This window comes from Patiria miniata, unplaced genomic scaffold, assembly GCF_015706575.1.
Source record: "Patiria miniata isolate m_02_andy unplaced genomic scaffold, ASM1570657v1 HiC_scaffold_29, whole genome shotgun sequence".
In the NCBI taxonomy this organism is placed as follows: Eukaryota; Metazoa; Echinodermata; class Asteroidea; order Valvatida; family Asterinidae; genus Patiria; species Patiria miniata.
Genome location: NW_024037068.1, coordinates 23183602 through 23327780, shown reverse-complemented (window position 1 = coordinate 23327780; position 144179 = coordinate 23183602). Strand labels below are relative to the sequence as shown.

At 40.3% G+C, this 144179-nt stretch overlaps 4 protein-coding genes across 5 annotated transcripts; 2 read left to right on the top strand and 2 right to left on the bottom strand.

The window, feature by feature from the left end:
* Positions 1–23211: 23211 nt before the first annotated feature.
* On the top strand, positions 23212–50756 carry LOC119735277 (potassium voltage-gated channel unc-103-like). The gene is made up of 9 exons (XM_038208977.1): positions 23212–23226; positions 23423–23884; positions 24742–24981; positions 37158–37308; positions 38343–38551; positions 42526–42778; positions 43750–43943; positions 44694–44991; positions 46123–50756. The coding sequence occupies exons 1-9, from the start codon at positions 23212–23214 to the stop codon at positions 47136–47138; spliced, it is 2838 nt and encodes a 945-aa protein (XP_038064905.1). The 3' UTR covers positions 47139–50756.
* Positions 50757–54674: 3918 nt separating this feature from the next.
* On the bottom strand, positions 54675–63147 carry LOC119736004 (cilia- and flagella-associated protein HOATZ-like). The gene is given in 7 exon segments (XM_038209989.1): positions 54675–55210; positions 57655–57707; positions 59255–59314; positions 60009–60079; positions 60434–60472; positions 62938–63087; positions 63090–63147. Coding segments are annotated over 7 exon segments (510 nt in total). The 5' UTR covers positions 63133–63147; the 3' UTR covers positions 54675–55116.
* A 5679-nt stretch (positions 63148–68826) lies between these two features.
* LOC119735623 (DNA-directed RNA polymerases I, II, and III subunit RPABC3-like) lies at positions 68827–124085 on the bottom strand. The gene is made up of 4 exons (XM_038209406.1): positions 123915–124085; positions 98159–98242; positions 94496–94676; positions 68827–70556 (listed from the first exon to the last, which is right to left on the bottom strand). Exons 1-4 carry the CDS (start codon positions 123985–123987, stop codon positions 70439–70441), a joined length of 456 nt encoding a protein of 151 aa, XP_038065334.1. The 5' UTR covers positions 123988–124085; the 3' UTR covers positions 68827–70438.
* A 14593-nt stretch (positions 124086–138678) lies between these two features.
* Positions 138679–141345, top strand: LOC119736072 (N-alpha-acetyltransferase 80-like). 2 transcript variants are annotated; one of them, XM_038210081.1, is made up of 2 exons: positions 138679–138952; positions 139839–141345. In XM_038210081.1, exon 2 carries the CDS (start codon positions 139953–139955, stop codon positions 140553–140555), a length of 603 nt encoding a protein of 200 aa, XP_038066009.1. In that variant the 5' UTR covers positions 138679–138952; positions 139839–139952; the 3' UTR covers positions 140556–141345. The 2 variants fall into 2 exon arrangements, with proteins under 2 accessions (XP_038066009.1, XP_038066011.1); XM_038210083.1 differs by lacking the exon at positions 138679–138952 and adding an exon at positions 139350–139526.
* The last annotated feature ends 2834 nt before the right edge of the window (positions 141346–144179 follow it).

The following is a 144179-nucleotide window of genomic DNA, read 5'->3' as shown; positions in this document are numbered from 1 at the left end:
ATAGGTTCTACAGAGGGGCTCCGCCGATTGTTTTGACAAGCTTCGGTGTGAAAATCCTCGGCCGCGTGCTCATTCTGTCGCGTTCGTCTGGCGCGGCGGCGGAATGTATCCCATAACATTGCGGGCGAGAGCTGTTACATATCAAACGACGATTGGAAGTGTTGAATGCAATTATGTTGTCGGGATAAGTTTCGCTGTGCGGTGAAACGCTGTCACACCCGTTGAACCAATAGCAATTATGTAGCCGCGATTATCTCGTTCATGTGTCGGGCTTTTGGGACAATACGCCGAGGTGTTGGAATATATGCCACCGCGCACGCCATGTTAAAAGGGATCACACGTATAATCCCCCAGTGGCAGCGCGTTGATTGGCAATGATGCACAACTGTGGGGGGGGGGGATATTATCTTTAGAGTTAGAGTTACATTTAAAACCAGATACTTGGAGGCAGACTAGGGGTAGGCACACGTACAACCTCGTCCCCAGGGTGTCGAGCAGTACGCGCCCACCACTACCTGCTCTCACACCCTGGAATTGGATCATTTGCATGTGCAAGATTTTTGCACACGTATGCAAATGAGGAACAGTCTGGTGCCTGGATATGCGTTACACATTAGCGTTTGTTTTTGTATGCGGTGTCTGGGGTAAAAACAGAGTCAATTCGTAGCAGCGCGAGCACGGCGTGAGTTACGAAAACACGATTTTTGAAATCAAACTGTTACGATCTTATCAAGACAACATGCAGTATCATATTTCATATTAATATGAGCAAATTGGAAAGGAAATTAGTATTTTCGAGAAGGCGTGGACGAATGATCGCGAAAACACGTACTGCACGTTGTGAATATATAGCACCAAGTACACGATAAAAATCCATTACTAGCCAATTGCGGTATCCAATCAGGATACAGGAAGAAAGTTTCCTATCCAGGGTTTACTATTGGAAACGCGGTTGGAAATAAAGTAAGCACTGGGGACGAGGTTGGCACACGTAGGACTGTTTCTACATACTTGCACATGCTTCGAATATTCCCCGAGTATATTCAAGTCAAACTTTTTTCCCTTTTTTTTGTTGGGGGAGGAGGGGAATACTGTTTTACAAATCAAAACCCATGTCACTGCTGAATTCACGGATGGCACAATTACCCTCAAGAGCTCATTGATTTATTTAATAGTTATCGCGTAAAGTGATGTTGCTGCAAGCACCGGGCCTTTACTTGTCATGTCTACTATCAACTTCGTAAAACATCACAAGAAAGCTTGCGATCAGTCCGCGAATAGAAGGTGACACATGACAGAAACGCGACATCATATTGACGGACAGCGAACCGCAATTAAGTCAAACTTATCGCGTGGTCTCTTGCGGAACACGTGCGAGTTTCCTTATGTCCCAACTAGAAACCACTATTAAAGGTGGTGGACGCTATTTGCAAACTTTCAAAAAATGAAACTCAAAATATATTGAAATATCCGACTTGATTGTAAGTAAATAACGCAATAGGCTTAATGTATCTTGTGAAATCATTGCGCCTAGTATGCTGTCATTTTTCGAGAAAAGAGGAACTGCCATCATTTACTGTATATCTACTGAACTCTGGGACCAGCTTTAATAAGTTTTTCATAAGATGGAATTTAATGAGCTTTTCATAAGATGGAACACCTAATATTGATTTGATAAGCTTGCTTTCGTGTTATAATTTGTTCACTTTGTATAATATGACCAGTAGCCCTATCACCTTTTTTGGGGGTTAACTTTTGATGCATATCCGTTTTGGTTTTAGTTGTACTGCGTACTGCCGGAACGTTACGGGGACGAGGTTGTTTGATCCACTGCTAGTTACTTCGGCTTCCATGACTGAATGATAATTGTGCACTTTGTCCGAGACCTTGACTCAACCTTATGTGTTTCTATTTCTCATGCACATAGTGACATTATTCATTCCAACAGCCCATCATGCACGTCTCTGCATCCGTCATATCTTTTATCCATGTCTCCTGTAATGTGACTGGAACACATGCTGTTACTAATAAAACGGAAAATTCAAGGCCAGAATTCAAAACGTTGCTCTTCATCGCAACCCCGCCCCAATAGCACCACAGGCAAATGCGAAACACTCTGAAGTTTACAGTATTTTCATAACTGATAGTTGATTTCATTTCACCTGGAGGTAAATTAAACCCATGTAGTTGGATTCTGCTCTTCCCTCTGATGCAAAACGATTGGTTGAAACTTATTGGTTGCAGTAGCCACAAAGTTATCAGGCCAAACGTACGAACCAATGGTTTTGGTTGGGTGGCTAGGACGTCTGTAAGTTTAAGCAGAAGCTCGTGGGTTCGAATCCTGAATATACTTTCAATCACAATCTCAGAAAAACACTGAGCATACACAGAAGACAATATGTCAGCGAAGAGCAGATCTCATATTTTCAACTTTTGTGGAAATGCCGTAAGTTTGATCGAAATGATCCACGCAAGACCTCAGTATAATAGAAGTCATTTAAGAAGGCAGTACTTTTTTCCAAGAAAAGGCACGGATAGAATTTTACTGATCAGTTTTCACTGAATAACACAATACACAATGCTTGCAGTACAGCTGACATGCATAAGTTACACACTTTAGTTTGTTATTGAGTGCCTTAGAGAGAATTTAAGTTTAATCCAAACTTCGATCCAGGGAATCAGATACATCATCGACAGGCAGATGTTTTTTTAGAGGGAGCATACATTTGTGGAAATTTAAGTAAAACAATCTTAGAGTATCCCAGGGCTAAGAAAATCACAAAGCCAAATCCTTGCTCGAATTGTGATGTCGGTTTCTAAAGTTGAAAAGGAGCTGCCTGCCTAACTGCTGTAAAAAAAATCACTTGTGACACTGTTTGCAGTGGTAGTGCTGGATTCCCATTCACGCAGGGGCAATGACCGGGAAACGATGGCCGTTGGAAAAACATCGCCGAGATACAGGCCAGAGATAGGATAATTCTCTCTCCCTGTCGGGCCCGTAGCGAAGACGGGACATTATTGCACTGGACCTCACGGGTCAAGTACGGCTGTATCTAGCCTCGCGTACTATACACAAGCCTGCATATTATTAATTTGTGTAGTGTACGCTTCGGGCTGTCATGAAAAGAGAGAAGAAAAAAACAAGCAGTTCAGGGAGAACAAGTGTCTGTCAAAGCTTGTCGAGTTGGTTTGATTTTTTTATAAGCACGTCTTAGCCTTTAATGGCTGTAAGAAAGAAAAAAATGGCCTGCGACAATATACAAATTGGTATTAAATAATGAGTTTAATTAAAATTGTGCTTCGGATTCGGAGGTAGACGCTCGAGGTGACAACTCACAAGTGTGCATACGAGGCATAATCGTTTTACCAAAGTGAGTTAATTAAAGGAACTAGAATCACATGTGACATTTTTTTGAAAATGTTTGAGTGGCGGATGATCACCCTTTGTGTGGGTTTCATTTAGGTCCTTGTGGTTAGGCTTAGAAGATATTTTCGACTGGCTCGTTCTGAAATTAGGTCTCACTCTTTTTCATTCTACGTTTCGAGACGTAAGGTCACCAGCCATCGTACGTTTACAGCTGTAAAAAAAACCCAGATCTGTGGAGTATCGAGGACTGACTTTGAATATACATGGTGTCCATGGAATAAATAGTTGTGCAAGCAGATAACTACTTATCTTGACGGAGCATATTAATTATACTCTTGTGTATAGTCAGTGAAAACGGCATGGACATCTTTTCAGGCAGACCAGAGATCTAACATATTGTAAAAGGCTATGGGTTTTTCACCCATCGGGATTTACACAGTTATAGTGATATCAGTGCATCAGATTGTCATGGGCCTTTTCACTCTGATGTAGAATAAGTTAACTGTGTAAATCCCATCCCATTGGAATGGGTAAAAAAAAAACATAGCCTTTCATAATCTGTCAGATCTCTGATTTGCATGAACGGATTTCCATGGCATTTTTACTAAATATACGCAAGAGTATAATCAATATACTCCATCAAGATGAAATACTCATGTTAAGTAGTTTTTGAGAAATTAAAGGATATCTGCTTGCACAACTTTTTTGGGGACACCCTGTAGAAAGATCCATTCACATTCTCGCTTTCCCTGCGAAGGCTCAGGGTATTATAGCCAGGGGTTTTTCACTTTGATGGACACTATCCCAGTATTTCGAAGGACACAGATCAATACAGATCTGTCCCCGTGCTCATACTTACCGATCGTCTCCGCTGATAACCAGGTGGACCGGAATGGTAACAGTTTCTGGCTTGCCTGATTCCCAACAAATTACATTTCTGCGCGCGCGCGTCCGGAGAGAACATCTGTTTGGTATATGATTTCGAGTCCTGCGAAGGTCGAGCGTAACAAAATCGATTCGTGGGCGGCGACGGCCGGCCGGCCACGGACGGACGGTGTAACATCCGCTAGATTAAAATATCGGATGATTAGAATGGGATCCCTGCCGCGTTAATGAACTTCTGGGGTGAAATTTCATGCTGACATTTTTTTTTTTACCTTTCGTTTTATAATTTTTTTTTCTAACCCAGACCCTGGAGATGTTTTTTTTAATCACCACAACGTAGATTCTAATAAAGTGGTTTCTTGGGTGGTATTTTAAGGTGGTATGACTGAACATGCGCACGTACGGTCAAGTGATTGGCTGTTGAAATTATCAGATGATGCTTGTGCTTGAGGAATCGGATGCATGATTTTTCGATTGATTAATGAAAATGGAACCACACATGTCGTGAAGGATACGCAGAAGTTGACACGAAAATTAAAAAAAATAAAAAACGAAAATATAACACTAATAATTTGGGAGGCTAATCATCCTTACTCGCAGCTGGTATGCTGAATTGCGAAGGACGCGGCTACAACGTGGTCAGGCCGCTGGCACGTGAAGGCGCCTATGGCTGCCGGCCACATCGACCCATATGTGACCACGGAACACAGCCTGAGATCGAAAGTGTTTGATTTTTCCGGATGGAGGAAAACCGGAGGGCCCGGAGAAAAACCCTCGTGGCACAGGAGAGAACCAACGCACAACTCTATTCACATGCGATCCGCAGCCAAGATTCGAACCGTGGTCACCTTGGTGAGAGGCGAGCGCTTTACGCACAAGCCACCCAAGCCACCCATGCAGTGGCGTCGCCAAGGGGGGGCCAGGGGGGGCACGTGCCCCCCCTGGAAAACCTAGTGCCCCCCCCCCCCGAGTGTGCCCCCCCCCCCCCATCAAATGCTGGTGCCCCCTATCCTATGCAAAATTCTGCGCGTTGTTAAAATCATTACCTCAAAAATAGCAATTTCTGGAGATATCTTCAGATCGAATTTAGCATCAAATGTGGCACCATTTTGCATCTAGCCCATCCTCCGTATGCGAAAATTTTCCAAAGGGGAGGGGGTACCCCCTCCCCTTAGACCCCTCCCCCAGGACGGCGATCCGTATCCACCTAAGTGCCCCCCCCCCATCCAATGCTGGTGCCCCCCCTGTGCCCCCCCCCCCCCCCAGACTGAAAAGTCTGGTGACGCCACTGCACCCATGCCACCCATATGTTACATATTGCACTAATTTGTTAGTGCAAATTTCTTCAAGACATGAAGGTCTTTATTGAAAAAAAATACTCTTTCGTCTAGAAAGTCTGTATAAATATACGCGGGATTTGGGACGCCCCAAGCGCTTGCTTTCAAGAAACCCACTTTTGTAACTTCCTGTCGACTTCTGCGTACAAACAATTTCAAATCCAAACACACGAAATTAAGAGGATCCTTGCAATAATCCTCCACTGAAGTCCAGTGAAAACCCATGCACTGACAAAAACATCAACTTAATTCGTGCATGTCAAAAAGGAAGACAGCGCCGAAGAAAGTGAAAGAACTGAGTTCTTGTCGCCTTAAGAAAAACGAATATCATTAAACTTTTAGTAAAGTCTACAAAGAGATTTTCGTCGGGTGCCCGGCAGAAGGTCATATGAGCGTTCTGACGTAAAAATCATTTTCAAGAAAATTGCATTGAAAGGTTCTATTGTTCCCTCGCGCGCATTATGCATCCAATGTTCTCCCACATGTAATATAAATCATATGGATTTGAAATTTGTCACACGTATGAATCATAAGTTTTTGAACAACTTGTATTAATTTCTGATGAAAATGTTTAAATTTCATTAAAATGGAGGTAGTTTTCTGCATATGCCCTTTTGCTGGGAACATTTTGGTCATTACGCTCTATTGCATAAGGGCATATGCACATATGCCCTTCTGCCGGGCACACGACGTTTTGTCTTTTTTTGCCAAGATGCCCTGCAGGCAAAGTCGGCAGTATTTATGCATTCTCAATTGCTTTATTTCCTAATAATCTCGATTTTAACCAACGGCAGAGCTGGCCGTAGCAAACAATGGTTTTTTTAATGAAAACAAAAATATTTGGAGTGGAATCGTGAACATATTGTGTTTTAAATACATCTTATCAGTCATCTTTGTCGTAAACATTCTTCAAAATTGGATTTGATGGGAAATCAACGCGTTTGCGGAGCAAAAAGCCCGAGCAGCGCTTGTCATTTCATTAAATTCCTGCCGCATTGTTTTGGTATTGTTTGACATGACAAAGGCACTGACGCATTAAGCCTACCCTTTGACAGCCTTTGAGGCTCCACAAAAGTAGTATTGTGAGCTAAAGGACAATGAATGGGCAAGCGATTCGTTTTGGAGGAAATTGTCACCGCAGGAGCGCCGTTGGCGCTGAAAGAAACACGGGGAAACAGATGCCGAGATTTTTCGAGGCTTCTTTATGCTTTTTGTTCTGCTCAGGAAAATAACATTAAATATTATCTTGGGACGGTGTAGGATAATGCGGGGAAAACACTTTAATGACATATGCAATGTAGGGAGCAGTCATTGGATCACAATATACCACAGAGGGTAGGAGTGTTCAATTGAACATGCGATTTTGAAGGTTGCAGCGACTCTATTGAAACCCTTTTTTTATGGTACAGTCATACAATACTTGGGAATCAATTAGGCATTTGAAATTGAAAACAGGAAGAGAAGTTATTGATGTTTTCAAAAAATCGTATTCAAATCGTCTGCCCTTTCTTCTCCCTCTTCTTCTTTTTTCCTTCACATTTTACGGTTATTTTAATGAAATTTACGTCCATGAAAAAGAGGACAATTTGCGGCCAACTCTCAGTTTTCATATTTCCCATTGAGCACAAATATTACAAACGTAATATTTACAACGTGTCTTTCAGCTCGAAACTCAATTTTCAGAACGTTCACGGTCGGATGACGAAAACAATTAAAGTTGAGGTGTATCATATATCGAGATATAAGAATAACTTGACCCCAAACAATCAAATGATACGGGATGTAATAACATGTCATAGCGAACGACGCTTTTCAGTTCCTTTTTTATTTTCTTCATGCAGAATGAGGTCTAATCCGCTGAAATGTATGTGCATGTGCTAACAACATGTATACTGGGTTAATGTGATCGATTGCTGCCGTCAAAATATGACGAATTGAGTCGAACCACTCCCCCCCCCCCCCCCGCTTGATAACCACCCCGAGAGATGTATAAATTATCGAAGCGAACTCGACATTGTATGAACTTATAGTGTATGTAAAGTCATAACCTAGACGTACGCGCCCAATCGAGTCGTCAATCATTTTTTCCCGTTTTTTGTTGGTAGAAAGAACGCATTCCAGAACGACAACGTTAAAGTTGCATGCCCTGTGCTCTTCAAAAAAAATGATACTTTCTTCTCCTAACGAATTTTCAATTATTTCGTTTTTAACAAAAGAAACAAGTTCCTGAAAATAGCTTTCATTTTGCGCACAAAATTAATGAGCCACCCTGCGAGAACCGAATTGCTGTCTGGCAGCCAATAATTCGATTTTTTTAAGAACTAATTCAATATCTAAAATTCATTGTTTTTTCTCCTTTGAAGTCTCATTCAAAAGTGAATAACTGTTTTGTTGCTAAGAAAATAGCAACGGAACAACTGGTCTATTTTTCGAGGTGAAACTCGACAAGCGCAGGGGAACGCATCGTTAAAGGGCGGCCTCACGCAGAGTGGTTTTATCGTCCTAACATTATTCCGATTGGCAAATAGAATGAATTCTTCATAATTAATATACCAACCTGAACAATTGAGTACCACTGCTGCAAACTTGCTTACTGAAATATACAAATCATGCATGATATCCAGACCGCTGGAAATAAAATGTTTTGACGCTCTTCGGGACACGTTTCTACAGCATTTTCCCAAGGATTACATGGTTCGAATACTGCCAAATGGTATATCGATGTGTCTTGTTTAATATCAGGAATATTTTACTAATATACCCTGTATTGATCTGCCAGTTGAAAATGCTACACGGGTATGCACGTTTCTGTCGAGCTGTTCGAGCACAGTAGTGCTGTGAAGAGAATCGCATACCGTTACAGGAAATCAACCAAACTCCATCAAGTTCGTTGCGCCTCATGATCTTCTGTTACTTGCGCCTCACTGTCTCTCGTGATGAAACACGCCACCAGATTTGTCGCACCGCAAGATGTTCAGTTAGGCGGGGATCGAGCTTTATGGTGAATTCAGTCCGCTTGAACGCTCGCTCTAATGGCCTGAGTAATAGGGGTGCGTTCACCCACGATATAGTCCCGAGCCTGCGGCGCACAATGCCCGGAAGGCTCTTCCTGCCCCCCCCCCCCGTCCCATGCACCGTTACACCCCTGGTTAATTCGAGGAAAGTATTGCACTCGAGGCTATTAAAGCACGATGCTTGTAAGATGAATTTGATCAGGCGAAAAGTACACATCATGTCTAGTGCCGCAAAATCTCTACGGATAGCAAAAAATAATTAATGTTGTCATTGTAAAATGAGATGTAACGGTGAATTACAGCATAGCTCCATGATTACAGGGACAGATCTAGCTTGCAGGAAACGGGGATGGGAGGGGGTTGATAATTATGAAGGAGGGGGAGTTAAGTAAAGGCGTGAATGTATAAGGCACGACTTGCTTGGGGCGGGGTCAGGGGCTTGCCCCGGGAAAATGTTGAAATTTACGATGCTTTCTTCTGTAATCTATAAGGCAATTTCAAAATAAATTTGGGAAATTTAGCATTCCCCTCACTAGTCAATGGCTAAACGGGATCCGCCAGTGGGTTTATACAACATCGTACAGAGAAATATTGAGAAAAATCGCACATTGCCTGAAATGTTTCATTTTAATTCGCTCGACCAAAAGGCGCTTCAACTTCGTTTAGGTGCCTCTGCGCTTTCTGTATGTACACTTGACCACTGTTGGTTTTTGGCAATTGCATGCCTGCAAAAGAACAGGAGAAAACGTATCACCCCTGCACTGAATTCTTATAATGCCGGTAAACCAACAAGAAAAATCCGAATTCCCATAAAGTCAACATTATCAATTTTCAAGCATTGTTATTTTGGAAAGACCTTCGTTTCATTTGGGTAAATATTTGGATTTCAAGTGAGTTAGAATCAATGAATTCAAGTGCAACCGGCCCATGTTGAAAATGAACATCATGAAAATAACTTTGGTAAACGCAATAGCAGTCCGCTTCTTACATTATCAAGTTTCGGGATTGCCAGGTAAAATCTGGACAGAACACGCCGATTCTTACAGTATATCTGACGTTTTTTCGTAAATGTCATTACAGACAGTTTTAGCTCTCACTCTCTAAATTCCAAAGAGTGAAATTAGGGACTAGACGTTTTAGAGTGAAAATCACTCTCAGTTTCGATTAAAATAGTCTGAAAAATGAACCTCTTCAGTCGAAGCTCGAGTGAATACTAGATCATTACGATTGAATAAATTTCACTCCAAAACGTCTAGTCCCTAGTTTCCGACTGTGGGAGTGAATTGTCACTCGAATGGAGTGAATTTTACTCTTTGGAATTAAGAGAGCAAGTGGACAGTTTACGACAGAGCTTCACAAACAGAGCTTCACGGTTGTGTCCACAACCCGTGTTAATGTTAAAATAGCTCTTTCGAGCAAACTGAACAATTTCTGTACGTTTTGTGCATATAACTTTGTATTTGGTACCTAATTAATTAAGGCCAGCTTTGTCTCCCATTTTTTTTTAGGTGGAGGCAATTATAAGAAGATCATGTTATGAATATTGATGGCGCTGAAAGATCGACCCCATACCTGCAATTATAACCCTGTCTTTTTTTCGCTGGACCTTTTTATTTTTCCTCTCTCTTTTCGCGATTCCAATTACGTTGGTGAATCCAGTCGAAGATTACTGGGCTTTAGACGAAACCTCCCCATATATATGTCGTGACAAAACGCACGAAGATTTCTTCCTCTTTTTCCAGACTGCTTTTTGGAATCGAAAAGTACGCGTTGAGTAGTTATTAACCCCAGGTTACTAGGTCAAGCTGGTCAAGATCAGTTAAATACGGTTAACAAATCCTATCAGGACCGGGGTCTTTTGGGTCTTCTCAGGACGGGGGGGGGGCACCCATACCCCCCCCCCCCATGGGGGCACCCATGCCCCCGTACTAATTTGCATGTGCGTCGGCTGATTTTCCTAAAATGTTGATTGAAATGTATTCTATAACGTGACGTCATCTAGTTGCACTGCAGCGACCACAAACGCGATTTACTGTATTTTTGCCCGTTTTTGGGCCGGTAACAAAAGACACCAGCATTTTTGGCACAATTTCTGCATTTTCATTCAATTGCTTACAACTTAGTGCAGGCATTCTTGGGGTCAATAATCATTCCATCAAATCACATATACATGTATATACCACTATGGCGCTATATTCACTTTTGGGGTTAAAGTTGTCATTTTTCAAAACTTTGATTTTTTTTTCCAAGAATATTAGCACAAAGTGAAGTAGGCCTACTTAAGGTAAGATTATAAAATATACTCTACACATTTTTTGTTCGTGCAAGAACTATCAAAATATGAACACAACGAAAGAAATCGTGCTCAGAAAATGTGGAAACTGAGCGGCATTTCTCGCCAATGGCGGCCATATTGGATAACCAGCATGCATTGTAATTGGTCATGACTGTGACCATTAATTTTAGTTTTAAGTGGATATTGAAAGCTTCGGACAAATAAGACATGGTTTTGAATTACATAAAAGCTTTTTCCGTGTTTTTATGACTAGTGTTTTAAATTGTTTCCCATAACGACCTTGGACATCCTAATACAAAAACCAATGTGTTAGTGCCATATTGAGCCCTGATAAAAGGTTAGAAAAACATCACTAAATGCCATGCCGCTCGGCTGAGGCGTTTCGGAGTTATATTACGAGAAATTTCAAGAGGGCATAATTTTCCGAAGCAGCATTTCGGTCCAGAACAAAATCGATTTTCACCTCTGCTAGTTCCCGGACAGTATATTTTCGTCCCCTTTTTTCTGCCAACAGTTTGCCCGATTCTCCCCAAGACACACCACTTCTGTAGACTGCGACACGCCTCCGGCAAGTCTATTATTTTCCGACAAGTTACTTCCAAATCGCTATCACTCAGCCGAGAAGGGGAGGAAACTAAATAATAAAACGGCCCCTTGTTGGCAAATGTTCACGAGGATGTTGCATGCTGCGGCGCGCGCGATCGAAGAAGGCTCGGGGCCTTGATGGAGAAATGTTCAGGGGGCGGCCGGCTGTTGCCGGAAGCAGTATCATTGGGCCGCTGATTGGGACCATACCGTAAAGATCACGTTCACTTTTGCGGAAATCTATCTGTTTCGAGGCAAAATGTTGTGAACGTTTAAAGGTACATTCGCGGATAAACATTTCGTCCGTACACTTCAAAAGCTGTGTTTAGCAATTACACACTTTCTGAACATTTATTTGCCATCAGACATGTTTAAATACTAAACATGCCTTAATCCATTTCAGTGCTGTTTTATGTAAGCTCTGTAAAATCCTGCATGTTGTGAAAAAAAGCTGATGTGGTTTAGGATTGGATTCATTTGCCCTTGAGCATTAAATTGATGTCTTGCCATGACACCTGACAGCCAGGCAAATGATTCCAATCCCAACTGCAGCCCTATTCACAACATGAAGGATTTTACACAGCTTACTTAACACAGTACTAACACTGAATAAGGCAAGGAACTTGGTCACATGATCCAAAAAATTTGTTGTGATCAATTGACAATTTAAATGAAACTCATAGGGGTTGAGGCCAAGGCTTAGGAGTATCTGCACAACCAAATATTTTCAAAAATTGACCTCATGGTTTTGTGGTTATTTGAAAAATAGTCAGACGGACACTTTTGGGGGGGGGGACATACTGTATTTCATATGAAATGACGTTTGTTTATCGGTCCTTGTTTGTTTGCCGGATAATTTGTTTATGTTCGTGTGTACTTTATTTTCTTTCCAATCAGTTTCAATCAAAGGCCTTTAAACCAATAGATAGAGAGTTTTAAAGGGGCCATACGATTGATTTTTCTCAGGAACACATTTCGTGCAATTTTCTACACCTTTTAAATGTATGAAAACTATTTCACATCCCTTTTGGTTAATTGTGTTAAAAAGTGCACTTCTTTAAAATATTTAAATGTGTTCAATGCTTTTCCGGACAACTTGCTGTGATGCCATTTCAGGAAGACAATGTTCAGTTTGGGATTGTTTGTTCAAATTGTTAACCCAAAATTCGCTAATTGAAAACATTTTGTGAGAAAGGTATGCTCATTTGCTTGCTGCTATGCACTGACACAAGAACGAATCACCAAAGAAAAGAAACCTTAACGACAACAAAATATCCAAAATTCTAGCATTTCTTGTGCTTAAATAGCTGTGACATTGAGGTTTCTGCCTGGAATGACAGGACAGTTTTGCTCATGAATATGGAAATTCTTATTAGCATTAAAACAAACAAGCCACCAAAATACCCTTGAGAATGGCAAAACGAAAATTGAAAATCAGGTTCAATAGAACATTTTTTTAAGGATTGCACTAAAAAATGTTACATTGAATGGGGCCATTAATCAAATAGTGACGTAGTGATGAAATTCGTGTAGGTTTCGGAGACTTTTTATGCATAAAAAATAATATGCATACAAACTTGCCTTTTGCTTATTTTGGGCGATGGAATACAAACACATTTCCTCTTGTGAGAAACACTACGATTCAGCCGCGGAAACTAAAATTATTCAAGTCTGGCATAGGCCTATCTAAAAATGAACACATGAACAAATGAACTTAAACGCATTTCAGTATAAAGAAAACTATAAGGAAACCATAAGGGACGCCGAGACAACTCGATATCACTGATTTATAATTCCGGCGACTTTGTTGCTCCCTCCGCGATCTTATTTCAACAAACCACTCGTTGCAAGCGAGGTGCGGCTGCCCAAATAGACCTCAGCCACCGGGTCCGGGGCCGTCTAAAGACCCATCAGCCACAGAGCAAAAAACGCGGTACCATAAACAACCACAAGAGCAAAGCATATGTACAGAAGACTCCACGGGCTACGCTGTGGAAATATCACACCGTACCCACGTGTATTGATCGAGATGGGCAAACTGGACAAAAATGAGGTTTTGGGAAAGAAGAAGCAAGCATGAGTGCTGGCTAAATAAAGTGAATGGTGGTGCGGGAAAAGGTCATAGTGGATTTCCTTTCGATAGACTTACAGACTTGTTACTTGATACAGCTTTACTGCCACACTTACTTCCTAATAGAAGTGGAGAGTCGCTATAACGAACATCACGGGATCACAGAAATTGTTCGTAATAGCAATACTTACCAGTTTGTGGTTTTAACCCATTAGTGACGCACTCTTTTGACTATTGTTGTTGTGTTGTGGCATTTACAAACCACGCGCTGAGTCGCCAAGCTTGTCCACTCATATTTTCAATTCAGTAAGTAGAACTGCATCCTGTACGCACTTTGAACACGTGCAACTATTGAATCATGTAGTTACACAGTTTTTGAGCTTACACGGTTGGCTTTTTCTTCCAAATATTCCTTGGGGAAGTCATAGCCAATTGTCGCTCTTCTGTTGACATTGTTCAACAACAATGTTCGGGACGTTTTGTACGAGAAAATCGGGAGCCAAGGATGATGTTCGGTAAAGCTGAATATTCGGTTTAGCGGTGTTCAGTATAGCGGCGTTCCGCCAGCTGTGTAGCTGTGTAATGTTTTAATCTTTGTAATGGAAACGACATTGGGAGTGTCTTATTTAGAGAAACAAGCCTATTGTGGCACATCTGAAGCTAGAATAATATCCAAATAGGGACTAAACTGTTACGACACCTTTTGTAAATGTTGATAATATACCACCTTATATGAGTTTTTGTAGGAAAGGGAGGTAATAAAGGCAAATTGTTGAAATCCTAACCCATTATACCTTTAAATTTATATTTTTAAATATACAATTCTAACAGGATATTCTCACAGTGTGTCGCATTCCCGATAATCAGAAATGGGGAAAAGTTAAATCGACACGTTACTGTGGTTGGTAAGAGGTCTTTATCTTCGTTTCAAGTTTGAGTTTGTAAGTTCGAATCCGTGTGCGGTGGGAATTGTGTCAATAAGAAGTAGTAATTGAAGTGTTTTGTTTCATCGAGATAAGTGCAAGTCGAGGCTTATTTAAAATGTGCTGTAAACGGGATAACGGGGCGGATCCAAGATTGGATGGGGGTGCTTCCAAGAGGTGGGTTTAGCAGGCATTTGCTGTGTTTTTCTGCATGTGTTTCCTAATTTTTCCGGTTCAAGGGCCGGGAGGGCCCCCCCCCCCATCCGCCACTGGACAATGGTGTTTGAATCCAGCTTCGTGTGAACTCGAAAACCAATTCTCGAATATGTTATGGCTACAGTGTTTGGTGTTTCGGCATGTCTACATTGGATAGCTTTAAGGATACGGTGGTTGTTACATGTATCTTGGGGCACGTGATACGCTTTTACTCTATGCATGCTAGCTGCCGCACTCGGAAATTAGAAACAAAAGTACGCACGTAGAGCAGTCATCGTGGGACATGAATCTGGTGCCCTTCCCGTTCAACATTCAGCCAGGAAAAAAAGAGAGAAATATATCAATACGTTGCCAGCGGAATTGCTGAGATCCGGCAGCCCCCAAAGATAAAAGCAAGCCGACAGAGATTTCCCAACTCGAGCACCAAATCCCATAAAGGCGCGGGGAAAAGTGCTCGGGAATATTAAAACGGAATTGCACGCATTATCAGGCGGGCCGCGCCGCGCGCCAAAAATCTAATAAAACCCGAAACCAGATACAGAAACACATGGTATGGCTGAAGATGTTACGGAAATGCCTAGGCGCCGAAGGGTTTCCCGCCAAAAAAAGGAAAGGATATCTAAGTGCGTTTAACCAACGGGAAAGGGTGAGTGGTATGATAAGCACATTATTGTGACGTGGACCGCTGGAATATTATATGCAATAAAGGCATGTAATGGTACTTAGTTATGGGTATAACCGGATAGGAGGGATATATTAGCGCCGGATAAGGGGATATATTAGCGCCGGATAGGGGATATAGTAGCGCCGGATTGGTAACAAGATTGCGAAGAGAGTAAACAGTTGGTCTGGGATTTGCATTTAGAGGGAATGCAAATTGGGGACTGCTCTTTTCGATTTGGTGGAAAATATGATGCAAGGCGGAGGGTTTGTGTGTCTGTGTATAGGGTTTTGACGAGGAAATCGTCGGAAGAACCGCAGAGCTTCAGATAAGGTTGCGCAAACTAGCACAACGTGGACACAAAATGGAAGCCCGTTCCGTTACCTTCGCGCCAATGCTTGGGGAAACTACCAAAAAGGGCAAATCTTTGGTACACCCCAGCACACACCATCCATTCAGTGGCCTTAAATTTGGACAGAGGTTGTCGAAGTGGCCGCTACCCCGGGTATCCTTGTACAACCTCTCTTTCCTATAGGGTGTGTACTATTAACCTCGTGTACAGAATCGCAGAGCAGGTTCTGGTAGCGTACTGCTCAAGCGCCACGGGGACGAGGTTGATGCATTCTGAAAGAAACGTTTAAAAAGAAGCTACGATGTCTTACCAAACTCGTATATCGACGAATATTCAAAGCAGCGCATGTTGTTTACTGGGTTAAGCCGACATTCGCATTTCCGTTCTTGCCTTTGAATTTCATATCTCTCAGACAAAGCACCCGGGCCGTTTGGATGCACAAAGGGAAGCAAAGTGGAAAGTCCGGTTGAATTAAAAACGTGCAGTACACAAGAGGCCAGCAAATGCGACTTGCGAGTTATATTTTGAATTGTACCCTCTTATGACACAATCCTGAAATCAGCATTCTGGACATGATTCTCATTCAGCCGATTGTAGCTATGTGATGACATACACTGGACCGACGGATAATGCAGCAGCCGCGCGCGCGTGTGCGTCGTGTCCACGCTTGCACCCTATCACGGATTCGCCCAATTACAAACCAACTACTAACAGAAATTTCCAAAAATGTGTCACTCGACACATCCTTGGAAGTGACCTTCTGGTATTGTTTTTTTTCAAAATAACATCATGCCAGAGGGAATAATTTCGCAGGGAGTTTAGTGTAATATCTTTAAACCAAGTCAGCTTAAACATTTTGGTCGGTTACTTTTGGGATAGCTTAAAAATGGTCCACTCTGTCTTTAAGTTGACAGATATCCAACCAATACACATCAGTCAATCCTGTCCAATAAATAAACCGTGTCCTGGTGTTAGTTCTAAAATTATTTTCGAACTCGAATGCATCGGGGTGATCAATTACAATTACGCGCCAACCCTTTAAGTCCCGCTGCCTAGTTCATTCTGTGGCCGACGTAAATACCTATGAGAAAGATTGATTACACCTGCTCTTCATACTGCAGTATAATTGCATGTTATGCCGCATGAATAATTGAAATTAAGTCAATATTTTAAACTGCTTGGCTAACCAGACACTTGGCGGCTCCCTTTTTCCCTCTTCTGTCTCGGACCCTTGTCACGTAATGTGGTTCACAGATTGCCAAAGCTATGGAAATCCTGCAGGGAATTCCATTGGCCCAATTAGCGGAATATAAATAAGATTTAAAGGTGACTCGGTGTAGTATAGTGCAGATTTGTCATTCATTTCTCCGTGTCTCTGTACTTTTGACTATTTATTTATTTATTTAAGTATGCCTATCGGGGAATTAGACAATTTTGCCCTTCGATGTGATGTCAGACGTAACGAATGTATTCAGATTTTAACAACTTACTAAAAAAAAATCTTTTTGAATGCAAGATACCTTCTGATTTCGGAGAGAAAATTGAAAGTTTTCTCCCAATTGGCAAAGGGAATGAGAGGCGTTGAGTTTAACATCAGATGGCCAATATCGAATAAAAGAACTGTAAAGGGTTCATTATAAGCTAAAACTCGTGACCCAAAGGTCAAGTTGTGTGTTAAATAAATATCTATTAAAATCATCAACTCTTAAATATATATCAAACATCTATTAAAATCATTAACTATTTATTCAAATATCTATTGAAATCATTATTACAAAAAGAAAGTTAAATACATAAACAAGATGTTAGAAAATGAGGAAAAGTGGCAAGACATAAAATGCAAATAGCCTAATAACAATCAAATCAATTAAAACACGCACATAGGCAACATATATATTAATGTGCCCAAAATACTACTAAGGACTGTAAAAAGTGTATGGATTATGTCACTTTTCGTTATTTTGATGTCGCCTGTGCGCTTCCAGTCGGATAGGAATGTTATTATTTGGCAGTGGGTATGGCGCAAGGCAGCCAGGTCGCCAGTTTCCTTCGAAATCGGCTTTCTTTTGGCTTCATACCGTTGAGGGGGTACGTCCGCACGTGGTCTGTAGCTCAGCATAGGAGCCATGGATCTCCATACAAGTCTAGTTCCCATAGACCATTATCATGTTGCAGCCATCCTGATATTTTTTTCCATTCAAATCAACGTAACCAAAGCGAGGCTGGAAGGAAAAATAGTCCGTTTCCTTTTTTTGCACACAAAACATTATCATTCAGTTCTGTTACTGGATGCAGGGAACATGACTGAAATGGTGGCAGCATGATAAAGGTCTATTGGCTGTAAACATTGAAGTCACATTGAAGCTGCGAGATCTGCGATCTATCGTACCGGCTCAGAGGCTGACCGCCACGCCTCATTACGCCCACCGACTGACACAACGATTACTGATGGCACTCCGTCACTCGCGCGGGAGATGCGGTAAAAGCATTTATCGCCTATCGCCGGTGCTCAATGCAAGCAACTCATCGGGCCCTCCAAAATGTCCAATCTCCTCGGTGTTTTAATCGTTGCTTTCGCTCGAGTGCCGTGCACGCCGCCATGACGGATGATGATGGGTTTTCTATTGACGAGTCTAGCGATTCATTGTAACGAGAAGAGCAATCTTGAACGGTTCGTTGAACGTATACTCCAGTGGGTGGCGAGTGGAAATAAACAATGCTTTCTTTTTTAAAAGGCATTTTCGCACAATCGGTGGTTCGGGAATCCTTGAAATTGAACACTTCAAGGATCAAAGTAACAAATTGAGGCACAGCTGCTAGGAAAAGGTTGTTAACTTTTACAAGTAATTTGTAAACAGTGTAGTACTGTGATCACGACGTAACCAAGTGTCTATTAGAATGCGAGTTTGACAGAATTGTTTGGGTGAATGAGATCTCTACATTTTATCGCCCTTGTATCATCATCAGACAAACATAACTATTATTTTAAAGAGATACTTTATCTGGTCGCATTAGGTTGCAAATCTTTCTCTTTAAGTTGTAAATTTGAAAACACAATCACAGTGTTATTTGGAATGTTCTAAATAGCTATGCGTGGACACCTCTCTGGTGTTGGCACACGAAACATCGATTGTGCGTACATGCCAAATGCATTAAGGCACATACATTTTCGATCAAAAGAGGCATGGCTTAAAGGGGCACTACGGCCTGAAATCACCGAGGTGTGTGTTTTAGATTGTCTACTCAATCCTATTTTCAAAGTTCTGGTTTAGAGTAAACTAACGTAATATCGCACTGTCCCCGAGAAAAGACAACCAAAAAAAAGGTTGTTTACATCGGACGCGGCGGACATTTTGTGGCAAACGCATACGTATTTCCAGCTGTGTCCATTCGAGGTACGGTACATGTTGTTTCTCGCACGTCCGCCAAATGCGATGAACTGGTGGAACATGCGTGGCAGGATTCACGACTAGCATGCACCCAACGGCTCGATTTTTGAGTCTGAATTTTCGCCCCCGAAATTCGTTCTCGCAAGAATAACTAAAAAAAACGCCCAATTTTTAAAGGATTGTTTTGTGGACTTTTGTATCCTACTTTTAAATGCTCTTTCCAATTAACATCATTTTGTTTGATGTTTGTTTTAAAATGCGATTTGTAGCCCAATTGGGCACATTCCAGGACGTGATGTCTCTTAAAGTACTTTTTGTTTAAACCATAAATCGTCAATTATTTGGTTAATGCCAACGTCGACATGGATTCAGCCAAGATTCACTCGTTCTGCTCTTAAAATGATCGACTCTTAAACACAAAAGGTGCGCATGGTGCCGGGGGTCTCTAACTTTTGTGTCTGCGTGGAAGGAGCCGCATTTTATTTCCCAAGTCCCCTTGCTATCATGCATTAAACAAAGCCGATGGAAAATGTCCATGCACTTTTACCGATCTCAACCTGCTTGAGTTCACTACACGCCAGGCACATAATCGCTATCCCACATCTTAAATCTCGCATCTTACCGCGGGAAATCAGGGACCTCAGTGTTTTCGCTGCAGTGGCCAAATAACACTCGAGCCCAATAGGGTAATGTAACGAACCTGCAAAATGTAACCTAAAACGCCAAGTTACCCGCTCGCGCGCGCGTGCGCGAGTCCCGTAAGTGTGTAATCACCGCTCCGTGTGTGAGGCAGCATGCAATTTACACCGGGTGTCGTGGCGCGTCTTTGCAGCCCGGTGCACGGGTGACGCCACAGGGGCCAGCGTGTCTATCTTTTTGGGGGTCGACTACCGGAAAGTCGGTGGATTTGTAGAACGGGGGGCTACGAACTGAACCGGGGAGCAGGAAGAATGGAAGAGGGTCCTGCGGGGTTCAAGCCCGGGCGCGCTGCAGACTTGAGTGGGCTTGAGAATGTTATTTTCGTCTCATGTTCCATTTTGTCTGTCTCTCATTCGAACTGCCATAGTGGCTCATATGATTTGAAAGACAGCTCTTTCATAACACCTATATAATGTATCTGTGTTTTGATTTCCACAGTGAATTGCAACCGTGAATTTGCTTTTTTTTCAGCCAAAGACTGTTACCGAACCGAGGGAATACCACAATATAGCACATTTGGGGAGAACGTATTGGTGATTTTTTTTTTTTAAATGTCATCCAATTTGCTTGAAATATGACAATATCGGTTTGAAAATGCTTTCATTTGATACACTCCCCATTGAATTGACAGCAATATATGTGACTGTATTTATACGGACTATACGACGCAGAGCACGTGCACTGACAATATCGATATTCACGATAGGAACTGTGATATCCACGTGTTTCTCAGTGGATATCGGGCAGTATTTCGACCCATACTGCACATCAATATATAAATATATTAGACTTGAGGACAAGTCATTAGATAGTCGTGTTTTTCCCCTCTCCCCCCCAAAAAAAAATGTTACTAGCACGGCGCTGTGTTATATATGTATCGTGTTTATCATTTGCTGGCTTCGACATGTCTAACGACTTGACTAGTGTGATTTCGGACGGGTATGTGCCCAGCGAATTACATGTATTACGTTTCCATGTATGGCTTAATAATAGCTCAACTGTACCACTGACCACCCCCCCCCCCTCATCATTAACGACAATTACCACATACAGTATACAATTTACTTGTGTATCACATCTACCATCGAACACTTCTGTACAGCTCTCCACTAGCCACAGAGTTTATGGTATCAGTTTCAATCAGTTTGCAATACTTTTCCCTTTTGGCGCTCCATACACAGAATTAATACCGATCGTGTCCTAATTCTCACCGATGAGGATAAGTCAGTATAAAGCCATCGTCTCTTGCCCTTGCGGCCCATTTAATCTGCAACTGCCCCAGTCTGTATCCCTAATTTGAAAAGCGAAAATTAAAAGTATGATCGTTGGGGCGGCCTATATCAAATTCGGCCGGGTTGCGAAATTGTTTGACCTTTTTTTTTTCTTTCGTACACTCATCCTTTGTACAACCCTCTGCCCCACTTTGTATGCCTTGCTTTAGGCTGGGAATGGACTTATGGACAAGAAGTTGTGACGAATGCGATAAGCGAGGGTATCTCGGGGAATATAGTTAACCTACTTTTCAATATATGAGCGTTTAATATGAACGAGCAGTACTGCCTAGAATGATACACTTGATTACACTTGTATGCGTGTCCCCGATTTATTTCAAGTTGTTCTTTTCTTTATGTGCTGAAATGTAACATTCTAAGATCATATAGATATGCACAAATAAACCTATCTAGAATTAATACTCATCCCGAACCCCTTGACCCAGTAGCATCGTAGCAGCAAACCTTATTGATAAAGGATTCATCATTAGTGTGCTGCCACCAAGTGTCCGAAAGGGCCTCATTCCAACGCTCGAAGTGGACGACCGTTCTTGGCTGTTTACATGACCAGGAGCCAAATCTCACGGCATGCACTGCTTACCACAGATATTATGCCAGTCGCCGAAAATATTTGGTTTAGAAAACAGGAATACCAGGAACAAAAAGTGTTCTTTACAAGGCGATAAACTCTACTTAGCAGTATTTTGTTTGGAGGATTTGGCTCATGTTTAAAAATGATTGACATGATAGGCCTCAGTTATATACATTTGTAAGAACGGCAGACTGTACTGTTAACAATGTTAACGATGTCACGCTTTGTTTACGTGTGTGCTTTTCTATGGGAGCTTGGTAGATGTCGTCCCCACTTGACTCCCGTAGGAAAGGGCACATGTAAACAAAGCGTGACGCAATTATGCCGTAGGTCCATTAACACTTCGTGATATCTAAATTGAACCACTTGTCCAAAATTAGTCGAGTTTACAGGTATCTAAAAGGTATAATTCTTTGTTAATTTACCAACAATAAATGTACAACATGTTAACTCAGGCAATTGATACAAAAGAAAACACTGTCTTGTAACTACGTCTTGCACTGCAGGCCACGTTGACGCCTTTCGAGTTTTGCAAGGCCATAAACAAGCAGCGGAGATTAACTAAAACCGCGGTTGAGATATGATTTGCAAATTCAGCCGACAATATACAATCCTCAAGCGCTTTTCATTTCATAGCGATGACAAATTGGGGGATTTGGACGCCTGGACTGGTGGAGATTGGGGCCCGCGGCGCGATTTATCCAAGACCCTCGACTTAACTTGACTGACTGTCAAGCTCCAAGGCAAGAAACTAATTTTAAAGATCACTTGACAGTCTGAGAGAAAACTACTTATCCATCATCTGCAAACGAAAAGACAAAACAAGTTCATGTAAACTGCATTTTGTTTTTGTTTTTATACCGGGATGTTAACAGGAAACTTGGAGTTCGGGCAAATGAAGTCAGAGTAGTAAATCTGCAAAATTTGGATGTATCTATTTATTTATTTATTTATTTATTTATTTATTTATTTATTTATTTATTTATTTATTTATTTATTTATTTATTTATTTATTTATTTATTGGGGGTATGAGGAAACGCTGCACATCTACTGTGTAAAGTGTACATTGTGTAACAACTCAATTCTGTAAAGTTTATTGGTTGAATGCCTGGTTTAAGCATACGATCTCTGTAGGATTATAGGATCCAAGAATATCATCTTTTACCTTTCTGATCCAGACACGAATATAAGTAAACTACAGTTGCATGTGGATGTTATTTCAGACCCCTTCTGGATTTCTTTGGTGTTTTCTTTGGAAGGCAGGGCATAATTCTTCAACATTTTGTTCGTACTCTTTTTTTTAAATGTACTAGCGTATTTGGGTCTGCCTCTTTGCGTGTTCCGCTGACAATTCAAAATAGTATTTCAGACCTCTTATCCTGAATTTTTCTCATTTTTATTCTCCATCACCTTCGTTAGGTTTGGCGAAACTAAGGGGGAAGGGACACCCACCTTCCTCGAAGCCTGAACCCCCACCCCACCTCCCCCTCCCCCCTTGAGCCCCGATCAGAATTTAGAGAAGGGAAAATAAAGCTTTGTATTGTTTGGAATTATGAAGAATTCCAAGGTCAGTGTTCTCTCCAGAAAAGCAGCCTCCTCCCTCTTTCCTCCCTGCATACAGGAACAACGTTACCCTAGACCTATAATGTCTAGGATTCGTCAGGCTTCAGAGCTACAGTACCTATTTAATGAACCCTTCTTTAAATTACCAAAGAGGAAATAATAAAAAGTATCAATTAATTGTTCTCATTAATCAATTGCAGGTGATTCGGCTCACCTCGGACGAGATCAACCACAAGAAGCTCCGGAGCCGCAAGCTTCACAACTACACCATCCTTCACTACTCGCCCTTCAAGGCCGTCTGGGATTGGTTCGTCCTGCTGCTGGTCGTCTACACGGCCATCTTCACGCCCTACGCCGCCGCCTTCCTCCTGAACGACGACGAGCGGCGGGCCAAGCTCAACAAGGAGGCCGAGACGCGGGCCGGGGAAGGCCTGTCCTCCAGCTACACCGAGCCCCTGGTCATCTTGGACCTGATCGTGGACATCATGTTCATCGTGGATATCTTCATCAACTTCCGGACCACTTTCATCGACGACGTGAAGGGCGAGGTGGTGTCGGACCCGGCCAAGATTGCCAAGCACTACCTCAAGGGATGGTTCGTCATCGACGTGCTGGCGGCTATCCCCTTCGATCTGATCCTCTTCGGCTTGGCTAACGATGAGGTGAGTTACCAGTTGCCCTTTTAGATTATTTCATGATAAAAGTACAACTTGGAACCGTTGCATTCATTGATCAACTTGTACGTGACCTATCTCTCTCAAGTATAATTTTGTCATGAGTGAATGTGTGACGGTGCTCGAGCATCGTTATGGACTCCGTGTATGGACAGTACATGGTGTTTCATCATCTCCCAGGGTTGGCCAGGACACATTGCACAAACCCGTAACAGCTTCACGTGAGCGTTTAGGCGACGTCACCATTGCATGTAAGAGCTTATCGCAGCTGTACTCTCTCGCAATTTTCTCTTTAAAGCCCTTTTTGATACACTGAGGCCATGGCACGAATCTTTCTCCCATCGGTAATGACATGATACCTGGTAAGACCAAGTTAGAGGTCAAAAAAATAAACCTTGAGTAAAATGAGTGCTCGGGCCATCGGCTGTTCTTGAAAACGAACCACAATGAAAGGCTTGATACACTATAGTCCATCGCCTTTGAATAAGGAAATCAGAAACTGGAAATGGTGAAACCAGTATCCATAGAAGTAAAGTCTCTCACGAGCCAATGTGGCCCATCAGGCCGACTTTATATCCGATATCCTTGGCACAAAACGACTGAAAATATTTCCATTCACCCTAGATGGGATGCCAGTCCATCGCAGGTTACTCATTTACAATCCTGGGTTGAGAGAGTCAGGTGGATATGTGAAGTGGCATGCTCAAGGATACAACATATGACCAGCAGCAGGATTCGAACCCCTAACCCTCTGATCAGTAACGAACCCTATCCACTAGGGCAAACTCCCCCACAAACCATTCAAACCACTAACCGTAACATCACTGAATCACCCCACTATGCAGAAAACCACGACGACCATGGGTCTGCTCAAGTCAGCCCGCCTGCTGCGTCTGCTCCGCGTGGCCCGGCGCCTGGACCAGTACTCGCAGTACGCGCCGGCCGTCATCTGCTTGCTCATGTCTGCCTTCACCCTCGTGGCTCACTGGATGGCCTGCTGCTGGTACTCCATCGGAGAAGGGGAGCGGGACCTGGAGTACGGCTGGCTCAACCAGCTCTCACGAGACGTCAATGAGACATATAGGGTGAGTCCCAAACCAGATTTCAAGGAGCTGCTTAAGCATAGCAATTTGTTAAGCACAGAAAATGTCGGCTAACAGAAAACAGGTTACCAGCAAACATGTTGTACTTCGTATAAAGTTGTATGCTAATGACTGGTTACCAGCCAATATTTTGCTTAGCCCATACATTTGCTGAGCATTTAATGGCTCAATGAAGCTGGGTCTATATCTTTAATCAGCTTCTCAAATTAGAGGACACACAGCCAAACGCACGCAAGTGTGTAAACACCTTCAATCGTGGACCTCCTGTTGTCCCTCTTTTGTGTGTACCTTAACTTTGTAGGAAGACCTCCCATAAGTTTTGTACACGATCGTCAATTGTGGACCTTCGCGGGAATTGTGGACCCTATTTTCCTCCATTGTTCAACATCCCCCATTGAATGCAAAAACAAACTCTTTATACGGCAGATAGGTGATGGGATTGTGCCTTTGCTCCCTCAAGCATGGCATTTGGCACACAGTCAGAGTATGTCATGAGAAAGATATCCGCCTTCGCAGATTTGTCCTTTGAAAAAAAATATACCTATATTTTTTACAAATCTGTAAATGCCCTATAGCCAAATATATTTCATAAACGTACTCTGACTGTGTGCCAAATTCCATACTTGTATCATCAAAGGCACAATTCCCCCAAATATTTCCCCTATCGGCCCCACTACTTTGTGGGAAACCCTGCGTACGAAACCTCAATGGACGAAGTACAGCGTGTCCCAATAACATTGTGCATGAAGAAATCGCTGATTTGCTCAAAAGATGGTCATACTAGCTAATCAAATTTTATTTTATTTTAAAGCCTATGGTCTCGTTTGTAATTGGTGAAAATATCAAGAAAATCCATTAATGCAAACCAGAGATATCGTTGATTTTGTCAGGCTATATTATTTTCCTCCTGCACAATTAGAATCCTGTAGTTAAGCATGTTAACAAAGAACATCAAAAGGGTCTGTACAACGTTGACGCTCGAGTAATTTGCAATTAGAGCAGTTACCTCGTGTTTTTGAATAATCTTCTTCGATGAACAATCAAATAAACACCCTCTAGCTATGCTGTTTCTTCTTTCATTTATTTACAAATGAAATATTTTTTACATAAAGGCCATGCAATATTTCAAGCACTGCGTAACACATACCAATAACCCAATGATAGGTATATACAAGCAAATACTAAGTGTGGAAATTACACTGTACAGGTCGAAAAATACATATAGCCTTACTTGATTTTTCCACCAATTGTAAACAAGACCATAGGCTTGAAAATGCTATAAAATTTGATTAGCTAGTCTGACCAACTTTTGAGAAAATCAGCAATTTCTTCATGCAAAATGTTTATTGGGACACGCTGTAGAATTAAGCTGCCTTGACGCGGCACTCACCCCACATGTTATCTTCACTCCATGCCTTAAACATACAGGGTGATTCAAAAAAGAAGTGACCTGGATTATTGATTGTTTTTCTCTGAAAAAGCAATCACATTTGTACAACAATGAAGCATGTAGTCAACAAGAATGTTTTGCCACTCATGTGAAAAAAGAATCAATGAAATTGATTCATGCTTTGTTATGTTATGCATGTTATGCATGATTTAATAAAAGAACCATTTTTACAGCTGTCCATAATGCCCTAAAGCCGCTCAGCTGAGTGAGAACCAGAAATTACACACAAGTATTCAAACACTAATGAGATTTTAATAAATTACTGTTTTTACAGTCAGATTTTTGGGGGGTTTTAACATGAGGAACAAATCAAGTCTTTTTCTGAAATGATGATTGCGATTTTTGCAAGTTTTCGTTCATTCATGGATGTAGGAAAACCTCCATGGTACATTTATTTAACGGGTATATAATATATTCACCAATGCGTATCGGTTAATGATCAGTGGTGGGCAGCTGTTTTTTTGTGGTATTTCTCTGAAAATAGAAGAAAGTTGTGAATAGAGTATGCAAATTACGTGACATTTTCACAGTTAATAGTCAATAACGTGTACTTTATTCCTGTGTTATTTTTATTAAATGATTTCAAATAATATTTTTCTAACTCGGTCTCTTTCTTTTTAACTCAATCTACATACATTTTTTTTTATTTTAAAATAAAGAATACAGTGTGCTTCAGGACTGTTGCAATGAATTCCATTTTTAGTGTCCCATCCATTTTTAGTAAAAAAAACAAACCATAACCACTGCCCATTGTGTTTGGGGTTAAATAAGTGCATGACGTCACGTAACCGTCCCATGACCTTGATATTTTGTCAAGCAGCCGAACAGAACCAATTATAAACACACCTGTAATAAGTCATTACCCGCAAGTGTATAGGCCTCCTTCTGTAAGACACATGTTTTAAATGTTTTAAATGTCTCGCACGTATACGTACGCCTACACAACCAAAAGCTATGTTTAGGAAGGCAAACTGTGCCGCAGGAATGCGATCTCTCTTTTGCTTTGTGTACCCATCAAATCATTATCAATTCATCATTCGTGCATGCCAGCAGCGTAACACATGTCTGGAATAATAGCCAAATATTCTCCGCCATTTCCTGCAATCAAGAACTCAAATCTGTACCACCCCTAGGCACTGAGCCAGACGGTCAGACACAAATCAAAGCGCACATCTGGCACACAAGGGAGGTTTCGTCAGAAGATCGTTATTTTATTGATTTCTCTTCCCTCTTCTAATCGGAGGAAATAGAGGACAATTATACGACCTGAGCACTCCCGGGTAATGTTGTTCTTACTCATCCGAACCCATTACTATATTTCCGGCCTTTTTCGCATAAGCAAATGAAGTTGAAGGCTAGCTCATTAAGTGGTCTTGCAGCGGCATCAGCTTTTGAGGTTGACGAGGTTTTGCCCACGTTATTTTGATTGTGTGACTCAAAGCTTCGAAATGAACCGCAGTCTCCAAATGTACTTGCACTTATATTGGCTATCTGCATATTACAGTCTCCACCGGCTTCTTGCGCAAATCATTCGGTTATATTGATATTTGCGTCGATTGATTTATTTACAACAAATGTCGTGCAACTGACGACCGATACCCTCTGCGTGTTGTAGAATCAGTATACAACCGCTTGGTTTTTCGATACTTTATCTTTTGAGCAGTGATTGTATAAAATATTTCCAAGTTTGAGTGGTCAATCAGAAAGGGAATTGGATTCCCCAATTTTGCCAATTCGGCAGTTCTTCAAAGTTATACATTCTGTAGATTGGTAAATTTCTGATACACTATAGTCCATCGCCTTTAAATAAGGAAATCAGAAACTGGAAATGGTGAAACCATTAACCTTAAAAAGTAAAGGTTTTCTTAAAAGAAGCCAATAGTTAAGTTACTGGATGTTTTCACTGTGTATACGTATTCTGAAATTGTCTGAACAGCATTATGCATTGGTAAAAGTGGATACCTAAATCATCCCATGTATGTTTAAACAGGAAAAAAAATCAGCCCGGAAGCAACTTGGAAACTGAAGAAACAGCCTCTTTGGTTGACATGAAAGTGAAAGCCAAGCCGTTACCCGCAAAACCGATCGTGGGCGAATCGGGTCGATCGCCCGACACGAGAAATCCATTAGTGGGACTGCACACCCGTGGCAGGGACCTGACACTATACCTGCATAGATCTGACATTCCAGACCCCTTCTCGATAGATTTTATCACAACAGAAAGTGACCAAGGGGAAAAGGGGAAGGGGGAGGTGGAGAGAAGAATGAAGAGCAAAAAAGATGGCACGTCCGTCTAGCGTCTCCAGGGGGAATTATAGGGGAGCGCAGCTGGTGTGGGATGGGGAACGGGACGGCGTGAAGACGGATAGGATAGGACGGGTCCCATCGCTCGCTGTCACTCTCTGAGACAACCCCGATTTTTCAAGAAGAATCGAGAAGACAATTGGGATGGCACTCACAGATGATAAGCAAATCTAGGAATTATCGCAATAAATGGTCATAACTTTATCGTCCCAAAACGGCAATCCATCGGAGAGGGTTTTCCTGTAACTTGTTTAAACGTCTGCTTACGGACTGTCGAAGGGAGTACCTCGGTTGAAATTTAATCGCGAAATTTGGGTTTCCACAAAATTATCGTGAACGATAAGCAGCTTTCCTAGTGTCATTTTCTCAACATAATCACACGTATACGAATTTACTGAATCACAAGAAACAGCTGTGATATGAATACCTGATCGATATGAACATGTGATTGGACAAAATATAAATGAACGTATCGTACACTTGTTTGGTAGTAATTGTATTTTGACCGTCTTTTTTTTCAAACAGCAGTGATACAGCTTTTTAGGGATATCTTCCAGTAAAGGTTATGGTATCTTGAGTTCAATCTTCCAAATAAAAAAAAACTGTTGCTGTGAGAAAGGTGTAAGATACAGCTCAATAGGATAATTCAAGGCTAATTAAAACTTACCTAATTGTATCAGTTGTTTTTACATAAAAGTAATGAATTTCCAGTGTAAAGTTAAATGTTCAAACTATGAAAACAAGACCTCCTTTTCGGTATTGGATATAATTTCGGGATTGATAAGACTGCCATCGCAACACTCGTTAGGTACATACATGTTTACGTTACATACGTAGTGTGGACATTCCTTTGTTTTCGTGAATAGTAATTAAGAAAAACCTGTAAAAAAAAACTCATTTTACTCACACTGTAAAAACTCTTTCAACTTAAATGTTTTTCTATGATTCCCTTTAGTGTTTCTATTCATTTTGCCATCAATTAACCTAACCCAAAACACTGTGTCGACGAGGCCAAGTCCACACAACGTCGCTGCTATACCTGGTAAAGTGGACCTCTTTTGTTCGGAAGTCCACACACTGAATGTAATGCTTGTACAATTTTACCAACAATGGAAACCGACTCAAGAAAAACATACAACGAAAACAAAATGTGAGACAACCTTTCCGCATATCAGTCGCCGAGTGCTACTTTTTTCCAGAATTATATATTCCATATTCACAAGTCAGATGGCATATTTAATTGGATCCATAGTGTCATGCACTCAAGCATATTGTGCAATATCACTAGCCTACTGAGCAATCCACAACTATAAAGTGGATTTTCAATTTTTAAAACAACATGACGCCTGGGGGAGTTTGCTCAGCCGGCTGCCTCCGGCCCGCCCCGTCTGTCAGCAGCGATTATCGGTCTGGGTCTTCTATGAAGACAGCCCTTCCCTCGAATCACCTGTTGGAATTCTGTTGCCCTAGTCGTTTATACCTAGTGAGTCAACAATGGGCTGCCAATGCGGATTTCTGTTCGTCATAAACGGCAACATGTTGGCTCAGTGGCCTGTGTATACGCAAACTTGCAGGTGTTTGTCAGGAGATGAAAAAAAGTGTCTATGCGCGGAGGAAATCTACCATCGCACTAAGTTGCCGGTAAGTGCGAATATCGGAAATGCTATCCTCACAGTTGAGATAACTGCTTGCCTTGTAGCGAAGAGCGTTGGTTTGTTTAGCTGTGAAAGCACTGGCAATCCGTCTTCAGTCTTTGAGACTAACATTTTGTTATTCCCAGTTCAGGGTTTTAACATTGAGCAAGTCACTGAGCAAAAAGCAAACAATAGCAAGCAAGGAAGTGAATTGATGGAAAGATGCATGGAAGCAATTGAAAACAAGAAGGTCAAGGTGGCAGGCAAGCAAGCACGCAGACAAGCAAGCTTGCAGGCAGGCAGGCAGGCAAGCAAGCAAGCGAGCAGGCAGGCAGGCAGGCAGGCAGGCAAGCAAGCAGGCAAGCAAGCAAGTAGGCAAGCAAGCAAGCAAGCAAGCAGGCAGACAAGCAAGCAGGCAAGCAAGCAGGCAAGCAGGGGAGCAGCCTGGCAAGCAAGCAAAAAGGCAGGCAAGCAAGCAAGCAAGCAGACAAGCGAGCAAGCACACAAGCAACCAAGTGGGCACAGGCGAGCTAGCAAGCAAACAAGCAAATAAGCCTAGCAAGTTAGCAAGCAGGCAAACAGCCAAGCAGCCAAGCAAGCAAGTAAACAAGCAAGCAAAAAACATGCAAGCAGGCAAGCAAACATACAAGCAAGCAAGCAAGCAAGCAAGCAAGCAACTATTCCTGCAATCGGCTGAAGCCTGCCAGCCACCTGAGTTGATCCGAAGAGATCCAACGGAGCATTGCCCGTAGTACCCTAGGACGGATATCGTGTGTAATTAATTAGGCAATGTTGACTCAAGTCACGGTCAAGTGGGAACCCATTTCACGTCTGGTTAGCTCGCCTGGCGGGGCTGAGTGCCTTTCCATGCCAGTGCCGGCTTCTATCATTCCTTCACTCTTCCCAATCTTACTCCCAGCCCCGTCGGGTCCTCGAGTTTTCTGCTAAATTGAACGTGCGCTAGTGCCCAGTAACAAGATTACACATAAACCAATTACGGGTCCAGCCGAGTGAATATGATGACATAGAATGTGGGTATATTTTACGGCATGCGTGTCGGCAAAGTGCCGGCTGGAATTGAGTGAGAGAGAAAAGATCTCTAGCGGGGCTGATCAGTTCATGTTCCCCTGGCAATGTGCACTAGTTTACCGGTCACAGCCTCCGACCCTAAACTTACATTGGTCCGCTGGGAGTTCCCAACTTTATCGCCGACATCTTCATTGTGTGTGCCTCTTGCATGGCAAGTTGAGGGCGTTTGTTACTTCCACCTGCATGATATTCAGCACAGTGTTCATGTTCCCCTGGCAATGAACACTAGTTTCACGGTCAGAGCCTCCCATTCTAAACCTACATTGGTACGCTGGGGGTAACCAATTTATCACCTTCGCTCGTACCCCCCCCCCCCCCCCGCCTTGCAAACAGGGCGCTGCATGGGAAGGGCTGATCTCTTCGAGCTCTCATTGGATAGATTGTGCGTGACCTGTCACGTAGCACGCAGCACACAATGCATGCGAAGGTCATCATAAGTTACCCAGAATGCCATGCGTACTTCCTTCTCAAAGATTATGTGAAGGTCATCAGCCCTTCCAAGCGCCCTGTTTGCAGGGCGGGGCACGAGCAAATTTATCACCGTGGAAGGCTGGTTGAGGGCGCTGTGTTGCCCACGTGCTTGATATTCAGAGCAGCGGTGCGAGAACTAGCGAGATCTTACCAATCCAAGCTATTGTTCGCGAGTTACTCCAACTGCATTAGTGCGTTTGTATAACCAGTCCAGCAAATATTAGGTCGCAGCAAATTCAACATACAACTCCGTATAACATCAGTCGATGTTCATATAAACTCACGGTTTGATCAGGCGAAGAAGCCTTTCCCGTAAGTGGAATATACTATGGCCTGTCCGAGAAACAGCGCGAGACACGTACAAGCCACGTATTAAACCCGCAAGGTTTACCACAACTAGGATAAACTTGGTAACACGATACATGACTTATTAGCGAAACCTTTCAAGATTTACTACAGCTAAGAGAAACTTGATTACCGGTACATGTATATATCGTCTAATCGTTCGTGGTATAATTAGGTTTCCAATGCTAATGTGACGGTATTTCACTGCAATTCATTCCAATAAAGCATTTAATTTTTGAACAATAACGGAAATATCTTGACGTGCTATAGAACAATTTCTGTGCGGCATCATTACGTCCATACTTAAGACTAAATATCTTGATCCACTTATACATGATCATCTTCTGGTGACAGTTAGGGAGAAACGAAAATGAGATTGTTCGTGCGAAGTCTTCACTTGATAAAAAAAAACCCAGTGAAGTAGCATCTTGCGTTAGAGGTGAAACAAATAAAAGAATTGTCTGGTTCAATGCGGCTATTTTTATCCGTTCATGTTTAATAACTAATGACCCTGTCACATAATCTTGTCTATCGGCCTGTACGATGTGTCTGTGTCTCTGTCCTCTCCACATACCGTGTAAGAATTCCCGATGAATATTTTATCCATATCCTGTAATACCGAGTGCCTCTCGCTCTGACAGTTTCATTACGGATTCTCTTAAAACTGGTGTCATCCAAATCAGCTTGGAGGGGCTCAATTCCGATCCGAGGTTTTTTGAGCGTGAAACTAATGAAACATTGAAACCCGTATTCAGTTTCATGTCCTGCAGTATTGTGGCCTTTTTGTCACGCAACCATAATACGCCGTACTACCAAGCTGGCTCGAGAGTACAGGGTGATTAAAAAAAGATAAAGGAAACCAAAATGGCGGGACCAAGTTTTTAATGAAGTTCTGCATGTAGCACTTTAAAAATCTAGGATATGAAAGCCCACTTAATAAGCTTTCTTTTAGTATATGACTCATTCAAATCGATCATATACTTTTGACGTTACGGAATTGTAAACACAAACACCGTTTTAAAATTCCGTCCACGAAAAAAAAAAAGGTAAGTGTTCTTTCAGCAAAACGAAAACAATTCACACACATCCCTATGTGAATTGTTTTCGTTTTGCTGAAAGAACACTTACCTTTGTTTGTGATCCCTGGACAGAACCTTAAATGGTGTTTGTGTTTAAAATTCCGTCACTTGAAAAGTAAATTAGTGATTTGAATGATTCTTTATATAATAAAAGAAAGCTTATTTATTGGGCGTTCATGTCCTACATTTTGAAAGTGTTACATGCAGAACTTCATTTAAAAAAATGGTCCTGCCATTTGGGTTTCCTTTTTTTATTTTTTACTCACCCCGTACATTGCTAGCTTCACCCATTAACTTCGCAACATTTCAGTTTTGTTTAATTCCTCCACAGCATTTCTTATTCCATCGTTCCCAGGGTCTTTCTTGGTAACTGATCCGGCTAATGTATTTATAATTGTCGATGGCGGATGTGGACGACTGTTTCGTTGCCCTTTTGTGGAGGTTGATACAACGGGTTGAAATTTGAGAGGTTTTGTGCGGAGACAACAATGTGCTCGAAATAGATGGCGATAGTATCGGGCCATAAGTGAGCCATATCATGGTGCGTTGGATGTAATTATACACTAGTATTTGATAAGTCTTTCAAACGTGTCATTTCAATTTGATGAGTGTATGCCGTTCAAGTTCATTCAGCAATATTGCAGGATCTAGTCATCAACTACTATATCACCCTACCCTGTAATAGAATTAAAAAAGCGATGCTCCATATAATGTTTCATGGAAATCATTTTTTAAAAAGATGCACATTTATGTTAACTTCGTAAGATTGAAAAAAAAAGATGTTTTATTTCTCATAATACCTTGTTAAGCCAAATGAATCAATATTAGCTATTGCCGTTCACCGAGGTATAAACACTGTAACGACGCAAAATTCCATCTTATGAAAAGTTTAACCCTAAAAGGTTATTTTGACCATCTCTCAGCCGGCTGGGGGGGGGCGGGGGCGGCCCCCTAAGATCTCGGCCATCGAGTGACGAAAATTTTTGAAACTCGGTACATGCGTAGAACAACTCATCATGAACATACCAAAGAAATGTCATGACTATGTGTCAAAGGGTTTTGGAATTATTGCTAATTAATTATTTATATGTATGAACGGGAATGCAGCTCTGTGTACACGACTTATATGGGAAAGTTGAGTTTTCACGGCAACCCGTGGTTCGATTTTTATGTTTTTGTTATCAAACGATGCGCAAGGCTCGAGGCTAAAAAGTCATAACTGCTCGGGTCGCGAAAAGAAAAGTTCAAGGCTATCACGGAAATAGTTGAGGGGGGGGGAGTGGATTCCGCCCCGGCCCTTTTAGGGTTAAGCCAAGTGGTTATTCAAAGTCATGTATTGTATCCTCTGTCAATAGAGGGCACTTTAGGTCAATAACACTTTCTGGGCTGGCACTTTGGTAGACAGTGAGCGGCCCAGGCCTGTGGGCAGCTGTTATTGTATAAGCCTAACACGAAACACGCACAACCTTACCGTATAAGCTCACCTCACAAATGTGTTAATTCTATAATATGAAAGCCTTTACATCGTAGCTGGGGGAAAACGTAAACGATATATAAGAAAGGGAGGCACGAGTTGAACTCTTTAAAGGCATATAGGATCATTTACATTAATCCCCAAAGTAACCTACCGAATTATTATCAAAAGCTTACGTGGATTAAAGATCGTTCCGGTAATAAACACCCTCTGAAATATTCCGTCTGGCTTGCTGAAATCAAGAAATGTAGGTGATTTCCAATGATCAGTCAATTGACTGATTTATGAAATAAAGAGTGCTATCGACGAAATCGTGTTTCGTGATCAAAATGTTGTGCACGGGATTTTCAATGTTTTCTCGAAAGGTATAATAGTCACTGAGCTGAAACTTCGACCGGTTGGGTTTCTAACCTTCTTCTTTGGATTTTGAGTGGTGTTACAATTGGAAACCGTAAAACAGCAAATGATCCTATACCTTTAACTACGGACCAACATACCAAAACGTGGCTTTCATGTCAAGATTTCCCGGTGGCTTTCACGCCCCAACCCTCCAAGCAGTGTCTCACTTTCCTTCCGTGAATGATGTCACTCCTCCAGACTCGAGAGACCTATCAACATCCATGTTTCAATGTTCTCTTCCAAACATGATGCTGAACATGCCCCGCATTCACACATGTAGCTAAAACTCATATTGCAATTTCGATGATGAGGTTTCAGAACAGCCTCTCGCATGTTCGCATGTGCTGTGCGTATGATCTAATCCGACGTGTGCCCGAAAGACGATCTTAACCGGGAGTCTGAAACGGAATAGACGGACTGACTGCCTGCTGAAACTTGGAGGTTAGAGCTAATGTTAGGGAAAACTCAGCCGTATGTCATTATATTCCGCCTTCAAATAAGCTAGACTCAGTATATTAAGCCAAATTTTAGTCGCACGTTGGCTGGAAAGCTTTAATTATAAAGGAATATATAGAACCCTCCAATTTCAAAAGAGTGAAACTTTAAGGACCAGGTGATTTCAGAGAGAAAAGAACTCTTATTGCAGATCGATTTTTGGGGTTTTTTTTAATGACTAATTTCAGTTTAAACCCGATTTAAAACTTGAACTATCTCTACTTTCTTTGGGATGAAGTGAATTTGTGCTCGGATGCAATTACTCACTCTTTTGGAATGAGAGAGACGGTCTGGTTATCAAACAGGAACTTCAACCAAACTGTGTAACATCCCCGATGGGTATACCTATCAGATGGATCATGCAGCTAAAATAGTTCAGCTGCACAATACTCTCCGACTACATTTTTTTTCCAAGAGGAAACGTCTTGATGACATGAAAATAAGAAGAAGGCTGTTCATGGTTTCAACAGCAGGTGTCCTAGAGTACCTGTCATCTGTCTTCCTAATCATGTAGCCTAATTCACAAATTGGGGCTTAGCAATGTATAAATTAAAATTACTAATTTGATTCAAAGCAATATCATTTGTTTCTGATTCTCGGTTTTGGTACATCCATTGGGTTTTGCAGTGCAATAGGTTGATTTATTACATTTCTTTTTCCAGGGTATGCCCAAACAGTTTAAAACTAGTTTCCATTGGGGCCCTGCATACATTACAAATCATTAAATAAAGTTAAAGAAGGTAAAGTTACAAGGAAAAAGTGCATTGATGAAACAGACTACGAACACACAAGAGTGAATTTCTACACGCCCGAGGACAATGCCTTGTGTTTTCATTTGTCCCTGTCATATAACACTCTCCCATAGACTAAGCAAATAACCGTACGATCCAGGACCGCTTTCAACAAAATACCCAACGCTCGAGGACTGAAGGGATCTTTTGTTCTCCATTTGTGCGTCTGTCGTACTAACAGATATAAACACAAAATAAAGTTTAATAGACGTTATTTTTTTTAACATTCAAGTATATATAAAAGGCCTGCATTGCTTATTATGGGATGAGCGAAAACCATTTTGGGTTAACATCATGTAACCTGCGTTAACAAAACAACACACAAGTACAAACGAAGGCAGAAATAACAGATTTTGAGATATTTATATTATGGGATACAACAGAAAGGGTGTTATTCAACAGTACACAGCACAGATGGTGCAAGGGATTTGAAATGATGGGGACATGATATCATATGTCCGATGTAAGAATTTTGGTGCGAGAATTCTCTGTCTGTGGATGTATAAGGAATGGGTTCCGGCAACCTCAATCCAAAGTGGGAGGAGCCGTCCATACATCATGAATAAACATTGAGCTCATAAATAATCATGTATGAATAAACTTTTTGTTTTCTATTCTGACATACAGGAAGACGAAACGGGAGGGCCGTCGGCGCAATCCAAGTACGTGACGTCACTGTATTTTACGCTTACCATCCTGACCACGGTGGGCTTCGGCAACGTGGCACCCACCACGGACGTGGAGAAGATGTTCGCCATATGCATGATGCTGGTTGGCTGTGAGTAGCGCCGTTTGCAAATTTCCATTAAAATGTATGCTAGTACGGGTGGTTCCCAGAATGCGAACCGAGTTAGGCCACACCCTAGTTACTTTGTTACGCACTGTCGTCAGTCACACACGCGCCAAATCGCCGCACATGTACCAGCGTGGCCACTCCTTGTGAATTTTCCCAAGATCTTGGGAATTTAGACCAGGGATTGGGACCGTTTCGCTGAGACTTGGGATTTGTTTGCCCATTGAGAACACACGAAAGTACGGATTGCACATGCGCAAAATGTTAATTGAGCACTTGTTGAGCCCCATTCACATAAAAATAGGGTCTCTGCTGCTATTTTGATACATAATGCTGATATCTTGGGAAATCGGGGCAATTTTTGTGCGGTCATCTTTGGATTTTCAAATTTGATGAGTGCCACGCTGACATGGACCCTTTTACGGATAGATCAGAAAAGTGCAGTGAAGGTATGCTGCGCGTTGCATCCCGGGAGAGTGTGCACCGCGACGAACGAGGATTACGCGCAGCGCAAACTGTCCCACAATGCAGTGTAATATATACCTTGACTAAACACTTCCGTTTTGGCGGCTATCCGTAAAAGGGTCTATGGAAGCGGCTGAATATCCTATATCGTGTGTGTTAAGTATATTGCCAATCGTAACCACTTAATCTGAAAGCGCTTGAATCGACGTCGGCTAATATTATGTGTGTCGCCGAATGCAAATTACGTCATTTGAATTCATCCGGGTAATGAGAGTAGATTCCATGGTGCAAAATGTGTTTGTCTTAAAAGGCTTGCTTACTGCTTGTTGACTGTTAGTACACAGTATGCAAATAGTGCCATTATACATTTTTTTTAATAATGGGGACATTGAATGGGTTGGGAATAGTTTTAATAAAATAAATGGCTAACTTAACTTCTAAAATATATAACTAGTAACTTACCCCACAGCATAAAACTCCACAAGCATCAAACATAATAACATTTTCCAAAATAGCAGACATGATTACAATTCACCTGTTTTTTGCATGTTCAGCACTCATGTTCGCCTGCATCTTCGGTAACATGACGGCCATCATCGAGCGACTGTACGAGGGCATGGCCCGCTACCACCAGCAGCTCACCCTAGTCAAAGAGTTCGTCAAGTTCCATAACGTGCCTCACCCGCTGCGGCGACGACTCCAGGAGTACTTCAAACACGCCTGGGTCTACTCCAACGGCAACGACTTGCAAGAGGTTGACGAGGTTAGTCGAACCAGGTTGAAGGTTTTAACCGGATTAATTAAACCGGGTTGAAGGTTTGGCTGATGTAAGCCGGGTTATTTAATACCGACATGCAGGGTTGTAGTCGATCACATGCAGGAGGTTGACAAAGCAAGTGCGCTTTTCTATAACCCGTGTTAATATATATATACCAACTGCCGGAGTTGCAGTCAATCATAAGTTAATTACGAGCCAGGGCCGCAACTAGCGGCAGATGCGTTTGACCGAATAAACTAATATTCGAAATCGGTGGTCACGTTTACTCATGCCAGCTAGCTGCATGCCGCGCACTTGTACTGTCAAACGTTGCACGCACATCACGCCGGTTAAAATGTGCGCACGGCAATCGACGTTATGGGCTGCATGGGCGTCGCGAGGGGGGGGGGGGGCAAGGGGGCGCTTCCCCCCCCCCCCCGGAAAAGCAAAAAATAAAAACAAACAAACAAAACAAAACACAAAAAAAATAGAAAAAAAAGAAAAGAAAAAGAGGCGCCAAGTCACAGTGGTGTAAATTTAATGAGGGGGGGGGGATGTCCCTGCCCCCCTCTTAAACTGATAAATCGAGAATTTGTTGAGAAATACAAGAATTGTTAGGGAAAAAAATATGTTTTGCCCCCCTCTAGAAAAAATCCTGGCGACGCCCATGATGGGCCGCAGGAGTGTTCTGCAGCAAATATTGCATAACTGCCTAAGACTTTAACCTGCTAAAAGGATGGAAAGAATGAACCACCGGGACGTCGGGAAAAAAAGTTAGTGTCAACAAAAAGTGGCATCTGACAATAAAGCGCAGCAACTTTACGAGTAAAATAACATCACAGTCGTGTGTGTCATGCGTAGTTTTCGTTCTTTCGATTATTCAAATCAGCAAAAGGCCATTTGAAGATTCGGTTGATTATCAAATATTCGAATAATCGCTATATTCTGGTTGGAGAGCAAACAATTATTGATTTACCTGTTACAACTTTGACAGTTTGAAGGTACAGGGAACCTGTCACTCAAGGTGAATAACAAGAAAAAAAATCTGGAAAGCATCGTATTTATACGCACATCTTTTCAGTAAAACAATGGTTTTGAGAGAACTAGTTGTGAAAATGTTGTTTTTATGTCCACAGCTTTTCTCATTGAGAAATTAATTATTGCAGTTGACAAATTCAACAGGAAATTGTTTATTTTTCGGATCGAGAATCAGAACTAATACATCTGAGTGAAACAAAAAGTCAAAACGTCCTCGCTTATTTAATGTCCAGAGCGGGAAATTATGCTTTAAGATAATTACGGAACTCAATAAAAATCGAGCCCAGGTCGTATGTAATTAGGTCGTATGCGCCTGCGCAATGACCCAACCGATTCCCCTAATCGAAAGTGCCGCACGTGCATCACAGGACACGCTGACGTCACAACCTATAACGCCCAATTCCACATCGACACTTTTGGCGTCGAATCGAAACTGTCAAAGCACACACACCGCAGCGCTACCCTCCATTAACGGCTGTAACTGCGCCCAGACGTGCACACACGGGTCCGGTGCAGCCACCACGCCGTCTCGCTGAAAAAAACGCTCACACGGCGGTCGCCGCTTGGAAATCACACGGGACAAAATGTCCATTAGCTAAATAGACACTCCACTTTCTTCTCACCTCGTGAAATAGCTTGGGATACCAAAGATGTCCATGGGGGAACCCTACAAATTGTCTTACAGCAAAGATATACCAAAGAGGAATTCATAATAGTTTTGCGCTTTAATTTTGTAGCTCACTAAAGGTTGTTAAGTGAAGCGGGAAAATACATGTAAACAACTAATTTAATGTAAGCAGAACATTAGGAAGTTATTTCTTATTATCAGCTCTTCTTATATCAGGAGATTTTTTTTTCATTGCATCGACTGAAACCTAGAACAATCAATCTTTTCCCTTCCACCTCAGTTTATCCTAGTCTATGGAATATCCTCTTGCACAGCAAGGGTCTATGATATGCGAGCAGATTCGGTGATTAATTATGCAAATCAAGACTGCGTCTTGACCTCGAGATTCTGACCATTCAGCGGGCGCCTTCTGTCGGGTCTTCCGTAACCCGTTGTATTACAAAAACATGGCATCCAGATTGACCAATCCACAGCTTAGTCCACATTTCTGATCGAAATGACGTCACAGTTTCTAATGACCACTGCGATTGGCTGCGCACGGGCCGCATACATTTGACATGCTATGATACATCAGACGTTTGTACCGTGGTTCTGCCCACGTGAACGTCTGGATAAAGACTAGGTTTATCCAGGGAGAGGAATGCAAACGCGAACGTAGAGTTTGTGACGTAAAGCCCGGTTCATACTTCACCCGAAAACGAAAGCGAAGCAAAATTCGTGACGTCAACAATACGTTCGAAGCGCGTCCACCATTGTTGACGACATGAATTTCGCTTCGCACTTGCTTTCGCGTGAAGTATGAACCGGGCTTAATGACAATGATGCGCGCTGCCAATTTTCAAACGTCGAACATAATTAATATAACTGCACCATTTCGCACCGACTCCATGACATTTGCTACTTATGGTGATCTCACTCCGAAATAATACCCACCTCAATGAAGTGGGCCTGCTATGCGACCCAGATATCAGACCACTTGATGTCTCGTCACTCGAAGCGGTTTGGTGCTGGATATCTAGTTATGGCCTTCCCAGTTCAGGGTTCTGCCCACTTCTGCTGTCAGTCAAGTGGGTGTCGATTGACGTACAGTGGCACAGGTCGAAACATGACAAATGTTGTTTACAGTATTGGGCCTAGTACAGTATGTCGTCTATAATAATATACTTGGTGGTGAATTTTCGTTTTTAATTAGATTGTTTAAAGTGCCCGCACTGTAGCTTACTGCCATGATGGCTCTGTCTTGTTCCTTGGCAACAGAATTTTGATTTACAAAGCCGGGCATTCCAGAAATTTATGAAGTTGAAGGGTGTTGCGTGATAGCTACCGTAAAATAAAATCAAAACCTTATATTATTTTCTGGAGGGGGAACTGAGTGGTTTGGTGTGGTTTTCCAACAATACAAAGCTGTATTTTTTTCCTCAAAATTATGATAAGTTGATGTGCCTTAGTTACGCCACTGTAAACTACATGCAACTATACTTCTCATTGGAACATAATATGTGTCTAAGTTCCCAGTGTTGTGATCACAAGTCAATTGCAGGTCTGGTCAAAAGTAATTTTCAAGTACATTATTAAATTTCGCATATGTACCCCGTGCTCTACATAAAATTATCCCAACAAATGTTTAATTTTTATATTTTGTTTAAACGAAAACAAATACGTTATTCCGATTTTGAGCGTACCCAACCCTCTGAAAATGGGATTCCATTTTCCGCACAACTGAACAAAATAATGAACATGTACTGCTAAAGTCGAATTATATTGTCTGGGAACCACTTATTAGTCCAATTTTGTAAGAAATAATTCAATAACTTAAGTCGGTGGATTTTTTTTTCGTTCGATGTCTCCCTCAAAAGTGAACAAGTTTTCATGTACAAAAAAACCCAATTTCGATGTGAAACTATATGTGACGACTCAGTGTGATTTACCGTGATCAACCTTGTCTCATTTTTCCGTTCATTAATTTTCGTAATTACATCTTTGTAAGGTTTTTCTTTGCTTTTTTCTATTTTTATACTCCGTATGTATGTTGTAACTGCTGGCACCTGTAAAAAAAACAAACCAGTGTTCCACTGAAAGGTCTCCCCATGATAAATTAGAAATAAACAAAAAACAAGTCAGTAACGTATTACCCTAATATGAAATGAATGATAAATATAAAATGTCCTGTGATATACACTCCATCTACTGCAGCACTGCAAGATGCAGTTTTTTTGTGTAGTTAGCAATATCCCCTATCCCAACACAACAATAAGTAACCCTTGTGGGTTTCTTCTGCTTTTTGTTTCTTCTTTTTCCCTTGTCTTTCTTCCAGGTCATGAAAGACTTCCCCGACTTCCTGCAGGCCGACATCTCCCTCCATCTGAACCGCAACCTCCTGAACGGCTCGCCGGCCTTCAAAGGCGTGGAGCACGGCTGCCTGAGGGCGCTCTCTGTCAAGTTCCAGAACACCCACACGGCCCCCGGAGACATCCTCTTACACCGGGGAGACAGCTTGAACCAGATGTACTTCATATCCCGGGGTTCGCTGGAGATCCTCAGGGGCAATGTTGTCTTGGCAATACTAGGTGAGGAGTGAGGACAGTGACTGTGCTCTGGATTTCCCCGTGCCCACGAAGATTGAAACATTGAATGTTGAAGGCCTGGAACAGCTCTCAATATGTACCAATCCTATTTTGAAACTGCAACCATCCAACCTTCCCTCTAGATCCACTACTGATCTTGTGCCGACTTTCACTCAGTGTCATATTTTTTTGAAAGATATTTTTTTCAGTAACTATTTTCATAAATGGTTAGCGAGATCTGACATGACCCCCCCCCCCCAAAAAAAAGAAAACCAAGCTCCAAAACCATTAGATTGCGGCCTAACAATCGGCATACATTATCCAGTATGCATAATAATGGTAAGTTTTGAAGAGCGCCCCCTTTTGGAAGATGGTACCACCCCCCCCCCCCACCCCCCATAAACTGGAAATGATTTCAGGTTACGGCCTTTTAAAATTAGCACAGCACACCCAATATTCATCAGGGACATACCAAGTTAAATGCCAATTACATAAAAACAAATAAGTGCACTTCTTCAGCAAACAAGAAACACAAGCCTTTGGGGTGCGGTGCTGATGGGAATGATGATAATTAGGCCTATGGACGCGCAACGTTTCTTGTGTGTGCCGCACGTACACCAGGGGATTGTACTATGTACACGCAGTGGCAAAATACGGCAAAATTGCAGTCAGACAAGATGGCGTCGGTTGGTCACCCTCAATTGTACTTTCTTTGCCGGTGAGGGGGTACTTGTGAACGGAGCGGATACTGTTTGATACATTCAATAAAGCTGGCATTAATTTATTGCAGTCATCTATAAAAAAAAAAAAAAAATAGACTTCGAGCTGTTTCAAACCGTTCTTGTGTTTGTTTCTGTTCACTGTAAAAGCTGCTTTTAGACTGTATGATCATTTTATTCCATCACGTTGTTCAAACTGATGACAAGACTCGTTGTCCTAAATGTAGGTTTTTGTTTTGCGTTTCCAAACAACAGGTAAAAACGACGTTGTGGGCGAAAACTTTTGTCAGCGGCCTTTGGTGGGCAGGTCAAAGGGCACGGTCAGGGCATTGACCTACTGTGACCTCTTGACCTTGTATCGGGAGGATCTGATGGACGTCATCAAGATGTATCCGGACTTCCGGCAGCACTTTGCTGAGAAGGTGGAGGTCACCATCGACATGCGAGATGTAGGTGTCAAAAATACATTACAGATTGACGTTAAATGAAAATGTAAAATCCCAGTAAATTCGGCAGAGTCTTAAAATAGGGTGGAAAGCTTTCCAGAGCATTCGTTTTGCATTAAGAATGCAGGCTGGCTTTTTTTTTTTAAAGATCGACAAAATATGATAATCTCTCTGTATTTTCAACTGTTGCAGTATGCGAGAAGTGTTGAGGAAAGCTTCTACTGCTAATCAGGAATATGAAATGAATATCCTTACCTCAAGAAATACACTAAAAAAGAGAAATGTATTACCTAACCGTGAAAGAATGGGGGTAGTTTCAGTTTATCATGCTTTGTTTTTTAAAATCTGCTTGGCCGCAAAAAAATAATGTTAACTGTAATATGTTATTTTTTTTACATACTGCTTCATTCGCTTAAATTGTGTGTGATATACAGTAAAAAAGAAATTAAAACAAAGATACGAATACGGTTTCTCAGTATTCCTAATAACAAAAAACTTAACAAAACGAAATGAAAACAACCAAAAGAAAAAAAAGACCAACGAACTAGATGTGTTTGTTTGTGTTATAAAACACATATTGTTCGGGCTGTTTTACTAAACAAATGTTCCAGTTGACAAACTCTGGTGTAATCTTTTATGGGCTTCAATTTGAATAAGAGCAGCAGGAGACAAAATATTGGCTGCATCCGTCTTTAAATATAATCTTAACCTCAACGAAACAAATGAATACATTGTGGGATATTTTCTCTCCAGACCGAGCTGGATAAGATCGTACCAGACATCGCCCCAAAGATGAACCACTGGCCTGGCGCCAAGACGGTGCTGAACCGTCGTTTCTCGGCAGTGGTGGCCGCGGCCCAGGCCGCCCGTAAGAACCTGGAGCATCAGCGGCAGCAGCAGGGCGGAGTAGGCGGGGGAGGGGGCCGGGTGGAGCTGACTCCCTGCCCGAGTACCGAGACGGTGGCTTCCAGGACCGGCTCGGAGACCAGTCGGATTGACTCGTCTTTTACATTCCAGAGCGGCAAGTGGAAAAAGAAGCCCAGCAAAATTGGTAGATGAACATTTTTTTTTCTATTTTTGAAATTATACTTATGCGCCACGAGATCGAGAATGGACCATTTGCATTCAATCGCCATTTTGAGCTTTAATTCGGTAAAGCAAATGCACAGGAGGTCAACTCTTGCGTATCCTATGCGAAAAAAAACAGTGCAATCACACCTTCAAGATGGCTGCCAAGCAAAAGCTCTATGCAGAAATCAATGGCCCGAGTTCAGGAAGAGGCTACACAAATATTATGCACATAAAACGAAACTCCCTGATGGGAATCAGTCGGATGTAATAACATTTCATTTGGGTGTCATAATGGTGCTGCTTAATATTAGATGTGTTTGCTATATATAGCAAACGTCTTCGCTTAGCATATTCATCTAACCAAACACATGTCATAATATACAAGACAACTTTCAACTTGCCTTGAAAAACATCGTAGAGTTTGATATGGCAGGTCTAAAGCCTAGTCTCCTTATTCCATTACGCAGACTTCGCATACGCAGACTTCGCAGACTGCGCAGAGGGTGCATACCTATGTTCCCCAATACCGATGGTCCCCAATACCGATGTTCTCCGAAATCCCTACCCTATAACCCTAGCCCTATAAACCCTAACCCTAACCCTAATCCTAATCCTATAAGGATTTCGGGGAACATCGGTATTGGGGAACATCGGGTAGACCCCCTGCGCAGACAGTGCGTGGAACCGTCGGCAAAGTTGAACGCGGTTCAAATTTTCCAATCGTCTGCGAGATAGTTTGCGTCTGTCCCTGTTGTCGGTGACATTTGCGGGTGAAATGTTTCCATATCTCTGCGTTGCAGTTTGAGTCTTGTTTGCGTTGCTCTCTGCGTCTTCTACCTCGATATGGAAACTAATACTAAAGCCTAGTTTCCACATCGAGATAAGAACCGCAGAGCGCATGAAAGCAAACAAGACCCAAACTGCAACGCAGACGTATGGAAACATTTCACCCGGAAATGTCGCTGACAACCTAGACAGACGCAAACTATCTCGCAGACGATTCCGCGCACTGTCTGCGCAGTCATGCATAAGCTTAACGTCGATATGGAACCAGGCTTAAGTCTTGATTTATCCCTGCTAATGCATTTCTCATTTTGTCCCACCATCACAGACACGGTGGTGTCCATAGAAACCAAAGGCCAGGAGGACAGAGAAGAGAGCGACCCAGAGGTTCCCCTTATGCAACGCAAGTATAGACATTACACCGAGCCGCCGCGTGGGGGCAGCAAACACACAGACCAAAGACGTTCCATCATCCGAGAGACGGGGCGTCCGACGGACGAACCCGCGCCGTTGTCGTCGCTTGGCAACCGCGAGGCGCCAGAGGGCGCTGTCACCTCCTCCTTACACCCGATCAGCCCTAAAGCGGGCACGGCCGGACTGGACAACAATAACGTCGGGTGTTATGTGGACAACAACGCCATCCATGGCCGCATTGATGGCTTGTACAAACAACTTGGAGCCATCGAGAGGAAGTTTGACGAGCAGAAGGCGGCCATCATAGAGTGTCTTCTGGGCAAGTCTCGCCCTGTCAGCAGGGACAGTCGGCCTGTCGCTTACCCCGGTACCCATCCAGGCGCAAACGCCAGATCCTTGAACCGTCGCACGGACGATGCCTCTGTACCTGCTTCCGAAGCTTCAAGCGGTGATCCGAACTTGATTTCTGGCAAACAGAAGCAGGATCCAGCGTACAGCAACCACAGCGAGCATCCGCTGATAGAGTTAGGCGTGGCTAGTGAACCCGTGGCCAACTCCCTGGGTGGTACCTCTCCCGAGGGCACCGCCCGGACTGCTTCCTCAGACCGCTCCAAACCCTTGGTGGTCACTTCATCTTCCCTACCTCCGCAGCAGGACAGTCAGAGGCCGGCTCCCGAGGCCTCCACGGAGAAGCTTCCCCAGCTGCGACCCAAGAACTTCCGGCAGCGGGGGCCCGGCCGGTCCCGGGGCAACGGCCGGCCCTTCTCCGTGCCCGGCCGCATCTCCGTGGGCAACCGCTCGCCAAACACCAGGGCGCCCTCGCTGACCTTCCCCGCGCTAAAAGGCGAGGACGACAGCGGGGAGGTCATCTGGCTGGAGAGGCGGGGCGAGGAGATGGGCGGGTCTAGAATGTCTTCGACGTCCTGTTGATGATGGGGCAGCCTCCTTAACATAAAGTTGAATGCTTAGAGAAGAAATGTTTCATAAAACTATGCGCATGTATTTGAATACTTTGACCAAGGTGAATTTTGTTCTTCTGATTTCCATGTCCTCAATTTATTTGTTCAATTGTTGAAGGACACAATTGGGTATCGTCATTACACTTTTACACACAGTATTTTTGCGAACGCAGTTACCTTCCCACAACTTTCATCAATCAAAACGTCATGTGTCGGCCATTTCGAGACATGTTGAGCAGGGCACTGCAGTTCCACACACAAACAAGCAATAGCAATATAAATCCACCCATGTTTTATGACTTTTGCTATTCTTCTATAAACATGACCAGCATTGTACCTGTTTTTTGTTCTGGATGGCGGGGGGGGACGTTATTTTTTAAACATTTGAATGTTTCTTTCGGACCTCAGTTGATTTGTGACTGTTTGAGTTCTACAGAAAAAACCAAAATGTTCTTGTATAACAAGAATTCCAAAAAAGCAGTGTTCTTATGAATTTGATGATACGTATAGTAACAGTAATGCTGTTCAGTGACAAAATATTTTGTAAGCATTTTTAAAGACGGTCAACAGTCATAAGAGAATAATGATTATTGTGCAATGGACGAATGACAAGAACACACATTGCCACACTGACTGAGACAACAGTTACGGACTGCCACACAGGAAAGCACGCAACCCAACAAAAACAGACAGACAGACAGACAGATTAGGAAACAAACAAACAAGACCGAAGCAAAAAATTACCATTAGCTGAGCGGATACATTTGGTACAGCATTTGAGTTGAGTTCTGAGGTCATGGGTCGGAATCCTGGTCCAACAGCTGTCATTAAAGAAGTATGCCGAATACATTATAGTTGACTATTTGGGAAGACGCCAGTGTAGTGCTCGATGGATAACATAGGGTGAAGTACTTGGATAGCAGTTGAGTGGTCTTGGGTTGTAGTCCTGGTCTTAAAACTGGACAACAAAGACGTACCGAATGCATTATAATGGGCTATTGGGAAGGACGCCAATGTAGGGATTGATGGATTACTAAAGGTAAAACAAAGTTGTTAAGATGTCTTTGGTTCGAGTCCCGGCCTCGCAACAAGGCTACTAGAATCGGTAGGAGGGAGCATATGCAGAATAATAATATTGACTACGGATGTCAGGCGGCTCGATGGATAAATTCTGGTGAAGCACTTGAGTGGAGGTTCAGTGGTCTCGGGTTCGAAATCCAGTCTCATGATTGGACAATAAAGAAACAAGTAAACAAGATGGTTTACATTACAACCAAATGTATTAGGAAGACCCCTAATGTAGGGTTTGACAACAAGATTTGTGAAACATTAAAACAAACTCTTGAGGGGTCCTGGGTTTGAATCCCACTTTTGCAGTTGGACAGCAAAGAAGTTGCAAGTACACAATGGCCTAATTAAGAGGATCCTCAGGTGTCGACATGGCCAATATACGGAACTTCGTATCGGTAGTTCTGCTATTAAGTTGGGCACCAAGGAATTCAACTTGTGATTTCAGAGAGGCTACTAGTTGAGACAGTCAGTGTAATGTTAGCACTTGAACGTTGGTGCCTAAGGGTTCGTGGGTTCGAACCCCGGTGCTCCAACGGAGAATATCGACTAAGAAGTATAACGTTTGGCAATGTGGCTAAACACAGCTGAACTGAACAGTGAAATAAATTATAAAAATTAATACAGATGGAGTCCTGGTACTATCAACTTGTGAATTCAGAGAGTAATTTCACGAAAAAAGCTGCTTCTGGTATCTTTTTTTATGAATGTGTGGAGGAAGATAGGTAGGAGCTGAAATCAAATACTTGGAATCACGTTACGGACGTCATTATTTGTTGTAAAAAAAAAAATAATACATGTAATGGTAAATCACGTATTTTTCCAAGTAGTTTTGTTGGGTTACGACTTCATTATTTTGAGGGAAATGACATGATGTAACAACCTAAAATACACTGTTTGAAATTCATTCCACGGTAATTCTGACTTGACGACAGATGGGCCTATAACCAGCACTTTCCAGGTTTCTTGTGCTGTGACAGACTATAAGACTTAGACCAACGACAGTGTAACGAACAGAACGACAGACTTTAACGTGGACAAGAGTTAGAAATGACAGAATCAGAACACTATACACCGACCTGACAGAAAAGTCTAAAGTCACTTTAAGGGAAGTGTCCACGACTTTATTAGTTACAGTATTCTTGTAGAATTACAACTGTACACCAGTGACATCAACATCGTTCTCAGGGTTTACTTTCAATCTCGAGATAGCGGCTATATATGGGGATGGTGTTACACAGACAGGGGAGCTTTATAACGCAAGTAGACGGTTACCAGTTAAAACATGACTAAAACACTGTTAAAACTGCCTTGTGGCTGGTACTTGGCGTCATATGAATCTTAATAAGTTCTGTAGGTTGTGGTCCTGTCGAGCAGAGGTAATACTAGTGTCGGATTTCCTACAATTTTGGTGGCATGAATATTAACGCACTTTATTAAATCAGACAGTATCATTTTGGGACTCTTTTTTTTTTTAATTTAGCCTATTTTTTATTTTTGTAGCGAGGGGCACAGGATAGCAATGATATAGGACCATGTATATAGGAAAGACTGATGACAGCATGACCGACATGACTGACGATTTCATAGTTGTATACTATTTTGTACACGAGACTGACGAAATAAAAACGGAACGTATATATAATAGCTGAAAATATCACGATGGTAGAGTTTAGAGTTTGTATGAAAACAAAATCCCAAAGTTTTATAAGGAAACAGCGGCCCTATTTCCAAAACCACTGCTGTGATATAATGTACAGAGACCAGTCAAACTTCGACGTGCCGTGGTGTAAATAATTCAAAAACGAGCACACAGAATTGACAGAATGAAGACAACCTGTCACAATAATACGAGACTTTTTTTGTAAATTTAGGAAGCTTTTATACCTGAATGTGATGTGTGTGCAAAATCTTTTTTTTTGTAAAACAGTTTTAACAAAAAAGTTTTAAAAGACCAGGGCTGACACGGACTGTAACTATTGTTGTTATCATGCAATGATGATTAACAAAATGTTTCGAATATAGGGAGAATTTAACTTGTTTGTTGTACTGCCATATTTTACAGGCAGCATAGCGTGGGAAATTCGAATTGGGAAAACCGTCTTCCACTTTTTCCAATTTCCCCTAATCATAGAAGAGGGTTAAAAAAAAGGTGACAATGCTTTAATATCTCTATGGAGACAGCTACATATCGAAAATAGAAATGGCATTTTAAGGAAGAATTCCGTGATGTAAAAAAAAGTGACTGCATTTTTCTTCGCAGATGATTGGTTCGATTTTTTTTTTATTAAATGAGTTATAATTATTTGAATTCTGTGTAGATCACAAAAGCAATGTTAAAAATTCCGAGCTCAGATAATGATTACATAATGCGAAGTTTCTTTGCAGTCGTGGGGTTAATTTGTTGAACAGTTAAAGTAAGCAAGTGTTGATTTATTGTGTAATTGTAGAGTTTGGACAAACAGGGTTTAAGTTTTGTGTTTGGCCGATATTTTCCTCATAAGTTCATTGTAAGTTTTTATTTTTAATCTTGTTGACAATACTAAATTAGGAATGCGCATGTCAACTTTTGGAGTATTGTGACACTACTTTGCCTTTAGATTTATGTAAGGTTCTTTTTGGACAGAATCCTCAAGATGAATAGTTACTGTGCGTATCGAAGTATCTTTTTCCCTGCCATTTTTAATTCGTTTCAATTTCTTGCATTCTTTTACGAAACTCAAAATGAGGCTCGATATTCCAAAAATAGACAGGTACCCACGACGGACTACAAGGGTGGATCCAGAACACAGTTTTGTTTTCTTCTGGTGGGGGCCAAAAAAGGAAAAATTTGGTCCCCGCGGGCCCCGAAATGTTGTTTGGATTGTAGATGCTCTGTGGTGCGATCTGAGGCAATTTCTGACCACTTTGACCAATTGTTTTTGAGGAAAAGATGGTGGTGTACGCAGTGCCTGCCTTTATTGCGACGTCACTTCCCAAAAAAAAAAAAAAAATTGGGTTCGGTTTTTTTTTTGGGGGGGGGGGAGGAGCAAGGCCCCCGTTGCCCCCCCCCCGGATCCGCCCTTGACGGACTTCAGCGAGAAACTGGGACAAAAGCGACCAAGAACTATACAAAGATGGCCACAATTTCATTTTCTTGCAAACTTCACGCGCAAGACATCCTTTCATTCTTTGTAACTATAAATAAACGATGACTGCGTATACCTTAATACGTATTTGCTTTTCTTCTGCCATTAAAATGACCCGACAAACGATGATATCAGATACAATGAAGGATCTGGACATTTTTTCCTATGCAAATGTAATGTGTTACATGTCTTCCCAGATGTGCCGTTTTAAGTACATGTAAAATGATATAAAATAGCGTGTTTAATTTTAGCAGGTTACATTTTAAATAATATTATGAACAAGAGAGCTAATTATAGATACTCAGTACACATGCGGACTTTCACGATTATGGTAAAACTGTTTCCATGGGTTTTTTTTCACTCCAGGGAGCAAAAGTCAGTATGTGTGTCTTCTGGAATAAGTTGCAGGGTTTCAAAAGATTTAGGCTACATTTTTTTGGCTAATTCGTGGAGCTGTTTAAGACTGAGAAATGTATTTTTTTTACGTTGCGGTCTCCATAAAATGGACCAATATCAACGCAGTGAGCAGGAACTTTTGTGCTTGGAAGCGCAGCGCCGGTGTACTTTGAAAGTTGGACTCCATGAAATAAGGACTCTTTGGTTGTATTGCGCATGCCTATAAGATAAGTTTGACAGTGACAGGTCACGTGTGAGCGTTTGAGTCCATTATAAGGTTAAAAAAAATAACCTAATTTCGTTGGAGTCCAAATTCCATATGACACCGGGAAAAGTTGGCCCGGGTTTAGTTTTGGGTGAACGAGACCAATAGCGGTCACATATCCATTGTTAACGTACAGACCTTACTGTGGCATTTCTAGAATCACAGTTTTGTCTCCAGACTCGGCTTCGGAAGGAGACGCACTTTCTGGGCACACTTTCTGCTTCGCGGACATCAAATCCTGCAACGCAGGGCCAATGTTCAGAGAGAATTGTAGCTCACACTACAAAAAAGCCGATGTTTCGTAAACTTGCAAAGCCGTCAATAAACGTTGCAAAATGGCAAATCAAAAACATTGTTTCCAATAAAAGAGGACGGGGGTTGTATTTTCGTAACCTCCGCATTTGATAACCTGCTGTAAAATATTAATGATCACATTGTTACGAGGTTGTATGACTATCATTAAGAGACTATACGGCCTTAGATTTTTAAGAGGTCGCCTATTTGAAGTGGCAAACGTTTGCTGTTAGAAAAAAAATAATAATAAAGAAATGGAAAATGAAAAGGAGTCCGTGTTTCATTTTTTATTACAATGTGTTGCATCATATTGAGACATAATTTATCATAGAATGTGGGGGGGGGGGAAATTGTTCACCTATAGCCCTCCCAAAATGATAATATTCAATTAGATTTCATCTGTCTGAGTTGTGAGACAACAGGAAAAAGTAGGAAAAAGTAGGCATTTTAAGATAAGAGTAGGAAAAGTAGGAGCTAAGTAAAAAAGAAAAGAAAATAGAACAAAGTAGGAATACATGTACTGGAAAGCCTGCCTTACTTTTCTTACAAGCTCACGAATGGTACTGAGCATAGTTAACGTGCCGATATAAAAAGCCTGCTATAAATAGCCTTGAGGCAAAGCAAATAACCCTACACTAAATTGTGCATTGCAGTTCGTCCTATTGACATTTCATTCACGTTTCAACAACTTCCTCACCAGAGAGCGCCAAAACATCCATAGAATGTACTTTTTTCTTGAGCCTATCGGCCATCAAAAAATCTTCTATAACAGTGTATAAAGACCATGCACTGGTTGACAACATAAGCTTTACGCCGGTATTATGTTTATTCTGGACATTTCACACACAAAAACCTACCCATAATTCCACAACAATATTAGTACATTGTATTGTCTAATATTTATTATTCCCCAAAGATTACTTTTTTTTTAATCTTCAAGTTCCCATTTCAAATGGGCCTTACTCAAGGCTGGTAATACTGTACATGTATAAAGAAATTAAGCCTTAAAATATTATACATCGATATTTACAAAAATGCACACTTTTCTCAAGATACAATTTTACAAACAGTAACACAAAATAATCAACAGAGAAACTGGAGATATCAAGCCAACAGAGGGCGATATTCATCTGCAACAGTGCCGAGCTGTTGTCATAAGTTTTTGGATGTTTTTGCAATCATTCGAAACACCTCATGCATGTCATTGCCATTGCCAACCACACTTCAAAACAATATTTACATTATACAAAGTTTTATTTGAATTTTTGGTCTTTCAAATCCTCTATTACATGTACGTTTATTACTAAAAAAAATAATTAATTAGTTCACTAAAACTCAAAGGTAATTTTTGTATGTCATTTGTGAGAACATTTACCAAGATGTACAATGGTCTGAATTGAAAAAAGAAACAGTTGTCGAAAAACTGTTTTATGCACAGCAAAAATGATGTGCTATAGTTTCATGAAACTGGTCCTCAGTAAGCAAGGGCGGCACCAGAGCAGTGGTGTAGCCAGGATTGCTTTTTTCAGTAGGGGGGGGGGGGGGGGGGGCAGGGGTCACCAGCATGTTATGAGGGGGCATCAAGGGTGGATCAAACAAAAATATTTCCCCCAAAATGGCCAGGCCACTGCTAGTGCTGCTAATTCGAAAAATTGAGGGGGGGGGGGGACCTCTTTGGACGCTAGAGAGTGCTCTTTTTTCTTTTCAATTTATTCATATTTTATAAAGCCGTGCGGTTCCAAGTAAATAAAAAATAGCCATTTAGATTCCTCTTCTCTTTTAATAACTCAAACAAATACTATTAAGAAACACTTCCTTGGCAAGCGGGACATTTCAGAATTTTTTTTTTGGGGGGGGGGAGGGTGGGAATTTGTGGGGGGGGGGGAGTGGTCCCCTTAGGCTACGCCAGTGCTTCAGAGAGGTTGGGTCGGGGATGTGCCGAATGGCGGGCAGAAGGGCTCTCTCAAGTCAAAAATGGCCTAATTTGATACAATTTTGGTCACTGCTGGAAAGGGGGGGGGGGGGGGAGGGGGCGGAGAGCGCCCCCTCCGCAATCCTGGATCCGCCACTGCTAAGTCAAAGAGATGCTTGCACATGACAAGAGCTGAGACATTAGGAACGCTTGAACTGCCGATAGAATTAATCACAAGGCAATCACAAGTCATGAAGTCAGAAACCATGTAACAGGCTATTCAAGTGAACTTTGAAAATAATCCTCTGTACTGATGACGTCACACTTTGTTTACTTGTGTGCTTTTCTACGGGGCTATGAAACCGTCGTCCCCACCAGGCTCCCATAAGAAAGCACACATGTAAACAACCAAAAAACACTCCTTTTATTCCGATTTTGGGCATCTCCAACCACCTGAAAAAAAAGGTGTTTCACTTTGCACACAAATGTACCCGCCCTGCGAGTACCGAATTATTGTCGGTGGATTTTTTTCATTTGATGTCTCATTCAAAAGTGAATAACTTTTATATAGCTTGGAAATAGCAATTGCAAAAAAAACCAAAAATCTACATTTCGAGATTGAACTCGAAAATAGCATGGGGAATGCATCTTTAAATGGACGGCAGGCATTGTTTGTTACCGATCAAACTTTGACTTTTGGTTTGACTTGTGATTGTCTTTAGAACAACTCAACCCTCAAGTAGCATAAAAAGATCTGATCAGCTAGAAATACTGACATCATGGCACAGCTGCAGGCAATCAGAAGTTACCAAATGATCTGGAAAGTTTTTGTGAATGGACGGATGGAGGGACAGGTTTTCACACACGCTCTCATCATGCATGTATCTCATCTGCTGCCCTCGTGGGTGATGCGCTGCTCGAATGAGTCCAGCTCTGCCATGGCCTGTGCTGCCTCTTGCTCTGCGGCCTCGTCGTACTCACTGAAGACAGAGAAAGCAACTTAATCAATCAGATGGGCTTAATACTCACGAATGTGAAATGCTACAGGGATGAGATGGTCAATTTAAAAACATGTCTGAATATCGGATGATATTGATAGGTCTGAAAGATGCATTTCTTTCTGTACTGGGCCCAATTTCATAGCACTGCTTAAAGGGAAAATACAACATTTGCAAACATCAAAAAATATAACTACCAAATCATTTTGAAATACCTTGCTGGACTGTTAGTGAATGACAGTGTAAAGCATCCTGTAAAATCATGGCACCTGGTATACTGTCATTTTCAAGAAAAGTGGTATTTTTGTATCTATTTCCAACGCTGGTCGGCCGACCAGCATTGGAAAACACTGGCTTTTTTTCAAATACTGGCCCCAATTGACCATTGCACTTGTTTGCAATCGATTACACACCTATGAACGGGTACAAGCCAGCTAGACTGGTTCCCTGACCTTACAATTCCCCATTGTATGTAAACTGCTCTGTTTCTTCTTATATGGAGTCAGGGAACCAGACTACAGGAAAATGATTGTTTTTCTTGGTGTTTATAGCATTTTCAAACCCAAAACCTCAAAAAAGTCAGTGTAACTATATTTGCTATATATTTCCAACCCCCCAATTCCATCCATTTCTGGAAATTACAGCAAAAGCAAATGATGTATATTCCCTTTAACAGCCGACTTTGTGCTTAATGAGCCTCCATCTATTTCATAGGGACCGTTAAGCAGTAAGCACAGCAAAAGCACGCTTAACCCTAGAAGAAAACTTTGCTTAAATCAGTGACGTAACAATAGAAATCTCCATGCGCGTGCAACCGTTAGCATGAAATAGTGCTTAAGCAGCAGCATGATTTTCTGCTATAGTAAGCACAACTTTTCTGCTTACTGTTAAGCAGTGCTATGAAATTGGTGCCTGATGATGTCTTTCTCCCAAATTAAAAAAAAAGCCTGAAAAATCTCAAGCCTGAAGGTACTGTAGCTCCTAGCCTGTTTTTGCTATTAGCAAATATTAGGCGGCCAGGTGGTAAGTTCCGAGTCACATTAGGTGGCTAGCAAACTGCATCACAGGCCGGCAGAATACACAATTTCTGGCTTAAAATTGTCTGAAAAAGACTTCACTTTTTACATTAAGGATCTCATCTTCACAACACTTTATGATTTTTGTTTAACCTTTTCCGAACCTTTTCTTCACTCCTCCCGGGCTTAAAAAAACAAACGGCAGCTTTTGAGGGTCTTTTTTTGCGTGCTGTTTTTGTTTTTATTTCTTTTTGTAGTCTATAAATGCAATTAGGTCTGTAAAAAGCAGGATTGTGCATTAAATTCAAAGTTTCACATAAGGAAATCTAAAATGCATACTGCGTGACTAATAATGGAGACAACAAATCCTGCTTTCTAGGAATTGATGATTTCACCACACCATTACTATGTAATGACTTGCAATTTTATTATGCATGTAATTCAGTGGGTTTATCTCCACAAATCACCGGATATGTAACTTTATCCTTGTACTAGATCAGATTTCTCAGCGTCATTAAATCCTAGGTTTTCCTCGAACTCGCGCCGGACCATTCTCCACAGGATGTTTGCACATTATTTCCCGTCACGATAAAACGATTAAATATTTTGTTTGAAAGGAAATAACATTGACATGAAACGTGTAATTTGCTCGGTAAGCTTTCAATTATGGCCATGTGTTACAGGATCCCCATGACAGGATCAAATTTCATGAAAGATGTCTGGGTTTTTCTCGGAATTTACGCTTCTTCCATGACAGGATGTCGGGTATTACAACATTGTGGAGTGCCGTGGCCTTGCGGTCTGGAGCACTGAATTCGTGGTCTGCAGGTAATTCTGCAGGTTGTGGGTTCGAGTCCAGCCTGGGGTTATGGTGCGTGTCCCCTTGGGCAAGACACTTTGTCACTCATTGATTCTCCCCACACAGGAGTAAATGGGTACCAGTGAGGGAAGAAATGGTTATTGTGGTTGATTCTAGCCAAAATGGCAGTATCAAGCTGTATATTCCCCAGGGACCCGAGATTATCTGTGGAATATTAGCCCAATGAGCAAAGTAATAATGATGTAGCACCTTGGTACTGGCGGATACGTGCATATTACTATATTATTATATTATTATTTTTAGACCATCATTCAGAGTATGCTTAGTATAATACTTGAAAGGAACATGTAGCAAATGCGTTGATTTTGATAGAACATCTTCTACTATATAAGGGGCTTTAAATTGTGCTTGATGTCCTACTTTAGTTAGAGTAAAAAAATAAAAATAAAATAACCACCATCGTTTGTTTCCTGCCCAGTGAGCCTTGAGGAAGGCTGCGGAAGTCTCTTAGTAGAAATCAGGCATGAGGCATGGGCTAATGCAAAAATTATACTGTACACATGTAGATTTAAAAAAATGCAGGCACTTACTCTACTTCATCAAGCAATGATGGTGGGGCCGGCCTGTGAGAGATTGCCTCTTTCTGCAAAGATAAAAGACACACATGATTGATGGGATGTTCTCAAAATGACGTTTTGATGATGACGATGATATTCAGGGATGAAATTGTCAATCAAAAACAAAATCTGAATACTGGATGAAATGTCTGAAAGATGCATTTCTTTCTATACTGATAATGTCTTTCTGTCGGATAAAAACAAAATCTGGTTTCAGACAAAAGTCTGAAAAATTTCCTGAATATTAATATTCGGCTTGTGTGAACGTTAACTCTGTTCCTCAGGCCAAGAGATCAGTTTCATGTCCGAGTATGAGATCAGTGCAATGTGTCCTGTAACCTCCCACCCACCCCCTGCTATTTAAACAGTCACAGACAGTCAAAATTCACTTCCACTTCACCTGCTATACTTATGCTTTTAACCAAGGCTAGTCACCAGCAGTCAGATCATATGTCAAGCAAGCACTGTGACTAGTCAAACTGGGTCAACAGACAAAGCAGGCAAGTTGTAGTCACAGCTGTTTTACCACTCACCCGGAGTCAAAGCATAGCTGTATCAAGTTACTTGAACAGTCACAGCCAGTCAATCCTGCTTTATGTAGGCTGGGAATTCGTAACTGAAAGGACTACTTGGCACAGAATGTATGTTTCCATAGGAATGTAAATGTACTTGCAGTAAAGTGTCTGGCCCAAGGACATAATCACCAAGATCCCTGGCAGTGTTCAGACTCGCATACTTCCACACATGAGTCAGTCAGGGCAACCACTGGAGCATGGTGCGATACATTTGAACAATGGGGCTGTCCAGTTTTGAGTAATATAATATTTAGCATTTGATTATTCGACACCACGATTGACCGAACATTCAAATATTCAAAACTCAGCGGTCAAGTTTACAAATGCCAGCTGCAACTGCATGCCGTACCTGTCAAAAGTTGCACGCAAAGCGCAAGCTGCGATCAATGTTATGGGCCACAGGAGTGTTTTGCATTCAGTATGTTACAACTGTCAATGGCTTTAACTTGCTAAAAGGATGGGAACAATGAATTGCCGTCCACCAAAAAAGTAACTGTCAACAAAAAGTGGCATCTGACAATAAAGCGCAGCAACTTTACGATTAAATAACATCACGATCGTGTGTGTACATATGTGTAGTTTGTTTATCTTTGAAATATTCGAACCAGCAAAAAGCTATTTGAAAATTTGGTTGATGATCGAATATTCGTTATATTCGGGACAGCCCTATTCGCTCTTTTCACACTCTGCCATTGGGCACACAGAGCCTCCATCTGGCAACTTTACACAATAAATATAGCCAGTTCAGTGATTCCCGTGTCGGGGTTCAGATCACTGAACCGGCTACTTTTATTGTGTAAAGTTTATTATGTGAAAAGAGCGAACTGAACAAAAAGTTAGCATTTTGATTCCAGTGATTCTGGCATTTTGGTTTCATTTTGGATTCCCGCTTTTTAGTTAAATCACATCTAAACATACGATTATTCCAACCGTTTCGATCATAAAACAAAATACTAAAAACAAAAATCAGACTGCCGGGTTTTGTATTATATTCTTACCTCTTTTCTCTCATGTTTCCTCTTTTGTAGAATGTGCAGAGTCTCTTGTCTTGCAATAGCCTGTGGGGAAATAAAATAATAAAAACAAATGTTAAAAAGTATAAAACTGTGTTCCCCGTGCTTTTCACCAAATTCAATCTGCTTTGTATTAAAAGTCAATCCCTCAGTCTGAGTATCACCCGTTGTCCAACGGAACCCTCTCATAACCGACGTCTGATATATGTGAGCAATGCAAATTTTATGTGACCCCGCGCCACAGCCAATCAGAGTTGCCTTTAGAAACTGTGACATCATTTCAAATCAGAAATGTGGACTATGCTGTTGATTGGTCAATTTGGCTGCAATAACATTTTCTGCAATACAACAATGGGTTACGGAAGACCCGATAAAAGACGCAACTGAATCTGCAGGTCAAGACGCAGTCTCATTTGCCATAATTAATTGCCGAATCTGCTCGCATATCATAGACCCTTGCTGTGCAAGGCAATATCACATAGACTACACTCCCTGAAAATTCATATCAATTTGGAGGATTTAACTTCTTTTTTTCCCCATTTTTTTCAATAAGCTTTTCGGATATTTGTTTGATAAACGAATATTCAAATATTTAGAACATAGGGGACAACCCTAGAACTGGTGTTATAAACTCCGACTTAAAAATATCCTTGTACATTTTCTTGATTTTCAAATTGTTACGGGAACTTACAGAAACATAGTTTGGTTTTACTGTTTCAAAATGGCTACAGCAATGTACCTGTTTGGTGAGTTTCATGCTCTGTGCATATACCACCTCAGCATGTGCTCTCTCCAGGAAATCTGTCAGTTCTAAAACAGTGTGAAAAAAAATAACTCAAGTGTTGTAGGACAGGACAAAGGTGTCACATTTGAAATGTATTGATAAAATGTAAGGTCAGGGATGGTCAGCCGACAATCGTTGGAAATTGATACAAAAATGCAACTTTTCTTGAAAATGACATCACACCAGGTGCCATGATTTCACAGGATACTTGAGAATATTCACTTACAGTAAAGTGAGGTTATTCATGATAAGTTGGTAGTTTTGTTTTTGGATAAGAAACTGGTTAATTTTATTACTTGGCCTAATATTAAGTAAACATAATGTTGCAAGACTCTAAGTTCTCCAGCATAATTTCAAATGAAGCATGAGCCTGCACTTACTTTGTGACGTCTCAATCTTCTCATAGGCTCGATTCACAGCTGTTGATAATAAATAAACACACAAAGCAATGGGTAACATACATTTTGAAAAGCAAGGATTTGAATGTGCTGGCCTAGCCTATTTGATTATTTGAAATGGTTCTCACCCCTTAGTTCTAAACAATCATGAAGGGAGAACAACAGTCCATGTCAGTCCGTATAGCCTACACGGACTGGGGTGCAAGAACTCCTTTTTTGACATTTGGGATGTTAGCCTGTCGTACTAGCGTTCCACTAAGGAAAAATTCTCAATGTTGCAATTTCCAAAGTTCACCACAAAAGTTGCCAAATAATCACGCAAAATACTTGACAAAAATACCTTTGAAAACACCTACTGGCTTCTCCACATGTCAAAGATGAAGTAATGGGGCATCAATGATACTCACGATTATTTTTTGGGTTGCAAATTAATCAGTGAAAATTCAACCATAGCACAGATCTAGACATCAGCACAGCGATCATTCAATAACATTTATTAGTGGGACGCTAGTACGGTTAACATCCCAATTGAGCTAACATCCTAAAATGTCAAAAAAGGAGTTCTAGTGCCCCAGTTAGTGGGACTAATCCTGATCAATATGTGGCATGTGCCCATGAGGCAGCAATTGCACATTTCAAGCTCAAGTTGTTTAAGTCATTTTAAAACCCTCCTGCTGTTTAAAAGGTCACAAACGGTCAAAGTTTCCTTTCACTTCCCCTGGCACACAATATCACATCCATCTACAATGTACAACAAAGTAGTTTTGTCTCCAGCGTTACAAACATGTCGAATTCCTGATGAGCATGTCAGCTGGAGTTACTCAAGCTATGTGTGTGGTACGGGGAGGCTCATTTTTTTTTGAATATATTTAGTCCTAGGCCTAAGCCTAGTAATAGGCCTAGAAGACTTATCATGTCTGTTTTTATGTCTATACTGTCTGTAAGTGTAATTTTTTTTTTTTTTTTTACCCATTGTAAATTTGACCTGCGAAATAAAATGAAATGAAATAAAATGAAACTACAGTTGTTTTTGACTTGGTTTTGTGGGGAAAAAACCTGAGACTAGAGAGACACAATTTAGGCCTAATACAAGTTCGGATTTCGTTGGAATCTGGAAACAAAGAAAAATTGATTTAAACCAGGGATTTTTTGAGACACTAAAATGTTTATGTTTGCAGATATGTTTGCAGAGTAAAGTTTGATTATTTTGCATACAAAAAGGAGTGCAGAAATATGATTCAAAATGAAATGCTCAAAACTCACATTTCCTCAAAATATTGGCGATCGTGTACGGGCCCGGTTCCTATAACTTAAGGAACAAAATTCACTTTTAAATTATTTGACCTACCAAACTAGTTGGTGACATTTCAGAACATACAGGTATGTCACAGATAAAGGGCAGGATTTTGAATTTTTAAGGGAAATTTCGGGGTAAAAATTGACGATGACAATGACAGAACGCAACGCGAAAATAAAGATGGCGATCATCTCCGGGCGATGTACCGTGAGCACGCAAGTCGCACTGCACGGCACCAACCGGCCCGTAAACCGAGTAGGAAAATCATAATTTCTACCCCAAGAAACTGTTCAGAAATTACCGAAAAAGGTGTCATTACATTGAGAGAAGTCTGCTGCGCTTTAGGACAATGTCAAATTTTAGTAATAAAAAAAAATCTTGATTCTAATTTGATCGAAACAAAACAGGGGGCCCTACACATGCTACACTACACGATTGCTTAAACTTAAAGTACATGTAGAACAGTATGAATCAGCACAACAAAAAATCAAAATTTTAGAAAAGGGTCACCAAATGAACTTAGTCAGTGCCCTCACATCTCACACATTTTCAATAATTAGACTAGGCGGCCCTAGTCTATATTATTATTAAGGCAGTGTATATTTTGCCGGAGACGGCAAACCTTTAGTAAACGTTAGTTTGCCGGATATGCACTGAACATGCGCAGTTACTGTTTTTTTGTACTTGAACATTTTCCGGTGACAAGTTTTAGTCTGGCTCCATGCCAAAATTATCGTTGTTACCTCGTATTCACAAGATGGGATTCAGACCATTTTATAATTTCGGACTTTATTTCCCTTTAAAAAAAAATCCTCCAGAGCCACAAATCTGAAAAAGAAAATGTTAATACTCTGCAAAAAAATGTTTGAGACATGTTAAAATAATAAAAGAAGAATATTCTTATTTATTTGGGGATGAGAAAAAAAACCTTAAAAATGTGGTGTGGTCGGAATCGAACGCGAGTCATCCCGCTCACTAGAGCCTTTGCTTAACCATTACACCAAACGTGCTACACATTTTTTGGTGGGAATTTAATACATCTTATAATTCAGCCCTATTTTAAAGAGTACAGCGCCCTCTGTTGATATGGATTGCCGCCGGCAAACCTTTAGTAATCGTTAGTTTGCCGTCATTACCTCCGGCAAAATATCCACTATCTATTATTATTAATGACTGTGACTTTACGCACGTTGTCTTCCTGGGGGCGCAACTTTCAGCCTCTGCCTCACATCACCAGACACGAGTCTTGACTCAATCGGCGGCTGTAGGGTTAGTGACTGCCAAAACAGCTTAGCACATGCCTGATCATCTTCACTGCAGGTGCTAAAAATGGTTCTTTCCCGTCGGAAGAAACTGGTTCTGTCGCTGTGATGGTGGCCGCCATGATTTCTGGTCAACTCATCTTGTTGTCATGTAGGGCGCCACCAATATAATAGATCACTGGCAGATTATAGGTGGTGACGTAATTTATTTCAAGGACTGTGGGTGGAGCTTAATGTTGGGTTGTGAACTACAGATGGGGCACGTGATGAGGGATGGGGGAGGGGCTCATATTTTGAAGAGTCACTCAATAAGTTTTAACAATAATAACGCTAATTTTTGCCTGTCCAAATATTCTGGATCGGGTCGGGAAGGGGATGGGGGGGGGGGGGGGAGAGATTAGAACTACATAATGCTCACTGAGAGAGGGCGCTGTCCATCCAGACCAGGCAGCAATTCTTTTTCCTCTTCAGGTTGCAGACCAGTAAATATACTAAAGTGATAATTACGCGCACTTCCCAAAATTATCAAAAATACTCACAACACTCCAAGGTACTTCAGACACATCAAACTAAAGCTTATTTCATCTTCTTTCATTTTCCGTTCTTTTTTTTTTTTTTGGGGGGGGGGGGGTTATCCAATGACTTTTTAGAAAAAAATTCCATCCATAGATGATCACCCCAAAAAGCCGGCCTGACGCCTATAATTATGCTCAATGGCAAAATAGCGCCATTTTAGGGCCTAATTTTAGCTACATTTCACACTAATACGGGCTGGCAGTCCTCTGTACGGCTAACCCTTCTTTTCTTTTTTTTCTTTTCTTTTTACAAATCCTCAAGTTCACGGCCCTCAAAATGCTCTAATACTGGATAATTTGGAGGGAGTCCGAAATCGTTCCGTTTCCGACTGAGGTTGCATAAAAAAATAATTGCGGACGGATGCTGTGGGTTTTTTTAGTAGGAAGTAACCAAATTGTTGAAATGACAAGGGGAACTTAAAATAAAAACTCATGATAAATTAGAAATAGAGATTGTGTATTGTGCTCGTGATGCCTTCTATATACTTATTAATAAAATAACTGAAGTGAAAATTTTAGTACAGGTTCATTCAAGGGCGGATCCAGAACACAATTTTGGGGGGGGCAAAAAAAAAAATTTGGTCCCCCAAAAAGTGGGTAAAAAAATTACGGCGTGGGGTTCGGGGCCCGCTTAAGGGCCCCGAACATTTTTTGGACTCTAGATGCTCTGTGGTGCAATCTGAGGCAATTTCTGACCACTTTAACCAATGTTTTTTTGAGGAAAAGATGGTGGTGTACTCATTGCCTGCCTTTATTGCGATGTCACATAAAAACAAAAAAATTGATTTCGTTTTTTTTGTTTATAGGCAAACTTATTTCATTCGTGTTTCAGAAAACTTTCGGTGGTTGTTTTCATGGGCGTCGCCAAGATTTTTTCTAGCCTAGAAAAAATCCTGGCGAGGGGCGGCAAAGCACAGAGCCCCCCCCCCCCCAAAAAAAATCCCTATACACATGTATTTTCCAGCGTTTTCCCGATTGATAATTTTTTTCCCGATTGATAATTTTTTTTTTTCGAGGGTGGGCAGGGACATTTTGCCCCCCCCCCCCACCCATTAAATTAACAACAATATGACTTCGCGCCTCTTTTTCTTTTCTTTATTTCCCTTTTTTGTTTAGGCTCCTTTTTGGGGGGCTCCCCCCCCCCCCCCCCCCCCCCCCTCGCGACGCCCAAGGTTATTTAAACAAAAAAATAATAATTAAAAAAAAAAGGCATCTAGTCTCTTGTGTCACTTGGCTATAAAAACTGAACAGAAATCACCGCAAATCAGTCCCATATCCGCCCGCTCAACTGATTAAAAACAACGGCCTGAGTCGATTGTCAGACTGCTTGGGAATTAAAATAACAATACTCCGGATTTACTGGATGATATTATTCAGCTTTCAAAACAATCTCACATCCCCCATTTACTTAGTCTCAAAAGCCAAAAACCCACTCATCAGAAAATAATATCGATGTAATTGTGGTTGGGATTTTCCCCAAAAGAAAATATCACTCCTGCGCGCGTGCTGCAACCTCCACCGTATGCAAAGAAAATTACCCCCATGAGACCGAGGGCTGTTCAAGTGTGGGTGCCTTTTTTCCAATCAAAACAATTTCGCACCCAGAAGAACGTAGGTTTCGTTATTTAAAACCCACTGTTTCCCCTTTCTATTCACCCTACTGATTAAAAAGAAATCGCACTTCAACTTCCCAAACAGAATATCAGTTATGAACACTTGAAGCTTTTTGCAGCCGTATTTTTTTAAAGACACGGTTGACCTTTACAGCAATCGTGGGCGAAGCGCTAGACCGGAGCACGGGTGTCGGGGCTTCATTGTGCTGCTCCGCGCGCCGTCAACAAAGGCTTATTCCCCCACTAACAATGAGACAGGGATACGCTACATCCGTTTCTGGCCGGCTGACGACCGCGGATGACAAACGCGCGTGTGTGGGTTGCAATGAAGGGATGGTACTTGCAGTTGCTCTATGGTTACGCGGAACTGATCCGTGATAATAATGATCAATCGACATCAGAAAACTAATTACAATGTCTATACTTAGGGGGGGGAGGGGGGGGGGGGTTGTACTCCTTATTTTCGGTTTCGATTAGAATGAAATCAAAAGTAACTTGGTTTTTTCGGGGGGGGGGGATCATAAAAACGTGTCCTGCATCTTAACAATACAAGCACTGTCAGATTAAACCAATTAAGAAACATGTCATAGTTTTGGAGTACCCAACGAGAGCTACTTCAAAAACGAATTCACAGGAACTCGGGGGTACATCCGACAAATTTCGAGAAAAGAAATCGGTCAACACGTTTTTCGTTTCCCCAACCGGCCACGAGCAGGGGACATTAACAGAGATTGGGTACTCCCCTCTCCGTGAACAAACAAAATTGTCGCTACGCCAGGACAGTCGAGATTAAAAACGTCATGATCGGCTTTCACAAGTACATATAATAATATTCCGCGATGATCCTTTGGACCTTCTCATGGTTCAAAAGTGGGGGATATAATTATGGGTCACTTTACATTTTGGGTCCAAATGTTAATATTTTTCCTTTCCCTGTTACTTTACATGTTGTCATTCAAGGTTTTTTTTGGAGGGGGGGGGGGAGGAGGATTTGTTAAGTAAGTAGTTTGCTATTCATAATCACTCCTGGGGGGCGACTGCATCCGAATTATAGATGTCAGATGTAAAGGGCACAGAGAAAAAAGTGGACCCCAAATTACTTCTTTTTTTTTATTAAAAAAAGGAGGAAAAATCTAGATGAGCAAGATAGAGCGTGCGTGCAATACCAAACTACTCCTATTGTATTCTTCTTTTTCTTTCGAAAGCCAAACCCCTCCCAGCAAAGAAAACAAAATGCATATTAAATTAAGCACTGCATTGTCAGTCTGCGTCAACGAAACTATTTTTGTATTCTACCAAAGATACTATATATCCCTCTCTAGTATGTTTGATTCTACCCATTCATATATTCTGGAACATGGGGCATGAAACTTCGGCTCATTTGCAATCACAAGTTTGTCATCATTTCGTTTCCACGCCGTTTTTAGGGAGATATTACATTGTACTTAAACGGGATAATATTGCTTTTCGCGCGGGTTTTTTTTGTTTCCAATAACACCACTCGAAATCGAAAGATTGTTAAACACTTTTCAAAACAAAAAAAGTGAAAAACCATCTGCAACCTAATTTGATCATGAAACGCCGCAACGTTTATATCACTCTTTACTTCTAAAAATCAGTCAATTGACTGATCGTTGGAAACCACCGACATTTTGTTTTCTGCTAAAATGACAGCAAGTAGATTGAATAAGTTCACTGGGTGTTTGGTACCAGTACGATCTTAATAAAATCCAAGTAAACTTGATAATAATTTGGTAGGTTACTTTTGGGATAAATGCAAATGATCAGATTGCCCTTAAGACAACATTCAGGCATGCAACTTGAAAGAAGAAGAAAAAACGAGGAAACTCCAATCTTTACCAGACTTTGTACAGTGATTTTCAATTTTGAAGGGCATAAGAGTGAAGTGAAAAAAAGGAGAAAATCAGCTGGTCCGAGGAAAAGTTGCTTGCCTGAACATTGATCCGCTGGACTGATTACATGACTGACTGACTGATTTATTGATCGACACACATGACTGATCAGGCAACCACCCAAGCAGTCCCCCAACCTCGTCCCCAGTGCTTACTTTATTTCCAACCTCGCTTCCAATAGTAAGCCCTGGATAGGAAACTTTCTTCCTGTATCCTGATTCGATACCGCAATTGGCTAGTAATGGATTTGTATCGTGTACTTGGTGTTGTTATTCACAACAGGCAGTACGTGTTTTTGCGATCATTCGTCCATGCCTTCTCGAAAATACTAAATTCCTTTCCAATTTGTTCATATTAATATGAAATGTGATACTGCATGCTGTCTCGATAAGATCATAACAGATTAATTAAATAAATTGTGTTTTCGTAACTCACGCCATGCTCGCGCTGCGACGAATTGACCCTGTTTTTACCCCAGACCCCGCATACAAAAACAAAAGCTAATGTAACGCACATGCAGGCCCCATACTATTCCTCATTTGCATACATGTTCAAAAATCTTGCCCATGCAAATGATCCAATACCAGGGTGAGAGAGCAGGTAGTGATGGGCGCGTAATGCTCGACACCCTGGGTCGAGGTTGAGCAGTCTCCTATATATCAATGAACACATAACAAACAAAAGTCTTCAATAACAGACAAAACACACTTGAAGCAGTGGATTTCTCTTTACAAGTATGAGAATCTCTCTCATTTATTATCAAAAACTCAAAGCTACACTCTGCTGAGCTAAAATTTATACTTAACAATCTTGGAAATTATTTGAATACTGTTGAGTTTGACTATACGGAGTATCGACCAATCCAGATAATGAATCACCGAGTACTAACCAAGCCAACCATTAATTGTGAAGGCCAAGGGCGGATCCAGAACACAATTTTTTGGGGGGCCAAAAAAAATTTTGGTCCCCCAAAAAAGTGGGTCAAAAAAATTACGGCGTGGGGTTCGGGGCCCGCTTAAGGGCCCTGAAATTGTTTTGGATTCTATCTGCGATCTGAGGCAATTGCGATCTGAGGCAATTTCTGACCACTTTAACCAATGTTATTTTGAGGAAAAGATGGTGGTGTACTCATTGCCTGCCTTTATTGCAATGTCCCCCCAAAAATTAAAAAATTGGTTTCGTTTTTTTTTTGGGGGGGGGGGCATGGCCCCCTTTGGCCCCCCTGGATCCGCCCTTGGTGAAGGCACTGTGCCAGTCACTGCATTATGGCAGACACAATAGGAGGGCGCTCTTTAAATTTGGAGTCATTAAATTTGGGTAAATACGAATAAGAGTTTACCCACTTCCATGTCAAAAAGTCTTACAGACTAATTCGGCGAACAAAATTAGAAGCCGTTTATGAGTTGGTGCCACGTTCGCGCGCATGTCGTGCGCGTTAAAGATGAGGCGCGCATTTTGTCAACCCTATTGGTCGAAAAAGTCCGAATTGCGTGCGTACTACCTGAGCGCGACACGCGCAAGCCTGGCGCCACCTCAGAAAATGGCTGTCGCCGAAGGCTAGTCTATACTGCTCCATGGGGAATATGAACATTTGTACCTGGCACAATGGTTATGCAATTACTAGGGTCCTCTATGCGTGTAAAGTCATTCTATATCCAGTTTGGTCTACACTCTGTTTTTCCCATTTCACTGATTTTTTCCCCCACTTTTTTTTTGTACTTTCACTTCAAAGCGGCCAAACCTTTTGATCAGAAAAAAAAGTTGGAAGAATAATCAGGTGCACTCGGGAGGGCAACCTTTAATAAAAAGAAAATCTATTTACAATTCGTGAGAATCACGCGAGGTTGAGATCATCAGACAAACTGGCAGTGTGCCATGGTGTTGGGAACAAGACTTAGTTAGTGCATGGTTCAAAATTTATGTACAACTGCATGAAAAGATGAATGCCAGTGTAGGAAGGATGCATACAGCAAAAGATAATTTATAAAACAACCTCAATGGTCTCTCCTAAAAAACAAAACAAACAAAGGAAATGCTGAACAGACAAACAACACAACGATCAACAAATTAACTAGCATAAGACTATCACACAAACAACCACCTATTTTTTTTAAATCAAGAAAAAAACTTGATGAGATCAGATTAAGGACAACTGAAGTTTGAAGAGAGCACGACATTTAATCAGTGAATAATAATATAAGTTAAATACATGTAATAATAAAAGTTTAATTTAGTGACCAATTCACATTGCAGTAAGAACAACAACATTATGTTAAGTGTTTCACACCTGTAAGAATCCTGAAATTCCAGGTTGCAGGTCTGAACGACGGAGCAAAATTAATAGCACATTCTCCTCTTAATTCGTGAGGACAGCCATTGCAAAAAGACAAACCTTTCTTTCAGGTTTAATTTTGTAAATTTGAGTCACAAATAAGACAGAAACAAATTGAAATGATCTGCTGTCATGGAACAAAAGGGCGACAGGTATTTTTTTAGGGATTTATTACATTGATGATATTCTTTTTGAAAGTACACTTTCTTCAATAACTCTATCTTCATAATGACATTCCTGGAATGTTGTTATGTTACACTGTACGTGTATTTTAGGAGAAAATAAAGTTCAAAATTTATAGTAAACGATAACCAAAATATCATCATCTCCTTCGGTAGAAGTCTAATATTAAAGTTATTAATTAAAAAAAATTATTACAACTCCCCATTTCCAAAGCAATTTGGAACAGGGGTGTAGGCCCACCAGAAGTTTACTTTTCCTCCAAACAAATAATTAAATTCATTGACTTAAGAAATAAATGCCCCAACCAAAAACGAAGACATTTTCCCCTTTTCCTCAACTTCATAATCCTAAGATCCTCTTAACATTTTAGAAAATACCCAAAACATTTTCGAAATTTCAAAATAAAAAAGCCAGAAAAATTACTGAAAATAAATTCAATGTCAAGTTTGATTTTGGTTTCGTTTCCTAAAAAAAAGAAAGTCGAAACGAAGAGAACTTTCCACCAGTGAACACTGCCTGAATTCTGATTGGGAAAATATGTTCTCACTGGGAACTGCCTGGGAATGCTAGGTGATCCCGCATACATGTAGGAACGTTGGTCTATGCCCGTGCACGCTTGCTCAGGAACAGCCTGTTCCAGTTGGGAACACGCTGGGAAGACAGCGCGTTCCCGACGGGAACGCACAGTTTTCCTAAACGGAATGTTCCATACGGAACAGGACCGTTCAAACTTTTGAGACGCAACCTAACAAGCCTGGGTTTTATTTGGAGAACAGAAAAGTAAACTTCTGATTGCAAAAAAAAAAAAACCCTCAAAATGCCAGTTTCTTCATGAGCAGGTAAACGTGCATGTCTTGTTCGACGCCGTGTAGGTTGTTAGCGTCACCCTGTAACCTCATCAGCAGACCTCCGTAAGAGATGTAGGCCGACCTAATGCACACACAGACAACAGAGAGAAAACCAAATTAAAATACAGTTGCATATTTTTTTGAGTTTCTAGTTGAACATGGACAAGTAAAGCCCAAAATGATTGTGTCACTTCAGTTGCTTTCCCCACTCTGTGAGGTTGCAGGGCCATACGTGTTCATTTAGACAGTACATGTACGTGTGTTGTTTGAATTGGTAGACACGAAATGGATGCTACATGCATTGAGGTACCGGTATGCAGCCTTTTTCGTGTTACCGTATCTGTAACATGTACAAATTAAAGAGATGTATAAAGTTGACTCTTGACAATTCTGCCTTAAATTTGAGTGACACATATAAGGAAAATTATATAAACATGTACAGGGTGAGTAAAAAAAACCAAAACCCAAATGTCGGGACTATTGTTTTAGTGAAGTTCTGCATGTAGCACTTTCAAAATCTAGGATATGAAAGCCCAATTCATAAATTTTGTTGTAGTACAAGAATCATTCAAATCACTCATGTACTTTTCAAATTACGGAATTTTTAACACAACCACCGTTTTAAGGTTCTGTCCACGGATCACACAAAAAGTTCAGTGTTCTTTCAGCAAAACGAAAACAAATCACATCGGGATGTGTGTGAATTGTTTTCATTTTGCTGAAAGAATGCACACCTTTTTTGTGATCCATGGACAGAACTTTACAACGGTGGTTGTGTTTAAAATTCTGTAACTTGAAAAACTTGTACATGAGTGATTTGAATGATTCTTGTACTAAAAGAAAGCTTATGAATTGGGCTTTCATATCCTAGATTTTGAAAGTGCTACATGCAGAACTTCATTAAAACAATAATCCCAACATTTGAGTTTCATTTTTTTGACTCACCCTGTATGGTGCTAATGAAATCAGACAATTGTAGTATGACTATGAGGACTTTCGTCATCCTGAAAATAGTGTATGGCCCAAACTGGACTTCAAAAGAAAGGAGTAACAAGCACCTTGATAAGTAAATATCTTGAAGCTACATGTACATTGATTGAGTGGATACCATTTGGTTCTTCTGGTTCAAAAAACAATATCACATGCATCGATATATTTCACAGCTGCAATGTATAATGCATCTTATTAACTTCTCTAAAGTTTAATAGACTAGAGTGCCAAAGTGCAAACATACTATTACTAGGTCAGAGCATCACCGTTTTGAGTTAGGGTAAAAAATGCAACAGCTACTAGTTGTATTTAATTACTGAAAGACAATACAATGTGAAATGTCAAGTTGTGTGTCAAATGGTCATCATGGCGGTGTTAGTATAGTGTATGGTTGGCGTCAAAAGTCCTTGAAGATTTTATTTAAAAGCTGAACTGCGAAACCTGCAAGATAATCGACTCCGTAACGAACCACCCAACGATGCAAAACTTCAGCCACAAAGTTACTGCCATCACCCCATGTATATTTTTTTTTATATGCTAATGAGCTCCAAACACTAAATGCATTAGTCATCAGAGAGTCATGCGTTCTATTTAACTCTCAATCTCATCTCTCCCCCTAAAAACATGTCCCAACACAAGTTGGCCTCCACTGTGTGTTGTGGACAATGACCCCAGCCTGCAAGTTGGGACACGTCAGCGTAACCCTGGGTCAGCCACGTACCAGTACAACGATAGGGCCTATACATCTGAGCTTCAGCACTAAAGTAAAATGTATACGTTTGTTCGTATACAGTTAAGTCTCATTATATTCGGTTACATTACAACAACATTCTTGTCATATTGAACATATAAAGTCTCGTTTCCAACCGTGGAATTATGTGCAGAATGAATGGGACTGGTGTTCCACTTATACGGACACTGACGTTTTTGCCTGAAATTTGAGGTATAAAGGAAAAGTACGCACAAAAGTATGGCGTCCATATGTTATTTACAAATTCAAAAAAAATCCCTCAAAATCCTGAAATCAGGTAATTGCAGGAGGACTTACATCACCGTTAATTTTTTTTTTTTTTATACAACCAAAAGTTGGGCTAATAAGTCCGACTGCTGAGTTTGTATTGAAGGGAGTCAATTAAATTGGTCAACTGTACAAGTACATAAATGTATTTGATGTACAGGGCCGTACATACACTACCAAAAATATATTTCTTATTTTGAGAAAAAAAAAAACTTAAACAAGTTATTTTTTCTAGGGAGTGACACAAGAAAATATTTCTAAAAGGCCAATTCTTGTTTTAAGAAACTTGTTATTAGATTTTTTTTCTAGTGTTCTTGATTTAGGATAAATAATTTTCTTAACTTTTGTCAAAATAAGAAAAAAAATTCTAACCTTTTCTCAGTTATGTTTCTTATTTTAAGAAAAACTGCAAGAAAATTTTTCTTGTTACGAAAAATGTACATGTATACATGAAAATTTTTCGTCTTTGCAGGAGAAATAAGTAAACGGAATTAAATATTTTTGTCATACATAACATGTAGGTTTGACAAAAGGGGCATGCCATCACCAAAGCAATTTATATGTGCGTGTTCAGAATTTGACCCAAAGGGTGGGGTCGACTTGGCAGGAGTCCAAGAGTCAAGGGAAAAGGAATACTGTAAAAAAAATGATTTCCCGACATAAAACTGTCATACAATGAATGAAGTTGGGCTAATTGCCGTTGCGTATAAATATTTTGAAGAAATGTCTGACAAAAAAAGAGGTGGGACCTCCTTTTATTGACAGATTCATTGGCACTAGTCCAATTACACCGACATTTATACAATTTTCAGTTCCTACTCTAAACGTCAGGCCAAAATTAATTTGGAACGGAAAAGAAAAATATTTTGACCACTTAACTCACTTTCTTTTATGTAGTTAAGTGTAAGTCTCCTACCAAGGCTTTACCATCAGGTTTGGAAAAGCTACATGTATGTGTTCAAGTTTGTCTGGTCTTGTAGAGCAGGCCGTTAATGTTGCAGAACCTTTACATTTTTCATATAACAACAACATGCGGGAATACCCGACAGGACATTTAAAAGATCATCATTACATGTACAATGTATCTATTCTCACAAAAATCTAGGGCCCCCTTCCCAACTCGTTTCCAGGAATCTTAGAGTTTGTACAGCGTTTGGGTGAAACTATTGTTAACTATGCGACATTGCCTGGACCCAGGTTGGAGGCCTACACACAGAAACGTTTCACTTCTACTTTACTGACAAAAATACCTGTCTAGAAAAGTCTCCAAAGTGACTGTAATTACATCTGTAGACTGTTACATGTAGGTGTAGTTACATACATGTAGGCCTACTGGTATTATTCCATGTTTGACTTATTTATTTAATGCACGTGAGGTTTACTCTGAGGTTTTAAGTATGACACATTTTTTTCCTTCTTTATTTCACCATGATCATATTGGCTCAAACCCCACAGCAATTTTAAGCAACAAAAAATAAAAAAGGCAATCAAGTTGTTTTCACAAAAGAACTATTAAAATGTCCTAAAAGCAGACTGTCAATCGGCTCGGTGTCAATGTACAGCAAACCCCGTTGGGAGAGCGGACAGACTGAATGCAGGGGAAAATCCCTCAGAATTGAGATCATGAAATCAAAATCATACTTTCCTTGGACAAAATACTGGGAAGTACATATACTATGATGCAATTCTCATTGCACTATTGAGGGGCAAACCCTTTAAAAGAAAAGAAGCAAATGTTGAATGTACATAAGGACGGTACACAGCTAAAATGGCAATATTTTTGCCAAAAATTATCAACTGGAAGATAAAACATGCTATTTAAAGGGAATATACATCATTTGCTTTTGCTGTAATTTTCAGAAATGGATGGAATTGGGGGTTGGAAATATATAGCAAATATACATGTAGTTACACTGACTTTTTTGAGGTTTTGGGTTCGAAAATGCTATAAAAATCAAGAAAAACAATCATTTTCCTGTAGTCTGGTTCCCTGACTCCATATAAGAAGAAACAGAGTAGTTTACATACATTGGGGAATTGTAAGGTCAGGGAACCAGTCTAGCTGGCTTGTACCCGTTCATAGGTGTGTAATCGATTGCAAACAAGTGCAATGGTCAATTGGGGCCTGTATTTGAAAAAAAGCCAGTTTTTTCCAATGCTGGTCGACCGACCAGCGTTGGAAATTGATACAAAAATACCACTTTTCTTGAAAATGACAGTATACAATTTGTACCAGGTGCCATGATGTTACAGGATGCTTTACACTGTCATTCACTAACAGTCCAGCAAGGTATTTCAAAATGATTTGGTAGTTTTATTTTTTGATGTTTGCAAATGTTGTATTTTCCCTTTAATTGTTCGAACTTGCTATCGTTGAATTGCCCAATCCAAACAATATACAAACTGTATACCCACACTGCTTTCTGTACACACATGTGCATGCACTTGTGCATCTCATCCCAAATATACATACATGTACATGTGTATTTTGAAAAGAGAACTACCGGAAATTACCTTTTAAAAGTAACTTCCGTTTTCAACTCCCTTGAAACTGGAAACAAAATTCTTTCATGATATTTTTTAGAAATTTGGCTGTGCATAAAAGCTCCCACTATTCTCTGATAAGAAAGAACACAGCATTCCATTCCCGTAGTTTCGTATTCAGACCCTACTTTGTAAAGGTGAGGCGAGGGCAATACCAAATACTAACGACCCCCTGTGAACAGCCTTACCTTAAAGGTAGAGTCCATCATTTGCAGCCATCCGAAAAGTAACTGGCGTAATTATTGTTGAAAAACTAACTTGGTTGAAAGATAGTAAGGAGACTTAAACTCCCTGTGAAATTATTCTTTCTGGGAAGCTGTCATTTTGAAGTAATCAACGAAAGAAGGCCTTTCCAACGGTGATTCTTAAGAAGCACCGTAGGGAAATTTAAATTAGTAGTTCGTTTTGTTATTCAGCGAAGCGCGCACAAGTATTCGAAAGACGCACACGCGCGCGCGGTTGTTATAATTCGTCGGATCAGTGCGCGACGTCGCGTATAGTTGCAATTCAAAACATGATTCAGTAACTTTTGATTTGAAATTGAGATCTTAGAATGCTGTTTTTCTCGGAATGTACAGCTGAAGCTTAGCTGAAACTTCATCAGGTAAGTTGCTCAGTATTCTTCATTAGATTTTGAACTCTTTTGTTGCTTCAAACGAACAAAATGCACAAATTACAAATGATGGACTCTACCTTTAAAAAGCCAACAAGTTGAGACATGTTGGCCCACATGTATGAAATGCACGTGTGAGGGACCTGGGTTAACTTTTTCTTGTTTGACACCAGAGACAAGCTCAAACATGTGGGTGCTATACATGTACATGTACACGGTGGTACATGTACATGTACATGTACATGTACATGTACATGGACATGTACCCAATCTATCAAAATGAGGAATAAGGCATGGGTACACATGAAGAGTTTATATTCAAAACATGATACATCCATTCAAGAGAAAGTGAACTACAAAACTGACTTTGGGAAGCCAGAAGAGGGAGGGTTTCTAAAAGATAACAAAATGGCGTGTATCGCGTTTCGGACACAATCAGATTTTCATCGTTTGTCATCCATAAAATTAGGAGAAGAAAGTGCACACTAGGATTTTGTGTTATCACACTCATACATGTAATGTCTTTCTTTGCAAAGCTAGGCAAACTTATCAGACTCTTAGTGTCGGCTTTTAGACAAAATTCTGCAAGATTTGCTGACTGAAATATACATAAATGCATCACCTTCTTCATGAGTTTTGCCACCTACTATATGCAAATATTATAGGAAGAGTTTATTTCCTGAATGCGATATACAGGTATCCTTTACAAAAGAGCCAAAAAGGTCCAGTCACATGTATGTGATAGAACATATTTGTTTCAAAACTAATTTTTGACTTGACAGTAGTCTTAAATCGTGTTTAGCTATAGCAGACTTTGCGCAGCCGGGAGAGAGCGGGATTCAAAAAGGGAACAAAATTACATTGATCACGTTTTGGACACAATGTATGCTGAAAGACTGACAACATCGTGTTCCTCTTTCAGATGGAACCAGTGACTAAATAACCCACTGAACAATTCGCTATCAAATCAGCAATACGTGTGTTCATGTACTTCAACAAGGTCAAGTACAGTACCTGTATCATTCGGAAAACGATGGACTAAAAATAAGATTTTGTTTTGTGATTATTGCATTTATTGCAACAAGTACAAGTAAGACAAATAGCCCAGCACACGATAACAAAACTTTACAGTTGGTACAAAATGATAAACTCAGTAAACAATAACTAACGGTGGACTGACGCCCCCCCCCCCCCCCCCCCAGTGAGTCATAATAAAAAAATCCACCAAGACTAAATTTAGAAATCTTATATCTAAACAAATCTGAAGTGCTCATATGAAAAAAGTAAATGTGTACATGTATGTGCAAAAGTGATTGAATAGGCCTCGCTATCGCTGACAGAATTTAGCATAATAAATTCAACTGCCAGTTTTCTCAAACAAGAAAATGTTAACACAGTATCCCCAAATGCCTCCCCCAAGAAAAAGAGAGGTTCGATCCAACTTAATTAATTAAAGAGATGGAAAGCAAGGTGCAGGCATACGTGTATGCTTCAGCAAGCTGAATCCAGCAAACGCTACATGGACAATAAACTAATTCCAACAAGAATACAATTCTAACAAAATCCTCATTATAATAATTACTTACAAATTTGAATTAAAAAGATTCACCAAAGAGAAATGCCACAAGACAGGTTTCAGACTTTAACGTGGTTGCCACAAATAATTTTGTCCTGTAAGGTTCCCTTCCATCCCAAATATATTTTTTTTCAGTAAATGAATTAGTTGGCCTAAATAGTGAATAAATTGAACAGGCTAAAATTTACTACTTGTATCACAAAAAAAAAAAAACTAACAGACTTTGTACATGTATGTACTACACATGTAATATTACATGTACATGTAATGAACAAAAGAGCCTAGCCACAGCATGCATGGGTTCACACCATGGCCCACAAAACAGAAACAAGAAATACCAGCGTAAATCCCCATTTGTTAGTTTCGCAACCACACCTGTGCCCCACTTGTATCGGACACCCCCCCTAGGAATCAGGGTATTCCCCTAAAATCCATTGTGCTGGAACTTGTATTGCACAATCCCCATCTGTTTAGGTGGTTAACCTTTGGATGATAAATACCGGGTGTGTAGGCGAGTGCATCAGCCCATATAGGGCCTTTCACACAATCAAAAATCTCCGTGCTTGATACGGGTCCAACGTGGCAATGTTGGGAAAACCCTTTCACACAAGAATCCAATAAAACAAATATAAAGCTTCACTTCAGTATGGGTCCAGGGCTACAGGGCTAAACGCATTATCCAAGTACAACTAAGCACCATCAATATATCAATATTATTTGATTATTCTATATTATTTTGATATCGATATCGCCGATAGCAATTTTTTAATCATATCGAAATATCAACATTTTATATATTGTGGAATGAAATCAAAAATGCATCAGATTATCGTAAAAATAAATTTCCCGTTTGTGCTTTTACTTTGTGTTTAACATTTGCTGTATAATGAAATAAAAGTCGGCGGCAACTTGTACTTGTGACTCAAAATAAAAATCTAGCGAAATGCCAAGCGGCATCACTTTGTGCTCTGCGTTTGTTGGATTTTGCGGTCTACCCCAATGTATAACCAAGAAAAGAAACTGCCCATTCTGGACAAACTGTCAGTGCTGATATTTGTTTTAAAAAGTTGAGCAACATGCTCCAGAGAAAGCCGTGTAAAATTGGGACTTAACATTGTTTTTTTTTCTTAATCAAAGTGTCATCTTTATGGTCTTTAACTTGTTACATGGGATAAATCGAATACAGTCGAATCTCGTTAGTACAAACTCTGTAACTACAAAATTCTGGTTATAACAAACATAAAGCCTTAGTCCCGACTGTGCATTTATGTGCGCAATGAATGGGACTGATGTTCCTCTTAATACAAAATTCTGATATAACAAACAATTTGGCTGGGTCCGAACGAGTTTGTATTAACGAGACCCGACTATATTCTTATATTGGATTTTCGATTATTGAAAATTCTGATATCAATGGTGCTTAAGTTACTACATTGTACATTTTGTGTATTTACATTGTGTTTATTCACTGAAAGATCAATAAAACCACTGAGTTCTTGGGTACTTGGGGGGGGGGGCGCTACATTACAGGCAGGGTGATTTGGGGCGCTGTGACTTACCCTGGTAGAAACCCCAAATCTATACCCAAACCCGTGTGTACATCGCCGGTACGTCTTGCCTTTATACTCTGTGTTAGAAGCGACCCAGTAATAGCTTACAGTGGACCTGTACTTCAATCACCACCAGTAGGCAATATGAAAAGTTTGAAAGGGCCTTTTGATGCATTCTATTGCGTTGGTTTTGATCAGGTGGTGGGGGGGGGGGGGGGGGGGGGGGGCGGGGGAAGAGTGGTACTTGATTTGTTTCTTACACCTGCAAACCAATTATGGTTGTTATTTACACACGGAGTATTGCAGGTCTGTTGTTCACGTGCACAACCGGTATCTAATCGCAAAATTGTACAAGTGCAAACGGTCTGTCATTTCCATCAAATTTATGGGCGTGATCTGGTAGCTGCGTGTAGACAACGTGTACCTGGCAATATACAACATTTGCAAACATCGAAAAATAAAACTACCCAGTTTTTATGAAATACCTTACTAGGATGTTGGTAAATGACAGTCTAAAGCATCCTGTAAAAATATGGCACCTGGTGTAAAGTCATTCTCAAGAAAATTGTGTTTTTGTATAAATTTCCAACAGTGGTCGGCCGACGACTGTTGGAAAAACCTAACTATTTTTCAACTACTGCTCTAAATTCACCATTTTTTCAGTCCAAAAGTTTGTTTGCTATTGGTTACATGTTCATGAACAGTGCAGGCCAGCTAGACTGCTTCCCTTACCTTACAAATTTCCGGCATCTATAAATTGATCCATTTTATCTTTAGTGGAGTCAGGGAACCATACTACTCCACCATTTGTGTTTTTCTTGGTTTTTCCAGCATTTTCGAACACAAAACTTCAAACATGTCAGTGTAACAATATTTGATCTATCATAGTAACCCCTCAAATAGTTCATTTCTGAAAATTACAGCAAAAACCAATGATGTACATTCCCTTTAATTGTCCTCCAGTAGAAGGTACAATGATAAAGGTACTTGGTTGAAAGCATGGCAATTGGAGTTGACCAGGCGGGCAACTGGAATTGAACAGGCGGGCAACTGGAATTGAACAGGCGGGCAACTGGAATTGAACAGGCGGGCTTTTGGAGCACATGGACAAAACAATTCAGTAAGGATTTCAAACTTTCTTGGTGCTTATTGTCTTTCTTTTACTTGCCTAACAAATATACTGATTCATTTGGTTGTACACAGAAACTTGAATTGCGAATGTATCAGTGACCAGTTAGCGTTTAGATAGAAACTTATTGTACAATAGTACATGTACATTATTTGCCGTAGCACCCCCCCCCCCCCCCCCCCCCCCCCGGAAAGAACAAGAAGGCTGCAAAATTATGCCACGCAATTAAATAAAATGAACGTGCTTAGAAACTTTTCCTATAAAAAATAAAAAACAAAAATTGATTCGCTTTTGACCTTTGACAGAAACATATGGTACATGCACGAGAAAAAAAATAAAATAAAAAAAAATCCGGACTGAGCAAGGTGATGCTGAAATTTCTTTGGGTGAGTCATGGTTAGTAAGAGGCCTATGGTTTAGTCATCATCAGGAACACGCTCTGACAACATGTACACGGGCTTGATAGGCTTCGCTGTTATTAACATTCCTCTGTCAATTTGGCGGGGTACGACAAGGTAAACTATAAACCTGAGTGAGAGGAACAACTAATTGCTTCAACTTACTGGCACAGAATCACGTTTTGTGAAGTTTTTTACAACTCTGAGTTTACTACTCTCTGCAGACATACATGTACATGTCAAACACTTTACAGGAATAATTCAATGACAAATTAATCAGAACAAACAAATCAACAAGAAGTCTACAACACTTACGGAATTTAAAGACAAGCACAGCTTTTGTTTTGATTATTGAATTCAAGATGAAAAATTCCTACTTTTGTAAACGGCTGAATTCCATTTTCCATGGTCTACTTAAGCCAAAAGAAAAAAATGGTCTCTAGGAATCAGAGTTTCTTTGTAAAATCCGACAAATCCCACATCCAATTTCTCACTTAGCTATTCCCACGCAACACAGTTTCTTCCACATAGATCCAACATACAATAGACGCCCGTTGCTTTTCCATTTACCCTTGTGTTGTGTTGTGTCCAAGCCTTCTGCTGATCAATCAAAAGCAAATTGTCAGGATGCTAAAAAAAGAGCAATTACATAAAATGTGCGACTCTGCGGTGATAACTGATATGACCACCACCAGGAGATTACCGTATGGGAACAGTGTGTATTCAATTTCTCAGAAGTCATTAAGTCAAGTCTGGATTGTTATAATGTTCTTAACATATTGATGTGTTATGGTTGTTGGACACAACATCGTTTGAGTCAAACTACGTTCTGTACATCATACATACATGTACGTACAATGTACATTTATAGTGCATTTTGTACAATGTACATATTCATGTCGTACAGTAAGTAGGCCTACTGCTGTTCCATCAGTCCTATCCTTGTAATGCCCAAAACTGCCCCAAAACTGTATGGTTTTTATGGATTCATTAAGGGAATAAATACAATGTAATACAATGTAGTACAATGTAATACAATGAAATACAATGTAATACAATGTAGTACTACAGGTGCTAATGGGCCAACAGATGCACGTACAGGTTTTTCAATTACAAGTATAGCTACATGTACGGTAGCTAATTGTAGGTCCCATTTGAAGACATTATCATTTACAGTTCAAAATCTGTTGCACAAATATTTCAGAATTTACATCAACTAAAATGACTGTCAAAACACAGTGAGCAAGAAAAAAGGGGGAGGGGAAAGGAAAACCAACAGGCAGATTTGTTTATTTATTTAAGCTGTTGTAAAATTATATGATTGTATATTGATAATACTATAACCTGGGTCTTTAAGCAATGTGCATGTACCTGCTTATTCAATTGCCTTCTCACATTTGCACAGTGTCATTTCTAACTTCAAGACGTATGACTAAATCACGCCATTTGAAATTTCAAAGATGACTCAACGTCAGACGCAAACCGCAAGAAGGTAACGTTCATTTTCATTTCCCAAAATAGCACACTGACATTACAGTCTAGACTGCTAGGACGGCAGTCTGGTTAGCATTTTTTGAAATCCCGGCTTCAACTCCAACTTCGCCTGCAGCGAGACACTCTCCTGAAGTTGATTAAAAAACCTGTTTTGAAAAACACCGCAGACAGTATAAAGCTCCTGTACTTCACCGACATTTTCTAAAATTTCCAGAAACATGTATCAGTGATGTTACTGTTAGAAAAGTTAAAAAGAACTTGAGGTTATATGTTGTTGATGGTTACACATGATGGGGTTACCGGTTACCAGTGATGAGATGACTGGGACCGTCCCATAGTGGCTTTGCGGGTAGCCAGTTGGTTGGTATACGGTGACGGACAACCAGCTAACCACACTGCCACCACAGGGCGGTCAAGGATTGACGGGAGTCCGCCGTTAGTTCAGAAACTCATAGTGTTGGTTAATACGTCCACGTTTGCTACTGATGTTAAACAAGTGTGACAAAGAGCATGCACTAGAAGATTTTAAGAAAACATAAATGTACTTGAATATTTTAATACAATGTAAATACAACAGCCACAATTGTACAAATTAATTGCTAGACATACGTGTACAGTGTGTAACTGCAAATTTAAACTATACGCCATACTCATAGAAATCTGACAAATTAATAAAAAGGAGACAACAATGTCAAAACATCACAAAGTCACATACTTCCATGCTGAATTTCAGACTCCAGCCCGGGATATTTAGAGACATTCAAACAAACCAGGAGTTTGAAGGAAAAACAAGGAAAAACTGAAGAAACTGCCAGTGTGCTCCTTTAAACAGCGGGGTTCACGAAGAGTTCAACCACCTCACACGTACGTACATGTACAATATGAACGAGCGCCAACGAGCACAAAAGATGTACACAGAATACACACTTCCCACCTGAACGCTTCTTTGTCAAAACTTGAGAAAAGCTTCAGCACGCAGCGGAGAACGAGACGGGATCTCACGGAGAGATTGCAGGAGGATGGAATAGTGTGCGGGGAGTTCGCACACCTCCTTAAATGGGGAAGAGTGCGTGTGCAGTAAATGCATGTACAGGGTATGAATCATGTGTAGGATTCATCTATGAATCACTGACTGCATTTATAAAGGCATCAAGGAGTGATAACAGTACTCCTGCATCACGGAGATGCGGAAGGAACAAAGGATTTTGCCGCAGTGATGAACATGTGGGTGTTTTAACAAAGTCTCCGTGTAGACATTAATTTAAAAAAAAAAGTGTCCAGATGGAATGGCCTGGAATATTTCCTTCTTGAAATTTTATTGAGTTTTTTTCCCTTCAAATTTGAGTCTCATGTCACACTAGTGTGCTTCGAGTTGTGATTTAAATAAAGAGTGTCTTACATGTAATGTCAACAAGCAAGTCAAAGGAGGAGCCCATCATGTTATTTACTTACATGTATTTCAAAATACTGTACACATTATACTTAAGTTTCTGGCTATGTACATGTACGTGTACCGGTACATGTATGTGTCTAAATACTTTTTTTTATTAAATAATGTCTTCCCTTGCCAATCCAACATGACAGTCAATATGGGTGGAGAGCACCCTCATGTTGGAGACATAATTACATGTAAGAAAATAATAGACATGATTTCTCATAAACAAAATCAGTTAAACAGCTGTCATTTAGATTTTTTGGGGAAAAAAAATGAAACAATGGGCACTGACGTGGGCAAATTAATGACCTTCCCCCCCCTCCCACAAAAGGAGGAAGTTGAAAAGAGGAAGTTGAAAGAGAAACACAATTTAAAACAAAAGGAATCAGCTGTAACTGATGAAAATTTAGGGAGCCAAGAAATGTACACATTTTCAAGGAAACGGAGTGCTCCTTTAAGGTCTGCAGGTTCAGACAAAGTTCAACCACCCTTGTGCCATGCACATGCATGCGCATCTTCTATGAATTCTGCTCCTTGTAAAAGGTGGCATCAACGTCGCAATTTATCGGACGAAGAAAAGAAGGAAGACGGCGGCCGAGAACAGGATGCCAGATGAGGGGAAGATTAACAGAGGATTGAGGGTGTGGGAGGGGGGGGGGATTCGTGGAGGGGGAGGCCAGAGCCATGCAGGAGGGTTATGTGTGGGCCAAATGGGATTGGCCAAGGGGTAGACGGAGGACTGGACTGGATGGAAACAGGGAGGAAGGAGAGGTTTTACAGAGGAAAAAAAACATGCTCCGTGCGTCAATGTACGTGGGGTAAGAGTTGATTTTCATACAATATGTTTTGAAGATTGTTTCTTATGTATTTGTGTACATTTGTGTACATTTGTGGGGGGGGGGAGATGTAATCCTAGACATGGTGACAGTGTGATTGACAGACAGGCACACAGATAGCCCAACAAACAGATTGACAGAGGTCATTGCTAGGGGCCAACTCACGGCTGCCATGTACATGTACATGTACATGTACATGTACATAACCTCCCTGTAAAAAAAAATTACACAACTGAAACAATTCAACGCAAGAAAATACACAACTGAAACAATTCTACGCAAGAATTATAAAACTAATCAAGTAAACCTATAACTAATAAAGTAATAAACAGGTGGATTAATTGTTTGGGGAATGTGCCATTTTTAACCTACATGTACATGTACATGTACATGTAGAGAGAGGTGATGTACATTTGTACATAAGTACATTGTACATTGTAGGACAATCTATTCTGATTGGACAAACTCTTAGACACAATGGTATGAAAGCACATACAGAGAAAATAGGTTGTTAACTGCCAGACAACCTCTTGAGGTTGAGGGGTACACTGTCAGATGCAGGTGTACCGGTAGGGATAATTACAAGTGTGTAAACAATCTTCAGTGCATTACAAGGCAAATTATTGAAATCTCAGATTGGTTCGTCAAAACGATTTGAAAAAAAAAGAAAAAAGGTTTCACATTCTTTGATGGAACGTTTTGATTTTGGCCACTCTTTTTGTAGCCGAACAAGTTCTTTGACCAGTAACCATCAATGTTCATTTTATTTTGCTCAACAGCAAAATCTCCTTTTGAGCATGCATGTACATGATGTACATGTACATTAATTGTCTGAATCATTGCACTTGAAATGGTTCATGGATATCTTAGTCCTCTAAAGCGTCTGGTGGAAAAAGGAAAGAGGGAGGCGTGTCCTAGTCAGCACACAAACACAAACAAAGATTGAAAACAACAGAAAAAAAAAAAAAAATAAAGTCGGTTAATTTTAGAAGGTGACGAGATCACATTGCATTAACATCATATTGGGCCACATGTAAAAACAGGAAATACCAGTTAACGCCCTGAAATCCGCATGAACTTTCGCTTTTGCCCTTTGCTCTTCGTCAACAGGATATGCAGACAATTTAGCCCCAGCCTTTCTGTGGCACTGACTCTGGTGGAAAGGCATTCTGTTCAAACAATTTAACAACTGCCCGACAACAATGCTTGTAAGGTTTTGACTTTTGAGTTGATGTTAACAACAAAAATACCTTTCTACAAAATTAAGCAGTTGAAAGCAAAAAGTTGTCAGCAAGAAAAGCCAGAAATGTTTTCTGAAACTGCGCTTATTATGACAGGGGGGAAAAAAATGTTTTTGTTTATTCAAGTGTTATGGGCTCGTTGTATCAAAACAGTTGAAACAACCAAAACAAAACCAATCCAAGAAAGCAACACAACAAACTGAAGATATTAAACAAAATCCCCCTCCCACACAAATTGAGCAACAATAGTGTTGTGCATTTACGGGTAGTACAGGAACCGGGGACCCTATTGAAGTAAAACACGGGTACCCGTAACAGTAACAGAAACCCGATCCCATAATCTGGAACCAGTTCCTGACATCAGCGGTTGGGTACCGGTACTAGTTTACCCGGTTCCAATGCACACCCCTATCAACAACAAACAAATTAACCGAGTGCCAGTTAAGCCAACACCCTTCTAGCAAAACAAGGCAGAAAAAAACTGTTTCATAATTCATAGTGTCATAATCTTCAATGCTCAATGGCCAGCGTAATTCAATTAATTTCAATTAACTCATCAATGTCAAAGGGTGGCTCTTCCTGTCGAACTTCATGTATGTACACTTCACATTTCCAGATGACAAGCTGCTAAATGAATTATCAGACGAGTCGCGCGGTGGAAATGAGCAATAAAAAGTCCGACGGTTATCTGGCAGGGGCAGGAAGAGCCAAGCACTCCCGCCGAGCCGTCCACATCTATTCAACCTGTCAAAAGGCGTTACGGCCCCCTCACAAAGTGGGCGGCGAGAAGAATTACCAGCGGAGTAAATGAGAAAAGCAGGAAGGGATTTAGGGGTCAATTATAATACTTTATTATCCCCCCCTTTACTACTGTCTGTCTATCTGAGGTAAAAACATATTACAGTATGTGGGTTTAAGATCTGTTGTGTTGACCCCAGCGTTTTAAGAATGGTTAGGCCAAAACGGTATTACTTCAGACCATACACTGATACAGCGACATTGACATCATACACGAGCTGCCAGGCTGGTCATTAGTCTGCTCCCTTACAAACTGCTCTAATTAAAAAGCGTTTACATGTTCCAGATACAAGACCATCGCTCCCTCAGTCTGGCTTCCAGACGCCCAACTAAATTTAGTGCAAAATATATGGGAGCCCAGAGCAGGCCACATAAAGCTTATACTTGATTGTAATCCCATCTAAAAACACGTTTAAATTATGCAGCAGCAGGATTCCAATCACATGAATCAATCCAGTGAGTTTGGTGGGTTTGAGACATCATCTTACATTGGAAAACAAAATTGTTAATTTTGCCGACGCACATGGCTACGGCGACGCGCGCGCAGACCAGAAACGGGAGACCTTTTTTGGGCCTTAATACTCAAACTTAACATTTTGAGAGTAGTCAGAGTCCACCTTTTGTTGCCGGCAACCATTGTAGGCCCAATTCATACAAATTTCTTGGCATAAAATGACCAGTGTCTGCATTTCAAACAAATGTACACATCATGTTATAAAAATGCAAATTTTTAATCCCCCAAAAATCCACCTAATATTGTTTTTTTCTGTGCCCAACTCATTTCATTTTCAAAATTTCAAATACGGTAGAGTTTTAAGCTCTGCAAGTCAACCAAGGTGACACAACAGTGGGTGTTTCAAAACTCTAGTACATGATCTCAAAAGTCAATGATATCTTTGGAACTTTTAACGTGTACAACTTTTTTTTATTTGTATGAAATTTGTGCTGAAGTACACAGGAGCCACCGTGGTCAATCAGAAACGTTTAGGGCAATGTTTGACCTATTCTGACAAAGCACAAGGGAATCATATTTGCGGGAAAACATTTGAAGTGGGCAGCGGGTAGTGGGCTTAAGGACTTTACATGTGGTTGTGCCATTTGGACAATCGAAAATGTCACAATGGCGGGAGGATAAATGTCATTGTCTGGGTAATTTTTTCAACTGTTTCTTAACAGCAAAACAACAGGCGATTATACATGTACCACGGTACCCACAAAAAGTATGGTTTCAACTTTCAACATTATTTCACAAAAACATTCAAGATGAAAAACAAATACATAGGCCTACAATGTACCTGGGGTAGCATGTAACATTACTCAAAAATTTAAGTTAAGATTTAAACAGCATTCCAAACAATGTTGAAGACAAATCTTGAATGACTACAGTACGTGTGCGTAACGGCCTGTGAAAGTAATGTGCGAAGATGTACACATTAGAGATGGCCCCGGCGGCCATATTGGCTGGTGCCCTGTCCACTAGGGAAGCTGTTAGTGCCATACTGTCTAATGGAACCAGCAGATGTATTCACATTGATTTATTCACATGGGAACACTCTGTTGGCCCTCTGGACAGTCGGCAGTCTCTCCTGGATTCAATCGCACAGTCCGAGTCAGGATGCCAGACAAGGGCGGGGTCACTTGAACCAATGCTGGGCATGCAACCGTGTCACAAACTTGTGACCCAACAGAGATAGAAAAAGTCATTAACAGCACTATACATATCGATGTTAAAAGCAACAATCTGCATATCAGTAAGACTACATACTGGGTACATGTACATTTAAGACAACCACTTTTGTGTCCAAACATCAGGAAATTGCTGTATGGAAATTTATACAAATTATTAAATTAAAAGGGAAAAAAACTGCTAGCATGCACTTAGTACTACATGTAGTAAAATGTTAAACAAAACAAGTCTAGTCCACAGATCAATTTTAATTAATTTAGTTACAAGTATATTGTACATTCCAATTCCAACATGTAAATGTCTACGAAAGAAGATTGCATGAGTGCAGCAGGTGAAGATCCTGGAACTTTTTTCTTGAAATTTTACTTTCTTTTTCTTTGCTTTTGGTCACAACACAGCTTAGTCAACTTTTTTGCTCAGTGCTGCAAATAGTCCAATACAAAAATTGCACGAAGTTGCAATAAGTTACGGGGCAACTGCTCTCCCCCCCCCCCCTCCCAAATAAAAAGGAAAAGGCCAACAGGTGGGCATGGTGGGTTGTACGCAAATCTTGGTCTCTCCGTACACATGTACATAGCCTGCCATGGGAAGAAACTTGCGCCATGTTGGTTTATCGTTGACTGACTGTCTTAACTTTGTCTTTTTTTAATGGCAACGTCTGGCTTGTGGTGTTAAAAATGAGATATCCTTGCAAATTTGTTGCGTTTCAGTACTAATCGTTTACTGAGTACCGCAGGTACACAACATGTACTGTATGCCAAAGAGACATTTACAGACAATGTTTGGAAAGTAACAAGAAGTAGCCTTGTGAATTACTTCACTGACAGCTGTGTTATTTTTCGGTCCCATCTTTTAGTCAAATTTCCAGGAGTCACAAAGTATGAGAGCAAATTATGAATGCACCTGTCTCAAACTATGGTACTTTTTCCAGATATCCTAAGGGAAATCTACACGTACATGTTGTGCAATTAAATTATCCCACCCTCTACTAACACCGAGTGCGACTGCATGCAGTCGGAACCCAGGAAATACGTACTTGGCTGCATGATGTCATTCAAAATATTATGTCATCAGGCAGAAATGTACGAAGTGTGCCTGGGGCTGAACTCAAATGTAAGAAACGCAATGGAATATTCTCTTTTGTGTCCAATAAAGGGACACATTTCAGAACTTTTGTTAATCTCGAAATTGTGAGTTACATGCCGACTATAATTGTTAAGATCGTTCACTTGTCCTTTGAAATTGGTACTGTCCAAGTTTATCGATATTACGACTTTGAACATGTAAGCAAGTAAGAAACACATGTGATTCCTTAACTTCATGCTTATTTCATGCTTTCCTAGACTGGTAAATACACTTGGTACTCTAGGTACATGTAACTTCAGAACTTTAATGGTAACTTTAAAACCAAAAACTCATTACAAACAATGTACTGCATCTCCAATCAGTAATTTTTGCTACTGTATCTACTTCATTTGTTCCCGACATGTGCATCGATGAAGTATTTTGATAGCTACATGTACTCAAACATTTTCTGTTGCATAGATTGAAGTCTTGTTATGAAAAAAACTATTCCCCTTATTTCCTGCCAGTGTGCCATGGCCATCCATCACCCATCTCTTAATTGTAGCATGACAAGCAGCGCAGGCTTGACACATGCTTGGGCAAAAATGACTCATTAGACATTAGGGTCTCGGCAAACATCCAGCCAACCAGTCACAACAATACCGGCCGTTTTTAAAATTAAAAACTTCCACTAAGGGGACTACTGCAAGCAATTTGCTCCAATTACTGCAGACACGTCAGTGGTGTTTAGTCATAGGTGACCGGCTGGTAATGTTTATATCCAGATCATTTAGAAAAAAAAAAGACACTCTCGCCTTAGTTAGAGAAATATACTGGTCAATAATTGAGTAGTTGATTTATGAATGACGGTTGACTGAGTAAGCCGTTTTGGTTGAATTGTTCTGCGTATGTGTTCGCGTGATTTGGCTACAAATTTTGACGGTGGGTGCAATCTTGTTCTGCGATATGCTTCTGATTCAGTGTTCATTATGAATTCCCTTTGAACTGCCTTGAACAAAAATAGGCCTAATTCAGTTCCGCCTGGCTGCCTAATTCAGTTCCGCCTGGCTGACAAAATAACAACGTTTCTGCACTTCAGGTTCGCACTGCCTGAGCAGGATTTTAACAAGTTTTAGAGGACTAAGTTTCCACGAGAGTGATAATTTTTAGAATTACTCAAAAAGTGACTGAAACAAACTGGGTGAAACAAGGCAAACCTTTTTATAACAAATTAAGAGAAATTAACCTATCAAATATGAAATCCAAAGTTGCAGTCATTTTCATTCGTATCACACTCATAAAAGAATGCATTTACACAGCACTGCAATAGTATACCTGCACAAAGGGAATCTAGATGAAAACTATTCAACCAAAATGAAACATAAAAGTAAAGACATGAAAATTGGATATTAAACTGCCAAGTATCACAAAACTTACCAGAGATCACAAGGTTAAGATCCAATTAACAGCTAGCATCTAACGTCAGAGACAACCACTGTCAAAATGACTCATACAAATCTCCACGAAGGGGGAAAAAAACACAGTTCAGCCAGACAAAGTCCCACGCTATGCTCTTGGAATGATATTGGCGCAATGATTACAGGTTTCTAACTGGTTTGCCAGGCAAGTTCCCTTGCTTGACACAGGCCGTACTTTGCAATGGCCAAAACTTGCCCGGACTTGCCTTTTTATACCCGTCCGGGCATGCTCTGAAAGACCATGACAGACAACCTGCCCGCTACAATGCCAAATATAGCTCTATGTAAATGAGCCACTGTGCCTGGCAGTGAATCACTGATCTGTTTAGCCAGCCAATCAGTGACCCAGATCCCCGGCTGGCTGTTCCCAAGCAGGACTGTGCTTATGAATGATGCATGAGGGGAAGCCAGGAACAGGATGTGAATGGCCAACTGCACTGGGGCTGCTCATGAATATGCAGTGTTAAGGGGGAAGTGGACTTGGCCTGCTCTGAGTGGCTGGGTGAACAGGACTGGAAGGACCTGATTGGCCAACAAGTTTCTGGGAATAAACAGGGGAAGTGGAAAGGGGCCCTGGGGGGAAGTGGTTGGGCTTCCTCTGTAAACTTTTATCTTATCAACCATGAACAGTATCAGATCAAATAAATACAAAGTACGTGTACATGTACATGTACATGTTCATTACACATTGGTTAAATAAACTGATTTTTCTTTGTCCAAAATGGGTCCCTTTCAAAATGAAAACAAAACTATGCTGACAAAACCATGGCCAAAATATGAAAGTTGTTTGTTGTGAGTTGTTTGTTTTACTTTGTAAACCATATAATATTAACAACCTTATACACATATAGTTTAAAGTTGTGGTCCTCCCTTTTTTTTAAATGGCTATTTTCAAAGTAAACTGAGTAATTTGCTTTTCGGGGTTAGTTTTGCTTCCTATACTGTATACATTTCTGTATTTCTTTCTCTTCTTTTTGTTCAATGAACTGTTAGCTGTTGGATTCTGAGACTGAAAGAACATTTTAGCCCAATTTGTTTTTTTAGGCTATCAACTTGCCTTTTGTATTGAAATCTCATCCAATTTTTTTAAAATGATGAGAATTAAAAATATACATGTATGTTAAAAACGTACAGTCCGTGCTACGATATATTTACGATGTATTCTAGCAAAGAAAAAAGGTTAAATACATTTTTAAATAAGTTATCAAACAAACACAGTTTTCGAATTTCAAATTATCTCTGCCCGAACAATAAATACGTTTTTGCAGGGTAGACTGGTTCCCACGTCCCTATTAGAATTAATTGTGATCTGTTTCAATCGCTACCTGGAACCTTCAAATGTATTACTTTCAACAAGTGTGTAGTATTTATAACCAACGAACAATGGATACATGTACATGCGCTTTTCTTTTCAAACAAGTGCGATTTGTTTTTTCGTGATGCAGTGCACACTAAGCTTACTACATGTACATGGATTTTTTGGCCTTCGAGTTAAAATTACAGTTACATAGTGGGATGGTAATGAGAATACACTCTGAGAAATACCGTAAGTACCCATTGTTGCGTAAAATTGTACTCTTTGTGGTAAAAAGGCATGGTCGTCTGCGGGGTAAAATGCTACGCAACAGGGGTTGCATCGTCAAATGACCACCCTTTCATCTGACTCCTAAGGGGCAGGAGGGGGAGGGGGGGGGGGCTCTGTCAACATTTCGGCATATTTTATTAACCGTTCCCCTCACCCCGACCCCCCCCCCCCCAAACCTGGATGCTCTGCTAACATATAGTGCTGCCATGCAGGCCAAGAGAATGACCCGGTCAATTTGATCACTTTGAATGTTACAAAAGTCATGTACATTTGACGTGTACCGGTACGTTAATACACACAATACACAACGTGATATTGCAATTCAATCATTGACCTCTTTGTCACAAATACCCAATGCTTTATAAAGTACAGAATACTGCCCATGTTTTCACAATGAAATTTGTATTTTATTAATCAGTGCATCCTGAAAAGTTAATAATTACTACTAAATCGAGGCATCAGCAATTTCGAATCCCACTCTCGCAGCATGTTTGTAAGTCCACAATCCGCCATCTCGAATGTTACTGTCAATTCCGAAAACGTTCTTTAGGCAACACTGGGCAATGTTTATGATCTGAGAGCGCATGCCTGTTTCGTTGCAACTTGATCAACTTGACCCAGTAGCAAGCCTGAGAAAAATGAACTTTCTTACACTACGTTGTTTGCAATTTGAATATTTTTCGGTTGCACAATCAAATGGTCAAATTTTCTCCTTTTGAAGGGTACCGGCCAAATCGTCACGTAACCCATAATTGGGTAAGAAAGTACTCAACTTTCGTACCCAACACATTTACTCAGCAACTTTTGACACTTCTTTTTTTAGAGTATAGTTTCTAGGAGGGGGTGTACTTCCACATAATGTCTTTCTGTATATTTTAAGGACTTTTAATTACAGTAGGAAAATTACAGTCTCCTGACGATGACTAGAGCAGGCTAGTCGAAACGTTGAGACCACAGACAAGTTCGTTTAGAACTTACAGCAGGACTGTTCTTAACAGAACAAAAAACTACTTAGCAAAGTTGATAATAAGCAGGACAAGTTCTTTTCAGAACCAATATCTTCTAAGCAGTAGTTATTACCACATGGTGTTACCGCAAACCAAAACGATACAGTAGGATTGCAGGTGGCAACCCTTCACTTCTACAATGCATTCTCTTGCCAATGCCCTTAAAGGAAATGTACAACATTTGCTTTTGCTGCAATTTTCAGAAATAAATGGATTTGGAGGATTGTTATGTTATAGCAAATATTGTTAAAATGACTTGTTTCACGTTTTGGGCTCGTAGATGCTGGAAAAACCATGAAAACCAATCGTGTTCTTGTAGTCTGGTTCCCTGACCCCAATTAAGATGAAACGGAGCAATTTATAGACTTTGGGAGATTGTAAGGTCGGAGATAGCAGGCTCGTAGCCCTTCACAGGTGTGTAATCAATTGCAAAGAAAACGGAATAACTAATTATGAAAAATTAGAAGCAGTTTTTGAAAAATAGCCAGTTTTCTTCAACACTGGTCGGCCGACCAGCGTTGGAAAAATCCCATTTTCCTTGAAAATGTCAGCACACCAGGAGCCACGATTTTAAAGGATGCTTTAGACTGTCATTCCCTAACAATACAGTAAGGTATTTCGTGATAATTTGATCATTTCGTTTTGTGATGTTTGCAAATGTTGTATCTTCCCTTTAAAGACATGTGAGGCGTTCTGGCAAAAAGAGACATAACTGGGCAGCAAGTCCTTTCACAAGTCCAGTCACAAGTAATTACGATGAACAATGTCAAAGGAATGCTTTTGTTACAGTTATAGTGACTTGACTTGGGACTGAAGGACTTGTGATGGGGTTGTGATGGACTTGTAGGGACTTGTAGGGACTTGTGGGGACTTGCAGGGACTTGTGATGGACTGGACTATAACACTACTGAGCAGAGGTTGAACTTTTATCATGCTGCCACCATTTCAGTCATATTCCCTGTATCCAATAACAGTACTGAATGATGTTTTTTGTGCAAAAATGGAACCAGACTATTTTCCCTTCCAGCCTCGCTTTGGTTATGTTGAATTGAATGGAAAAAAATGAAGATGGCCCCAACATTATAATGGCCTATTAGGGAAGAGAATAAAATGCTCCTTTCAATAATACTGTTTGTGGCACTTCAATCAGACATTCCATTGACAAGTTATGGCTGTTTACACTTTCGCGTATCAACATGTCAAGAAAGTAAAATACTGAGAAAAAAATCAAAGTGTTGAGTTTTTTAGTTGTGAAAATGAAGATGCCAATTGTTTTCTCTTACAAAAACACCTCTTCTATGCCATGATTTGTATACTATTTCGAAAAACATCTGTACCAGACATATCAAAGAATACATACTAATAAATCTGAAAATAAAAAAAATCAAACCCTTTTTTTTGTTGTTGCATTTTTTCCACTACAGCCTGTGCCCCGAGTCCTGTCTCATTTTGGCAGAACGCCTTACACATCCAAACATGTCATTGCTTTTCCATGAAAAGTATGCCAACATCAACAATTTGTAAAACTCTTGTGAGGGGGGGGGGGGGGGGGGGAGAGAGCAAAAGTTTGTACTCACAGTCTGGATGCGGCCTCTGTCGTGCTCTCATCCCCTTCAATTCTGTACACGATGCCGTACATAACGTACTCAAAGCTGTCCGCCCTGGTGGGAGTGCCGTCGTCAAGGGGCGTGTACTCTCCATCGTCAGGGTAACCATCCTCTCTTAATGTTGTGGCCAGAACAAGGCGGAATTTATCACCTGTTTTTAAAGGAAAAAAAGTATAAAGACATTAATAATAAAACCCTAGATAAAATGCTGGTGGTGATGTCAAATCCATGCACAGGTTTAAAAAAATTGGTTTATTTTTCTTCTCTTTTCTTGTGAAACATTACTGACTTCAAAGCACAAAATGCTGTGTAAGATTTCTAAAAGATCTTCAAATAAATACTCCAATTACAAATTATTCCAGGTTCGGGACATTAAACAGTTTTTAATTTTTCATGAAGTAATTTTGTTGTACACATAATACATGTGTGCATGCAGGTTACTGCATTTTTCTTTGTACAACAGTGTATGTACTCAATACTATAAGTTAAGCACTGTTGATATATCAGAATTTTCAATAACTGATATATCGTAATTCCAATATCAAGACTATTTGATATATCGATTATCCCATGTAAAATTTAAAGACCATAAAGATGACACTTTAATAAAAAAAACACTTTAAGTCCCAACTTTCCACAGCTTTCTCTGGAGCATATTGCTCAAACTTTTTAAAACAAATCTCAATACTGACAGTTCGTCCAGAACGGGCGGTTTCTTTTAAGGTTTTCATTGGGGAGACCGCAAATTTGAGCGAACGCAGAGCACAAAGCGACGCCGCTTGGCATTTCGCGATATTTTAATTTTTATTTTGAGTACAAGCACAAATTGCTGCCGACTTTTATTTCATTATACAGCAAATGTTAAACACAAAGTAAAAGCACAAACAGACGATAATCTGACACATTTGCGATATTTTCAATATCATTCCTCAATATTGAAAATGTCGATATTTCGATATGTTTTAAAAAAAATTATCGGCGATATCGATATCAAACTAATGTATTGAATAATCAAGTTATATCGATAAATCGATGGTGCTTACTAGATACAACATGTACCAGTATGTAAGTGCAACAGCAACACAACATTTTTTTAGACAGATTGGATTTGAAAAAGTAATAAATGTACTCCTGCACGTGGTTATTCTATAATTTTAGGGTCCACTTTTTTTTCCTGTCCCTGTTACATCTGACATCTATGATCTGATAATTCTGATGCACTCCATTAATGCAGTTAAGAGTGATTATGGATAGCAAACTGCCAACCAATCAAAAACATTGTTTGAAGCGTCATAATACTGAATGGTAAATCACAAAGTACATGTACCAAGCTAACTTTGGACCTTGAATGACCCACACGTACAGGTATTTAGTGGGTAGGGGTGGGGCTGGTACCGGTACCGGTACCGGTATTGCTGTAACCAAAACAAGAGTGACAAGAATGAAAGGTTGACGGAAACACCATGTGGGAATAATTTCTCGAACTGAGAGAATGGTTCTGAAAAGAAGCAGTGGTATAAACTTTCAGAACCATTCTCTTAGTTTCTGCAAGCACCGGTATCTCCACCATCCAAAGCCTCAAATCTTACTGAAAGAGTGACAAAAATGGGAAAGAGAGCTCATAAAAAAACTAAAAAAGAAACTTGGGTAATGAAATACTTTGGTGGTTCATGTTTTTCCAAAAAAGTTTACAAAGAACCAAGATACATCGGAAAAACTTTCCATCACGCCACTTTCCAAGATCAAAACTACGACAGAAAACTGAAACTACATACATGTACCGGTACCGGTAAGACATGCACTTAAGAGAAAGATAACCCAACATCTGACGTGGAGGTTTGGAAAGTGAATTTGTAGTTTTCCTTCCATTCTGAACAAAGGCTTTAAAATCAGAACAAGGAAATAATCACCAAAAAATACAAAGAGATTTTAAAATGAAAGTATTCAAAAACTCTTTTCAATGTTTTTCAATACATACAGTGTGTACATGTACTTTCATTTCTTCTTTTGCTTTTTTCATAGTTTTGGGGATATATTATTTATTTTTTTTGAAAAGCTTTTCAATAAACAGAGCTACAGAGAAACTTAGCTATGAAAATGAAAGCTCTTTCAAGTCTCTCAAGATTTTAGAAACCTTGTAATATTTTTTTCAAAGTTAAATTTACACACAAACGTCAGAGTAGGAACCAGTTGATTCAACGCTCATCCATGCAGCGCTGCGCCCCTACGACCCTGGCAGGTAACGGGACCAGTAAGCAGTAAGCAGTACATGTAGTGTAAATACAGCAAACAGTCATTTGATGAGGTAAGACATGTATTCTGTCTTACTGCAAAGACCGTTAAATGTTGCAGTTATTTAAAGGGAATATACATGTACATCATTTGCTTTTGCTGTAATTTTCAGAAATGGATGGAATTGGGGGGTTGGAAATATATAGCAAATATAGTTACACTGACTTTTTTGAGGTTTTGGGTTCGAAAATGCTATAAAAATCACCAAAAACGATCATTTTCCTGTAGTCTGGTTCCCTGACTCCATATAAGAAGAAACAGAGCAGTTTACATACATTAGGGAATTGTAAGGTCAGGGAACCAGTCTAGCAGTATTTGAAAAAAAGCCAGTTATTTCCAACGCTGGTCAGCCAACCAGCGTTGGAAATTGATACAATAATACCACTTTTCTTGAAAATGACAGTATACCAGGTGCCATGATTTTACAGGATGCTTTACACTGTCATTCACTAAGGTCCAGCAAGGTATTTCAAAACGATTTGGTAGTTTTATTTTTTGATGTTTGCAAATGTTGTATTTTCCCTTTAATTCATACATTTATTGAACTATAAACTTTTTTGGTAAAATCGTTGAAACTTGTTACGCACTAGAATAACGATTTGGCTTATTGTGACTGGTTCTCAAGTTTATTTATTTATTTATTTGGAGCAACAAGCTGCTCAGCAGCTTAATGACACCTGGACTAGGACACTGCTCCAGTTTGCTGAAGGTTTCGGATTATTTTACAACAGAGGATGTTCTCTGACCTCTCGCCTAGCCAAAAAGTGGCACCAAAGAGAGAGAAATAAAAAGACACGAGGAAGTTAAAAGCTGAAAATGTTTTCCTTTATCCCTGGTAAGAGAGTAGGAAGGAAAACCACAGGAAAGGCAGGGCCAAGTCAGATAAGGGCGTCAAGTTACAAACAAAGTAACACTTTTCCTCTGAAACAAAAGGTGTTAACTATTCATAACGGGCCACTTTTGAGGGAATGATCCCCTTGTCAACACGTTTATCATCATATAATAGTTGGGAAGGTTCTTAAAATATATGATCGTTCAACACAACTACATGCAGCTCGCAGGCAGGTCATTCCACACTAAAGGTGTACAAAAGTGTGAAATGCGATTGGGAAAAGAAGGATAGGCCTAACAGTATCAAGTTGTTCCTCCTCTTTTCCCCCACTCTCACACCCCAAATTTGCAGTCAACTGCACCCTTAATACTAGTTTGGAAAGACCCATGAACATGTACCTTGAACATTTGCTGTTTTTATTTTGCAAGATTTTCTCCCTAAATTTAAGACATTATTGTATGTCGAAGCAATATTTATTTTTTTGTGGGGGGGGAGGGGTGGGGACTTACCAAATTCCACTGGATACAGTTGTGTATTCACATCCAGAATGAGATCCATCTTGAAACTTTCACTCTCACAGTGGAGGCGTGAAACTGCAAACAAACAAGCAAACACAAGAGAACAAAAAGTGAATTTCAGAAATTTGTACCAAAGTTGCAAAGTTCACACACGTATCTTGATTGATTCCTCCTAAAAGCAAAAAAACATTAATTGCAATTCTTTGCAATTTTTTTTTCTGGTTGAATAAACATTTCATATTCAAGTAGGCCCATAGGTGGGGGTGGGTTGACCAATGAAAACATCTACATTTGCACACCAGTTTTTATCGGTTGCCATGTGTTTCAGCGTTCCAGACTCAAAACCATTCACTTCCAAGAATACATGTCAGGGATTCCCATATGTCCACGCCCACCTAAATTTCTTACACGTACATGTAATTTGCAATACCACCTATAGAGTGCTGTGGTACCATTCTTGTGCTTAATGTTCTATAGGCAAATAAACATCAGAACCATATTTTTAAAGAAACTTTTGGGGGTAAAAAACTACATCACTCACGAGTCACAAGTCATTAGAGTCAAGTCCGCGTAATGAAGGTCGAGTCCCAGTCCGAGTCCGAGTATTTAAGCGCCGATGTGAATCAAGTCAAGTTTGAGTCACTAAGTCCTGGACTCGTGGCCTTACATGGACAACACATCCAAATCTAGCTCACATGTACAGGGTGTTCGTCTGGATAAAACCTATAGTTGATTCACTTTGAAGACACTCTTACAATACTACGTACACCCACACTGTGCCGGCTCAACGGTTTGTCTTATGAGAATAGGGATAAACAGACGGGGGTGGCAAGGGAGTGTTGGTTACAAAATCCGCAATTTTCTCAGAATTACAGCACTCGGGGCATTGTCATATATGAAAATTCAACAACACATAATTTCAACCCCCACCTACATGTAGAAGACTCCCTCAAAAGCAGGCTTGGGTTTGTGCAAATATTGGGCAAGAAAAATGGGCAGTAAAAATCAAACCTTCTTTTTACCTGAACGAAATTATCGAGCCTTAAAAAAAATACATGAATATTTACTATTTGTGTGGGTAACAAAGCTATGAAAACTGCAAAACAAAGCTTTGGATTTTTGTGGATTTTGCGTATAACATAAGAATAATTGAGGATTTTTCAAGAAATCTGACGAATAAATGTTTTCACACCCAAGCAAAGCTTCTTTATTCAACTACTTATTTGAAAGATTTATCCTGTGGCACGCTAACTTAAAACGTTTCCAAACTCATTTATAGTAAATATTGATCACAGATTACATCGGTAGGATCGGATTGTTCGAAATCTTTAAAAATACAACAAAGTCTGATGATCTGAGACGATGCAAAGAAATACATTAATTAAGTTTATTCCTAAACCTTACATTATTCTTCTGTGTTATCAAAATACTTTTGTGATTAAACCATGCATTTAATAGGGCCTAATATTTGTTCAATAATCTTTAAATGTGTATCAACAAAAGATGCAATATGTCCACACTAACATTCAAGATTTATACTTGTCATGCTTGTGGGCAGTTCCTTGGTGTTGGACGTACAATTTGGATTTTATAATTCAACAGTGTGCATACTAAATGTCATAATCATAAAGTGGTTAAACCATAAAGAAATTACTCATCTGGCTTTGTTGCTGTAGCAGAAATCGGCCCTAACGTCATGGTGTCAGACACAGATGCACTCAGACAAATTGATTTGTTTTGTGTATTTGATTCAGTTAACATAACAGCTGAACTGTTGAACATTGGAAATATACTATACAGTACATGGACAATAAAATATGTTTACAGGCCCATACAGGGTGAGTAAAAAAACCACGAAACCCAAATGTCGGGACTACTGTTTTAGGGAAGTTCTACATGTAGCACTTTCAAAATGTAGGATATAAAAGCCCAATTCATAAGCTTTCATTTAGAACAAGAATCATTCAAATCATTCAAGTACTTTTCAATTGGAACTTTGGAATTGTAAACACAACCGCCGTTTTAAAGTTCTGTTCACGGATCACACAAAAGGTGTGCGTTCTTTCAGCAAAACGAAAACAATTCACACATCCCTATGTGATTAGTTTTCGTTTTGCTGAAAGAACACTTACCGTTTTGTGATCCGTAGACCGAACTTTAAAACGGTGGTTGTGTTTAAAAGTCCGTAACTTGAAAAGTACATGAGTGATTTGAACTGATTTGTACTAAAAGAAAGCTGATGAATTAAGCTTTTATATCCTAGATTTTGAAAGTGCTACATTTAGAACTTCACTAAAACAATGGTCCCGACATTTGGGTTTCATTTTTTTTTTTATCACCCTGTATCATGCTTCAAAATAATATACAGACCTGTACATGTTTCATTTGTGGCATTGGTATTTTTTTCCACTGAGGTTTATAATTCCATGGAATTCCCCTTGTACTATTGTGTATTACTTTGTGTGTATACAATTATGTATTAATTTTCTCATCCTTTGAAAAATGTAGTATTCCAAACTAATGAACCAGTCAGTTTCAAGAAAACAAAACAAGGATCTAAAAGAAGATAGGCCTAGTGGCCTACATAATGTACATTAATGGTATTAAACTCCAGATGTCAATGCCAAAACCGACAATGTGCACTATTTTGCACAGCTGCAACTGGCCAAACAATTATAACAGGACTGAAAACTGAGCAACTTCATTGGAAATTAAAACTCTGGCAACATCATGTGATAAACACAAAGTATACATGTTGATCTTTTGGACTCAAACAAGCTACATACCCGGTACATATACGTGTATACATGTATGTAATGTCAGGATGGCAACGATCAACAACCTAACCAGTCCTTCTGATTTGAAATCACAAGCGTGTGAAAAGGGCACACCTAAATTTTTTCTAGGCGTGTGCTTTTTCTAGGCGTGTAATTTTTCTAGGCATTTGATTCTGTGGTCCGAACTCGGACTGAACAATCTGATTTTTTTTACAATATTCATCTTGGTTTAAAAGCCATTTCAATAGCTCACAGAAGTATAATTATGACATAATGTATGCCGAGGTGTGCGATACAGAGGGATTCAGGCATGTGATTATTCGCACTTCTCGGGAAGCCTTTAGGCGTGTGATAGCGTGGGGGTGCGATCGCACGCCTCAAATCAGAAGGACTGCCTAACAACCATGGCGAAGTGCTCCTGAAATGGGGGCAGAGTTTATACATGTGCACATGTAACTCTCTATGTAATGAGGGTTTGGGTGGGGTGGGGCGGGGGTGTTGTGCTAAGCAAAATAGTTGGGGAAAAATGGAGAATGCCAAATAGTCACTTCAATGACTATTGAAATATGTACTTTCATGATAAAGAAAATGGCAACTGAAACTATATTTCTAACCAAATACACATACATGTATATCAATCTAAGTTATGATTGCGCAAGCTTTCCAAAGTTGTTGTAGCAAAAGCTCCAATGATTCACTTTCGTTGAAACAAGGAAAGGGCAGCTCATGTGACACTAGTTTCATGTGATCAATGAACAGAGTAAATAAAAACTGAAAACAAAGTACATGTATGATCATGAATGTGTGCCACACCTCTTTCTTTGTCTGCTTAGGCCTAAATGCAGTTTGCAAATAACTAAGGGGTTCATTACAAAGGGGGTATTATCAGCTGAAAAAAAAAATCCATTTTCCAGGGATACATGTAGTTTGCTGCAAATTTTTCAAGAAACATTTCTAATGAGTGTAGGGTAGAGCCTAGTTGAAATGTGTTCAAGTTGAAGGGGTTAAAACCATGGTAACAAAACATCTATACCGGTACATGTTAGTAGGCTTCAGCATGAACACGAGTACAGATATGATAACATTTAAAGGGAATATACATCATTTGCTTTTGCTGTAATTTTCAGAAATGGATGGAATTGGGGGGTTGGAAATATATATAGCAAATATAGTTACACTGACTTTTTTGAGGTTTTGGGTTCGAAAATGCTATAAAAATTAAGAAAAACAATCATTTTCCTGTAGTCTGGTTCCCTGACTCCATATAAGAAGAAACAGAGCAGTTTACATACATTGGGGAATTGTAAGGTCAGGGAACCAGTCTAGCTGGCTTGTACCCGTTCATAGGTGTGTAATCGATTGCAAACAAGTGCGATGGTCAATTGGGGCCAGTATTTGAAAAAAGCCATTTTTTTTCCAACGCTGGTCGGCTGACCAGCATTGGAAATTGATACAAAAATACCACTTTTCTTGAAAATGACAGTATACCAGGTGCCATGATTTTACAGGATGCTTTACACTGTCATTCACTAACAGTTCAGCAAGGTATTTCAAAATGATTTGGTAGTTATATTTTTTGATGTTTGCAAATGTTGTATTTTCCCTTTAACTCTAATTGCAATATTCTTTGAGAAATTTGCCTAGTCAAATGAATCTCATTTGTTCCTGAAAATGAGGGACTGAACATTTTGTGAATCCCCGCCCGAAACAAAGACCTTCTCAAGCACAGAAGGGAAACGGCAAACCTCGCAAAGTTCCAGAAAACCGACAGGAATTCAGCTCTCAATCTGTAAGCACGTACGTTGTAATCGTACACACAAAAGGATGGAGTTTTGGAGGAAATGGCGGGGGATATTATTCCAATCAGGTTCCTGCAGCTGCCAGTGGATGGCTGACCAAGCCCCAGAAACCAAAACTCCAAGGCCGGTCACAAGCCAGTCATACTAGCCCCTTGGCTCTCACAATATAGAAAGAGGAAGTTAACAAGGATAGTTGTTATCTCTTGATTTCAGGCCTGAAACATCAGGGCCAGTGTTTCGTATGAAAATACTGAGCTGGGCACATGGTTAGGGAATGGCACGCACTATGTGCACTGTGTCTAGAATGCCACGAAGCCATTTTATATGGGTCTACTTTTTTCCTGTCCCTGTTACATCTGACATTGTTTTAAACTCTCGATGCACTCTCGATGCTTTGACTGTAGGCGATTGATCAGTCACAGTGCTTGCTTGAAATATGATCTGACTGTTGGTGACTAGCCTGTGTAAAAGGCATGGCAGGGGAAGAAGATTGCTAGTTTTTTTTAACTGTCTGTGCCTGTTCAGGGTTAATCAAGCTAACATCACAAGTCATCCCATTTCAAGTCAATTCGCACTTACTATTTTTCAAGTCAAAGGTGACAAAAGGCATTCCTTTGTCACCGTTCTTCCCTTGTAACTTGAGACTTGTGATATGACTCGGCGTGTACCTAGAGCCATTTATTTGAAGCCAAACAATAGGACCAGAGAGACCATTTATATCGACCTGTATCATTCCTTGCTCCATGCCTGGGTTCCTCAAAGAGTTAATTTCGTACTGTTCGTGCAACAAGGTCGTATAAAATGGCGTGTAACATCATACTTGAAATGCCAGTTTTCAATGTCAAAAAGTCGTATCTTGCATGCTTAAAATAACCCGGATGTACAATGTACAGACAAAGTCAATGGACGTCGCGATATGCGGATACGACCTTTATAATTGTTGCATGGAGTGTATTCGCGCGAGATACGACTTTGTTGCGGAATTGAGTTACGACCTTGTTGCACTGACGCGACGAACTGTGATTGGCTGGATTACAATTGCGCTTTTATACTGTTATCCAAGCACTTGCAGGGATGATGTTGTCATTTAACAAAAAGTCGGAAAGTTGGATGAAAGGTCTAAAAGATGCATTTCTTTCTAATGTCTTTGTCTCAAATTCAAAAGTCTGAAATCAGACAAAAGTCTGAAATCAGACAAAAGTCTGAAAAATCTTGTGCCTTGCATTCATCACTATACACTCATGAGGCCCCCTTCAATGGAGAAACCATTGTGCACCCTGTTGAACCATGGATGTGTGTAGGATCCCCGGTTGAACAAAGCTTGAAGAATTCCTTCCTCCATGAACAAGGCAACTGCCCAATAATACATGGCATGGACTTGTCTACAGAGTGACATTCAACAGTCATCATGTGAACACCAACATGCCTGGCCAGCAAAACAAAACAAAGTACAGCCATCCAAACAAAAGCAGCAAACTGTCAAATCATAATGACTTTGGCAAATCACCATGTCAACATCCACATTCATCATGCCTAACAGCAGATCAAATCCCCTCACCATGTGCCTATAACAGGATTACACACCCTTTTATTGAGCCAACAGCTCCATTACAGTCCCACTCAAGAGCCATTCACACCTCATTAACTAATGACCACAGAACAGGATTAAGCAGTCTTTACAGCCATTCAGCTGTTAAATCTCAATGGTTATAAGCAACCATAAAGTTACTGTCTGGTGCACACAATGTGATGGAGCTGTTGACCAAAAAAGGCTTCAATAGCAAATCTTTTCTGAGCAACATCCAGTATTGAATACAAAATAGGTCATAATTTCTGGCTAACTTATTTTGCTTTAAAAGACAATTGAAAGTTCTGAGCAATTTTCTCTGCTTTTGACAATTGACACCAGGGGAAGGAGGGATTTCCTCAAGCAGTCATACAGTGTACGAGAAAACTTCAACAGGATAATGGACAGAAAAGATTAAGCATTGCTGTCTACAGACATACACACTCCACCACTTGCAGTGGCCATGTTTAGCCATGCAAACAGGTTGTGAAGCAAAACAGTTCACGTGCGTTAGGAAAGTTTATCACTCGTATCTTGACACTCGACTACATTTCCACTAAAATCAATTGTCCTGGGACATGCAAAACTGCTTTAAATATTTCACTTGCGAGATCAACAATAATAAATAAGGAATCAAAATTGGGCACCACTTTCGTGTGTGGTATGATCCGACTGCAAACTACCGTGGATTCTCTGGAAAGAAAGGAGTGCAATGATTGGATTAAAAAACGCCCTTCTTTCCCCTTGTCCAATCAAAATAATTGTTATTGGAAAGAGCATTCTGTGCAGTTTATTCTGCCGTGCAATATAGCTCAGTACAATAACATTTTTGTGGTTCGATTAAGTGAACGACCCCCCCCCCCCCCAAAAAATAAAAAATAAAATAGAAACTGCCAGAAAACATGTTGACCTGCATAGGAAATCCAGATTTTCCATGTTTATTTGTATTTTTCAACTCAAAAACTCCCTATTTCCTTGACAATTCTTTACATTAAAAGTGTGTTCATCTCAATACAGTTAATACTTTCAAAATCTGAGCAATCTGGATAGACACGTTTCTTCACTCTTTTTTAACGGGCGAAAGTTTGGAAGTGTGTGTTTTCATGGCAAATTTACCGTGTTAAGCACAGTGTCATGATGGCCTTGAGCAAATGTCTGGAAGTTTTTAATATGCGGGCAAAAATTGTGTTGGCCATGGCAAAGATTTTGGTGAGCAAACAGAAAGTTTAATATGTCATGCTGCTGACTAGTTTTGTCCTGATTCGTTTAAATATCTACAACATTAACTTGTTTAACAATAATCTCTATTAACAGTTAGGTAGCAACTCAGTGACTTTTAGCACTTGGTTTTAATGTAGACTTGAGTTAGCTACCGGTACATAGTATACTTGGCTCATCAATTTTTGTGAAAAGAATACTGCGATGTATCAATTTGAACCTCTTGAGTCCATGCAACTGGAATTTGGAAACACCCCATGATTGAAGAAAGTAAAAAAAAGAATTTCTCTTATAAGAAACTTTGAAAACCTTCAGCCTGAAATGTAAAGGCAATACCACAAAGTCAATTCTAATCCAATTCTGCATCTCCCAAAAAGTACTACTAACAAAATGACGATTGAAATCAGATTTCTGAATAACTTTGTTGATTTTAAGACTGGCTCCGAAACCACAAGAGTCAATTATGCTTGTGAAGGGCAGAAATGTTCCGCAGTCGTTAAATACAATATTATAATACGTACTATGGTACCAGCGTACTCTCCCACATATTTTCCATTCAACCAGCGCTCAGTCGGGTGTGACTGCAAATCACCAGACTCAAAAGCCGCAGCTTTGATCGGTATTCTAAATATTTCATTCAAGTCTGTGATGAAAGCAGAGAAGTACAAACACGTGACTGTGTTCTGGTCATATGAATACGTTCGGAAGTGGGTGGATTTTAATAGGAATCAAAAGGTGGAAACAAACATAATAATTACCATTTTGTTTGGACACACCGACTTAAGACTAAATAGTGTGTAACTGTGTTCACATTTTGTTCCCTAATTCCATCTGTATGTTCCCCAATAAATGTACCTACCGGTATGTTCCCAAAAATCCTTAGGTTCAGGGTTAGGGTTAGATGGTTAGGTTTAGGGTTGGGGAACATAGGTATTTGGGGAACATAGGTGTGCACCCCAAATTTTAATTCTAGTTTGAATAAATCTTTTCAGTTCGCACAATTATAGTTTTTAAAAAAATGCAAGGATTAAAAAAAAAATAAAGACGTTTCAAGGTCTGAACTTTTAAAATACATAAGAAATTTCTTCCCTCCTTGGCTGTACTAAAGTCTTCCAGGTGGTGGATGAATGAACATTACTGTACAGTCAAGGTATCCTCATTGTGGATACTTCTAGCAGCGTAGCCAGGGTTTTCACCATAATGGTGGGAGTGGGGGGCTGGATGTTACAGTGGAGGAACACCCAATTTCTGTTTAACCCATTAACTATGGTCACTTAATAGGACTAACAAATTTTCCAGTTGGGAGGGGGGGGGGGGGGCAACAATTTTTATGGGGGTGTGCCCCCCCCCCCCCTTCTTGGCTAGTACACTGCTGGTTACTGCACATCGGAACAATGCACCAAGGATATCCAGGGCCTACAATACATAATCAAGTCTTCCAAGTACATGTACATGTACAGAGACGTACATGGTTCTACCGGCACATAGGCCTACATGTATGTAGTGTGTGGCCCAAACTGTGTTTTTAACCAACTCTCCAAAGAGTGAAACAGGAGACAATTCAAAGTGAGAATCACTCTCTTAACTTTACACTGAAAATACCTTGATTTTTTTAAAGTTGAACTAAGCTGAAGAAGTTTGATGAATTATGAAGATTGAGTCACTTTGGTGTACATAGGGAAATTGAAGCTCATGTTTAGATTTTTCAATCAGGAAGTTCACTGCAAAAAATAAATCCCTCAGTCTGAGTAAGGGTTGAGCCACTAAATTTCTAAATTGTTTCTGAAAAAAAAGTCAAGTGGTAACAGTGTTTGACTAATGTACGATGGTGCGTGGGTTTGAACCCTGCCAGGAACATGGTGTTTGTGCCCTTGGGTAAGACACTTTACTACAATTGCCTCTCTCCACCCAGGAGGATAAATGGGTACCTGTGAGGGTAGAGGACCGAATGTGTGCTGATATCAGCTGCCGCATGGTCTCGTGGCCTGATCATGAATGGGGTAACAATTGTAAAGCACTTTCAGATTGTTGATAAGATGGAATGCGCTGCATGTGTACATGTACATGGTAAATATTACAATTAATTACCTATACACTTGTTTCTTCCTTACAAATTTAAGTGTGTTTTTAAATATTCATTAAACATAATTTGTACCTTAAAAATATCCATATAATTCAAAAACTCAATTTACCGGTATGAACCAACCTTTTGGACTCATTGAGTTTCTTAATGTTCACAATCACCGCATAATGTGTGTGAATTATCAAATCCGATATAATTATGTCAAGTCTGATATTGAATAACTAATAAAGAGACAATGCATGCATTCACTCATCACAATGAAGCGTTGTACAAAGAGAACAGCAATCCATGTACAGTATGGGTACATTTTTTTGTTTTAGAAATGCAAACCACGATGTGCATTTAATGAATTGGCATGAGTACACACTACACAGTATTTGTTGGTCACTATACATGTACATAAATAAACCTACATGTATAGGCTCTGCATCATCCATTTTTTTTTGCCAGTCGCTATTTTACCAGGTGACTCATAAACATCCCGATGATTCATGATGGTAAAAAAAAAAGGGACTCGACGTTTTTCTTCCAAATCAAGAGCGAGTACATCCACAGAATGTACCTTTTTGCTACAGTTTAATTAAAACATGAAAATTCAGATACAAAATAAAAGATCAAAATGTGAGTGAAGTTATGGCTAAAATTTTGTCTGGGCTACTATTAGGCCTACAAGTTTTGGCTCGAGTTCAAAGTTTGAATGTGATTCAACGGGTAAGGTGTTCAAAACATTACTTCAGTTTGTTTGTTGAGTTGTTGGGGTCTTTGTTTGTTTGTTTGCTGGGGTTGTCAATTTAAATCTTAATCTAAAACTGTGTAATATTTTAATTCAATACTTGCCTTTCACTGACATTATTTTGTTATTAACACTGTGTACTCAGTGTTGGCCGAGTGATTGTGAGAAAAATATTACTCAGGGTGGGACTCGAACGCACGACCTCCTGCTTACTTGTGCAGACGTCTTACCACTCGACCACCGAGATAGCCAGGGTCAGCTGGCTGTCTCAAATCTGATATAGCAGTGGGTGCCACAACCAAACTATTCTGAATTTACATCACCCCAATGCAAAAAAAAATCTTAAAAATATTTATATTCATTTTTTTTTTCTATTCAATTTAAAACTTACAAGTACGCTGTAGAAAAGAGCAAAATTCGACTACATTTTGTATTAAAGTTTAATAACAATGCAGAAACTTGCTATATGACGCTGCAGAACAAAGCTCAGATAAAAATGTGATAACCTTGTTCTCTTTTTTTTAACTGATGAACTATTTTACTATCTTAAAACATATCAAATTTTTCCAAATGTTTAAAGTGGAACTATGGAGTGGACAAAAGTGGACATTTGCTTTTGCGTAAACAGAATAGAAGACAAGCAGATTGAACTTTTTCATTTCTCTACTTTACCAGAAAAGCAGAGTTTACTTTTTCCGAAAGCAGAAAAGAAGAAAAAATAGATCTGTACTTAACATGTTCAATCGGCTTTTCTAGTAATTGTAAAGCGACAAAGCAGATGTTTACTTTTGAACTGCAAGTGCATACATAGGTAAAAAGTAAAATCTGCTTTTCTAGTAGCAGAAAAAAGCAGAAAATTAGAAAAATGCATTTTAGCAAAACGTTCAATTATCTGTTTTTCTTCAATTTTGTCAGCAGAAAAGCAATACATGTACATGTATGTCAAATTCTGAACCTCCATAGTAGAACACTAAAGGCTGTCAAAATGTATTGACCACTGTACGTTGAAAGTCAATATTTTGAATGTGGTGATTTTAAGTCCCCCCCCCCCCCCCCCAACAAAAAAACCAGTTCTCTCCACCGCTGGTTGGCCGACCAGCGTTGAAAATCAAAACAAAAATACCACTTTACTTAAAAATGTCAGCCATGCTTGTACGGGATGCTTTCGACTGTCATTCCCGAACAGTCCAGTAAAGAATTTCGTGGTAATTTGATCATTTTGTTGTTTGATGTTTGCAAATGTTGTATCGTCCCTTCAACTCACAAAATTTTTTCCCCATGTTCAAGACATGTTCAGGGTTGTTCAAGACATGTTCAGGGTTTGCTCAAGTTTAAATGATCCATGCATTAAAAGCTGTCTTGCAATTTTTACCTGCATATTACACAAATAATGGTGTATATTTACCTAGAAGTAAACGCCATTAGATCAAGGACACATAGGACTGTACTCCACAATCCTAAACTCCAAGCCATCGAGCCAAAACCAAGTTACACTGTATAATTATGAGGGTGTAAGCCATCTCCAAGGAATGATCATTTTGGCAAAGGCTTTGACTTTTCCCAATTGTACAGTACATGTAGTCCAGCCACAGCCAACTGACAGACAAAACAGCCACACAGTTATCTTTTTGCAACAGTGCATCTTTAAGCTATTGCCACGTCTGCACATAAAAAACAATCTGTATTTTTGCCCTCACAATACAGCTCCAGGCTATCATAGCATAGTAAATAATCATCAGGTCTCCAGCACCCCCCATGATATGTCATCTTTATTGATAGCGATGATGTCATTCTCCTACTACACAGGTGTCTGCCCTGCAATGAGGTAGCCTCTGTTCAAGAAACCACTGTATCTCACCCGCAGACACTATACACATATTCATCCAGGCTTACAGAACCATAGCCTTGAATCAAGACTAGCCAGCAACAAACAAGCCTAATTGAAGGGATGATGTCACCGATTGTCATGTGTATTTTTAGTTCTTAAAAAAACCCAGTAGGTGTAGAATGCATTGAAAATCGACGGAGAGCAAGCGCTTCATTTGTCTGCGAATGAACTAAGACAAATTAAACGTGTTATGTGAACACTGCCACGTTTTCACTACACCAGCCTAATGCCCCATACAAGTGTACAATGTGTGGTAACTACTAACATTTCACACAATTTACGTCTAGGGGAAGACTTTTATACATGTAGTTCCAAAATATAGGGCCTACGTCATTAGAAATTGTTGGCCAAATGTGCCAATAAAAAGTTTGGGGTCAGAAATTGTATGCCTAATATTAATTAAGATTGTTCTATAACAGCGTGGATATGTACGGTACACTTAGTTTTTGTAATAAGACATGAACATTTGTCCTTCTACTGTATTTCCAGATACATGTAGGACAACTCATAAGGCCTAGTAATACATACATGTTGTATATTCCCATACATGTACCGGTATATGAAGGAAAAAAACCCTAATCCTCTTTTTTACAAATTATAGGCCAACTGCGTGTCCTGCACGTACACTATAAAGAACATTCCAAACGTGCCTCAACTGCGATGTCCCAATAGTCCAATGATCACATATGATCTCACATCATAAATTTCCCCCTTAGCATCATGAATATTCACGCTATCTGCCCAACAACAAGGCCATTCAGCCAACCAGGGCCCACTGCTGTCTGCCTGACAACAGGGGTCCGGGAGGCCTGTCCAATCAGCAGGCCGTTGCTAAGTGGGAAAGTTTTGCCCCATTTGCATATCCCAAGCACTAGTTCCTGGGCATACAGTGCATGTACAGATGTATCATACATACATGTACATGTAGCATACAGACCTTGCACTGGTATTGCATGGTGATACGCATTTTTTTTCAAGGAAAATAAAATAGTCTATTTTTTCCATTGAAGCAAAGTACACATTTTACAAGCACACGGAGTACATGTAAATGAAAAGTATGCATTATTAGAAAACAGATTTCCAGTTGAAACATAAGCAGGCCATGTACTTTTTCAGACCTACATGCTCATTTATTTTAAAGGAGATATCAGAATTCTACAAAAAAGAATTTGTAGCAAACAAAAAATCACGTCAAAAATGGTTAATCACAAAATTCATTGCAACGAAGTACACAGTGAATTGAACCCATAAGCATCTACATTTTAAGTTCCCCTTAGTTTTCCATAATTTTAGTCACAATGCTTTGCTCTGGTCGGTTCAGGGGGTAGGAAGCAGGGCGGGTTAGACCCCTATGGCTGACCAAACTCAGAATCAGATTCAGTTTTTATTGTCATGAATGTAAATTACTAGGTACATGTAGGCCTATATGAATTTCTTGTCCTGGTGTAAAAGCAATGAAATAAAACAGTACTTAGAAACAGCAATCAGCATATAAGACGATGAAAACCTTGAAATAACAGTAGCTTCTACTTTACATGAAACCAAATGAGGCCAAAAAAAATAATAGTTCTGCTTCCGGTTATACGATACCTACCCTATCTTTTTTTTGGGGGGGGGGGAGAGAAGAAAACCCTCAAAACCATCAATTACTACCATTTACCCTTGACTATACATTATATACACGCAGACAAAAAAAATGCCTCCCCCCAAAAAAAATCCTTACCTACCTACTCTATTTTCAAATGCCATGTAATAGGAAGCAGAAATACTTTTTTGTTTGGCCTAACTTAATTGATAAAAATATGACAGTTAAAAAGGGTAAGAAACTTTTAAAATGAGAGCAACACAAGACTGGTGTGGTCCTTCAGGACCTTATGAATACCAAATTCCAAATGATCACATTGTAACATCATCAGGTTGATTACATTTTAACACATTTGATCTCCCTTGTTACCATTTTATACACAATGTATCTATTTCATCCCAATAAAGTTACAAAGTATTTACTTGACTGGCTACTGTTTGGAAACCACAGATCAGAAGAACAAAAATATAAAACCTGTTCCATAGGATGCTATAACAAATCCTTCAAAACATTGAAATGTAAGCATGTACAATTATTACATGAAATTGAAACATCCCTTTCCTAGGCACATTGTCAGGAACTACATGTACATGTATGGACTTGAAAATAGTGCGGCCACAAACATTGTGAGATATTCAACAAACCTGGGCAATGCAAATAATGCTGGGACATCACTAAATAAATTGTGATTTTTTTTCCAGAGAATTCTCACCAGAACTGCAAAATTAGCAGGAAGTTGGTCACCTCATTGGAAATTTGAATTTTCCCCGAAATGAAGCTGAAATGACTGGTAGGTAAAATGTACAAGTTCACAAGTTCGGGCAAAACAGCTTTGATAGTTTGGATACACACAAACAATTTTCAATTGAAAGAATTTCAACAAATGTTACATGTACCGTAGACACTTTATTTTCCCAACAAAACTTAAACTTATCCATCTACATGTTCCAAAATTTTAGAACTGATGTCAAAAATGTACAGTGTAGACAATTTCCCCCAAGACTTTATCTTTAATTTTAATATGCTGGGATGCTCAGGAAAAAAAGGATTTCATCATGAGAATGTGTATCTTCCGGACATTATTGAACCCACATTTCTGTTTTTGTGACTGAACCATGTGCCTCGAGGTCTTAGTATGGATAGCACAGCTCAGCCAAAAGACAATCCCAGGAAATTGGAAAATTAAAAACATATTTCCTGGGACCCACGAATGACGACCTGATGGCTCTGAAAATAGGAAATTATCAATTACTCGCCCAATTTCAACAGACAAGGGGTGTATACACTGCACGGCTGGTTTAGGACTGATGACTCTGCAATGTTTTCCAATACGTTTTCTTACTTTTCAGGGGGTTTTCTTTCTCCCCCCCCCCCCATTTTATGCAATAATATTGTTCAAAAACAGCGATGTACATGTACAAAATGTATGCAACTTGCTGAAGTTTCAGCTCAGTGGATACTATTTATTTTGAGAAAACAGAGAAAATGCGTGCACAACTGTTGGGGTCATGTCACTGGATTCAGTTGCTACATGTACACGTGTAACTCACATAAAAAAAAAACTGTGCCTGCAGGCACATTTTCTTCAACCACCTTCAACATGTTCAATGATTGTGCTCTTCTGAATGTTACCATCTCATTTCAGGTAGAACAATTTCACACGGCATTTTGTACTTGTCCTACATGTATCTTCACTTTGGACTTTCTCTAAAACATGGGCCAAGTTCGGGCAAGGACCATTAGTCGACTAGTGGTTGATTTGTGACGTACCTTACGCCTGCGCACTGATAGCAACGTGCGAACGTCTCTAGTCAAACGCTGGTCAAAATGTCATCGCAAAACTTCTGGATCCTGGCTCTCTGCTAGCGTTATGAATGCGCGCGGCAATTGGTTACCAGCGAAGCAACCAACCCCAGTAGCTTATAGGCTGGTTCCAAATAGTCGACTAGCGTAGTCAACCACCATTGACTAGACAGAATTCGGGCAAACGTTAGTTAACCATTGGTCAACTATAGTCCTTGCGCGAACTTGGCCATGTACGTACGTACATTGGTACGTTTCCGGGTAAATTTGCAAATGTTCCTATTTGATCGCTGACAACAGGCCAAAGTGGCCAGAACCAAAATGCCTGTGCCACCTGCTAATTTGCTGGCTTCAATTCTGTTGGTTTTTTTTTTTAAATGAAAGTAACACATTGAAGGTTACATTGTAAACCATCACTTTAAATACAGGTAGGGGTTTACTCTGAGTATCATCGTTGTTGAACAGAGCGGTCTCCCGCTCTCCGTAACGAACGTCTGACATGTATGTGGGCATGCAAATTGTATGCGACCCCATGTGCTAGCCAATCAGAGTCGACTTAAACAAATTTGACTGTGGACTCAGTTGTTCATTGGATTTGGTTGACATGATTTTGTAATGTAGTCGACTCTCGTTATAACAAACTCTTTCGGACCTAGCCAAATTGTTTGTTAATATCAGAATTTTGCATTAAGAGGAACATCAGTCCCATTCATTGTGCACATAAATGCACAGTCAGGACAAAGGCTTTATGTTTGTTATAACCAGAATTTTGTATTAACAGAGTTTGTACTAACGAGAGTCGACTGTACAACAACGGGTTACCCAAGACCCGACAGAAGAAGGTGTGCGCTGAATGGTCAGAATCCCGAGGTCAAGACACAGCCTTGTTTTGCATAATTAATCACCAAATCTCCTCACATAATACCCTTGCAAGGGGATACTCCATATTTTGTAGAGCACATAGGCACAATGTTGGGGTACAGTGTACACAATATTTAAGTTGATGTAATCTACGTACATGTCTGCAATTCTGTATGAAATGTTCCACTTTTTTAAGATGAATGCTACACGTACATCTACCCTGCTGTAAGGATGTTTCATTATGTTTATTAATTATGGTTGTGTTAGAGGACTCTTTGTTCAAGAGTGAGCGATCATGAAAAGTCACCAATGGCAAAATGAAAATGCAGCTGAAGTGTGTTCAGCAAAAAGAAATAAACTACTAGATTCGTCCTCTAGAAAGCCAAGTTTCGGGTCTCGGTTTCTGAGCCTGAGCAAACAATGTGTGATGCAACAAAAGAGACAGATACCGGGAAAAGATTACTTGTATTATTTTTTCGCAAAAACTTCCTTGTTTCACAAACACAGCGCCTGAATGCCAAATGTGAACATCTGCTTTCATGTTTGTATAAATCATGTATATTTTTTTTCTTCTTAATTTTGATTGCCATCTTGTCTACCGTATTTACCATCATCGGAATTGATATTTTTTGCTGGTTCCAGAGGGACGGTACATTGTATGGTGCCCTTTGTACTGACTGACTGACTCTCTCACTGACTCTTGATCACTTTTAAGTCGGGCAGTGCCATCATACAGGATTACCCCATAGCACCAATAATGTACATATTATATACATAGTACATGTACATGTACATTGTACAATGTATGTGTACATCATAATGTAATCCAGATGCATGAAAGCACTACCAGTGAACTGCCATTTTGAATCAACTGAATAGAATTGTGTGCGCTACTATACCAGCTTTTCTAGGCTTGCCTTGCTATAATTAAAGCCTTGCAGAACCTGATTGCATTTCAAGGGATTTTTTTTCTTCAAATCAATACTCTACAAAATGTACATAGTGTATACATGTATACACATGTAGTGTACATGTACATACATGTACATGTAGCGTGAGATACGACCCAAGTTGGAAAAAAAATGCAACAGATGGTTCTGAAACGATGAGATACATGAAGCTCCTTCGACCAACAGTGTTACCAAAAATGTGCGCGCTCCTCGTCTTCAAGAACGCGACAGCATGTACACGTACTGTTCAATCACAGACACCATACCGGTACATTGGACCTGATGTCCTGAAATTTGAAATCAAACAATGTGCAACTGGTTTCCTACAAAGGGATGGAGTTTGTAGGATTCTGGAAGCTTCCTACCAGCGGCTAAGGTGTCGGGGCATTACAGTTAATCCCTACGAAGGAACTAAACATTTATTACATTTTACTCCTTTTTTTTTTTTTACAACAAACTGATTTGCTCTTTTCACTTTTCCCCTCAAAAGCTTTTAATACCAGCACGCAAGGACGCACTCTAACAACATACATTGTAGCATTAAACAACAGGGCCAACATTTCGGCACCGAGCCAAAAACAACTGTACTGTGTACACATGTAAACTGTACAACAGATCATGCGGCCAACCTTCTTCCGTTTTCGTCTCATCACGTCTGCTATCAAAATCAACAGGACTGGTTCCTCGGCCCAGGAAGGGCTGTGGCATGATGTGCAGGATGTAGGATTGCTTATCAGGAGGAAACAGACCCTGCCACAAACACACAGGCTCACACAACAAAGGACACTGACTGCATCCCTTTGTGGTTTTTATCACCTGTTTTTTTCTCTGGAATCTGGGGCTCTGGAATCAAACTTCCTTTTGACAGATGATCACTTTTTTTTGTTCTCTACGTGTACCGTATCTCTCTGGGGCCAAGTGACTTGATATGATGGTTGGTACAAGCATCAGCAGACCATTTTGAATGGCAGGGGAGGGGGTTGGGTGGGGGAGGGTTGACAAATAAATTGCCGACAGATTTCTCCGCAGTGGAGGGCAATCTGCAGTATTTCATCATTGGTCACCTGAGTGCCGCTAAAATCGAAGAGTAGAGAAGCTGTGGGCATGGTGGAAAGCGGGGCGGGACAGAACATTTGTACTGTTCAAAACGGACCTGGGACTGATTTCACGAATCTCGTCTTATCTTGCGACTCGTCTTAGGACTTAAGACGAGTCCCCGCTCTAAGATCAAGGCGATCCAAGATCGATCTTACATGTACCAGTAGCTAAGAGGCGTTCTAAGTTCAATTTCACTAAACCCATCTCAAGCAAGACGTATCAAAACTAACATTGTTCCAATTCAATGGCTGTTTCATGTTTGTTTTTAGCGCCTGACAAAACAGTTATTGAAACCGATTTCCCGCGCGCGCATAGAACACAAACTTTGGCGTGGAAAATTGCTCTACTCATTAAATTTCACACGCAAGGTAACGGTATGTATGTATGTACATGTAGTTCTACACAAGATGCGACAGTGTCATTCTTGCTCCCTGTTTCATCACTCTATTTAAAAAAGTTGACTACTTGTTGGCGCATTATTAAATTTAGTAAATTTATTTTTATTAAACCTACCCACATATCAGAAATATTTTCACATCTGTTTCTACAGCAGTTTTCTTTCTCGAAACTATAACTCTAGGCAAACATTCTGCTCTAACGAGAAGCTTTGCAATGATTTTCAGACGATTAAATTAACGCACCCATTACTGAGATAAGACAACCCTCAGACCGATCTTAAGTTAAGACGAGTTCATCCGCGTTGCTAAGGAAGTTAGGAGGTGTTGAACGCGTCTTAAGTCTGGTGAAATCGTTCCTAGGAAGAGTCGCAACTTAAGACGAGTAGGCCTAACCCTTCCTCAGACGCATCTTAGAGTTTCGTGAAATCAGCCCCAGACTGGATACCACCAGACAATCAAATGCCAGGTGGCTCTATAGATGAACTTTGATGTCGAAACACACTTTGAATCGAAAAAAAAAAGTGGGAGAGAGTGCCATGCACGTGGGCACAACCCTAGTACCCTACCGGTAGGGCTGTTCTTTTTCGAATAATTTAGTATTTGATTTAAATTAGAAACATAGGCCTAAAAAGCGTGCCGGATAAAATTTGCATGCGTCAATGGAATGCTTTGTAACTAGTAGGCCTATGTACTGTAGGCCTATTAAACCGTCAAGTGACTTAACCCAGCTAAGAGAATGGGACCAATAAATAGGCATCGACAAAAAAGGTACTGTTGAAAACAAAAGTGGCATCTGACAATATAAAATACAACTTTACAAAATCACAGTTGTGTGTGTACGTTCCTAGTTTTTTTTCTTTTCGAATATTCAAACAGCCAAAAAGCTATTTGAATATTTGGTGGATTCAAATATTTGATATATTTGGGACAGCCCTACCCAACCCCCTCTTGTGACATCCCTGTGGGTGGTGAGGATTTTCAGGTCGAGTGTTAGGCGGTGCAAATTCGGACAGATACATTGTAGGGTCTCAACTGTGGATGTGATCAAGGTTTAAAAATGGTCAACCATTAGAACACAAATCCATGTTACACAATTCCCAGATGTACATGAACATGTATGCCTACAAAATGTAACCCATGTGGCACCAAGTTTACACAATCTGCCATTCAGTTTTTTAAAACATTTACAAACATAGGTAACATTCAGCATGTTCAGACAAAGCGTCAAACACAGTAGTTTCAAATTCAAGTGATTTGAATTATTGATCTCACAATTGCAGATGAACAATTTTCCAAATACATTTGTAACAGCAGATCCTTGAATTGCTCAGAGAAAGTGTTCTTCTCATTCATTATCCCCCACCTCCGTTTTCCCACTTGATTATGGGGGGTTTAAATTTAAAACCTTATTACTTGTGAAATTTCAGACAAATTGTGTCGTGAAAAAAAAAAAAATGAAGACATTACGGAATCCCCAACACAGAATAACACTTCAGACTAATTATTAATGATTGGTTAAATGTTTTCTTGTACATGTTCATGGCCAACTTGGGACAAAAAACTACACTGGCACTGTACCGTGGTGGTGCAGCGTAATGATGCTTGGGCTATGTTAATACTTTCGGTTCCACTATCCGAGAGAAAAGGGCGTGAAATATTTGGCGTGTTCCTTCATGGAACTCACCAAGCACGCCAAGGTAATTGTATACCTTTTGGAAGGACCAACTTAGTTTCGTTTTTGAAACGTTTTACATCTGTGTTTACCATCAGCGTAAACAGTCAGCCCACGCATCTTTCCTTCTTTTCTTTTTTTCATATCATTTGAAGTTGCAGATCATATCTTTCAAGTTGAGCAAAGTTCAATCATTGTGCACTCTGCATACATTTGTACACGTGTACAACATGCAGAGTACGCGCAGTTTCGGGTCCCTATAAGTAACTCATGGAAACGTAGATGATTAATTTCAAATGTTTATGACAACGGAACTGAGTTTCACTTGTGTTATTCACGGCTCAAGTTCTAACCGTCTACAACTGTACATGAAGCATTGTTCCTTGTAAGGTTCAGTTCTCAACGAAAATTGTTTTGTTCACAGCCCTGGGACTGTGGGTAGAATATGGCGGCAAGCCCTTGTGACATGTACAAAATGTAGCTCTTTGACCTCAGATTCTGCAATACGCTGATCTTTGGAGACCTGTATACACCCTGGTCCAGTTTCATGGTACTGCATGAATACAGGTACCGGTGTAAGACAAACTAGCCCTAATGTACGAAACACAAGTTCTGCAAATGCGGGTACTTCCATGCAAAATTGGACAAGGCTGGAAACTGGGAAAGGTATTAAATCTTTAGAACTAGTGTGCAAGCATCACAACCTCAACTTATGTCGTACAAAATAAAGGGGACAACAGGAACTGTCATTTGTGTGGTTTGCCAGTGAGATGGAATATAGTTAAAGGGAAGATACATGTACAACATTTGCAAACATCAAAAAGCGAAATGATCAAATTATCACGAAATACATTACTGAATTGTTAGGGACTGACAGTCTAAAGCATCCTTTAAAATCGTGGCTCCTGGTGTGCTGACATTTTCAAGAAAAACTGTATTTTTCCAACGCTGGTCGGCCGACCAGCGTTGGAGAAAAAAACTGTTCAAAAACTGTTCTTAATTTTTCATATTTAGTTATTCTGACTTTTCTTTGCAATTGCTCACACACCTGTGAAGGGGTACAAGCCTGCTAGACTGATTCTCTGAACTTACAATTCCCAATTCCCCAAAGTGTATTAATTGCTTTGTTTCATCTTAAGTGGGTTCAGGGAACCAGACTACAAGAATACAATGTATGATAGGTTTTCTTGGTTTTTCCAGCATCTACAAGCCCAAAACATGAAACAAGTCAGTTTAACAATATTTTATATAACATAGGCCTACTAATCCTCCAAATCCATTTATTTCTGAAAATTGCAGCAAAAGCAAATGTTGTATGTACATTCCCTTTAAAACTAGCCCTAATGTAAGAAACACAAGTTCTGTAAATGTGGGCACTTCCATGCAAAAGTGGACAATCTTAACTACTTGTGTACATAGTTTCTGTAAACCTCCGTTATAGCCAACACCAACAACAATAAGTTAGACAATTAAACAACTGGCAAACTTTCAACTGGCAAAGGTGACCTTTGACCTGGATGGTAATCCAGGTCAACATGTAATGCACCTGGTGGCGCTGTTACTGTGTTGTGGTGTTGGCAAACTACAATGTGCAAGCATCACAACTACCTTGTACGTGGTATGTACATATCAAAATAAAGGGAACAACAGGAACTGTCATTTGTGTGGTGTGCCAGTGAGATGAGATATATTTCAAATGTATCTTTTGGTAACACCTTTTTTTTGTGCAAAAATTATGGATAAAAAACTTTAAACATCATAAAAAAATTATTGCCAAACCAAACTTATGTATTTGATTGGACTCTTTTATGTAGTTTAGTGAAGTCTTTAACTTTGCGGGATCTTCAGTACCGTACGTGAAAAATCCACCCTTAAATTTATTTGTAGAACATTAGCACAGAGTTGACCGAAGGCCCCCCCCCCCCCAAACAAAACGTGAGTTACCATAGGATTGCCTAGGGGTTGCTGTAACAAATGACACCCTATGGGGATATACAGTATAGTTGCATAATGATTGTAAGCAAACCTCATACATGTGTACATACATTTGCTGTGCTTACATTCATACAATGTACATGTACCACTAGAACTAGGGGGGTTGAACCGGGTGTAAATTGAGGTGAGGGGTTTTATGATTAAAGGGAAAGGCTCTTCCTCTGACAACCAGGCAAAGGGTAATATTTGACTTTACAGCGGACAAAGACTTTCAACACTGCATGTATAAAAGCAGTAACGACAAATTACGTAGCGTGTTATAAAACAATGATCAATCGGCTCAATAAAAACATTCCACTGGCCTCGAAATTTGATAAATTAAAAAGACAGATTGCATGTTCACGTGTTTTTCCCGTCTAATTCCAATGCACTTTCAAGTATCCTTGTTTTCAGGACTGTTTATAAAAAGGTCAAAGAAATACAAAGTAGACAGCCATGAGAACAAAGAAATTATGTACACCTACATGTACATGTACATGTACACGCATGTTTGTTTATGGTGTAAATCGAGGATTTTCTATTGTTCTTCTTCCCTTTTCCTTTGTTTATACTCCAACTTTTTTTGCAACAGCTTTCATTGGTTTTGTACACATTTTCTGATCGAGGTCGTCCTCGATTTGGTTCCTGTCGATGATATTGCACGTGTACACACACACACAGGAAGTTAGATACATGTACATGTATGTACAGGTAGGGGATAGGGGGGCTGGGGGGGGGGACTAAATAATTCAGTCCAACAATGAACATTTTGATAAAGACGATGTGGGCCAAAATTTTGTAAAATTGCAAGTTGATTTTTGAGGCCTGCAATGAAACATTATCTTTCTGATCGCCCTTTCCTTTTCGAAAAAATAACAAAATGCGGGAAGATCCAACTGTACAAAACACTGTCTGTGTATTTCCTGTTCATCTGATGTATCTACTGAGTACTGGCACATCACATGATTTATGGTCACATGATCCTGATCCAGGCTCCACAAAACTCACTTCCTATTGGGTGCAGATCACTAGTCACATGCTTGAAACGTAACCAAGCATACACACTACATGTAACACACAAGTTTACAGACCTCTGTTTTGCAAGCAGACTGGTTCCCGGACCGTACGTTATCGATACTGATGGGGGAACCTGTTCCTTATCAGCCTACACCAACAGGGGTGTTGTGGATAGAGGGCAGGGTTTTGATTTTCTGAGGGAAATTTTCAAGGTAAAAAAGGATGACGAAGGCAACATAACGCAATAATAAAGATGGTGATCACCACAAGCACTGTGAACGCGCAAAACCATGTTGATTTGCTTGACACCAAAAAATTGCAATGTTACTGTAAGAGACTGTACAAAATTACCCCCCCACCCCAAAAAAAAGGGAATCATTGAAATTAAGAGAAGTCGACTTATATAAGTTTAAGTTGAAAAAGTAATTTTGAAATGATAAAAAACATCCTTGACTCTAATTTGAACAAAACTAAAAAGGAGGCATGTAGATGTGCACTTCACAAATGTTGCCACCGCACCACCCTATGTGTTTACTACCGATAGGACTCAAGAGTCTTGACTGGCAATGACTGATGATGGAAGTGGAACATTTGGACGCCATTTCTTTGGTTGGGTACAAAGTCTATGGACAGTACTCAGTAGTCGAGTGCATTTTGAAAGTATTTTCAGAACAAAACTGAAAATGCTTCGCAGTCCCAGATTCATGTCTTTTCCACATTATTGTGATGGCTAACCTTCAAGGTACATATAGCTTGAGAAACTCAAGCTCCAAAGCTCATCGGGAATTCAACATTTAAAGGGAATATACATCATTTGCTTTTGCTGTAATTTTCAGAAATGGATGGAATTGGGGGGTTGGAAATATAAAGCAAATATAGTTACACTGACTTTTTGGAGGTTTTGGGTTCGAAAATGCTATAAAAACCAAGAAAAACGATCATTTTCCTGTAGTCTGGCTCCCTGACTCCATATAAGAAGAAACAGAGCAGTTTACATACATTGGGGAATTGTAAGGTCAGGGAACCAGTCTAGCTGGCTCGTACCCGTTCATAGGTTTGTAATCGATTGCAAACAAGTGCAATGGTCAATTGGGGCCAGTATTTGAAAAAAAGCCAGTTGTTTCCAACGCTGATCGGCCGATCAGCGTTGGAAATTGATACAAAAATACCACTTTTCTTGAAAATGACAGTATACCAGGTGCCATAATTTTACAGGATGCTTTAGACTGTCATTTACCAACATCCTATTAAGGTATTTCGCAAAAACTTGGTAGTTTTATTTTTCGATGTTTGCAAATGTTGTATATTCCCTTTAACGCTGGAGACAAAACTATGTTGTACATGTATATATATAGCGGATCAAAAATGGCGGAGCCTGTGAAATTTGGTTTCAACACAGCTGTCAAAATCATTCTTTTTTCATATGTTAGTCAGTTTTGTTCTGTTTCAAGTCCATCCTTTGCTTTGTGAATGATTCACAAAGCAAAGCATCGACTTGAAACAGAACAAAACTGCTTAAAATATGAGAAAAACTGAAGATTTTGGCGGCTGTGTTGAGGCCAAATTTCACGGCCCCCACCATTTTTAGACCGCTGGCTACAACGTACATGTACATTAACTTCCAGCTCTAAATGTCAAATCCTGATGAGCTGGAGCTCCTCAAGCTATCTTTAACTTAAGTTAAGGCTTCATTGAGATAATACTATAGGCCTAGGCCCATATGATGAAAAAAAAGTAGCGTTTAGGATTGTAATTGTATAATGTAACATTCTTTCCGAACATATCTGTTTAAAAAAAAACATAATTTAGAAATAGAAAGTCCATACAGAACAAACACCATTAAATATTATTTATAGTCATGCTAGTCCATACCTTGGAATCATCCCATATCCACAATCATGAGACGAATTCCCTGACTGACTTCAAGAAGGATCAACCGCTCAAAAGTTGTGGTCATGTCTTGGCAGAAAATCGGTTCCTTCAGTTAAAATCTGACTTCCTTTATTTGTAGGAGTTTTCAGCATAATTTCACGCAATGATGCAAAACGAAAGATCTGTCTGAATGTCACCAAGGAAGAAGGCATGAAGAACCCTACCCCATTTTCAGAACAACGGGCCCGAATCGTGTATGGGCATGACAAACGCTGAAGAATGCGGGACATGTCTGGACTCGCTTGGCATCTCATGACACACGCTCCAGGCATTTCCAACATGGCGGCGCCCATGAGCTCACACGAGGAATCGACAAACTGTGCGACAACCGGACAGATCCCCCACCCTACTTCGCTTAAATCGGTCCAAAACGTGGACCGTAAAGGACTCACCTCTGTCGAATTTCTTTCCCTCCGGATCGATGTCCTTGACGTCGAAAATGTCTTCGAACAGTACCCCGGACATGTTGTGACTTGTCGATTTGCTACCCGGCTTCTTGTTGATGTACCCGCGTTTCTCGCGATGTCTGGCGCGGATTCGCGAGCGTTTGTTGTTGGGCTGGCTAATTTTGGCCAAGAGAGGGGGCTATTGCAAAAAAAGGTCGCACGGTTTCGAGAAACAGAAGGCCTAATCCCTGATCAAGCCTTTTGGACAGACCGGACTGTATTTATTTTAACATTCGTGATGACAATTTGACTTAAAGGTGGGAATAGAAAGAGAAGGGGTCAAAATAATTATTAAACAACACAATAAAAAATGTTTTGAAATTATTATAATAATAGGCCAAGGAAACAACAAACCGATTGTAATATGCAGTCGGGGGGGGGGGGGGTCGTTATTCCTTCGGCAAATTTGACCAGCAACATTTTAGAACACGCTCTTTGAAAATGGACTTGCCCAAAGTAATATGACCCCCCCCCTCCCCCCCCCCCGAAAAGGCACCTTGCGAATTTTGTCTCAATTAAAATAGGGTCCTTTGAAGGGGTTGTAGCTAGCCCACCACGGCAAGCTCAACCAATTGCTTTGTTTGTTCTCAAGAGCTAGGTTTCGTAATTTCGTTCTCAATTTCCCCTTTATTGGGGCGGGAGGGGGGAGGGATGTACGGGAAGATAAATGAGGGGTAGGCCGAAGCTCCACCTGTCCTAACACTTCCTACTGAGGGCCCCAACGGATCACATGAACGAGCGCAGTTATTCCCGTGCAAACCGAGTGAAAAAAAGTCGAAGTTCACAACACACTGCCAATGCTATGTTCTCTGAATAGCGCCCTCATTTTGATTTTACAGCCGTTGTCATGCAGACAACGACGCAAACATCATTATGAGGAAGAGTTATAGTAAAAACCCGACGGCTGGAGCTTTTACCCGCATGGTCTACATAATAAACAATCTATTAGCGTTTTGTCATGAGGTTGATATAGGTCTGTTGTTTTTATCGTGCCCCTGTTTCAGTCCGATCCCGGCATATTAGTGATACACTCAACCAAAAAAAGAGAACTTTTTTGTCTAACTCAAAAACTACTGAGCACCTCTCGCTCAAATAACGACAAATCAGTACAAAAATTCATTAGCGATCCAGCCATACTCTTTATTTGGCCCAAAACGGTAATAATGTGTACGAATATATGCAATTTATGACAAAATGATACCGAAAACAGTTGCACTTTTGTATACGAGCATGTTGCGGTTCAAACTCACCTTGCAAGTGTACAAAAGTGCAACTTGTTCGGTACCACTTGTCATAAAGTGCATCATTTTGTACACATTATCACTGTTTTCGGCCAAAAAAGAGTATGGCGGGATTGCTAAGGAATTTCTGTACTGATCAGTCGTAATTTGAGCAAGATGTGCCAAGTAGTTTTTGAGTTAGACAAAAAGTATTAAGGGGGGGGGGCTTTCTTTTTTGGTTGAGTGTAGTTTCTCTGTTTGATGTGTAGTTTAAAAAAATGTAACTGTTTTGTCTGCGACGGTGCGTGTACATCACCACTCTGCTTTCTTGTTTCGAATTGAAGGTAAAGCCTGCTTTTCAATTTCCATTATCGGCTGTGTGATACGACGTTGCAAATAAATTAAATTTGAATGCGGCAAATACATCTTGGTTAAATTAATGCATCCAATCTATTATTGGTATTTTTTTTAAGTTGCGTTTAGTGTCAGGCTACGTACAGCGAGCCCAATCGGTTTTGAAAAATGGCAGACATTGTCTGGTCCAGATTAAAAAGTCTTAGGCCCGTCCGCAAGTCGTGAATTCTGTAGAAGATTTCGGCAGGATGCTTTAAACCAGTCTGTCATTTTGTAGTGCGCAACATGGTAATGAACTAGCGGCCAACTGCTAACTGCCACGCATGCAGTGTTCAGGTTTTAGTGGTTCATGTAAACATAGGAGACTTGATTCTTGACTCTAATATCGCTGAAATCTTTATTAAAAAAAAAACTGTGTAAACACCCAATCTCTTCAGCATTTGTAATAGACCTGGTTTCTTCGACCTACAGTAAACAATCAATTAATTTAAAACCAGGCAGTGCATTGTGCCACTTCGTTCTTTTGTCACGTAGCACGAGGAAGGTCTGTGCAGAAGTCGAGAAAGTCGCATCATCAACCGGTGATGCAGGCCGCATGAACTGGCAGAGCAAACATGAGTCCGCAAACAGACAAACAAGGGCATAAAACAAGCTCGACGGACTGAGATCCGACAGCTATTTATTATCTCCCAGAATGAGAGGTGTCACCTTCTAATACACACATGGCATGAGAGGCAATAGTAAAAACAAAATCTCTCTAATTGCACGCAGGAAGATTCGTAAAAAAAGAGCAGTCATCTGTCAAAATGTCCGGAGCCTGCAGCGTGTTGACTGAGCTCATTAGTCGGGCGGGACGGGATCGCGTTTCGGCGGTTGCCTGGCTGCGACGCTCGGGCTTTCCGGAGGATGGCGTGGGCGGTTGTAGATCGGAAGTATGTTCCGTCCTGACGAGATGGGGGAGGGGGGAGGGCTGCTGATGCGAGAGATTACCAACTTGTGTTTAGAGGTGTTGAGCATATTGTTGGGATCATTGAGACTTCTCAGTCACTTTGAGAGAACATGGTCCGAGACCTGGGAATTGGAGACAAAATGGAGGCCATTATCACTTCGTCAATCACGGAGCTACTAAGCAGCTCCTGAGCGGAATTATGCGCTTAGCACAATCACTCAGGAGCTAATTAAAAGCAATGCAGGATTAAAATCAGGTACCTGCCTCAATATGTAAAATTAAGGTGGGCATAATGCGTTAAGCCAGTTTCAGGGGTAGGTACAAAAACTAATAACTAAGCTAAGTTTTTTGGGTCAACATGAATCCCGGAAAACAATCCCGGAAAAGTGTCATTTGACCCTGAACGTATGACCCCGATTCTAGGTCAAATCTGCTGATGTTCTCGGGAGTACAAACTCGGGGACTTATATCACCAAATTGTTAAATGCTATAGATCTAAATTCATCCTCATAAACGTTCACTTTGTACAATTTAAAAAGCCCCTGGTAACCCGAAATCCAGGTTCTATTTGACTTGAAATTTCGGGTCGAATTGACACTTTTCTGGATCACAATAAGTAACATTTACCCCCAAGGTTTCCGTCAAAATGACCCGGAACTTGAGTCAGAGAAGTGTCATTTCAAGATATCATGTTTAAGTTGTATGCCTTCAAGGAACAGGAACACTTTACCGGTAAATACATCTAAGGAATGGCTAAGGAAAGGCCACAGTGAATCAGCCCTCGGACTTATAAGGAAAACCAAATATTATTCCATTCAGTCTTGTATTATTAATATTCAAAACTTAGTGGATAATTCCTAATAAGGCAGGAAAACATGTAAGAACGATGTAACATTGGAATGTCCAGTGAATGTATATATAAACCCAGTGGAATCTAGAATTTAGGCAGAGTGCATCACAGCCAACCGAATAAGCCACATCAGCTCAAGTACAACTTCGTCTCTTATACTGTCTTCCTTTTTCCATATAACCTGCCGGCTTATAGTATATTACTAGAGCCTTAGTAGAACGTGAGACGTTCATTAGCAGTTGTCAAATCTCGGTTTGCGCCAGAGAAGATGTCTTAAAGAGTTTGCCTAATGAATAATGACACGGAGGAATATAATGAGACTAAAATGACATCAACAAAGTACAACGTACAGCGACAGTACAAAACCCACGTCTTGTACAATAATAATTATTGGTTGAGGAGAAGTAAATGGAAAAAGTCATCAATCACAGAAAACACTCGAATTGAGTGATAAGTGAGGTGTAGGCCCTGGTAAGAAAACGGACAGAGATTTATATTCCTCTCATCAGATGCCTCGTTCTTGTCGAGCCACACATCAATTAGATTATGGCAATAATGCAGACAATCAATAATTAATTAGTAATACCGAAGAGACTGGGAACTTGGATTGGCTTGAATTATGCCGGCTCGCAGGCTGGTGGTACGGGTCCGGGTCCAGAAGTTCTGCATAACGTTCGGGGAAACCGTGTATGTCCCCTGCCCCAAAAAGGGAGGTGTGGCTATATTTATTCTGCCTGATTTTCCTATTTTTTGGGGGCAGTGCCAGATGAGGGTTAGACCCCCTAACAGCCCCCATCCCACCCCACCCCCAGATCCACAACTGCATAAAAAGAGGCCAAAACGAATAGCAGGAAAAAACCCAGTCCTGAACAAAATCGATTACAATTTTAGTGCATTCGTCACGACTGCTAATCCGTCTGACACAACATATGATGTATAGTCTCCGAAGAATATTCGCATTGCAATAATTGAACAGGTCTATTATATTCTCGGGTCCGATTAACTGCTCTCTATTATACTGCCTTGATAGTGCTGCGGGCCGTGGGGGATGAAGTCACTGGACGCCATTTTGACGCTCCCTTTGGCCACGTAGCAGCAGCCTATAATTATGCAAATACATAAAATAAAATTAAATATTTGAACAAAGTGTAAGTGAAATAAAACACTGCAAAAGAAGAATAAATAAAAACCTGTTTGATGATCCAAAATGCTTCTTAAACTATTGTAATTCTGTGCTTTTTACAGACGGATCCGTGCTTTGTGGGGCATTTTAGGGAGCTTCAAAATGGCCGTAGCGTGTGTGCAAGGGCGACACGATTGTGTGCACACGCATAGGGCGAAACGCTATTCAGTCATTTTATTAATAGAGATCAGTGGTCTGATTCGACCCACTTGATCCGAACCTGATTTGATCTGACACGTTTTCGGGTCACGATGACACTTATCTTAGTAATTTTCCGGGGCATTTCACCCAGAGTAGTGTCATTTTGACACGGAAAGGTGTTATGTTGACCCCCAAAACGTATTGTTTTCAGCCATAAGAGCGTCAGGTCAATAATGACGCGTGTTTCGGGTGGAATCTGATCTGAATGTTAACGTCCAAAATACAACGGCAGTGATAACAACAACAATGATAATCACAACTGCAACCGCAATAACAACCAAACCGACCCTTGGAAAAAAAACCCAAAAAAGCCCCGGACATCCTTAATGATTATTGTTGAACCAATCAACCGACGATAAACAGGCATGTAAACAAGGAATATAATGAAATAGGTGGGGGCGGGCTGACGTCATCCGACATCTTTTCATTTGCGCACCAGTTTTCATCGGTTGCTATGTGTTACCATTCAGCATCCAGACTCAAGAACCATTGTGTTTCAAGAACATAGGTCTGGGAGCTAGATAAGCCAACGGAAAAATCTATAACCGACAACCGCCAAAAATGTGGAAGAACCTGGTAATTATTAATCAGCCTCTTTTTCTTTTCGTTTTCGTTTTTTTTCCCTCTCTCCTTTTTGAAGCTACGATCTGTAGTTGTCTGCGGTCCATGGTGCAATAAATTTGCACTGACAATACGAGCATGTAGGCCTACTCGCGAAACTGCCTATACTTGATACCTTGCGTATAAAATACTATTGAAATTAAGATTGAACGTGTAGATCCTGTTCCTAAATTATCTTGTCAAACGTGTCCACAAACACTCTCACACCCAAGTACATTTACTTACGTTTACAAAAGATGTTCTAGATAAGAGGAGAGGCTTGGCATGAAGTGTCGTGCCAAAGTCCGTCCCGCCATGAATTCAAGAGGAGGTCGTTGGATCTTTGGATCAATTTAACTGCTCAGGACAAAAATCGTCTTCGTTTTGTGACTGCAGTCTCGCTTTTGTTTCAAAGACATCTCGGTCTTTTGCAAACATTGCAAAATATATTTTACCGGTATAATAAGACAATGGTAAAGAAAACGTTTTATCATGCTTTGAATATTAGAAACAAATTTATTTCTACGAAAACAAATTCACCGCTCCTTTGATCATAATCGTTGAATGGTATTTTGTGTCTCAGGACTTTACTCCTAAGTCTCCTCTATCTCATCCAACCACTCTTATATGTTTATTTGTTTATTTTTATTGAAATCTTTCACGAGGGTAATCTTTCTACTTCAGTTTAACCCTAAAACTAAAAGGGCCGGCTTATTTTGACCACCTCTCAGCCGGGGGGCGGGGCGAATTCCGACCACCCTCTCCCAAGATCTCGGCCATCAAGTGACGAAAATTTTTGAAACTCGGTACATGCATAGAGCAACTCATCATGAACATACCCAAGAAATTTCATGACTATAGGTCAAAAGGTTTTGGAATTATGGCTAATTAATTATTCATATGTACGAATGGTAATTCTGCTCCGTGTACACGACGTAATATGGGAAAATTCAGTTTTCACGGCGCGTAGCCCCGGAAAATGTTTCGCTGCGCGGCAACCCGTGGTCCGATTTTTATATTTTTGGTATCAAAAGATGCGCAAGGCTCGAGGCTAAAAAGTCATAACAGCTCGGGTCGCGAATTATTTTTTTTCTCAAGGCTATCGCGGAAAAGTCGAGGGGGGGGGCGGATTCCGCCCTCGGCCCTTTTAGGGTTAAAACAATTCAATCCAAAGGAGCCCTCAACGTATAAAAGAACCCATTAGCACGCAGCCATGCAAACACGTGGTGTTAACTTGTCTCTTAAATCGAACCATATCCGTTCAGTTGATCTTTATAATCATCACTAGGTGTTAATTTTACACTGCAGTACTGTTGTTTGCCTCACACCATCCCCAAAGTCTTCAACGTGGATTGACGTCAATATTTTGGTAGCCATGCCGTCAAAGCACGCACGAGCAGCTCGACAACGGGTGATTTATAAGCAAACACTTTTAACAACGCACGAGGCAATAACACGGCAGCAAAGCATCACTGGCCAAGGGGTTTTATTTACAAATCTCGGCTTCCTTTCAGCTTCGGCAGCAGGCTTTTCATGATTTCGGCCTCTGAGGTAGGAAACATTAGGCTCAGCATCTCGACCATAGGGATTCACATACTTCAAAATGCTTTTAAACATACTCAGAACTCTCACAGGTATTTAAGCTGCACAGACAAATGATGATCAACATATCATCTTTCATTTTCTTTTCATTTTTTGGGGGTGGGTTCTGGGTTGACCTTTGACTTTTTCGAGAAATTCTCCCAAAGCGGAAAAGTAGCCATCTTGAAAAACGATCCCTCCACAACATGGCAAAATAGCGCCACTTTCGAGTCCAATAGCTTCGAAAATGCTCAGATGGAAGCCCCAAGTCCGGGCCAGAGGTTCATTGCCATATCTCTTCGATTTCCCAATTTTATGGCTCTCAGAACTCTCTAATATAGAATATCTTGAGGGTATAACTTTTATTCATGCGCACGGCGGATGGGTTAAGGCCCATTCTACCGGTACGCACCCATAGTTCTAGTAGTGAGCATCCGATGACTCCGATTTTTACACTAAGAGGCCATACAGTATGCTCAGTTCATTCGAAAAGCTCCTTGGGAGAGTTTTGAGACGTTGGTGGCAGCAAACACAACGGTCCCTTTATTGTTAACGTCGCTTGAACATGCGCACATGTGTTTTTAACGTGACGTGAACAATTATGGAACATGATCCGGTCTGTTTGCTGCACCAAGCGTCTGGAGCCAGAGCTGAACCCGAATAGGAGACGAAGACGAGTTTTGGGAAACGGGACCCGTGATGTGCGCACAACTTGCTGCCAAAAGTCAGTGTCGAGCGCGCGGCGCGGGTATATATTGCCGCTGAACCGCCTAAGTCAACACAACAAAATCGCGCCTTTCGTCGGAACGACGTATTCGTGCGGAACCGCCGAAAAGCATCACCAATAATTCGGCTGGCAAGATTGAGATCGCCAGTGACTAGAGATCGACGCTTTGAGATTTCGATCACTCGGCAGGGAAGCTTGTTGGGTGTCCAGTCTGCGGTAGAAAACGGAGGGGAATGCTCAAACGAAATTTGTCCGTGTTGTGAAATTGCAGATATCCCGGCTTCTCTGCGGCTTCTCCCATCTCTGATACATTTCTGAATTGCATTTGGCATGAGCCAGATTTCAAAACGGCTTAGGAAGAGTTTTTTCTACCACGCATGCGGAATCTGTACTTTGAACGGTGAGACAACACAAATTTGAGGCAGTGGCTGAGTAAATTGGCTTGAACTTGGAGGAGTCAGGCAAGTGGGTCTTCCGTTGACTATGTCGTGATGTATATCTGACCATGGAAGAAGACTCGATTGCAAACTGATTGATATTTCTAACTCCGCAAGACGAGGAAACACAACTAACGGAAGAGAAGTACCTTGTACTATACCCGCACGTCATAATGATCAACGACTCAGCGTATTTATCCCATAACTCACTTAAAAGGGAACGCAATCAATTGAAACGCTCAAGAAGCCTCATCTTTGGATTTCTCTGAAACTGGATGAAACGCGTTGGATCACGGTTTACCGCAAACTGTCTAGAAAACATCCGGCTGAGAAATTGCTCCTCATCGAAGTAACCAACCTTCATCTTCATCGTGATCTTGACAGCTAGGCGTCAGGCGTTGGAATGCACAAAGACCAATTATTGTAATCCCTCCAATATTGTTTTCTCCGAAAAAAGAAGAAGAACATTTCTCCGGCAAAAAGCAGTTAACCCAGAGAGACAGCAGACGGCATGGATTCAACTGTGCGTAGTTTCGTCACCCTACTGATGCTGGTAAGTGCACATTGTTTGAATAACCTGACAAACTATGACGAATATTGTACATTTACCCATTGGCGGATCCGGGGGGGGGGGGGGTGACACCCAACGTGGGCCCATGCATCCCCCCCCCCCCATTTTGTTTTAATTTTCAGGAAATAAATTGAAACGTTGCGTATCCCCCTCGCATGTCATCAGATACACAAACATGTTAGTTTTACATTGTGGAGATAGCGCACGATATTATACTTAATCCCCTTCCCCTTTTCGAACCAAAAATACCCGAGCCCTCCCCCCCCCCCCCGAAAATTTGGTTCTGGATCCGCCCTTGCTTTTACCCTATTTGAAAATATCAAATGTATGCCGGTGGGTAAAATCATATTTCGTAATATGGCTCTTTCCCTTAGTAACTTTATAAATGACTGAAACGGCCTCAAATTAGAACTATGTCGTGATGAACCCAGACGTGATTAAAGTTATTTAGCAGTAGCTTGAAGATAAATGGTTCCAAAATGACAAGGGAATGGTCTCCCTTTGACTCGCCGCGCTCTGCAACCCCGGTATTCACGTCTACCGCAGGAAGGATACATTTTGGATGTGGAGAGAGCGTTGGAACCGTGGCATTCTTTTGATATAAGAATGATATTTCGATTAATTCTGACCAAAAAAAGCAATGTTTGGTGCCTTGGAGACATCACGTGGGTGGAAAGGCCGGTTCATGCTCGGCGCGAAAGCGAACGCAATCGCAAATTTCGTCACCGTTTTCACGAAGAGCCACATATCTCCAAAATTACAATTTTTTCGATTTTGATTTTTTTCGATATTTCGCATTAAAACAATGTACTTAACCATTTTGACATGTTTCTGTAAGCAAAACATCATTAATTTCTAAGTTACATTAATGTTGCAAGGGGCAGAAATCTCGATAACTGCATTTTGCGTTTTCACGAAGAGCCACATACATTTTGGCCCTTTGAACACGTACAAAACCCATTGCACGGAAATACGTAAAAGTAGGTCAAATGAGATTTGCGGTTTCACGAAGAGCCACATATCTTTGTTACATTTTCAGGCGCGCGCGCGTACTCACGCGCGCCTATGGAAATACACGTTGAACAGAAAGGGCCAATATGTCGGAAACGTGAATTTGCGTTTTCACAAAGAGCCACATATCTTTACTAATTAATTTCCACTAATTAACTGCTTTATTAAGTCTTGTTACCGGGTTTATGTAAAACTTCAGCTCACGTAGAATCGTGTGATGGTTTTCTTGCTGCACAAAGTTGTTGCAAAGTAGTATTACTTGCAGTTTTAAAATATGAGAAACTTCTTTTGTGATTATCTTGAAAACACTTTACTTCAAAATCAACATAATATATATAGTATGTGGCTGTTCGTGAAAACGGTGACGATTTGTGGCACACGTCAAGAATTCGCTCTGCGAATCCGCAAAAGTTGAACACATCTCAACCTCGGCAACGTTCGGCGCAGCGAATAATGTCGTGGCTACAACATTTCCTTCGTATTCGCATTCGCGTGAACTGGACATGATACGAGAAGAAATGACGTCATTCTAACTTCTGTTTGTGACCAATTGTAACACCTGCCTGATGACTAGTTTGAAAAACGTTATCCTGACTATGGCGACCGGTTCGTGCTTCACGCAGTGCGAATAATTGCCGTGATGTTGCAATTTCGCGTTTGCATTTCCTGTCGCCTCGATGGTCCAATGTTGATGTTTGGTTCGTTGTTTTGTCGACTCGACATGACGATCAGGACTAAACAACAACCGCGAACTTCGGTTTCGTGTGCCTGCTGAGCTCGTTAGGGCTTCGTCCTCAACATTGGCTATATTGAAACAACCACATGTTGTCCACATTTTAAAGAGGTTGTGGAATGCTCGAAGACATTTCCGTCATTTTTCGGGTATAAGTAGCCTAAGGTGTGATGAAATAAAAACGACTATTGTTTCTGTCATGAAATGAGTACAAAAGGTACTTTTGAGAGCTGTTTTTTCAAAACACAGTAAATCGTGACGTAATAAACAGGACTCGTTCATACTACTCTGCATCGGGAGTCCTGTTTATTACGTCACGATATACTGTGTTATGTTTGCTGCCCGCAACGACGACTTTTAGACAAATTGCACGTTCGGGTCGAAACAGGCATGACAGGACTTGAAAAACAGCTCTCAAAAGTACCTTTTGTACTCATTTCATGAAAGAAACAATAGTCGTTTTTATTTCATCACACCTTAGGCTACATATACCCGAAAAATGACGGAAATGTCTTCGAGCATTCCACAACCTCTTTAACCAATATTGGTTATTTCAACCAATCTGTTTTTAGAGTCTACGTAATGTGGACACGATTCTGCCCTGGCCTGCTGCCGTAGTCCATTCCAACAGACTTTAAAAAAAAAACCTGCAATTTATTTTTTAAGCAATCCTTGAAAACGCACCTTGTCCAATTAAACCTTATTTTCAATTTTCGTTTTGCCATTTTCAAGGGTCTTTTGGTGCCTTTTGGGGTTACACATGTATGTGCATATTCATGAGCAAAAGTGTGATGTCATTTCAGGGCGGTAGAAACCTCAATGTTACAGCTGTTTCAGCACCAAACCATTGCCAGAATTTGATATTTTTCTGTCGTAATTTTCTGTTCTTTGGTGATTCGTCGATGTGTCAGTACATGGCAGTAAGCCCGATGAACAAACTTTTCTCACAAATGTTTTCAATGACCAAACTTTTTGGGTTCACAATTTCACCACAAAACTTAAACTGCGCAGTGTCTTCCTGAAATGATTCTCACAGCCACATCGCCCTCTGTTTTCCGGGGGAAAAAACATGGACACTTTTTAAATGTTGAAAGAATTAGGCTTAAGGGCACTTTTAAATAGAAATAACCAAAAACGGATGTAAAATACTTAACATGCATTTAAGAGAAGTAGAAAGTCGCACAAATACACTGTGTACGTTCCTCAGAAAAATTCATATCATGAACCTTTAATAAGGGAATAACAGTGTGAGGAGCCGGTCTTCACTGCGTGATAATGACCGGGTGTGTGGGTGACCGCTGTTAATGGACCGAGACGAAGTTTTAACAGTTATAATGCTCCAATTTTGAGACTTTTTTCCGGCGATATTTCCAGACTTTTTTGTGTTCATGTTCATGGGCCATATTTTAGCTTAACAGCTATAACGCGAACGACGTAAACTCAACAGAAACTGCTGCCGTAGCGAAACAAATTACAACAATGTTTTCATATCTTTACCTGATGGAGGAAGCTGAAATCTCGTTTACATATTCCATGTGTCCGGAATTACAAAGATGCTTGGTTTAGGAAAGGTAAATATGTCGGTGGGTGAAGTGTTTCAAAGTAAATAAATCGTAGATCTACGTTTTCGTCGTAAACATCCTCAGTATATACTGTATGATGTCGTTTCAAAACTTCCTTACGCGCGCGCACGCACGCATCCCTATAGCAACTGTGTTGCGTACGCGCGCGTCAGTCTCACGCGATGGGGGTTGAGCGCATGTACAGTGCTCAATTGTTAAAAGCTACCGCAGGACTGTTACTATATTTTGACCAATCATTGGCTTGCATGGGGCTGAACGGGGCTTGATCAATGCTGGTTCAGGGGCCATTTACATGTATTCGCTTGATCTTTGAAGCCGGTCCATTATGACCGTTAATGCCCGGCCACGTGATCGAGTCTCGACCAATCAGAAACCATCAACTCTCCAAGGTATTTATTAATTCTTGATAATTAATCGTTCTTTCCTATTCCGCTGTAAAAGTCAGCCTCAAGCTGCATGGGTTTTTTAGTCCGGTAGTTTTTGGTCCCTAAATGCACCAACATTATTATAGTCTCTGACATATATGTAGGGTGATGAGTTTAACATGAAACGGAGCAATTAATACACTTTGGGGAATGTTAGGTCAGAGAATCAGTCATGCAGGCTTGTAACCCCTTCACGTGTAATCAATTGCAAAGAACATTCTTAATAACTAACTATGAAAAATTAGGAACATTTTTAGAAAAAAAAACAGTTTTCTCCAACGGTGGCAGGCCTACCAGCGTTGGAGAACTTTTCTTGAAAATGTCAGCACACCAGGAACCACGATTTTAAAGGATGCTTTAGACGCAAAGAGTGAGGTATTTCGTGATCATTTCGTTTTTTGATGTTTTGCATATGTTGCATTTTCCCTTTAAAGTTCCGTCCATGGATCACAAGAAGGTAAGTGTTCTTCAAGCAAAACGAAACAAAATCACATGGGGATGTGTGAATTGTTTTCGTTTTGCTGAAAGAACGCACACCTTTTTTGTGTGATCCGTGGACAGAACTTTAAAACGGTGGTTGTGTTTAAAATTCCGTAACTTGAAAAGTACATGAGTGATCTGAATGAGTCTTGTACTAAAAAGAAAGCTTATGAATTGGGCTTTCATATCCTAGATTATCCTAAAACATTCACTCAGATTTGCTTAATGGAATTTAGATAATATCAGTATATAGAAACTGTAAATTTAATTCATTCATTTTTATAATGAACTTTCTGAAGTTTTTCTCCCCTTTTCTGAATTGAAGGTGTTCGATAATAGAGATGATCCCCCTTTTCTGAACGTATAGGATCTTACGATGTTTTTTTTTTTATTACGCACGCCTCCCCCTTTTGTTGATGAAAAAAAGCCAAAGCTACTATACAAAAGAAAGATTTTGAGGGATCTTTGAATTCCGAAGAGCTGTATGGAAAGACACAGGAGGACATTTTAAAGAAAGTACAACAGAATATGTACTATTCTTTGGTGGAGTAATGGATGTTTCCATTTATAATCGAGAAGGTAAAAGTACGATGTAGTTTTTAAAATGTACCCTGTGCTTCTCGACTTGGTCTTGGTCTTTGAAACAACGAATCCCACTGGCAGGGTAACCGTAAGGTCATGACTAAATTCTGCTCAATGCGCTTCAAAACTCTGTCAGATTAATCAAAAATTGGCCAAATTCCCCAGAATTATTCGAAATACACTATAAACACTTTAAATCACATGCAGATGTTGTAATATTGCCTTAATTAATGTTCAAATTACATTATAAACAATCTATAACCACATAAAGATAATATATATGAAATTGCGAAAATAAATCTGGTTCCCAGTGAACCTCAGCACCTAGACCAGGCAACCTGTCCTATTTTGCAAGGGTTTGTTTAAAAAGATTGAAGCTTTTGTAAACAAATGTTCCATTTTTTATTGAAAATTTGCTGTTTTTCTTTCAAATATCCATTTTTGCACAATTCTGCCAGAAATCTGCCAAAAAAAATCCATTCTGTCAAATTTTCTGTCAAACTCGTTTTTTTAAAACAAATAATCTGTCAAAGTTAACCGAAAATCGGCTAAAACGGTCACTATGCCCACTGGCGTGGTCACTTCGACCCGAACCCCGCTCTGTGACCTAGCCAGTCATCATTCATACTTGCCTGACTGCCATAAACCGCAGTCGTAAACCACGACCGGCGAGGTGTGGCCATGGAAGGCGCCCTCACGGAGCATTATTGGTCAGTGGTCACTGTTACTGTTTATGCACAAAGCAATGGCCTCATAGAAGTGTGTACAAACTTAAAATGACCGAAAGCATCGAGGCCGCCCGTGTAACCCACCGAAGTTCATACCTTCCTTGTTCTATGATACCTTGGACAATTAAATACAAAAAGGGAGGGTACATGACCTCCAACCTCATTGGTCAGTACGACAAGAAGCGTGAATGAATAAGCCATTTGCGTGTTAAATTTGAATAAAATCTGGAATGCTGACTTAATACAATGCTTTGCACGTTTTAACCTAGCATTCTCCCGACCAAAGAGACTGTTACTATATCACGTGATTCGGGGCAAGCCTTATGCTAGCAACCCCCAGCTCCGGCATGGTCTGGTGTCTTTGTGCCATTCTCACCCATTGTGAACGATGTATTGGTGCTGAGCGTCTCTTACGTAACTATGCAAGAGCTTGCCCCGAATCATGTGATTAGCAACAGTGTCTTTGGTCTGGAGAATTCACAGTTAAAATGTGCCAAGCATTCTGAGCAAGTCATTGTACCAGACGTTTTTCAAATGTAAATCCCAAAGGGTATAGGTTACTCGCAAATGGCTTATTGGGCTGAACGAAACGTGTATCACACGGGCATAACTGGACAATGATGTACAGTGTATGTGAATGTATGCTGGATGCACGCATGACGCTAGCCTTTCGCCAAGGCCATCGTGGCTTAGAGCGAAACAATTTAGCTGTATAGCTAGCCGTGACGTGACTAATCCCACTACAAGTGCACACTGATATCCCAGGACGGTAAGTACACTCAGAAGCCTTCGTAATTTACTGTAGTGTAGACATAATTGTGCACGAAGGGGTGAGCCGAAAGCCTGCGTTTTGTACCTCAATGATGTAACTCACTGACGTATTACTTGTCACTTGTGAGCCGGGCGTCATCGTGTACCCAATAGGCCACGGATCAAATCGGCCGTGCACCACACCCAGCCCATTTTGCGCACAGCTGCTTGAAAATGTAGGCTTGTAGTGAATAAGCCCCAAAGTAACGATGTATTATGTACGTATGTACGTGTTCCTCTTTTCAAATTGTGGACAAAAAAATACCTGAGAACAAAAGAGAATATATATCTTCCACGATTCCCGGCATACGTCCGCGATTGGGGTCGTGTTCAAAACCTATGGGAGTTACAAACAAAAGAGGGACAACAGGACGTCCACGATCGACGGTGAACACACGTTTGTGTGGGTGTGTATGCCTGTAGATGCCACATCATACAAGTCACGTAGGCCTTCATGAATTACAGAGGCAAACCCTCATCAAGCTGATCTCAGACCAATGTTAGTCGATCATAAGTGACGGTATAGCATGGAGGTAGGAATAGATGAGATAGTTAACTAATCTAGTTCATAAGTGACAGTCAGTGACGAGTCAGTGGGGGAGTGAGTGCGTAAGTGGGGAGTCAGTTGGTCAGTCAGTCAGTCAGTCAGTAAGTCAGATGATACTAAGATGGCCCTCTGGGACCAGCAAAATGTGGCGACAGAATATTCCATCATTTGTTCCCTGCACCGTTCTTGGTGAAAGCATAAACCTCAAATTTATCCAGCTTCCGAGGTATTATATTCATTAGGCTGAGCATTTGTTTTCAAAATCAAAACGTAATAGTATGTCGTTTTGCTGCTTTAGGTCTCCGATGTTGATTCACTTCTCCCTTTGGCGATATTGAAACTGGTATCACGGTCCTCTGCGCTGGCCACAGAACAAAGACAACCAGTCTTGGTTGTACTTTAATTCATTGAGATGGCGTGCTCGTATTCCTTGAGGCCTTTGCGCTCCATACCCGATCTCATCTCTGCTTGCATCAAGATCTTAAAGGATGAATGGCCGCAATGCAAGGCGGAACTTCTACCGAAGCTGGTCAAGCAAGAACTCACCACTGCGCCATGTTCGTATGGATTGGTCGAGCACCCAGACGACGCACGTGATAAGGCAAGCCTAGTGGGTCATGTCCGCTTCATCCCCGTCATCAACAGGGAGCGGGCGCTGTACGCAGAGAGCTTGTGTGTGGATAGGGCGCAAAGGGGGCGTGGCCTGGGTGGGAAAGCGATTGCGTTAAGGGAGGAGTTGCTTGCAGAGATGGCATACGCGGAGTTACACTTGTGTACTTCTCTCCATCGCAAAGATTACTACCTTAGCCGGTCTTATAACATCTGTGATGAGGCGCCGCACACTTTTGGAGCCAACCTGCTTCACACCTATCGTGCTTTGGGAACCGTCAGTTGGCATGGCAACGTCCTGTATCCAGGGTGGGAGTCAGAGTACGAGGGCGGCGCCATAGCAACACAGAAAGAAGTAGCAGACGGGGATACTGGTGTGTGGTTTGTAAAGAAGCTAAGTGGCTAAAAGTCTGCATTATATTAGCTCGACAGGAACTTGGGGTAGGGAACCAGACATGAAACTGCCTTGGCCTATGAAGGCCTATTCGGTGGGTAACTGTCAACTGATTCCATAGGATCAATTTCTTTTGATTCCTTTTTGTCGTTTGAAGCAAAACAATATTTGCTCATAATCTTCAGTAGAATGCAAAATAACTAATCGTTTAAGCTCAACGGATAGGCCTACTACACATTTTTTTAGAAAACAAAATTATTCTGGTCTTGTAAGTGGATTTCGTCGCTATAGCGCTTCTGAACTCTTGCGTACGAACTCTTGTAAAATCCATAAATCAGCACCCATGACATGATTTTTTTTTCCATTCTGCTGACTGATTGTTGAACATGACGTCGAGGTGCCATACCAGTGGATAGATAATCCTCGCAGTACATGTACATGTGGTTAATTCACGAAAACCGTCAACTTTTAAGAACTGGTGCCCATAGGTACGCTTGGTAAAAACCATCTTCAATTATCGTTTTCTAAACCTTTCTTTTACCATTTCAGAGGGTATAATTTCACACGGTATTTAGTACCAGTCCAGTGGCGAATCGGAGTTGCCCCCCCCCCCCCCCGTTTAGCCGCTGACTAATGTTTTTTTTTTTTTTTTTTTTTTTTTAACTCTTTTAATGCTTCACTGTTGTGTGTAATTTAGTTTTATTGTGCATTCCCATCCTTGTTTTATGTTATTTTGTTCCTATCTTTCAGAATTATATTTACTAGTTTAAACGATTTATTGTTGCGTGTAATTGTTTGATAATATCTCTATTTTATCTCCTTTGTTTCTGTTGGCCAGTTGGTTTGAGGGTGTTCGTGTAATATGTTTGTTCGCGCGTCTATTTTATCTTTCTAGTTTTTTGGGTTGGTCATAGATTTTATCATGTTAATTTTATTTTTTCTTTCCTTTTTATACGTGAAATTTCAATTATTATCCTTTTTTTTTTTACAGTTTACATGATTACTTTAAGTTTTATCTTTAACTGATTACTTTTAAGTTTTTATCCTATTTTATACGGGAAAAGGTTCAAGATGGGCTTTCCACAACCCATGACTTTGTCAAAAATTTATAATAATAATAATTATAATAACGACTCTTGTAAAATGGGGCCCCAAATAATTAATGGAATACTAAAGTTCTTAAGTGTATTCTCAAATTGCCTTAGGATGCAGGATAAAGCATCGTGAATTTCAATATTTTCCGGGTAAGGGGGGGGGGGGGAGCCCACACGGACCCCCCCCCCCCCGAACGGAGTTCATAACTAGATCCGCCCCTGCAGTCCTTCGTTCATTTTGAGCTAGGTTTTTCTCATTTAAGGAGATACGTTAATTGTTTTCTGCAATATTGATGGGGAACTTTGTCTGTTTTCCTTTGCAAGTTTTCGTTCATTCGTGGAGGTGGGAAAACGTTTATGTTTCATTGTATCTATTTCGTAGAACAGTGGTGGACAGTGGTGGACAGCTTAATTTTGTGAGCTTAATTTTGTGATCTTTTTAATAAAATAGTCATGATTTTGGAATAGAGTATGCAAATAAGTGAAATTGTCAGTTACTAGTCAATAGCATGCACTTTAGCCCTATGTTATTTTTATGAAATAGAGCGATCCATATTTAAACAAAATTCTAATTCTGTCACTATCTTTTTGATTTATTCTGTATGATCTGTATTCTTTTCTGTTCATATTGCTTTTAAACACCCCATGTAAATTGTGTTTAATAATGTAAGCATTATGTAGAATGATGCAGGTTACTTTTTTATATGGTAGGCCTAATGAGTGAAAGCCTGGACATTATGCATGCACTTATGGTCTCGTAGAAGTGACAACATTCATACATTGCCCTTGTGCAGTAATAATAAATGGCAAGCAGCAATCAAAATATATCTGTCAAAATCTTGTGCAGTAATGATAAATGGCAAGCAGCAATCAAAATATATCTGTCAAAATCAAAGTCAAAATCACTTGATTATGTAATATATTATGACCATAACCCCCTTCAAACACCCCCTCCAAACCCCACCCCCAAAAGGTATTAAAATAAAGGACTGGGACTGAAAACTTTAGATATTGAATCTTTACGAATAATTGTGTAACGATATTGTACGTCCCAATAGCCATGCGTCAAACTGTTGAGTTTACCAATATCGAATTGAAATCGTTAATTCTTGACACGTATTCTTTTTACGATATTGTATGTCCGTAAAGTCATACGTCAAACTGTTAATTTACCAATTTCAAATTAAAAACGTTTGTTCGTGATACGTTCTGTTTTAACCGTGCCTTTGTTGAGTTTGTAAACAAGAGTTTGTAAACAAACGCTAGGGTGGCATACACGTTTTAGGGTGGCATCCACATGTTAATTCTGTAGGGTGGCATTGATCCGCATGTTCTAGGGTGACACTTACATGTTCTAGGAGCGCATCCACATGTCATCCCATCTAGGGACTAATTGATTTAACAAGGTTTCTTACTCATAAATCGATATGTTGCGTAAACTTAATGATTGAGGCTGAAAACACAGATAAACCATGCGGAAAAGGTCCAAAATCGAGCCGTTTTGAAGACATTTCACGCTACGGTATCTCAAGAACCGTTCATGTATCAACTATACATGTAGGTTCACTCGGGATGTTGAAGTTCAGTTTCTCACCTAACAAAAAAAAAATTACAGACACTATTATCTGAGCCATAAAAAAAGACCCGTCAAAACGCCGTCAAAAACATCAAAACTCCATGTTTGTGTGTTGGGGCAGGAACATACATGTATCCCTCTTTTGGGGGCGGCCGCGCTGTGTGTTCAACGCTGTTCAACGCACCGTTGGAAAGCTGATGAAATGCACGTTAAAGAACTCAATAACACTTGTCGCTAAGAGAAGGGGTTTGCCCCGGTGTTTCTGGCAGTGGCTGCAATATGCGCCGCAGCACCACCTTGTAAACCCTTATAAGGTGCTACATAATGGGTCTCATATTTCTCACGAACTTCATTAATTTTACCCGTCTTTAATAATAGACATAATTTCCAGCGCCTAGTACCTAAATGTTGGTAGATACGTGCGCTATATAATTAAGACTCCGGTATTATATTACTAAATGTACCATTAGGTAGACACGTTATCGTAATTTCTTCAATAATAGAGAGACACCGGCTTTTAGGGAGATACACAAATGTCTCCCTAATGGCGCAGCCCCCCTTTAGAGGCAAAATTTTGGCGTCGCAATTAGGTTATATTTGTTGCTCGTGGTCTAATTAGTAAAATTACCGAAATTCGTGGAAAAAGGACAAAGGAATATTGGGTTAGGGCATATTTAAGTTGGAAAAATTGTGTGCGCAAGTCTATGGGAAAGTCTCCCTAATGACCCATTCCCGGTAATTATTATTATTATTATCATGATTATAAATTGTGCAATTATCATTATTATAAATTGTGCAATTATCATTATTATAAATTGTGCAATTTGAGCTGTTATAAAAACTAAAATGGACCACAGTTTGAGCTATGACTATGATTGTACAGGCGTCCAGTATAGTACTACACTTGCGCACAGCCCTGCGGTGATTTTCGTACACAACACAAGTACACACTCCGAAATACCCGGT

Excerpts from the sequence above, each read along its gene's own strand:
- LOC119735277 (XM_038208977.1), top strand. Across the intron at positions 23,885-24,741 it reads TCGGCTTGGCTAACGATGAG|AAAACCACGACGACCATGGG; the intron begins GTGAGTTACCAG and ends CCCACTATGCAG. Across the intron at positions 44,992-46,122 it reads AAAGAAGCCCAGCAAAATTG|ACACGGTGGTGTCCATAGAA; the intron begins GTAGATGAACAT and ends CCACCATCACAG.
- LOC119735623 (XM_038209406.1), bottom strand. The coding sequence starts at position 123,987 with ATGTCCGGGGTACTGTTCGAAGACATTTTCGACGTCAAGGACATCGAT. Across the intron at positions 98,243-123,914 it reads GGGAAAGAAATTCGACAGAG|TTTCACGCCTCCACTGTGAG; the intron begins GTGAGTCCTTTA and ends GTTTGTTTGCAG. Across the intron at positions 70,557-94,495 it reads ACAGAGGCCGCATCCAGACT|GTCGGCCTACATCTCTTACG; the intron begins GTGAGTACAAAC and ends TGTGTGCATTAG.
- LOC119736072 (XM_038210081.1), top strand. The coding sequence starts at position 139,953 with ATGGCGTGCTCGTATTCCTTGAGGCCTTTGCGCTCCATACCCGATCTC.